Here is a 144,179-nt window from a genome sequence, read left to right on the forward strand (position 1 = left end):
GAAACTAAGAGAACATTGTATGTTAAGTATACTGAAATTATAATAAAAAGTAAAAAAATAATAATTGGCTTAAATATAAATGGAGTATGCTCACCAATCATAAGATGGAGAGCTTCTGAATGGATAAACAAGACCACACTACATACTTTCTAGAAGGTTCACACTTTAGATTTAAGAGCACACATAGATTGAAAGTAAAGGATTAAATAAATATTATCTGCAAATGGCAACCAAAAGAGGTTGACAGAATAGAATTTAAGTAAAAAAAGTCACAAGAGTCAAAGATCATTAAATAATGATAAAAGGATGAATCAATAGGGAAAATAGAATAGTGAGATACATATATATAAGAAATATATATATAAGAAATATATATATATATTATATGCACACAAAATCAGAACACCATAAATACATAAAGCAACCATTTACAGATCTGAAGGGAGAAACAGCAACACAATTTTAGGAGACTTTGACACCACACTTACCATAATGGTTAGATCATCCAGAGTGATAGTTTGTAAGGAAACAGATGATGTCAAGAACATTATGGATTCTATGAGCGTTACAGACATATACAGAACATTCCACCTAAGAGCAGCAGAATACACATTCTCAATTATATATGCAATGTAATCCAGAAAAAAATCACAAGTGAAGTCAATGAAAAAGTGTTAAATAGCTTAAGAAGAATGAAATCATTCTGAGATTCTTTTCTAACCACACTGGAATGAAAGTAGGCATCAAAAACAAAAGGAAAATTAGTAAAAAAATATTACAAAATACATGTAAATTAAACAACACACTGTTGAACAACCATTGGGTTAAAGAAGAAACCAAAAGAAAACTGAGAAAATATTTTGAGGCAAGTGCAAACTGAAATGCAACATACCAAAAGTTATGGGATGCAGCAACAACAAAGAAACAAATGTATATGATACAAAGAGGAAAAGTTTATGGTGATACAGGCCTCAGTGAATAAAAGGAAGGATCTCAAACAAGCTAACAATAAACTTCTGGAAACTAGAAAAAGAATAAATTAATCCCAAAGTTAGTTGAAGAAAGGAAATAAAAAATTAGAGCAGAAAAAGAAAAATAAAGAACAGGACATCAGGAAAAATTGACAAAAATAAAGTTGGATTTTTGAAAAAAAAAACATAATCAACAAACTCTTACTTAGACTAAGTAAAAAGATAATACTCAAATAAGTACAATCATAAATATAAGAGGAGACATGAAAACCAATGCCATGGAAATAAAAAAGATCATAAGGGACTGTTTTGAATAATTACATCCCAACAAATGGGACAACATAGAATAAACAGGTAAATTACTAGAAACATACAACTACCAAGATTGAATCAAGAAGCATCAACAGAACGAAATTAAAGAGACTGAATCACTAATCAAAAAAACTTCCAAAAATTAAATACCCAACAGAAGATGGTTTCAGAGGTGAATTCTACCAAACATTTAAAGAATAATTAACATAATTTTTTCTTAAGTGGTTACAAAATATAAGAAAGGAGAACACTTCTCAATTTATTTTGTGAGGCCAGAATCCAGAATCACCATGATACCAAAACCACACAGACACTGTAAGATATGAAAACTACAGGCTAATATTCCTGATGAACATGGATGCAAAAATTCTTACAAAATATTAGCAAGCAATTCAACAGCACAGTATTTTTAAAAATATTTTATTTATTTGTTTATTTGTATGTTTATTTATTTATTTAAGACACAGAGAGAGGCAGAGACATAGGCAGAGGGAGAAGCAGGCTCCCTGCAAGGAGCCTGATGCAGGACTCAATCCAAGGACCCCAGGATCACAACTTGAGCCCAAGGCAGATGCTCCACCATTGAGCCACCCAGACACCCCTCAACAGCACGTTAAATGGATCATATACCCTGACCAAATGAGATTTATCTCAAAGATGCAAGAATGTTTAGTGTATTCACAAATTAATTAATATTATATACTAAATTAACAGAATGAAGGTAAAAATCACATGATAATCTTAGTAGAGGCAAAAAACATTTGAGAAAATTTAGTATCTTTTCATGATAGAAAAAAAAATTACTTAGCTGTAGAAGGAGCTTACTACATCACAATAAAGGGAATACACAATAAGCCCACAGCTGACATCATACCTAATAGTCTAACATTGAAAGTTTTTTCCTCTAAGATCAGAAACAAGATGAGAGTGCCCACTCTCACTACTCCTATTCAGAATAATACTGGATGTCCTAGCCAGGGCAATTACAGAAGAAACAGAAATAAAAGTTATTCAATTTGGAAAAAAAGACATAAAATTATCTTTCTTTTCGGATAATATGCTCATACATGTAAAAAACCCGATCACCTCAAAAAAAAAAAAACTTTGCTGGGAAAAATTGGACATCCACATACAGAAGAATGAAACTAGACCATTCTCTTACACCATACAGAAAGATCAACTCAAAATGGATGAAAGATCTAAAGGTGAGACAAGATTCCATCAAAATCCTAGAGGAGAACCCAGGCAACACCCTATTTGAATTTGGCCACAGCAACTTCTTGCAAGATACATCCATGAAGGCAAGAGAAACAAAAGCAAAAATGAATTATTGGGACTTCATCAAGATAAAAAGCTTCTGCACAGCAAAAGAAACCATCAACAAAACTAAAAGACAACTTACAGAATGAGAGAAGATATTTGCAAATGACCTATCAGATAAAGGGTAGTATCCAAGATTTACAAAGAACTTATTAAACTCAACAGCAAAGGAATAATCCAATCATGAAATGGGCAAAAGACATGAACAGAAATTTCACAGAGGAAGACCTAGACATGGCCAACAAGCACATGAGAAAATGCTCCGCATCACTGGCCATCAGGGAAATACAAATCAAAACCACAATGAGATACCACCTCACACCAGTGAGAATGAGGAAAATTAACAAGGCAGGAAACAACAAATGTTGGAGAGGATGTGGAGAAAGGGGAAGGAACCCTCTTGCACTGTTGGTGGGAATGTGAACTGGTGCAGCCACTCTGGAAAACTGTGTGGAGATTCCTCAAAGAGTTAAAAATAGATCTGCCCTACAACTCAGCAATTGCACTCCTGGGGATTTACTCCAAAGATACAGATGCAGTGAAACACTGAAACACCTGCACCCTGATGTTTATAGCAGCAATGTCCACAATAGCCAAACTGTGGAAGGAGCCTCGGTGTCCATTGAAAGATGAATGAATAAAGAAGATGTGGTATATCTATACAATAGAATATTACTCAGCCATTAGAAATGACAAATACCCACCATTTGCTTTGACATGGACGGAAGTGGAGGGTATTATATGTTGAGTGAAATAAGTCAATCGGAGAAGGACAAACATTATATGATCTCATTCATTTAGGGAATATAAAAACTAGTGAAAGGGAAAAGACAGAAAATGAGTGAAAATATCAGTGAGGGTGACAAAACATGAGAGAAACCTAACTCTGGGAAATGAACAAGGGGTAGTGGAAAGGGAGGTAGGTGGGGGGTTGGGGTAACTGGGTGATGGACACTGAGGGGGGCACTTGGTTGGATGAGCACTGGGTGTTATGCTATATGTTGGCAAATTGAACTCCAATAGAAATTTTTTTTAATGTTAAATATGCAAAATAAAGTACGAAAGAAGAAAAAAAAACCCTTTAAAACTAATAAATCCAGCAATATTGCAGGATACAAAATCAATATACATTTCTCATAAAATTGATTACATTTCTCTACACTAAAGATGAACTATATGAGAAGGAAATTAAGAAACCAATCTCATTTACAATAGCATCAAAAATTAAAACATGCCCAAGGAATAAACATGCCCAAGGAAGTGAAATAATTGTACATGGAAAACTATAAAATACTTAACACAGACACAAATAAGTGGAAAGACATTCCATGTTCATGGATTGGGCAATTAATATTGTTAAAATGTCCAGAATATTCAAAGAATTCAATGCAATTTCCATTAAGAAAAACAATGGCATTATTTTTACAAAAATAAAGAGAACAATCTTAAAATGTATATGGAACTACAAAGGACTCCAAACAGCCACAGCAATTTTCTTTCTTTTTTAAAAAAAGTTTTAATTTAAATTCCAGTTAGTTAACATAAAGTGTAATATCAGTTTCAGGAGTAGAATTTAGTGATTCACAGTGCTCATCACAACAAAGTAATTTTGAGCAAGCAGGAAATAGAGGTATACTTCTTGACTTCAAAATATATTACAAAGCGACAGTAATCAAAACAGCATGATGCTGGCATAAATACAGACATGTAGACCAATGGAACAGAAAAGACAGCCTAGAATAAACACACACATTTATGGTCAATTGATCTTCACCATGATTATCGTTGTATTTGCACAGTGGGGAAAGGACAGTCTCTTCAATAAATGGTTCTGGGAAAGCTGGATATCCACATGCAATAAAATTAAATTGGACACTTATCTCACACCAAACATTAAAATCAATTCAAAATGCATTAGACTTAAACATAGGACTTGAAACTAAAATCCCTAGAAGAATGGGTGACGGGCACTGGGGGTTATTCTGTATGTTAGTAAATTGAACACCAATAAAAAAAAAAAAAATAAATAAATAAAAAATAAAAAAATTAAAAAATAAAAATAATACCTCATTTTGGGCTGAATATTAAAATAAAAATAAAATAAAATAGAATCCCTAGAAGAAAACAGAAGACGCTTCTTGGCAATAGCCTTAGCAATGATTTCTTGGATATGAATCCAAGAGCATAGGCACCAAAACCAAAAATACATAAGAAAGAGGGAAACAAAAATAAGTGGGATTATATCAAACCAGAAAGCTACTGTACAGCTAAGAAAGAAAAATCAAACAATTGTAAAAGCAGCCTATAGAATGGAAGAATATATTTACAAATGATACATCTGATAGTGGTTAAGAGCCAAATTAAGGAACTCCTACAACACAAGAGTAAAATAAATAAATAAATAAATAAATAAATAAATAAATACATACATACCCCACAAATAATCCGATTAAAAATTGGGTGAAGGATTTGAATAGACTTTTATCCAAGGAGACATAGAAATGGCCAACAGGTACATGAAAGGTGCGCTACATCACTAATCACTGTGTAAATGAAAACCAAAATTATAAAGAGATATCACCTTGCACCTGCTAGGATAGCTATTATTAAAAACAAAAGATCAATGTTGGCAAAGATGTGGAGAAAAGGGAGCCAGTGGACACTGTTGATGGTAACATAAATTGATGCACCCCCAGTAAGGAAAAGTGTGGAGGTTCCTCAAAAAAATTAGAAACAGATCTGTTATAAGATCCAACAATCTAGGTACATGTCCAAAAGAATTGAAATCAGGGTCTCAAAGAAATACTGTACTGCCATTATTATTGCAGTTTCATTCATAGTAGCCAAGTCATGGAACCAACCTAGATGTCCACTGGTGAAAGAATGTATAAAGAAAATGTTTTATATACATACAATAGAATATTATTTGGCCTTTAAAAAAGAAATCCTGTTGTTTGTAACAGTATGAACCTGGAACTAAGTGAAATTAGCCAGATACAGAAGGATAAATACTATATGATGCCACTTATATGAGAAATCTAAAACAGTCAAACTCTTAGAAGCAGAGTGTGGAATGGTGGTTTCCAGAAGCTAAGTGGAGGGGGAAATGGAGAGGTAGTAATCACAGGGTACAAAGTTTCAGCTATACAAGATGAATAAGCTCTAGAGATCTACTGAACAGCATAGTTCCTATAGTGAACAATACAATATTATATACTTAAAATTTTGCTAAGAGGGTAGATATTACTTCAAGTATTCTTATCACAGGCAATAATAATAACAAATAAAAAGGGCTGGAAGAAACTTTGGGAGATGATAGACATATTTATGGCATAGATACTGGTTATGGTTTCATAGCTGTATAAATAATCTCAAAATTGTCAAGTTGTGGACATTCAATATGTACATTTTATATGCCAATTATACCTTAAAAATAAAATGAATAAATGGAATGCATCACAGTAAGAGAATTAAGGAAAAATATCACATGATCTTATGAATAGAAAAAAAAAATAATTTGGGATCCCTGGGTGGTGCAGCGGTTTATCGCCTGCCTTTGGCCCAGGGCGCGATCCTGGAGACCCGGGATCGAGTCCCACGTCGGGCTCCCGGTGCATGGAGCCTGCTTCTCCCTCTGCCTGTGTCTCTGCCTCTCTCTCTCTCTCTCTGTGTGACTATCATAAATAAATAAAAATTTAAAAAGAAAAAAAAAAAGAAAAAAATAATTTGAGAAAATCCAATACACTGCCATGATATATACACTCAGTAAACCAAGAACTGAAGAGAACTTCCTCAACATGATAAAGGCATTTACAAACAACCCACAGCTAATATCATACTTAAGAATAAAACTGATAGTTTTCCCCCTAAGATCAAAAACAAAACAACAAAAATAAACGATTGTTCACTTTCACCACTTAAATTTACTGTTGTACTGGATCTTCTACTTAGAGCAATTAAGCAAGAAAAAGGAATAAGCATACAGATTGGAAAGGAAGAAGTAAAATATCTCAATTTGCTGATGAATTATTCTACTCTTAAGTCCAAAGTACCTACAAGAAAGCTACTAGAAGCAATAAACCATTTCAGTCAAGTTAGAGTGCATAAGATTAACACAAAAAGAACAGTCTTGTTTCTACACACCTACAATGAACAATCTGAAAAATAAATTAAGACAGTATTTTCATTTATAATAGCAACTAAAACAATAAAACCTTTAGAAATTAATTTAAGGAGTGCAAGATGTGTATGTATTCTGAAAACTAAAAAATATTGTAGCAAAAAAAGTAAGAGTATTTTGTTTATTTTTGTAAGAAACTGCCAAACTGCCTTTCAAAGTGCCTGTACCATTATGCATCCCCCCTAATAATGAATGAGAGTTCCTGTTGCTTCATATCGTTGCCAGCATTTGGTTTTGTCAGTGTTCTTAATTGTGGCCATTTCTAGAAGGTAGGCAGTGGAATCTCACAGTTGTTTTATTTATCTTTTTTTCATAGTTGTTTTAAATTGCATTTCCCTTAGGATATATAATGTTGAGCATTTGTATCTTTTGCTTATTTGCTGTGTAAATATATTTTTGGTGAGGTGACTCCTAAGGTCCTTGGCCCATTTTTTTTTATTAAGAAAAAATTTTATGTCTCCAAACCAATTCTTTTTTTTTTCATTTATTTATGATAGTCACACACACAGAGAGAGAGAGGCAGAGACACAGGCAGAGGGAGAAGCAGGCTCCATACACCGGGAGCCTGACATGGGATTCGATCCCGGGTCTCCAGGATCGCGCCCTGGGCCAAAGGCAGGCACCAAACCGCTGCGCCACCCAGGGATCCCTCCAAACCATTTCTATTACATATGTATACCTGCGAGGTTTTTATATTGCTCCATGATATACCCAATCACTTTCATGTTAAAAAGGGAATTGAGGGGGACACTTGATGGGATGAGCACTGGGTGTTATGCTATATGTTGGCAAATTGAACACCAATAAAAAATAAAAAAAAAAATAAAAGCCCATTGCTTCTTGTATACCAATGATGAGCAAGTGGAATTTGAAATACAAAACACAATACCATTTATACTTTCCCCCCTAAAGTGAAATACTTGTGTAAAATCTAACAATTATGTATAAGGTCCATATGAGGAAAATTATAAAACTGTTGGAAGAATTCAAAGAAGAGCTAAATAAATGATGTTCCATCTTCATGGATAGGAAAACTTAATATTGTCAAAACGTTAGTTCTTCCAAATTTTATCTGTAGATTCAATGCAATCCCAATCAAAATCCCAACAAGGTAAGTTTTTTTTTTTTTTTTTTTTTTTTTTTTTTTTAAAACATTCTTTTTTACTTTTTTTTTTAATTTTTTTTTTTTTTTAATTTTTATTTATTTATGATAGTCACAGAGAGAGAGAGGCAGAGACACAGGCAGAGGGAGAAGCAGGCTCCATGCACCGGGAGCCCGATGTGGGATTCGATCCCGGGTCTCCAGGATCATGCCCTGGGCCAAAGGCAGGCGCCAAACCACTGCGCCACCCAGGGATCCCTCAACAAGGTAAGTTGTAAACACTGATTCTAAAGTTTATATAGAAAGGAAAAAGACATAGAACACCCAACACCATTTTGAAGGAGAACAATGAAGGAGGATTTTCACTATTTGATCTTAAGACTTATTTAAAGCTACAGTAACCCAGATAGTGTGATCTTGGTGAAAGAATGACGAATAGGTCAATGGAACAAGATAGAGAGCCTAGAAATAGATCCATATAAAAATAGTGAACTGATATTTGGGGCACCAAGGTGGCTTAGTCGGTTGGGCATCCAACTCTTGATGTCAGCTCAGGACATGATCTCAGTGTTCTGAGATCGAGCCCCACATTAGGTTCCACACTGGTCATGGAGCCATTTGTGATTCTCTCTCTGACCCTCCCCTCTCCCTCCTAAAAAAAATAGCGAACTGAGCTTTGACTAAGGAATAAAGGCAATAAAATAGAGACGTTAGTCTCCTCAATAAATGGTGCTGAAATAACTGGCATCCATCTGCAAAAAACTGAATTTAGGTACAGACATTATATCCTTCACAAAAAAACTCAAAATGCATCACAGAGCTAAATGCAAAATGCAGAACTATAAAACTCCTAGAAGCTGACATAAGAGAAAATCTAGATGACCATAGGTTTGGTGATGACTTTTCAGATACAACAGGCAGTCTATGAAAGAAATAATTGATAAGCTGGACTTTGTTAAACTTAAAAAATCTGCTCTCTGAAAGATACTGTCAAGAGAATGAGATGAGCCAAAAACTGGTTGAAAATATTTTCAAAAGACATCTGATAAAGGACTGATATCCAAAATATACAAATCTAAAAATTCAACAATAAGATAACAACTCAATTTAAGCCAGTGGGATGGGGCTGAGAGATGAGCAGGGAAAACTGTACCAGGCCTGAGGTCACAGGGAGTATCTTGGCTTTTATCCTATACCCCATGGAGAGCCAGCCATCAAGGGTAACAGGGGTCAGTTTTCAGTTTTAACATATCAGTTGTAAATGAGAATGGAAAGTAGGCTTAAGGAGTGGAGGCAAGAAGGCAGATTAGGAGCCAAAGCAGGGCCTAGTGGAGAATAAGTAGTGACAGAGACTTTCCTTCTATGAAACCTTACCTCTCAGTGCCTTACACAGAATATACACTTGGATATGGATTTATTGCAAATTGAGAAAATGAAATAATTCTGTTTTTCTACAAGATGGATAACTTTAGCTCACCCACCTAGGATTTTCTTTTCCATTTGAGAAAGTAATTCTGTGAGCTTCATTCCCTTTTTTCTTTATTTTTCTATTGGAGTTCAATTTGCCAACATATAGCATAACACCCAGTGCTCATCCCATCAAGTGCCCCCCTCAATTCCCTTTTTAACATGAAAGTGATTGGGTATATCATGGAGCAATATAAAAACCTCGCAGGTATACATATGTAATAGAAATGGTTTGGAGACATCTGTCTTTTTAGCCAGAACCCCAAACTGGACACCCAGTACTCATCCCATCAAGTGCCCCCTCAGTGCCCATCAGTGCCCATCACCCATCACCCCCACCCCCTGCCCACCTCTCCTTCCACCACCCCTAGATCGTTTCCCAGAGTTAGGAGTCTCTCATGTTCTGTCTCCTTTTCTGATATTTCCCACTTATTTTTTTCTCCTTTCCCCTTTATTCCCTTTCACTATTTTTTATATTCCCCCAAAGAATGAGACCATATAATGTTTGTCCTTCTCCGATTGACTTATTTCACTCAGCATAATACCCTCCAGTTCCATCCACGTCGAAGCAAATGGTGGGTATTTGTCATTTCTAATGGCTGAGTAATATTCCATTGTATATGTAGACCACATCTTCTTTATTCATTCATCTTTCGATGGACACCGAGGCTCCTTCCACAGTTTGGCTATTGTGGACATTGCTGCTAGAAACATCGGGGTGCAGGTGTCCCGGCGTTTCATTGCATCTGTATCTTTGGGGTAAATCCCCAGCAGGGCAATTGCTGGGTCGTAGGGCAGATCTATTTTTAACTCTTTGAGGAACCTCCACACAGTTTTCCAGAGTGGCTTCACCAGTTCACATTCCCACCAACAGTGCAAGAGGGTTCCCCTTTCTCCACATCCTCTCCAACATTTGTTGTTTCCTGCCTTATTAATTTTCCCCATTCTCACTGGTGTGAGGTGGTATCTCATTGTGGCAGATTTCAGGTCGTACTACAAAGCTGTGGTCATTAAGACAGTGTGGTTCTGGAACAAAAACAGGCACATAGATCAATGGAACAGAATAGAGAATCCAGAAGTGGACCCTCAACTTTATGGTCAACTAATATTCGACAAAGGAGGAAAGACTATCCACTGGAAAAAAGACAGTCTCTTCAATAAATGGTGCTGGGAAAATTGGACATCCACATGCAGAAGAAATAAACTGGACCATTCTCTTACACCATACACAAAGATAAACTCAAAATGGATGAAAGATCTTAATGTGACACAAGATTCCTCCATCAAAATCCTAGAGGATAACACAGGCAACACCCTTTTTGAACTTGGCCACAGTAACTTCTTGCAAGATACATCCATGAAGGCAAGAGAAACAAAAGCAAAAATGACCTACTGGGACTTATCAAGATAAGAAGCTTTTGCACAGCAAAAGAAACAGTCAACAAAACTAAAAGACAACCTACAGAATGGGAGAAGATATTTGCAAATGACATATCAGATAAAGCGCTAGTTTCCAAGATCTATAAAGAACTTATTAAACTCAAGAATCCAATCTTGAAATGGGCAAAAAGACATGAACAGAAATCTCACAGAGGAAGACATAGACATGCCCAACAAGCACATGGGAAAATGCTCTGTATCACTGGCCATCAGGGAAATAGAAAGCAATGGGCTTTTTAAATTAACTTTGTATCCTGCAACTTTGCTATAATCAATTCCAGAGGTGTGTGTGTGTGTGTGTGTGTGTGTGTGTGTGTGTACCTTTTCAGATTTTCTACATAGGTAATGATGTCACTTCCGAACAAAGACCATTTTATTATTACTTTTTGTTCTAAATTCATATCCCATTTACTTTCTTATCCTGTATCACTGTATTACAAGGATTTCTAATACAGTGCTGAAAAGTAATAGTGAGAGGAGACATCTTTGCCTTGTTCCTGATCTTTGTGGGAAAGGTTCCAGTTTCTTGCCACTATGTATGATGCTAGCTGTGGGCTTTTTGTAGATTTTCTTTATCAAGTTGAGAAGTTCTTTCTTCTTAGTTTGAAAGTTTTTTCTTTTATCAAAAATGAGTATTATTATTTTTTACCTGATGTTTTTTATCTATTGGTATGATCATGTGGTGTTTCTTTTTTAGCCTGTTGATATGATGGACTACATTAACTGATTTTTTAATACTAAACCAGTCTTAAATATCTGAGAAAAATCCCATTGGTCATGGTATATAACTTTTTGTATACAGATCATGGTTTCCTTTTTTAACAAAGGGGAAAGTGTTTTTAAAAAGTTAACCTGCCTGATTTTTCTAGGTGTGTGCTTTGGATGGAAACTTGAGTTTATTTTCTTTAAATAATTAAGACATTGTCACAATATGTCTAGGATACTTTATGCTATTCTGTCATTCAAAATGTTACCTATGTCAACTAATGTTACTTAATGTCAACTAATCTTCAACAAAGCAGGGACAATATCCAATGGAAAAAAAGAATCTCTTCAACAAATGGTGTTGGGAAAACTGGATAGCAACATGCAAATAATGTGACTGGACCACTTTCTTATACCATACACAAAAATAAATCTGAAATAGATGAAAGACCTAAATGTGAGGAAGGAAACCATAAAAATCCTAGCAGAAAACACAGACAGCAACCTCTTTAACACTGGACATAGCAACTGCTTATTATTATTATTAGTGTCCTAAGGCAAGGGAAACAAAAGCAAAAACAAACTATTGGGACTTCAGGATAAGAAGCTTCTGCACAGAGAAGGAAACAATCAGCAAAACTAAAAGGCAACCTTTGGAATGGGAGAAGATATTTGCAAATCACATATCTAATCAAGTGTTAGTCTAAAATATATAAAGAATTTATAAATCTCAATACTCAAAAAACAAATAATCCAGTTAAACATTGGGTAGAAGACATGAATAGACATTTTTCCAAAGAAGACATACAAATGGCTAACAGACACATGAAAAGGTGCTCAACATCACATATCATCAGAGAAATACAAATCCAAACAACGAGATAGCACCTTATAACAGTCAGAATGGCTAAAATGAACAAAACAGGAACAACAGTTGTTGGCAAGGATGTGGGTAAAGGAGAATGCTCTTAATACTGTTCATGGGAATGTAAACTGGTGTCGTCATTCTAGAAAACAGTATGGCGTTTTCTCAAAAAGTTAAAAACGGAACTACCCTATGACCCAGCAATTGCACTACTAAGTATTGACCCAAAGGATACAAACAGTGATTCAAAGGGGCAAATGCACCCTGATGTTTAAAGCAGCAATGTCCACAGTAGCCAAAATATGGAGAGCCCAGGTGTCCATCAACAGATGAATTGATAAAGATGTGCATATACACAATGGAATATTACTTAGCCATAAAAAGAATGAAATCTTGCCATTTGCAATGACATGGAAGGAACTAGAATGTATTATGCCAAGTGAAATAAGTCACTGGTATTTGTGAAAGACAAATACCATATGATTTCACTCATATGTGGAATTTTTTAAAAAAGATTTTACTTATTTATTCATGAGAGAGAGAGATGGGGGCAGAGACATAGGCAGAGGGAGAAGCAGGCTCCATGAAGGGATCCTCATGTGGGACTTGATCCTGAGACTCCAGGATCATGCCCTGGGTCGAAAGCAGACACTAAGCTGCTGAGCCACCCAGGTGTTCCCATATGTGGAATTTAAGAAACAGAATAGATGAACAACTAGGAAGCCTGGCTAAAGACCACAGGCAACTGTAGAGCCCATCTTATGGCACATTCAGGCAGGGAAACAGGTCAGCAGCCCTGTCCAAATGTGGAGTATAGCCTCCAGCCTCTCCTGAGCTAGGAGAACAAACAGCAATTCCAGGCAACCTCAGAGCACAGCCCATGATCCCAAATACACAAGAAGCTAAGCCAACATCCTTGTCTAACTGCAAGTAAAATGCATGCAGATTAAACAAACAAATAACATAGCATAGCATCTGGACCCTCTTGACGAAAGAGCCCAAACTATGATTCCATACAACCATGGAACACAGTCTACAGCCTCACCTAAGCTGAAAGCCAAGGCAATTTCCTTGGTAAATTGTTAGGTATAGCCTCCAGCTCTGCCCAGTCAGAAAGACTGGCCAGATGTCCTGGGCAACTGTGGTCCACTTTCTTCAGCCCTGCTTGGGCAAGAATCCAAGCAAGTAACTCTGCTCAACTGTAGAAAATAGCCTCTGCCTCCCCACCCTGATCAGGGAGCCTGAATAACCACCCTGGGCAGCCTCATTGCTCAGCCTATAGCAGTACCTCTGCAGACAGCCTATCTAAGCAGCACCACCTAACTGTGAAACACAGCTTGCAGCTTCACCCATGATGCCTAGGTAGCAACCCTACTCAGCCATGATGTTCAACCTACAGCACTACCCAGTTGGTCAACACAGCCTGCTGTCTCACCCAAATAAGTCGTCTAACCACTAATTCTGCCCAATCACAAAATACAGACTGTGGCCCCACTTGACTAGGGAGAACAGAAAGAAACCTCACCCAACCTCAAGGTGTATCCTACAGTTTCATTCAACTATAGAGTACAGCTAGTGGCCACAACAGACTAGGGGTTCTGGGCAGCAATCTAACCCAACAGCAGAATATAGCCAGCAGCCTGCCCAATTGGAAAGCCTACCCAATGGCTCTAGCCAATTGCAAGAAAGAGCCTGCAGCTCTTCCTGACTGTAGAACACAACCTGAAACCTGCTATAATCATGAAGCCTAAAGCCCAGGATCTGGGCCCACCTGACCATGGAACCTAGCCACCAGGCCTGCCAAACCAGGGAGCTCCAACAGCAGCTCTGTGTGAACATGGAGCCTAGTAAGCAGGATCAACTGACCACGGAGCACAGCCACTGGGCAGCACTCCACCAACTTCAGAGCATGGGAAATGAACGTGTCTAACTAGAGACCATGATAGCAAGCCCTGTCTGCTCATGAACACTACACATGATATAGCCAGAACCCCAAACTGGACTGACAAACATATTCCCCTGCTAAATTGAATCTGTAAAGGCTAGAAGAGGAGACTGTTTCCTCAATTACACAAGGATGAAAGAATCACGAAGAATGAGGTAAACATGACAGCACCAATAACTGACCCCAAAGAAATGGAGATCTAGTAACTGACAATTCAGAATAATTCTCTTAAAGAAGTTCAGTGAACTACAGGAAAACACAAATGGACAACTAAACAATATTAGGAAAACAATATACGAAAAAATTAGAAATTCAACAAAGAAATAGAACCATTAAAAAATCAAACAGAAATCCTATAGCTGAAGAATACAATGACTGAATTGAAGATTCATTTATTTTTTATTTTTTATTTTTTTAAAGATTTTATTTATTTATTCATGATAGTCACAGAGAAAGAGAGAGAGAGAGAGGCAGAGACACATGCAGAGGGAGAAGCAGGCTCCATGCAGGGAGCCCGACGTGGGACTCGATCCCCGGTCTCCAGGATCATGCCCTGGGCCAAAGGCAGGCGCCAAACCGCTGCGCCACCCAGGGATCCCTTGAATTGAAGATTCAATACAGAGTTTCAACAATAGACTTGACGGAGTATAAGAATTAATGAACTCTAAGACTTGCCATTTGAAATTATCCAGTCAGAGGAGCAAAAATAAAAAAGAATGAAAAAGAGTGAAATAAGCATATAGGACATAAGGAACACCTTAAAATGAAACAATATACCTGGGATTATGGGAGAAGAAAGAGAAAGGGACATAAAGTTTATTTTAAAAAATGCCTGAAAACTTCCCAAACTTGGGGAGAGAAATGGACATCCAGATTCATGAGGCCTCAAGTTAACTAGGATGAACATGAAAAGGGGTACACCAAGACACATTATAATTAAACTTATAATTAAAAGTTAAAGACAAAGAATTTTGAAAGCAGGAAGAGAAAAGCAATTCATTGCATACAATAGATCCATAAAGCTATTTGGATTTTGCCACAAAAACCTTGCAGGCCAAGACAAAATAGGAAGAAATATTCAAAATGTTGGAGGTGAAAAAATTCAAACAAGATACTATACCCAGCAAATCTGTCCTTCAGTTACGAAGGAGAGATAAAAACTTCCCCAAACAAATAAAGTATGAGGGGATTTGTTAGCACTAGATCAGCCTTACAAGAAATGCTAAAGGGGTTTCATCAAGCAGAAAAGACAAGACATCAACAATATAAAAAGTGGAGTGTCTGGCTGGCTCACTTGGTAGAGCATGCAACTCTTGATCTTGGGGTCATCAGTTCAAGCCCCTTATAGGCATCTAGCTTACTCAAAAAAATAAGCAAAATAAAAATAAATAAAAAAATAATATAAAATATATGAATGAGTAAAATCCATTGTTAAAGGCAGATATGGAGTCAAAGTCAGATTCTCTAATGTGATAGTGGTGTGTAAAACACTTTTGACTCTAATTAAAAGTCAAAGTCAAATTTACATATAAGACAACATGAGCTAAACAAGACAGAAAAACAATTAACAAAATGGCAAATATCAGTTCTTAGCAATATTATTTTAAACATAAATGGATTGGGGACGCCTGGCTGGCTCAGCGGTAGAGTGTCTGCCTTTGGCTCAGGGCGTGATCCCCAGTCTGGGATCAAGTCCCGCCTCGGGCTCCTAGCAGGGAGCCTGCTTCTCCCTCTTCCTATGTCTTTGCCTCTCTCCATGTGTCTCTCATGAATAAATAAATATTAAAAACATAAATAGATTGAATTTTTCAATCAAAAGACATACAGTGGATGAATGGATTAAAACAATAGGATGCAATGATATGCCACCTATGAGCAACTCATTTTAGCTTTGAGAACATACATACATTGAAGTAGATGGAAAGATATTCCAATCAAATGGTAAACAAAAAGAACAGGGGTGCTATATATGTATAGGTTTCCCCTGGGTATGAAAGTAGAGTTCCTATGAAACCTTTTGTAAGCTGAAATGGCATAAAGCAAAGAGAATCTCCTGTTTTCTAAAAGTTTGCATTATTATGCTACTTTGCTTTTTTTAAAAGACTATTTATTTGAAAGAAAGAAAAAGCACAAGTTGGAGGGGGGGCAGAGGGAGAAAGAGAAGCAGACTCCCTGATAAGCAGGGAGCCTAATGTGAGGCTCAATCCCAGACCCCAGGATCATGACCTGAGCCAAAGGCAGATGCCTAACAAACTGCCCTCCAGGCACCCCCCACTTTGCTTTGTTATAATTTTCTATTTTAATTCCTGTAGTTAACATACAGTGCTATATTGTTTCAGGTATACAATATGATGATTCAACAATTCTATACATTACTCAATGCCATCATCATAAGTACTCTTTAATCCCCATCACCTGGGACGCCTGGGTGGCTCTAAGGTTTGGCACACACACACACACACACACACACACACACACACACACACACACACAATGGAATGATGTATATATATACTGATGAATTGGGCTACTTCCATACTTTGGCTATTGTAAATAATGCTGCTATAAAACACAGGGGTGTGGGGTGATTGCATGGTTCAGTTGGTTAAGTGTCTGACTCTTGGTTTCAGCTCAGGTCATGATCTCAGGGTCCTGAGATGGAGCCCCACATCTGGCTTCATGCTCAGGTTGGAGTCTGCTTGTCCTTCTCCCTCTGCTCCTCCCCTGCTCTCTCTCTCTCTGGAATAAATAAAATCTTCAAATAAAATAAAAATAGGGGTGCATTTATCACTTTGAATTAGTGTTTCTCTATGTTTGGGATAATTACCCAGTAGTGCAATTACTGGATTAGAGGGAAGTTCTTTTTTTAACTTTTTCGGTAACTTCCATACTGTTTTCCACAGTGGCTGCACCAGTGTGCATACCCACCAACAGTGCAACAGGGTTTCTTTTTTCTCCACATCCTTGCCAAAACCTGTTGTTTCTTATGTTTTTAATTATAGCCATTCTAACTGGTTTAAGGTGTTATCTCACTGTAGTTTTGATTTGCATTTCTCTGATGATGAGTGATGTTGAGCATTTTTTCATGTGTCTGTTGGGCATCTGGATATCTTCTTTGCAAAAATGTCTGTTCATGTTTTCTGCCTCTTTTTTAAATTGGATTTTTTGTTTTTTAAGGTATTAAGTTGTATAAATTCATTATATATTTTGGATACTAACTCTACTGAATATGTTATTTGCCAATATCTTCTCTTATTCAGTAGGTTGTTCTTTTAGTTTTATTGATTGGTTCCTTCACTGTACAGAGGCTTTTTATTTTGATGTAGTCCCAATAATTTATTTTTACTTTTATTTCCCTTGCCTCAGGAAACATAGCTAGAAAAATGTTGCTACAGCCAATGTCAGAGAAATTATTGCCTGAGCTCTATTCCAGAATTGTACTGGTTTCCTGTCTCACATTTAGGTTTTTCATCCATGGGTTTATTTTTGTTTATAATGTAAGAAAGTGGTCCAATTTCATTCCTTTCATTCATTCCTTTTTCCCAGTCTCTTCATTTAAAGAGACTGTTGTTTTCCTATCGTGTTTTCTTTCCTCCTTTGTCAAAGATTGAGTATATAATTATAGGTTTATTTCTGTGTTTTCTAGTCTGTTCCACTGATCTATGTGTCTATTTTGTGCTAGCCATTTTGCTTTTATGAAAGAACATTATAACCTGTTTTCACTAATAGAAATCTGAGGAGGAATTTCACTTTTGTAAAAAAATTTATTACTTTACTAATGTAGATCTTTTGTACAAGTGAAATGACATAACTCCAACTTTGGTACAGCAGATGATACCTGTACAAGACAAAAATAAGCTTTAAATTAAAAGTGGACACAAGAGACAAACATAATTATTATATGATGATAGAGTAGTCAATTAAAAAAGAAGATGTGACGGCTGTAAATGTGCATCTAATCTTGGAACATCTAAATATATAAAGTAAATGCTAACAGAACTCAAAAGAGAAGCAACACAATAATAATAGATGACATTATTACCCCACTCTTAATTATGGATATATCATCATCCAAACAGAAAGTCAATAAGCAAAAAGCAGATCTGAGCAGCACTGTAAAGCAAAATGTGTATAACAGACAGATACAGAACATTCTATTCAATAGCAGTAAAGTACATATTCTTTACAAGTGGACATGGAACATTCTCCAGAATATATCATATGTTAGATTACAAAACAAGCCTTAACAAATCCAAATGGTTGAAATTATATCAATAATATTTTTCTACAACAATGGCATGAAACTAGAAATCAATAACAAAAGGATAATTGGAAAATTCACAAACGTGGACATTAAACACACTCCCAAATAACCAAGATTCAAAGAAGAAATAAAAAAAGAAATTTAAAAAACTTTGACATCAATAAAAACAGAAGCACAACATATGAAAACTTATGGGATGCAACAAAAGTATTTCTAAGAGTAGTGTTTATAGCTATAAATGCCTATTTTAAGAAAAAAAGATCTCAAATAACCTATCTCACAGAACTAAAATAAGAACAAACTAAGGCCAAAATTAGCTGAAAGAAGTAAATAATAAAAAATTAAGCAAAAACATATGAAATGAACAGGGGCACCTTGGCTGTTCAGTGGTTGAGCATCTGCCTTTGGCTCAGGTCGTCCCGGGGTCCTGGGATCAAGACTCACATCAGGCTCCCCACACAGAGCCTACTTCTCCCTCTGCCTATGTCTCTGCCTCTCTCTCTCTGTGTCTCTCATGAATAAATAAAATCTTTAAAAAACAAAAGCACTATATGAAATGAAGAAAAGGAAAACAACAGAAAATATCAACAAAACTAAGAATTGGGTTCTTTTGAAGGATGAACAAAACTGACAAACCTTTGGCTAGACTAACCAAGAAAAAAAAGAGAAAGGACTCAATACATAACAGCATAAGTAAAAAAAAAAAAGAGACATTATAAGTTATACCATGGAAATATAAAGGACTGTAATAGATTACTATGAATAATATAAGCCAACAAATTCGATGACTTAGAGAAATGCATAATTCCTACAAACGTACAACTTATCAAGATCGAATCATGAAGAAATAGAACATCTGAACAGGCCAACAATGCCTAAGGAGACTGAATTAGTAATCAAACACCTCTCAACAAAGGAGAGCCCAGTACCAGATGAATTCACTGGTGAATTTACCAAATGTTTAAGGAAGAATTAATGCCACCCCTCAAAAACTTGGGGAAGGGAACACTCCCAAGCTCATTTTATGAGGCTAGCAACACTTTCATACCAAAGCCAGAGAAGGACACTACAAGAAAATAAAATTACAGGTCAATATCCCTGTTGAATATACATGCAAATATTCTTAACAAAATACTAGCAAATTGAATTCAACAGTATATTTAAAAAATCATACACCATGATCAAGTGGGACTTAACCCTGAGGTGAAAAGATGGTTCACCATATGCAAATCAATAATGAGATACACCACCTTAACAGAATGAAGGATAAAACCATATAATTTCTCAGTAGATGAAGAAAAAAATGATTTGAAAAAATTCAACAGCTTTTCATGATAAACTCTCAAGAAACTGGGTAAAGGCCATATATAAATAGCTCATACATAGCTAACATCATACAAAATTGTGAAAAACTGAAAGCTTTTCCTCTAGAATCAGGAACAAGACAAAGGTGCCCACTTTCACTAGTCTTATTCAAAAAAACAAAACAAAACAAAACAAAACACTGCAAGTCCCAACCAGAGAAAATAGGCAAGAAAAAGAAATAAAAGCCATTCATAAAAAATCTTCAATAAAATATTAGGAAACTACATTTACCATTATACTAAAAGGATCATTCACTGGGGCACCTGAGTGGCTCAGTTAGTTAAGCATCCTATTCTTGATTTTGGCTCAGGTCATGAACTCAGGGTTTTGAGATCGGGCCCCACATCAGGCTTTTTGCTGGGCATGGATCATGCTTGGAATTCTCTCTCTCTCTCCCTACCACACCTGTACCCTGTTCATGCTCTCTCTAAAAAAAAAAAAAAAAAAAAGGCTCATTCACCACAACCAAGTGCGATTTATTCTGGGGATGCAAGGTTCGGTCAAAATTTAGAAATCAATGTGATACATCATATTTAAAAAGGATTAAAATCATATGATCATCCCAATGGATGCAGAACAAGCATTTCACAAAATTCAAATCCATTCATGATAAAAAACCTTCATTTTAGAGGGAAGGAACATACCTCAACATAATAAAGGCCACATATTCCAGATCCACAGCTAACATCATACTTAGTAGTGAAAAACTGAAGCCTTTTCCTCTAATACCAGGTAACAAGACAAGGATGTGCACCCTCACCACTATAATTCAACATAGTACTGAAAATACTAGCCACAGCGAGCAGAGAAGAAAAATAAATAAAAGGTCTCTAAATTGGTGAAGAAGTAAAACTGTCACTATTTGCAGATGACGATACTATACATAGAAAATTCTAAAGCATTTTAAGACACTAATAACACAGTAGCAGAAAGAGAAATTAAGAAAATAATTCTGTCTACAATTGCACCAAAAAAAACCCCTAGGAATAAGCATAACCAGGAAGATGAAAGAGCTGTATGCTGTAAACAATAAAATACTGATGAAAGAAATTAAAGATGACACAAACAAATGGAAAACTATTTCATGCTCATGGATTGGAAGAATTAATATTCTTTAAATATCTATATTACCAAAGCAATGTACAGATGCAATGCAATCCCTATCAAAATACCAATTGCATTTTCACAGAACTAGAACAAATAATACTAAAATTTGTATGGAACTACTTAAGGCTCCAAAGAGCCAAAGCAATCTTAAGAATGAGGAACAAAACTGGAGGTATTACAATCACAGATTTCAAGATATACTACAAACCTGTAGTAATCAAAATAGTACGGTACTGGTACAAAAATAGACACACAAATCAATGGAACACAATAGCCCAGAAATAAACTAATGTTTATATGGTCAATTAATCGATAACAACAAAAAAAAAGGCAAGACTCCTTAATAAACGAGGAAAACTGAGAAGGTACATGCAAAAAAAAAAAAAAGAGAGAGAGAGAGAGAAAGAAACTGGGCTTTCTTATACCATTTACAAAAATAAACTCAAAATAAATACCTAAATGTGAGATTGAAAACATAAAACTCCTAAAAGAAAACAGAGGCAGTAATTTCTTTGATATTGACTTTACCAGCATTTTTCAAGAATGCCTCCTCAAACAAGGAAAAAAAAAGTAAAAATAAACTATTGGGACTACCAAAATAAAAAGCTTTTGCACAGTGAAGGAAATCATTAACAAAACAAAAACACAACCTACTGAATGGGAGAAGATATTTGCAAATGTTATAACCAATAAGGTGTTAATATCCAAAATATATAAAGAACTTACACAACAAACAAGCCTTAACAAATCCAAATTTAAAAAATTTTTAACACCAAAATACCAACTAAAATATGAGCAGAGGACTTGAATACAAATTTTTCCAAAGAAGACATGCATATGCCAAACAGACACATGAAAAGATGCTTATCATCACTAATCATGAGAGAAAAGCAAATCAAAACTACAATGAGCTATCACTTTACACCTGCCAAAATGATGAGACTCAAAAAGGTAAGAAATAACAAATGCTGGTGAGGATGTGAAGAAAAAGGAACTCTTGTTCGTAGTTGGTGGGATATAAATTGGTGCAACCACTGTGGAAAACAGTTCCTCAAGAAATTAAAAATAGAATTGCTGGGACGCCTGGGTGGCTCAGGAGTTGAGCATCTGCCTTCGGCTCAGGGCGTGATCCCAGGGTCCTGGGATCAAATCCTGCATCAGGCTCCTTGCAAGAAGCCTGCTTCTCCCTCTGCCTGTGTCTCTGTCTCTTTCTCTGTGTCTCTCATGAATAAATAAATAAATAAATAAATAAATCTTAAAAAAAATAAAATAAAAATAGAATTACCATACGATCTAGTATTCCACTACTGGGCATTTCCCCCAAAGAAAATAAAAACACTAACTTGAAAAGACATATGCACCCCTATGTTTATTGCAGCATTATTTACAATAGCCAAGATATGGAAGCAACCCAAGTATCCATCAATAGATGAATGGATAAAGAAAATGTAATATATATATTAATATATTAATTATATATTATATATATGTGTATATATATTAATATATATACACATACACATACAGATACACATACTATGGAATACTGCTCAGCCATAAAAAATGAGATCTTGACATTGGCAACAACATTGATGGACCTACAGGGTATTTTGCTAAGTATATAAGTTAGAGAAAGACTAATACCATATGACTTCGCTTATATATGGAACCTAAAAATGTATGAATTAACAAACAAAACGCAGAAACAAACCCATAAATACAAACTGATGGTTGCCAGAGGGGAAAAATGGGCAAAGGGGAATGCAAGGTACAGGTTTCCAGTTATGGAATGAATAAGTCAGAAGAATAAAATGTACAGGATGGGTAATACGGTCAATGGTATTGTATTAGGATTGTATGTTGACAAATGGTAGCTGTACTTATGAGAATAGCATAACGTATAGAGATGTTGAATCATTATGTTGTATACCTGAAACTAAATGTTAATACTATGTGTCAATTAAAAAAGAAAGAAAATGCATCTAAATTATAAAAGAATAAGTACAATTATCTGTGCTTGCACATAAAGTAACGTTATATTTAAAAAATACTGGGATGCCTGGGTGGCCCAGTTAGTTAAACATCCAACTCTTGATCACAGCTCAGGTATTGATCTCAGGGTTTTGAGTTCAGGCCCCACCATGGAACCTCCTTAGAAAAAATAAAAATAAAAATATCCTGAAGACTCAACCAAAAACTGCTGGAACAAATTCAGTAAAGTTTCAGGATATACAATCAACACTGAAAAATCAGTGTGTTTCTATACACTACCAACAAAGTATCTGAAAATAAATACAGAAAACAATCCCAAATTACAATAGCATCAATAACAATAAAATATTTAGGGATAAATTTAAGGAGGTGAAAGATCTGTACATTGAAAACTGGAAGATATTGACAAGAGAAATTGAAGAAACAAATAGAAAAATGTTCTGTGTTCATTGATCAGAATAATTAGTATGTTAAAATGTCAATACTACCCAAAGTGATCTGTAGATTAAATGCAATCCCTATTAGGCAACCTGAGTGGCTCAGCGGTATAGCGCCGCCTTCGGCCCAGGGTGTAAATCTTGGAGACCCGGGATTGAGTCCCACATCAGGCTCCCTGCATGGAGCCTGCTTCTCCCTCTGCCTGTGTCTGTGCCTGTCTCTCTTTCTCTCTCTCTCTCTCTCTCTGTATCTCTAATAAGTAAATAGAATCTTTAAAAAATGTAATCCCTATCAAATTCCAATGGAATTATATATAAAAAATATATAAGGAAATCATAAAACCGAATAGTCATCATCCTCATCATCATCTGATTTTAAAATGGGCAAAGGACCTGAATAGACTGTTTCCCTCAGAAGATAAACAAACAAATGGCTAATAAGTCCTTGAAAAGATGCTCAACATCACTAATCATCAGGGAAATGCAAATCAAAACTACAATGAGATCTCTCACACCTGTTAGAATGGCTATTATCAAAAAGCAAAAGGTAACAAGTGTTGAGAAGAATGTGAAGAAAAGGGAACTCTTCTGCACTGCTGGTAGGAATGTAAATTGCAATAGCCACTACGGAAAATTGTGTTGGAGGCTTTTCAAAAAATTAAAAATAGAACTGCCATACGACCCAACAACCCAACTTCTGGTAAAATATTCTAAGGAAATGAGATCACTATCTCAAAAAGATATTTGCACCCCCATGTTCCTTTGTTGTATTGTTCACAATAGCCAAGACATGGAAACTACCTAATTATGCACTGACAGATAAATGAATAAAGAAAATGTAATACATATAAAATGGGATATTATTCAGCCATGAGAAAGAAGGAAATCCTGCCATTTGAGACAACATGGATGGACCTTCAGGGCATTATGCTCAGTGAAATATGTCAGAGAAAGACAAATACTATATGTTCTCACTTATATGTGGAATCTATTAAGTCAAACTCATAGAAACAGAAAATAGGTGGTTGCCAGGTAGGTGGGGAAAATGGGGAGATATAGTTCAGAGGGTAGAAACTTGGCAGTTATATGATGAGTTAGTCCCAGGTATCTAATGTACAGCCTGATGGCTGTAGTTAACCATACCATATTATAAACTGAAATTTGCTAAGTTCATAGATCTTAAATATTCTTACTGCATATACACAAACACATACACACACAAAGATAACTATAGGAAGTGATGTTACCTAACCCATTTGATAGAAGAACAAAGAAGAATCATTTCACAACATATATGTATATTGAATAATCACATTGTACACCTTAAACTTGTACAATGATTTTTGTCAATTATATCTCAATAAAGGTGGAAAATTTTTGAAAAATTTAAATTAAAAGTAATCTTTCAACTTTATAACAAACTTTTACACACTTAAATTTATATGAAAAGTATTTACTTTTACATTCAATTTAATTGACCTGATTTTTATTTTAATTTCCTATAGGTGTACATACAGCGAGAGAATCCAATGGATAATATTATTTCCTTTCCTTTGATGTTGCTATTTCCCTGTACAAATTAGTAAACTGATACTCTGGATTCTATATAAGCCTTGTGATTTTGTTAATTATGAGCTCATCCTCTATAAATGGATGCTAATTTCTTGTACAAGGAAATTCGGCTTCTGAGCTGGTATGGTTGAGGTCCAGATATTGTGGATTCCTTAAAAAAGTCATCTAGGTAATGAGGACCATCATGAAAGTCTTCATGAAAGACAACGAGCTTTGGCAACACAGAAACATATTCTTTGCTTTGGCCAATACTTTCTGTTTGAAATTCCAAGAGTTTCAAAGAGTTATATGAGAATTTTGGTACTTCTCAACCCCAAGCAATATAATTCTATTATGTTAAAGATAAGATAAAATGATAAAATTAACTGAAGAGTCTGAACTGTGGATATAACATTTCAGATGTGAACTGTGGATATAACATTTCAGATAATCCACTATGCTTATTATAAACTGCAATAAGCAATCCTGTATATTCTAACACCAGAGAACATTTACCTCAGAAACATGTATGAAACCAATTCTACACACTACAAAGAAGACATTAGAAATTATTGGGGTAGGGGCAAATTATTTAATAAATGATACTCATATTATGTGAAAAGGATCCATCTCTATTTCCCTCTACTTAACACAAGCCCAAATTCATTCTAGATAAATGAGTGTTTCTCTTTTTCTTTCCATGCATTTAAGAATATTTAAGATACTTAATTTTCCTGGAACTTGCTCATGTGTATTGGGGTTTAACTTTGTTTTCTCAAATGACTAGGTAATTATTCTAACATCATTCACCAAATGTGTAGAGTTAACATAACAGACCTGAATTTACTAGCCTTTGAAATATTGGCTTGTGAAAGTTGGCCCTTGGTGGTAATATATTCTGGTACTATATTAACTATAATTTATTAGCCACAAAGAAAACAAAAGGGAAGACCCAACTACTAACATTAGGAATGAAAGAGGTAACATCACTAGATATTCTACGAATATCAAGGGGATACTAAGAAGTTGCTTGACAAGGTTGTAGCAAAACAGGCACTCTTATACATTGCTGGTCATTTGATCTACATCCCCACTTCTAGGAATCTACCCTGAAGACAGACCTCTAGCCATATGAAAATGCATTTGCATAAGGTTAGCCTTCTATCATTAATTACAATAGAAAAATATTGGAACAAATGTCCACATATAGAGTGATTAAACAAATTATGGTACTGACACAAGGGAGTGTTATTCAGCTGTAAAAAATGAGAAAGGTATCTATGTACCAATTGGTTTCAAGTCTGTAAAATGTGCAAATAAATAGATTAATGGGATTAGTAAAATTTATTTTTCCTAACTATATTTTCCTGAAAAACACTTTGGTATCCTGTGGCTGTTTCACAGTGCTGGGCTCTGACCAAAAGGGATCATCACATATAAGGCAGTGCCACAAAGGATAGCTATAAATCACCAAGTCTAAAGCTTTGGCCAGAAAACAAAAAAACAAGGAAAAGACCTAAGGTCTGCAGAAGTTAAGTTGTGAGACCATCCATAAATCGGTTTCTGTAGATGGTTCCAAAGAAAACCTTCCCTTAAAGCTCAGGACTGAAATGAGAGGGAACAGATAGAACCGTGACCCATGTATCCTTATATGGGAGGAAACTGTCTGGAGTATAATGGGACTAGGTCCTTTCAGAACCTCTTATCTAGGGAAGATGCACAGAATGCTGCTGCCTGGGATGAGATCCAGGGTTCCTCTTTGGAGTTGAAAAGCTTGTTGTTCTACCAATTGAGAAATCCTATGTGAAGGGACCAAAGCATCTAGGTTCCTACCTTTTAAGTGTGTTATCTCTCACTTCCCCTACAGCAACTGGATTGAGGTTAATTCCTCTCTTGCATCTCCAGGCAGCTGGAGCCTTGAAGTAAAAGTTAGTCTTGTTTCCCTCTCATCCCTCAACCCTAACTCACCCCCAACATTGAGCTTGGCCATCCCCAGCACTTGAAAGATATACAGCAAACAGTGCGTGCCAAATAAGTGAGAGGATGAGAGTGGTAATGTAGGCCACAGATTCCATCAGTTCCCATCCCTGCTTTTTCAGAGAAAATGCCACTAGGGTTCAGAAATTGTCACTTCACCATTTCCTCTCTCTGGGCTCCTCTGTAGCCACCTCCCTCCGTGTGTCCACCTCCCTCACCCACAATAGAAAGAGTCACACAGAGCTGGGCAGGGAGGCTAGGTGTGGGGGAGGGGTGTTCAGAGGGCAGGAGACAGCAGAGAGCAGGAGGGTCCCAGGCACTTCCGGCCCCCACACCTAATAGTCTCAGCCACCACCTGCCACGGATGCCATTTCCCCGGCCTCGCACCCACCTCCTCCAACAGCAACCGCTGCTTCTCTCCACGTCCGCCTCGCACAAGATGACTTCCTGCCTCTTGAGCTCCTGGGCGAAAGACTGAACCCGGCTAAGACGCTGGCAATAGGCTGACGGGCTGTGCCCTCTACCAACAAACGCTGTAATTCTGGTCGCCTGAGAAATTCGTTTCCAAGTTAGTGCAGCATGGAGGGACACCCAGGGACACCCACCCACCCACCACAACATCCTACCGCTCCTCTCAAATTGTAGTCTGTCACTCGTCAAGTGTATGTCCTTCCTGCCTTGTCCGCGCTGCACACCCCTGTGCTTGCCCAAGTGAGAGCGTGGTCACGTGACCCACCACCAGCCTCACGTGACCGCGCGGTCAGTCAGCTTGTCTGCCACAGCCCTGCAGCACGAATGGCGGACTCTTCTGACCCTGAGGTTGAGATGCTTGCTCGAAGAATCTGAAGCTCCGGTCCCTGGTGAAGATAGAGAGCTGAAGGCAGACTGGATTTGGAGCCAGAGCTGCCAGCCCTAATGCTAGACCTGGGCCTTGCTCTGTTAGGAGCACAGGGATGGTGAGGAATACTCGGTGAGGAGATTGGAGACGAAAGGATTTTTATTATTCTGTATGATACTCGGGCGACACATTAACACACACACACAGGCACACACACACACACACACACACACACACACACACACACACACGCAGAATGTCTTGAAAAGTATTGATAAGCAAAACATTCAAACTCCAATGTCCACTACCAGGAAGACCCCTGTTAATGCTTGTGGTTTGTGAAGGTGGGCAAAACTGCCACTTTGCCCTACCTCGGTAGACCTTGCATACCAGAATCGGGTAGGAAAAAAAAAAAAACCACTTTGAATTCTCACACAAAAAGTAACAGGATCACCATGTCTGGCTATTTCCCTGAAAATAATAAAATTTTATATATTTCCCCTTAACCTGGACTCCCCAACACTCCCTATCCCCCACCCAAAACAACTGTATGCCTGACTTTCACTAACTGTCTGAATATATATTACCTTTTGAATGTGAAAAACCTGTAGTATGAATTCAGGAACTCTTGAAATTTTATAACTTACTCCCTTTAATTTATGTATTTTTATTTGGCAAGCCAGTCATTTTGAAATTGTAGTTTCTTATGCTTATTTATTATTTTGGTATGTTTTATATCATTTTTAAAAAAGATTTTATTTACTTATTCATGAGAGACACACACAGAGAGAGAAAGAGAGAGGCAGAGACACAGGCAGTGGGAGAAGCAGGCTCCACGCAGGAAGCCGGATGTGGGACTTGATCCCAGGGCCTCCAGGATCAGGCCCTGGGCTGACGGCGGCGCTAAACTGCTGAGCCACCCAGGCTTCTCCTTTATGTCATTACAGATTTTTCCATAGCCAAATACAAGTTTGCATAGATTTGGTCCACTTACACACATTTTTATAATCGTGTTATACTTTCCATGTATGATACCAGTCTTTTCTATTTCACCAAATAAAGCACCAGAGCTTTTCTGATTCAATTTAAAAATCTGTACCTCCTCACTTTTAGTGGCTGTATTACAGCAACATTTTCCACAGGCACCACCCTGAAGAAATGGTTTTCCAGACTCAGTTAATTTTATCTACTTTCCTGTCTTATGCTTTTACCTTTCAGGCAGTTATGAAAGAAACATCCATACTTTGAGCTGCAAAACCCAACTTCTCAGTTCTTCAAAACTTACCTCATACTCTATATCCCTTAGCCACTGCAGGCTGACTGGATAACTCACTCCTGTACAAACTCCTTTTCCAACCCCATGCTTTTCTTCACACCACCCAATCTCTTTCACACATTCCAGAGCCCGACTTAATTGGGTCCTTTTTCTCTGAGGCATGCCCTGAGTAGCAGCCCATGGTAAGTTTTGCATTTAAAGTTATTAGAATAAGCTTCTTCAAGGAACATATTATTTATACATTAATTACCTGTATGTGTTCCTGTGTTATCTTTGCTTCTGTATCTTAAGTTCAGGCATAGGGGTGACTTCTGACAACTTTAACACAACTTTATTGAAAACACAAACAAAACTCAAATAGACCTCAATAAACTAGAATGACAATCAGAAGGGTAGCTGCCTTACTCAGGATGGCTCAGTTCACTTTAGCTTAAATACTAAATGTCACAATCTGGACAAAAACACAAATATCAACAAATGTGCTTTCAGTTCTAATATTCATTTGGCATCAAAATGATTCAGCTCATACAGAGTTGGGTAAAGTCAGTGTTAGCAATAAAGATGTACATTACAACACAGAACCAACTATGTAAATCAAAACAGTATTCGAGGAATTGTTAACTCAGGAACATAAGGACAAAGGCAAATGATTAACCATACTAATTTTATTGGTCTGCCTCAGGGTCCTTTTGATCATCTGTTTTGCCTTGCAGTTCCTTAGCAAATTCCTCAACTTCATGAAATGCAGAAATAAGTGGCTCAAGACTGAAATCATCATCAGTGAACAATACTGTCTCCTTTTTGATATTGTTATCAATATTCTCAAACATCGCTAGAACTTGAATATTGTCATTTGTCTCTTTCCTGTTACAAAGGCCCATAAATTCTGACATTGCTTTAGCATGGAGTAATTCTTTTGTCATGACAGGATTTTCAAACAAATTCATTAGCATTTTTAGAACATGAAACCTTGTTTTGGTATTGCCCATGGCTAACAAGGAGAGAAATCCAGACATATACTTGGCAACCAGTGTGTGGTAGTCAGTAGTTGTAGTGAGATGTCTAACCATCCTTATTCCAGATAGCTGTTCAGGGGAATCTAAGCTGTAAGCAAGGGTTTCTTCACACACTTGACATACATATGTCTGAATCATGTTTAGATTTGGATAAGGTGGAGCCAGGCGAATCATATTTTCCAAAAAACTTGTCCTAACTCGGGACGAAGGATAATTGAGCAAGGTTTCAATAAGTGAGACAACACCTGAATCCCGAATGAAATCTCGAGTAAATTGAGAAGCACTTCTCAAACCCATTGTAATTTCTGATATTTCATGAATAAAAGGATCTTGGATTTTGTCCATTAATAGAAGGAGTTCTTCAAACTCTTCAGAACCAATTTTAAGCTCACATTGTATGCAGCTACAGGACCAACTCTCAGGCTCTGCACTCTCCCTGGCCTTGAGATGCTCCTGAATTTCTCTGACTGACCTGTAGGATGGATCATACTGAAATGGAAACTCAGGTTCAGGCTGATCAGGCTGAAGCAAAGATTCCTGCTCTTCCCATTCTGGGGTAAGTTCCATGTGCTTGGGCTTTCCTCTAAACATTTCAGAGAACAGAGATGCTGCCTCTTTTGGAAACCTAAAGGGGATTGGAGATGGGAAACCAACCCTACCCCACGGACCAGGCTTGAACAGAACAGTGACCTCTTCCCAGCTCTGAGGCCCGCGTGAAGCATCAGGCTCCTGCTCAAATGAACACCCAGAACTGCAGATAGCCCTGAACACAGGGCTAGGATTTGATTCAAAATGGGCCTCATCTCCTGCCCAGAACCAGGACCCCACTATGGCCTCATCCTCCTCAGCTACTGTCCTGGTTTCCTGGCTGGTCTCATACCCGGCCCCAACAACTATCCCTTCCTCATTTTCTGGTCTGGACTCACAGGTAACAACAGTTCCAGTCTCATTAATGTCCTTCTTTCCAGACCAGAACCAGGACTCAAAAATTATCTCATCATCCTCTGAATTGGATACACAGCATTTCTCTGCTTCTATGCTGGCTTCTTTTGCAGCACAGAACCAGGATCTAAAAAGGATTTCTTCTTCAGTCCTTGACCTGCTCTCACCTGTTGCCTGATGCCCAATCTCTATACTGTCGTCTTCTTCAGCCCAAAACCAGGACCCAAAAATGACTTCCTCTTCCTCAGTAACTGGCATGGACTCGAAACTGACTCCTGCCTCCAGACTGGCCTCTTCTTCAGCCCAGAACCAAGAACCAACAGTGGATACCTCCTCTTCAGCCTCTGGACTAGATTTGTTGCAGAAGCCAGCCTCCTTCCTAATCATCTCTTCTCTGGCCCAGAACCAAGACCCAACAATAGCTTCCTCCTCAGCTGCCAGCCTGTCCTCTTTTCTAGCCTCAGCTGCTATCTTGAGCCTGTCTTCATCCCCAGCCCAGAACCAAGAACCAATAATGTCTTCCTCCTTAGCATTTGGCCTGGATTCTTCATCTGTAGCCTCTCTAATGGTTTTATCTCCTTTCCAGAACCAGGATGTGATCATGGTCTCTTCCTCCATCAGTGGCTTGGCCTCTTCTCCAGTCCTATCATCTATACTGACCTCTTCTGTAGCCCATAACCAGGGCCCTATAATGGTCTCTGGGCTTGTGTATTTTCTGGACCAGAATGATGAATCAACAGTTTCCTGTTCCTCCTCTGGCCTAGACTTCCAGCTGCTTCCATTGGCAGTATACATGCATGGATCATCTTCATCCAAGAAGCAAGACTCATTATTGGTGTCTTCAGCCCTTGCCATAAATTTGCATCTGGCACCAGTACCGTACTTCATACTGACCTCTTCTGTGGTCCCAAACCAAGATGATATAATAACCTCTTCCTTGTCCTTCAGGCTAGACTTGTTGCTGACCTCAGTCCCCACACAAGCTTCTACTCCTTCCCAGAACCATGACCCAATGATGGGCTCCTCAGCTCCTGGCATGGTGTCACAGCTCACTTTAGACCCAGAATCTATCTGGGCTTGGTTCCCAGCCCAAAACCAGGACCCGAATATTGTCTCTTCTTTATCTTCTGGATTGGCTTCTTCTACAAACTCAGCCTCTGTATTGACTTTTCCATCCCAGAACCAGGGACCAATAACCTCTTCTTCCTCAGACCTTGGCCTGGATGCACAGTTGGCTCTAACATCAGATTCTACACTGGCCTCAATACTGACCCAAAACCAAGGCTCAAAAATGGTCTCTTCCTCAGCCTCTAGGTTGGTTTCTTCACTAGCCCAGAAACAGGAATCAGCAATGACTTTTTCTTTATCACATACTACCATAGATTTGGAGTTGGTCTCAACCCCAGTTACCATAATGGTCTTTTCCCCAGACACAAACATGGAATTGCTAATAGACTCTTCCTCAGTCCTTGGTCTGGATTTACTGCTGGCATCAATCCTCATACTGGCTTCTTCTTCAGTCCAGAACCAACAGCCAACAATGGACTCATCCTCCACTTGAGAATTGTACTTGACACTGTCCCCACCTACTACATTAGACCCTTCTGTAGCCCAGAACCAGGTCCCAATGAGGAACTCTTCCTCAGACCTGGCTTCTTGCTTGGACCTGGCCCTGGCCTTAGGTTTGGGCTTTTCCTTAGCTATTATTCTGGCCCTGGCCTCTTTCTTGGATTTGGGCCTTGGCAAGTTATGAGCCTTTTCTCCAGGCCAAATCCAGTATTCTTTTTTTACTACATTTATAGATCCAGACACAAAATCAATGTAATCTTCTTGCTTGGCCCTGTGCCTGGCCCTGACATTGGCCCCTTTCCTGGCTCTGGGTTTGGACCTGGATTTGGCCTCCTCTCTAGCCCAGAACCAGGACTTCACATTGTCCTCATATTCAGATCCAGAACTGGACTCATAGAGTTCTTTCTTGGACCTAAACCTGGACCTGTTATTGGTCTCTTCCTTGGGCCTGGACCAGATATTAGTCTTTTCTCTGGTCCAGAACCAGGATGTCTTATTAGATTCATCCTCAGAGCTAGAACTAGACAAAATATAAAATTCTTGATTGGTGTTGAGCCTAGACATGGCCTCTTCTTTGGCCATGCTTCTAGATCTGGGACTGCCCTTTACCCTGCCTCTAGGATGAAAATTTGTACTGACCTCTTCTCCACTCCAGAACCATGAATTCAGATCCTCTCTGTGTTCACACTTGTGAGAGAACTCTTCTTTGGATGTAGGCCTGGGGTACCACCAAGACCCCACACTGGTCTTCTCTGACCCAAACAAAGGCTGTATTCCTGATTGGAACTTGACTTTGGTGCTAGGAAAGGACTCAATGTCCACACTGATTGGTTCCCTATCCAGAGATAAAATCTTAGATTCAGCAACTGACCCAGATTCTGTACTGACCGTAGGCCAAGCTATGGCATTGATCTGGGACACTCCCTCTGTCTTCAACATTGCTTTACCATCAAACTCAGTCTGGGCCCATGAATGGGCTTTATCTATGGGCCTTGCCCCAGGGATCAACTTGGCTTCATTCTTAGGATGCACCACACCTACTACCATATCTTCAGCTTTGGGCTTTACACCACCTACTACCATGGCATCAGATTTAGGCCTTGCCCCAAGCATTACCTGTACCTGGGTCCTAACCTTGGGTCTGACCACCAATGGGACTTCATTCTCTCTTTCAGCCCCACCCCCAACCTCTTCTCTAGCCTTCCTTTCAGGCTTTGCCTGGGCAGTAGGTTTAATATCAGCCCTAGTCATGGTATAATTTACAGAAGAGGCCCAGTTAAATAGCCCTACCCCAGTCTCAGCCTCTACTACAGATCTCTCCCAGTTTTGTATCTTCACACTCTAATCTTTCAGTGATTCAGGTGGTATAGTTGGAAACAAATGTTAGAGTCAATCACCAGTCCAGCAGTCAATTAACCTCCTTCCGAAGCCTAGCCTCACAAAGTGCAGAAGAGGCACAATCAAGCTGGGGAACGATGAATGTTCCTGGGTAGGTGCAGACCTGTTGAGGGTGGTGGTCAGCAGCAATTCCAACACCACCAGAGTTGCCACTGGAGGTGGATCTAAGGAAAGAGAATGACATGGGGCTTTGAATCTCTACTAATTGTGTTGCTCCATACAGAGATTCACAGAGAGAGACTGGACCTTGAATGTTTAGTGGGACAGTTAGACTAGTAGAAAGTCTTCTGTCGGGATCCCTGGGTGGCGCAGCGGTTTGGCGCCTGCCTTTGGCCCAGGGCGTGATCCTGGTAGACCCGGGATCGAATCCCACATTGGGCTCCCGGTGCATGGAGCCTGCTTCTCCTTCTGCCTATGTGTCTGTCTGTCTGTCTGTCTCTCTCTCTCTCTCTCTCTCTCTGTGACTATCATAAATAAATAAAAAAAAAAAAAGAAAGTCTTCTGTCACCCTCATTTCACCCATGTTTTACCCGAGTTTGCCATGTTATTTGCTTAATATAAAACAGGTGTGAAATTGGTGAGTGTTGGCAATGAGAGAGGTTTGGGAGCCCCCTAGAATACCCTAATCATTCTTGGGCCTGTGTTGATTTCCACTTCCCTGCCCAAAGTTGTACCCACTTTCATACCAACCTGTATGGATGTGGTGTGATTTCCCCCTCCTTTCTTGATTCCAGTGTTAAGCCCTAAAGCAGCCTGTAGGCTATCCTAGGAATAAGTAAAAATAAAGAAGAGAATGGAGGATGATAGCTAGATAGATAAGAGGGCATGCCAACCTTTGATGTAAACCTCTCCCTTACCATAAGAGTTCAAATTGCTGTTTCCTGGTCTTTGCTGTCAGGTAGGTCTTCTCCTCTCCTCTACAGAGAATCTACACCTACCCCAATATTGCTAATATCTCCTGCAGGAAATAGACAAGGACATGCTGTGGCAGTGTGTAAATCTGGCAGCAAGCAGGAGAGGTGGAGGAGACCCACTTGGATCAAAGACACTTGCCATGATCTTACTCTGTAGTACTCCCCTGATTTACCCACCTTCACACTAACCTCCAGAGATTTGAACCAGTCTTCTCCTCCTCTCCTTCCTTACAGAAGTGAACAGCCTTAAAGCAGGTCTATGGGCAGACACAAAGGCAAACGTTTAGGAAATAATGGTGGCAACTGAGTGCTTAGCTGACTGAACAATACTAAAGATAAGAATATCCATATTATCTTCTAACATTTAGGGTTCTGTTGATAGAATATTTTCATTTAATTTAGGCCCTCTGTTTCAGGGTTCTAAGTAACAACTCCTCACATCACTCACGTCCAATTATTCCCATCTCCAATTCTGAAGATTCACCATTAGGTGTTCAAAATCCCTTGCTCTGTACTACAGAAAGGAGGAAAAGTACACAACATACTCCAAAAAACAGAATGTGACTGGCACTTGCAATTACTTCTTCTGTCTCACCCTCACCTCCTAGTCCATCTTTTCCTGCCACAAATTTTGGGTGGAGGTGAGGAAGGAAGACAAGGGAAGTGCTTAGAAAGCTAATACAAAGAAGAATTTTACAAGGTATTCCTGGATGCCTGACCTGTTCTGGTCGCAGTCACCCCACCCCGATTCGGGTCTCCACACTGTGGCTGCTGCCCACCGCCGCCCCCCGCCCCCAGCTCCACACACACCTCCAGAAATCCAGGCCATTGTCCTGCTCCTCCTTTTTCTGAAGCCTCTCCTTTACAGATGCACCCTGCGGGACGAAACCGCCAGACCTACCGCGCAGAGAGAAGACTTTGGCATCAATCAGCCGCCTGTGGTAAGGGACGGCACCCGCGGCGCGGGCCCAATAGGGCCCTTTCCAGAATCAGGGCCCGGAGTGGCCAACTCCACCCGCCACCCGCTCCCGCCAGCGGGGCACAGCGCTCGGACGCCGCCCCCCTCTCCCGCCCCGGCGGCTTCCCTGGGCGCCCCCCACCCCAGCACCCGCTCCGCCATTTCTTCCTCGGCAGCCTCCCCCCAGAGCTCTCCCCCGGCACAGGCACCGTCGAGGGCGGGTCGCGGGTCCCTGGAAAGGTGGCTGCGGAGTGGAGGGCGCAGTTCGTCTCCACAGGATCCGAGGGAGCCAGCCTCTCCGGCCAGCCCCGTGCCCTGGGCCCGGCCCGCGCGGGTCGTCGCCTCTCCTCGCCAGGGGTCCCGTGGCGCTGCGCACCTCTCTCAGGCACCAGCTACGACCGGGTCGCCTCCTCTTTGCCAGGCTGCCAGGGTCTGGGGTCCGGGAGGGCTGGAAGCGGGCGACAGTGGGGGCCTCCCCGCCTCCCCCACCCCACGACAGCCCCACTTGCCTTCACAGGCTCAAGGTGCCGGTCGTTGGGCTCCCCCTCCTCTCAGAGCTCCTCACCCGGATTCCCACCGCCTTGCGTGCGGCCACAATTGCAAAGAGGCGTCCCGCCCCCCCCCACCCCCCCCCGCGCTGCCGCACCAAACTGGGCAGGGGCTGCGCAGGATGCGGCACGAAACGCTCGCGGCGAGGGTGTCGGGAAGGGGGGCGGAGGGATACGGCACGAATGGGCTCGACGCCCCCTCCCCGGCCCACCCTAGTTCCGACCCAGAGGGGGCGGGGCCGGGAGGAGCCCCAGCCTAAGGGGCGGGCTCACAGCAGCCCGCCTCTGCAGACAGACCTCGGCGGCGACCACCCCCTCACTGCTGGCACCGCGATATGTGGGACCGGGGGACCGTTAGCGGTGGGGGCTAGCATCGAGAGACCGGGGGTGAGGGGGACGGGGGGGGGGAAGGGCGGAGAAAGTGCGCTGCAGGCAGCAGCGGATGGATATCAACCGCCCCTCGGTGTGGGAGAGCCCCCAGACTGCTCACCGTCTGCCTGCCCCCCTCCCCCATTCCGTCCGCCACCCTCACTCGAGGCTGGTGGGCGAGGGGCTGTCAGGACAGCAGGCTGCAAGGGGAGAGACGACCTAAGCCCAGACTGCCCCGGAGGTCCTGGGGTGGCCCTTTCCTTCATTGCTTCGCGGGGCCACGGAAGGGAGGAAGGTGGGCGGGGGTTCCCATGGAGGCCTCACCACTGCGCCTTTTCTAATGGAAGGCGATCTACACACCTGTAACCTGAGCAAACCAACCACTGCTCTGCGCCCATTCTTTCTGCCACACTGCTGTTTTCCCCGCCTCATTCAAACCGGTAACATGGACGGGATGAGCACTGGGTGTTATTCTGTATGTTGGTAAATTGAACACCAATAAAAAATTAATTTATTAAAAAAAAAAAAAAACGGTAACATGCTTTGCCATTTCGCGGTCCTCACAGTTAGTTGCCCAAGAAGGAGGGCCGTTTTTTTCCCTATCAGGACCCGCACTGGGTCATACGATCTTTCCTGTCTGTTGCCCCCGTGGCCCGGTGCCGGGCTGGTCCTGGCTCCTCTTCAACTGGGCTATCAAGTCTCTTGCAGTCCCATCCAAGCTCTCACGATCTTCGGCAGTGTGGAAATGTGGCAGGGATTAGAACCAGCTTGGATCTCAGCCACTTGCCATACACACCTGTCTAGTTTCCCCAGCCACACTTTGGAGGAAGGCGTCATCCTGTACCTACTGCCCCAAGACAGAAGCCTGGTGGTTCTTGAATCCTCTCATTTCTTTACCTTTACATCCTTCCTGTCGTCTTGAGCCCTTCCTTTCTGTGCTCCATGGCACAAACAGAGCAACATGTTTAGGCTCCACTGTGGTTGAGCACAAACCTGCTGGTGCCCATTTTAAACCCAATTAAATGGCACTTTCACTGTGATAGGCTGAATAAAGGTCCCTCAATGACGTCCATATCCTATTTTCCAGAACCTGTAAATATGTGATGTCACAGGGCAAAGGAGAAGTAAGATTGTTGGCGAAATTAAGATTACTAATCAGCTGAATTTAAAATAAAAATATGCTGGGTCTCTTCCTGGCCAGTGTAATTACAAAGGTACTTCAGATGTGGAAGAAGTAGGCAGAAGGGTCAGTGTCACAGTGAAGTAGAAAGAGAAAGCATTGCTGGCTTTGAAGATGAAACAAAACCAAGGCCCAAGGAATGCAGGTAGCTTCCTGATGCTAGAAAAGGCAAAAGCATTTCAGAGAAATGAATCCTGGCCATCGCCTTCATTTCAGACCAGTGAGATCCTTGTTGTTTTCCCAACATCCAGGACTGTAAGATAATACTTTTGTGTTATTTTAAGCTGCCAAGAATGTAGTAATGTGTTGACAACAGCAGTAGGAACTGAATTTACTCACCATGTTGATAAAGTCCATTCCCCTTGACTTACTTTACTTAGCCTTGAACCCCTGGGAAGATCACCTTGGGGGCTCATCTCTTACCCCTATAACCACCCTCTCCAGCAACCCCCGTCTCTATTTTCTAAAGAAGAGATTTTTGCAGTGGCCTTTGAGGTTTATCTTGAAGAAAGTCCCCATTTGCTGAAAATCACTGATGTTTTTGAGGATGAAAAGGGAACCATATTCTTTCCAGGAATTTTCAGATATTTTAATTTCATTCCAGGAATTTTCAGATATTTTCATTTCAAGTTTTGTTTTTAAGCATTTATTATAACTGTGCAATATTTAGGTGATAAAAATATCTGGAGATGATTCTATACAGTATCTGGACTGACAGTGGATATCAATTATCAGAGGAGGGCTTCTTTTTACTGTGCTGTTTAAATGGCTTTAGTTGAATTGTGGATCATTTTTTTCTTTGTTCCATAGCATACCCTCTTGGTTGAATGCCAGGCTTGAAGAAGGGAGTCTGAGCTCTGCTGGGATCTGTGGGTGTGTGTGAAGGTCTTTACCTCCCTGAACTGTTCTTTCACTTTCTTAAAGTCTCTGGTGCCTTTCATTAATTCAAGAAATACATATGAATACTTTTATCTTAGGCACTGGAATCAGAGTAGAAACAATCGTGAAAGAAATCCCTGTTCTTGTGGAAGCTACATCTACTTGTAGTTTCTTTCTTACCTTTCTTATTCAATTTCTTATCCAAAAATTTTGTAGTTATACCAGCATAAAGTTGTCTGATAATTATCAAGGTTATCAGGTATTCATCCCAAGACATATACTGACAGAGGAGTGGATCTACCAGAAGCTGACTGGTTACAATGTGAGACTTTGAAAATTTGTTGGACAATTTGTTCTCAATGGATTTGCAGAACAGGCCCTATCGCTATTTAATATTAATTAAACTGTGAAATGTCCTATTTTATGCTCTTTATGTGTTAGCACTTTGTGTGTATAAATCGTATAAGTGCCATCTTTAATATGTGAGAACATATAAAAGATTGAAACATGACGGTGTCATATGTCTCTGTGGCTGCTAAGTAATAGTCTATTTACTTCCTTCTAAAATGAATTCTGGTATGATTGCAACAGCCAAAGTTTCACTCCTCAGTGTCTCCACTAGCACCTATATAACATTGACTAGTTATATAACTATAAATCTAGTGTAAGTGCATGACACTGAGCTTTTGATTTCCAAGTTATCCACTTCAAAAAATCATCCATTATACTATATACAGAAACTCTAAAGAGTTCATCAAGAACTGTTAGAACTGATAAACAAATTCAGTAAAGTGAAAGGGTACAAAATTGAAGTAAAGAAATCTTGCATTACTATATAGCAATATTGAAGCATCAGAAAGAGAAATTAAGAAAACAATCTCATTTACAACTGAACCAAAAATAATAAGATACCTAGGAATAAAGCTAACCAAAGATGTGAAAGACCTGTACTCTGAAAACTATTAAATACTGATGAGAGAAATTGAAGACAACACAAAGAAATGGAAAGAAATTCCATGCTCATGGACTGGAAGAACAAATACTGTTAAAATGTCTATGCTATCCAAAGCAATTTATACATTTAATGCAATCCTTTCAAAAATACAGCAGTATTTTTCATAGAATTAGAACAAACAATCCTAAAATTTGTATGGAAGCACAAAAGACCCCCAAGCTTCCAGAGCATCCTTAAAAAGGAAAAGCAAAGTTGAAGGCATCACAATTCTGGACTTCAAATTATAATACAATGCTGTAGTAATCAAAATAGTATGGTACTGGCACACAAGCAGAGCAAAAGAACAGAATAGAAAGCTCAGAAATAAATCCATAATTATATGGTCAATTAATCTTTGACAAAGGAGGCAAGACAGTCAGTGGGAAAAAGATGTTTTCAATAAATGGTGCTGGGAAAAATGGACAGCAACATGCAAAAGATAGAAACTGGATCACTTTCTTCCATCTTATATAAAAATAAATTCAAAATGGATTAAAGATCTAAATATAAGACCTGAAATCATAAAAATCCTAAAAGGAAACACAGGTAGCAACTTCTCTGACATCAGCCATAACAAGTTTTTCTAACTAGGTCTTCTGAGGCAAGGGAAACAGCAAAAATAAACTATTCGGACTACATCAACATACAAGTTTTTGCACAGCAAAGGAAGCAATCAATGAAACTAAAAGACAACCTACATAATGGGAGAAGATATTTGCAAATGACATATCAGATAAAGGGCTAGTATCCAAGATCTATAAAGAACTTACTAAACTCAACACCCAAGAAAAAAAACAATCCAATCATGAAATGGGCAAAAGACATGAACAGAAATTTCATCAAAGAAGACATACACATGGCCAAAAAGCACATGGGAAAATGCTCTGCATCACTGGCCATCAGGGAAATACAAACCAAAACCACAATGAAATACCATCTCACACCATTGAGAATGGTGAAAATTAACAAGACGGGAAACAAAATGTTGGAGAGGATGTGGAGAAAGGAGAACCTCTTGCACTGTTGGTGGGAATGTGAACTGGTACAGCCACTCGGGAAAACTGTGTGGAGGTTCCTTAAAGAGTTAAAATTAGAGCTACCCTATGACCCAGCAATGGCACTACTGGGTATTTATCCCAAAGATACAGATGCAGTGAAATGCTGGGACACCTTGCACACCACAATGTTTATAGCAGCAATGTCCACAATAGGCAAACTGTGGAAGGAGCCTCGGTGTCCGTCAAAAGATGAATGGATAAAGAAGATGTTATATACACACAGTGGATATTACTCAGCCATTAAAAATGACGAATACCCACCATTTGCTTCGACGTGTATAGAACTGAAGGGTATTATGCTGAGTGAAGTAAGTCAATCGGAGAAGGACAATGTATGGTTTCACTCATACGTGGAATATAAAAAATAGTGAAAGGGATTATAGGGGAAAGGAGGGAAAATGAGTGGGAGAAATTAGGGTGACAAAACATGAGAGACTACTAACTCTTGGAACGAACAAGGGGTAGTGGAAGGGGAGGTGGGCAGGGGGATGGGGTGACTGGGTGACGCACATTGAGGGGGGCACTTGATGGGATGAGCACTGGGTGTTATACTGTATGTTGGCAAATCAAACTTCAATAAAATATATATGTATATTTTATATATATACATATATACATATATATAAAAGAACTTACAATATTCAACGCCCAAAAAACAATCCAGTGGACAGAATATATGAACAGACGTTTCTCCAAAGAAGACATCCAGATGGCCAACAGACATATGGAAACATACTCAACATTACTCATCATCAGAGAAATGCAAATCAAAACTACAATGAGATATCATCTCACATGAATTAGAATGGCTAAAATAAAAAACACAAGAAATAGCAAGTGTTGGCAAGGATGTAGGAACAAAGGAACCCTCATGCCCTGTAGGTAGAAATACAAACTGGTGCAGTCACTGTGGAAAACAGTAGGAAGTTTCTCAAAAATTTAAAAATAGAACTACCCTATGATCCAGTAATCACACTACTAGGTATTTACCCAAAGAATACAAAAACACTAATTTAAAAGGATATATTCACCCCTATTTTTACTGTAGCATTATTTACAATAGCCAAATTATGGAAGCAGCCCAAGTGTCCAGGGGCAGATGAATGGATAAAGAAGATGTAGGAGATATAGATAGATAGATATAGATATAGATATATAGATATAGATATATAGATAGTGGAACATTATTCAGCCACACAAAATAAGTTGCAGCAAGAGAGTATAATGCTAAGTGAAATACGTCAGTTAAAGAAAGACAAATATCATGTGAATTCACTGATATGTGGCGTTTAAAAAACAAAACAAAAGATCAAAATGGGGAAAAAAACAAAAAACAGACTCTTAATTATAGAGAAGAAACAGCTGGTTACCAGAGGGAAGGCAGGTGAAGAATGGGTGGAATAGGCAAAAGACATTAAGAGTACACTTATCTCAATGAGCACTCAGTAATATATAGAATTGTTGAATCACTATATTGCATACCTGAAACTAATAAAACTTTGTATATTAACTATTAAAAAAACTGATACCACTCAACATCCTAAAAATAAATAATTCATTCAAAAATTGGGGAGAAGACATGAACAGATGTAGAAAGCAAAATGGAGTCTCTCATGTTAAGCAGGAGTCTGTGTCAAGCAGGGGCCTATGTCAAGCAATGACTCAAGGAGTTAAATACACTACAGCCATGAGATATTACAGAGACCAGCATCAACTGACACCACAGAACTGATAACAAGAAGAACCACAGGAGGTCTGCAGGGGCTCAAGACCGATTAAATCCCTTTAAAGGGGGTAGGATTTTTACAGCAAACTGTTATAGACTCTTCAGACATGACCCCTTTATGTCTGACCACTTAAAAAAAGGCAACTGCCATCAAAGGCTCTGCCCAATTGATCTCCAAACAGAATGGAGATCTTTCATTGCTTGAACATAATATGCAGTTAGTGCCAAGAGCCAACCTACACTGGCCTTATCTCAACTGTGTGCTCACAGACTAACTTCCCATTTGGTTCATTAACTTCCTATACCCTTCTTTTATCTTGTTTGTTGTGTGGTTTGCTTACGTTCTGCTCTATGTGTTATGTAAAAAGCCAAGTTTAATCACAGAGTTTGGAAACTGGAACCTGCTTTATAACTGTGATTAACTTTGTCTTATGATTGAATAAAACTGACATTCTGGAAAAATACAAGTCATGTATGCACCTTTATAGCATGCTCATGACAAGAGACATTTTTTTCCCAAAAAGACCTCCAGATGGCCAAGAGACACATGAAAAAATGCTAAACATCATTCATCATCAGGAAAATGCAAATGAGATTTGACCTCACACGTGTCAAAATGGCTAAAATCAACAACACAAGAAACAACAAGCACTGGTGAGGATGTGGAGTAAAAGGAACCCTCTCGTATTATTGGCAGGAATGCAAAAACTGGTGCAGCCACTGTGAAAACAGTATGGAAATTCCTCAAAAAGATAAAAACAGAACTACCCTACAATCCAGCAATCTCACTATCAGGTATTTACCCAAAGAATACAAAAACACCAATTTGTAGAGATACATGCACCCCTATGTTTATATCAGCATCATTTACAGCATTATTTCCAAAATATGGAAGCAGCCTCAGTATCCATCTATTGATGAATGGATAAAGAAGATGTGGTATAAATACAATGTAATATTAGCCATAAAAAAGATCAAAATCTTGCCATTTGCAATGACATGGATAGAGCTAGAGAGTATAATGTTAAGCAAAATAAGTAAATCAGAGAAAGAGAAATGCCATATGATTTCACTCATATGTGGAATTTTAGCATCACAACAAATGAGCAGAGGAAATAAAAAGAGAGAGAAAGACAAATCAAGAAATGCTCTTAATTATAGAAAGAAAATAGTGGTGACCAGAGGGCAAGTGAGTAGGAATATGGGTTAAATAAGTGATGGGGATTAAGGAATGCACTTGTGATTAGCACTGGGTGATGTATGGAACTCCTGAATCACTAAATTGTACACCTTAAACTAATATACACTGTATGTTAACTAACTGGGATTAAAATAAAAACTTAAAAAAAGACATCCATCTCGTATAGACACACTGCTAGGTGTATGACCCACCTACTAGCAAAACAATCAGATAAGGAACTCCGCCACCCCCATCCATGAAGGTACCTTTCAAAATGCCCTGGTTAAATGAAACAACTGAGCTCTTGACTCATTCTGCTTTTTCCTTCACTGTCCTAATTCCCAATCTTATGCCTTAAATTAGCCAATAAGGAGTGTATGTGTGGAACCCTAGGCTCTCTATTCTCAGATCCTAATAAATGAAAAATCCTACCTCTTTTCTCCCTCCCACCCCCCACCATATGCTTGGGACTTATGGAACAACTTTAGAACAAAATAATCCTCCAAGCATTAAGTCAGGGAGGGATACAGAAGCAGCTGTGCCCCAAGCTACCCCCCACCCCCACCGTGCTGCATACATGCCTGTGAACTTTCAAACTAGCATATCCTTTTACTTGTGCAGGTCAAATAATTTCCTCTTGTCTCTCAATCATCAGAGTCATGGACCCGTTTTTTGCCCACTTAAGTTAATTTGTCTCTCTTCTGTCCTTCATTTGCCTCAGGCAAATTTTCCATCTAAGATTTCCCTTTTGTCTAAGATAGAGCCAAACTATGCATTCTTGGAATTTATCCATTCTCCTATCTCTGAGTTTCAGGAGCTTTACACAGGAACCCAAGTCCCTCACAGGACCAAGAAAGCTGGGTTCAGTTCTTGTGAACTATTTGATGAAACTGGCTCAAAAGATGTCTGCTTCCGTAGTCTTACAAGCCTCAGGGAAAGATCTCAGCCTGTGTCCACTACATGAGACAAGGCACATTAAAAAAACTTGTAGGGAGACCTGACCCAAGAATATTTTCAGGTCACATTTAGAGTGGGTTCTGCCTTAAGAGAGTTTATCTTGAGGGAAAACAGAGCCAGGCGCAATGACCTCAGTCCAGAAACAACACCTTGTCATCAGGGAAGTATAGCTATTTTAATGGCCACATTTGGGATTAGGACTTTTATTTTTGCCTGGATTAGCATATGCCCTCAACTATATGTCTGTCACAACAAAAGCAGATAAAACAAAATAAAACAAAAACAAAAACAAATTTTGTAGTACAACCTGAAATCTGGCATTGTGATGCCCCCAGATATGGTTTTCTTTTTTAAAATTCCCCTGGCTATTCGGGGTCTTTTCTGATTCCACACAAATCTTAAAATAATTTGTTCTAACTCTCTGAAGCTGTGGTCATCAAGACAGTGTGGTACTGGCACAAAAACAGACACATGGATCAGTGGAACAGAATAGAGAATCCAGAAGTGGACCTTGAACTTTATGGGCAACTAATATTCGATAAAGGAGGAAAGACTATCCATTGGAAGAAAGACAGTCTCTTCAATAAATGGTGCTGGGAAAATTGGACATCCACATGCAGAAGAATGAAACTAGACCACTCTCTTGCACCATACACAAAGATAAACTCAAAATGGATGAAAGATCTAAATGTGAGACAAGATTCCATCAAAATCCTAGAGGAGAACACAGGCAACACCCTTTTTGAACTCGGCCATAGTAACTTCTTGCAAGATACATCCACGAAGGCAAAAGAAACAAAAGCAAAAATGAACTATTGGGACTTCATCAAGATAAGAAGCTTTTGCAGAGCAAAGGATACAGTCAACAAAACTCAAAGACAACCTACAGAATGGGAGAAGATATTTGCAAATGACATATCAGATAAAGGGCTAGTTTCCAAGATCTATAAAGAACTTATTAAACTCAACACCAAAGAAACAAACAATCCAATCATGAAATGGGCAAAAGACATGAACAGAAATCTCACGGAGGAAGACATAGACATGGCCAACATGCATATGAGAAAATGCTCTGCATCACTCGCCATCAGGGAAATACAAATCAAAACCACAATGAGATACCACCTCACACCGGTGAGAATGGGGCAAATTAACAAGGCAGGAAACAACAAATGTTGGAGAGGATGCGGAGAAAAGGGAACCCTCATACACTGTTGGTGGGAATGTGAACTGGTGCAGCCACTCTGGAAAACTGTGTGGAGGTTCCTCAAACAGTTAAAAATATACCTGCCCTACGACCCAGCAATTGCACTGTTGGGGATTTACCCCAAAGATACAAATGCAATGAAATGCCGGGACACCTGCACCCCGATGTTTATAGCAGCAATGGCCACAATAGCCAAACTGTGGAAGGAGCCTCGGTGTCCAACGAAAGATGAATGGATAAAGAAGATGTGGTTTATGTATACAATGGAATATTACTCAGCTATTAGAAATGACAAATACCCACCATTTGCTTCAACGTGGATGGAACTGGAGGGTATTATGCTGAGTGAAGTAAGTCAGTCGGAGAAGGACAAACATTATATGTTCTCATTCATTTGGGGAATATAAATAATAGTGAAAGGGAATATAAGGGAAGGGAGAAGAAATGGGTAGGAAATATCAGAAAGGGAGACAGAACATGAAGACTCCTAACTCTGGGAAACGAACTAGGGGTGGTGGAAGGGGAGGAGGGCGGGGGGTGGGAGTGAATGGGTGACGGGCACTGGGGGTTATTCTGTATGTTAGTAAATTGAACACCAATAAAAAATAAATTAAAAAAAATTTTTTTAAAGGCAAGTTATTCCAGAAACAACTGTTGCATATCACTCTGTAAAACTCTGGTGTGCAGATCCCACCTATAAAGTGTAACATAAAGAGAGGAAAATATATTCCTCTACAACATGCATTTAAAGTTTAGAGTAGTACTCAACTCTGACATCATGAGGACTCTGGAATGAGAAAATTCGAGGGAGTCATTGGAGGAACTTAAGTGTTTGGGATAGTAAAGCTTAATGTGGCAACAACACCTGGAAAAATCATGTGAAAACCATAATTCAGGACATGGGATTATGAGTGCCTCTTGAAGATTTCTGGAATTAAAAGGGCTGGTAAGCTAAGGTTATTAGCTTTGAAGGGATAAGAAATCCTGAATTTCCACACTGTCAGCAAATCTAAGTTAACTGAATGTCAAATTACTTTTTAAAATAGAAAAAAATATATATATATAAGTCCATAGTACATTTTGTTATGTTTCTCATTACCTAACCATCACTTACTGCTTTGCTATGACAGGACATCATCAACGTCTGCTTCTACACAGCAAAATGAGAAAAAAAAAAAAGAGTAGAGGTAGTCCACACTCTTCTTAAAATCCGTGGTCAAGAAATGCTCACATCATTTCATCTCACATTCATCTGACTGGAATTCAATCACCATTTATTGAAAATACTGTCTGTTCACAAGCTGTGCTGGGACAAGTGGATATCCACCTGCAGAAGAATAAAGTTGTCTCAGCAGACCAGGAATACAGCAAAACTTCCTTCACTTGATAAAGAACATATACAAAAACCCTATAGCTAACATCATACTTAATAGTGATAAACTTGGAAGATCAGGAAAAAGGCAAGGATGTTCGTCCTCTCCCACCATTCCCTTTCAAAGTTGTCCTAGAATCCTCAGTTAATGCATTAATCCCAGGAAAGAATATAAAAGGAATACAAATTGGGAAGAAGAAATAAAACTGCCTTTATTTGCAGGTGGCATGATTGTCTATATAGAAAACTGGAAAAACATAGACAAAAAAATACTCTTGGAAGTAATAAGTGATAGTATCAAGGCTAGAGGATAGGGCTAATATACAAAAGTCCATTGATTTCCTATATACCAGCAATGAACAAGTGAAGCTTGAAATTAAAAACACAATACCTTTTATATTAGCACCCCAAAAAATGAAGTCCATAGGTATAAATCTAACAAATATGTACAAGATCTATATGAGGAAAACTAAAATGAAATCTTAGAAGAACTGAATAAATGTGGAGAGATATTCCGTGTTTATAGATAGGAAGATTCGATATTGTCAAGATATCAGTCTTTCTCAACCTGGTCTATCGATTCAATGCAATCGCAATAAAAATCCCAGTAAATTATTTTATGGATGTTGACAAGCTGGTACTAAGGTTTATATGAAGAGGCAAAAGACCCAGAATAGCTAATTCAATATTGAAGAAGAACAGAGTCAGAGGACGGATATTACCTGACTTCAAGACTTATTATAAAGTTACAGTAATCACGATGGTGTGATACTGACAAAAGATTTGACAAATAGATCCGTGGAACAGAAGAGAGTCCAGAAATATACAGACATAAATACAGTTAATTAATCTTTGACAAAGGGGCAAAGGCATATAATGCAGCAAAGATAGTCTTTTTAACAAATGGTGCTAGAAGAAATGAACATGCACATGCAAGAAACCGAATTTAGACACAGACCTTATACTCTACAAAAAATAATTCAAAATGGATCACAGAGCTAAATAAAAAGGAGAACTAAAAAAGTCCCAGAAGATAACATAGGAGAAAGCTTGATGACCTTAAGTGTAATGATGACTTTTTAAAACAGCTTTATTGACATATATACCATATATACCATTCCTTTTTTTAAGATTTTATTTATTTATTCATGACAGACACAGAGAGAGAGGCAGAGACAAAGGCAGAGGGAGAAGCAGGCTCCATGGAGGGAACCTGACATGGGACTCGATCCTGGGTCTCCAGGATCACGCCCTGGGCTGAAGGCAGCATTAAACCTGAGCCACCTGGGCTGCCCAAGATCTACCATTCTTAACTAAATTTTAAGTGCACAAAACTGTATTATTATAGGCATTATGTTGTACAAATCTCTAGGACATTTTCATCTTGCACAATTGAAACTTTATACATCCTCAACAACTTCCCATTTCTCCCTCCTTCCAACCCCTGTTAACCACCACTCTACTATCCACATCTGAGTTTGATAATTTTAGATATCACCTATATGAATCTATCACAATCTTGATGTGGAATCATGTAGTATTTGTCCTTTTGTCACTGCCTTATTTCACTTAGCATAATGTCCTACAGATTCATCCATGTTATTACAAATGGCAGGATTTACTTCTTTTTTAAGGCTGTATAATATTCAATTCTAGGTATACCACATTTTATTATTCAATTTTCAATGGACACTTGGGTTGTTTCCATATCTTGGATATTGTGAATAATGCTGTAATAAATAAGGGAGAACAGAAATCCTTTTGAGATCCTGATTTCAATTTTTTTTTGGATATATACCCAGATATGGAATTGCTAGATGATATGGTAGTTCTATCTATCTATCTATCTATCTATCTATCTATCTATCTATCTATCTATCCATCTACCTATCTATCTATCTATCTATCTAGAAAGATAAGTATGCATGTATGTATGTATTTATGTATGTTTTAGGGACCTCTATATTGTATTCTATAATGGCTGCACAATTTTACATTGCCATCAATGATGTGTAAGTGTTTCAATTTCTTCAAATCCTTGCTAATTAACACTTGTGACTTTTTTTTTATAATACCATCTGTTAGGACGGTAATATTTCATTTTGGTTTTGATTTGCATTTCCCTGGTGGTTAGTGATGTTGGGCACCTATTCTATAACTGTTGGCCATTTGTATATCTTCATTTTTTTATCTCTTAAACTTTTTTATTTAAATTCAGTTTACCTAACATATACTGTATTATTAACTTCAGGGATAGAATTTAGTGACTCATCAGTTGCATATAACACCCAGTGCTCATTACATCAAGAGCCCTCCTTATTGCTCATCATCCAGTTATCCCTTCCCTCTACCCACCTGCCCTCCAGAAATCCTCAGTTTGTTTCCCAGAGTTCAGTGTCTCTTATGGTTTGCCTCCCTCTCTATTTTCACCTTATTTCATTTTCCCTTCCCTTCCCCTATGTTCATCTGTTGTTTCTTAAATTTCACAAATGAGTGAAATCATATGACAATTGTCTTTCTCTGACTGAGTTGTTTTGCTTAGCATAATACCTTCTAGTTCTATCCATGTTGTTGCAAATGGCAATATTTCTTTTTTGATGACTGAGTAAATAATATTCCATTGTATATACATACCACATCTCCTTTGTCCATTTATCTATTGATGGACATCTGGGCTCTTTCATAGTTTGGCTATTGTGGACATTGCTGTTATAAACATTTGGGTGCATGTTCCCCTTTGAATCACTATGTATGTATCCTTTGAATAAATACCTAATAGTGCAATTGCTTGGTCATAGGGTAGCTCTATTTTTAACTTTTTGAGGAACCTCCATACTGTTTTCCAGAGAGGCTGCACCAGTCTATTCAAGCCCTTTGCCTGTTTTGCTTCTATATCTTTTCTTTTCTTCCTCTTCCTCTTCCTCCTCCTCCTCTTCTTCTCCTTCTTCTTCTCCTTCTTCTTCTTCTTCTTCTTCTTCTTCTTCTTCTTCTTCTTCTTCTTCTTCTTCTCCTTCTCCTTCTCCTTCTCCTTCTCCTTCTTCTTTTTTTGCTATTGAGTTGTGGAAATTCCTTATACGTTTTGGGTATTAGCCCCCCCCCAGATATATGGTATGCAAACATTTTCTCTCATTCTGTAGTTTGCCTTTTCATTCTGTTATTTCCTTTGCAGTACATGAGCTTTTTTAGTTTGATATAATGTTATTTGTCTATTCTGGTTTTTGTTGCCTGTGGCTTTGGTACTATATCCAAAGACTAATATCAAGAAGCCTTTCCCCTATGCTTTTGTCTAGGAGTTTTAGAGTTTCAGGCCACATGTTTAAAGTCTTTAATCCATTTTGAGTTGATGTTTGTGTATGTTAGGACTCTAACATATCTTTTCTGGAAGACACAGTTCAACCCATAACATGATAAAAATGTTTGAAATAAATAGTGGTAATGGATGTATAACTGTGAATGTAATTAATGCCACTTAATTGTTCACTTAAAAATGGTTGAAATGGAAAATTTTGTCACATATATTTCACCTAAATAAAAAAAGATATCACATCCTCTCTTCTCTCCTCAGACCCAAATTACTTTCTCTCAGCTGATGACTTTGCTTATTTCATTGCAAAAATAAAAGGAATTTGAAGAGACCTTCCACAAACTCCTACCACCATGTCTACTCACCATTTGCATCTGTGCCCATAAATTCTTCCTATTCTAATGTTCTGTGAATGAACTGGCCATGATCCTATCTAAAGCCAGCCTCTTCATATTTCCATTGGATAATGTCCCACCTCTTCTACTCATGGTCATTGTTCCAAAATTTCCTTCTCTCTCTCTCTCTCTCTCCCTCTCTCTCTCTCTCTCTCTCTTTTACCATAAAAATTTCCCTCTCTAGTGAAACATCCCCATCAACATTTAAACATGCTTTACTATTTCCTATCTTAAAAGCAAATTTCTTCCTTTATCTCATATCATTCCATAGCTACCACTGCATTTATTTTGCTGCAAAATTCCTCAAAACAGTGGTTTATTGACACTGTCTCCTCCTTTTTCTTAATACTACTCTATTTCTTCATCTTCAACATCTAATGAAGTTTCACTGCTCTATTGAAACTGCTCATCAAGATTGCTAATGTTCTCTGTGTTGGTAAATCCAATAATCAATTCTCAATCCTCATCTTGACCTATTATCCTAGTGACCATATAATTTATCATTCAAATCAAAACATTTCTGAGAGTAAAAAGAAAACTTTTTAAAAAGTGTTGTTAACAAGTTATTCCTGTACAAAATTCATAAACTGGGCTTGTCCTGGAAAAATAGGGATATTTGATCACCTTACCTATCAGTAATGTTGGGCAAGGTTGAAAACTCCGTTCTTGAAATATCTTGACTTAGTTTCCAAGACACCATACTCTCCTGGTTTTTCTCCTAATTTACTGGGTACTCCTGACTGCACATGCTTAGCTTTCTTTTTTGTTGTTGCTTTTGCTATTTCATTGTCATCTCCTCTATCTCAATACTGAAATGTTCCAGCACTCAATCTCTGGGCTTCTTCCATTACTACATACACATTCTATATTTCTTAGTGATCTCATCATGTATCATGGCTTTAAACACCATCCATTCCTTGATGAGTCTCAAATTTCTATCTCTAATCTGGATCTCTCTCAAAAATCCTAGATTTTTATATATATCCAACTGCCTACTTTTCATCTCCAAGTATATGTGTAAAAGGCATCTCAAACTCAACATGTCCTAACCTGAGCTCCTGAGCTTCCTCCTGAAACCTGCTACTCCCAGTCTTCCCCCATCTTAATAAATGATTATTTACTAAGTTGCTCAGCTTCAGAATAATCATTGATTCCACTTTTTATCTTACATTATATTCAATTCATCCACAACCTCCATTGTCTCTACCTCCAAAATATATGCCAAAGCTGGACACATCACCATAGCCACAGCTAACACTTTAGTCCAAGCTAAAGAGACTATCATCTCTTACCTAGACCACTGATTTCTTCCTACCTCCAAATTTTTCTCCTTATTTTCATTCTTGTTTCCCAAGGGTCTATTCTCTTCACAGTAGCCGGGTTTATCCCTTAAAAACACAAGTCATATCATGCTGATCCACTTACTGAAATCCTCTAATGGCTCCCCATAGCCCTTAGAATAGTATCCAAACTTCTTTCCAAGGTTTACAATATCTCATATGATCTGGCCCCTGGCTATCACTCTAAACTCACGTTCAACCATCCTCCCTTTGTTTGCTCCATTTGAGCCACATTGGCCTCCTTGCTATTTCTTGAACACACCAAGCATATTTCTACCCAAGGAGCTCTGCATTTGTTGTTCCCACTGTCTGTAATGATTTTCCCTAAGATAGTTTCATGGTCCATTCTCTCATTTCATTCAGATACTTGCTCAGAGAGAATTTCTTTGATTATCCAATGTAAAATGGTATTCCCCCTTCAAATATACTTTATTCTCATATTTTATTTTTCCCCATAGCATTTATCACTATTAAATATTATATTGCATATTTTATACATTGACTTATTATGTTTTCCTTCATTCTTAAATGTAAGCTCCATGAGTATGACACTTTATCTTGTTCTATATACTCCCAACAACTAGAAATAGTGCCTGTCACATAATAGATTGCTCAATAAATATTTGCTGAATATGTAAATGTCTCTGGAACTCTTAGGTGCTTTTTTGTTGTTGGTTATATAAATCAAATACCATAATTTAAAAATTTGGGCAGAGTTATTGTGCTTTATGCTTCTATCATTGACCAAACAGACTAAGGAGCACCCCATTAAAAATCTTTAGACTATTTTATTGGGAGATGATATTTTGTGTTGAAGATGAAAATGTCTCACAGTGTTCCCCCCCCCATTCTGCTATCTAAAGCAAGTGGAAAGCTAATGTGTACACCACCATGCTGGAACATAATACTAAAAAATGCTGTAGGTTTGCTAAGATTTATACAGTTTGGAATTTTAAAGAAGCTTCCACAAAATTCTATATATCTACCACAAAGATGGGGCTTCTTTTTTCTCAGGCTGATATAAGATGCTGAGCCAATAAATGAAAGTTTGAGGATGTATTAGTTTGCTGGGGCTATCATAATAAAATACTACAAACTGCTTGGCTTAAACAACAGAAATTTACTTTCTCACAGTTCAGGAAGCTGGAAGTCCAAGATCAAGGTGTCAGCAGGTTTGTGTTCTCCTGAGGCCTCTTTTTCTTGGCTTTCAATAGCCACCTTATTGCTATGTCCTCATAAGGTCCTTCCTCTGTGTGCATGCATGTCTGGTGTCCCTCTGTGTGTTCAAATTTGCACTTGTTATAAGGATACTCATAGGAATGTGTTAGGGCCTAGTCCAATAGCCTCATTTTAACTTAATCACCTCTTTGCCCTGTATCCAAATATAATCACCTTCTGAGATACCAGATTAGGGCTTCAACATATGAATTTAGGAACAATTCAGACCATAACAGTGAATTATCATGGAAAAGACAATGTTAAAATGAACCCCTATCATATTTCTAGAAACTCCACCAAAGGACATGTTTCCAAGTTGCTTTATAGTTCATTGTGAGGTGAAACTCCGAATGGTCAAATTTCACTTTTTTTTTTCAAATTTCACTTTTTAAAGGAAACCTGGGGAGTTTGACACTCCTCTGTTTTTACTTATTATAATATACCCTTTTATGAATTCATGGATGGTGACATGGTGATGACTGGATGGAAGTCTGTCAAAGATGTCCATAATAATGCCCAAAACTCAAAGTATATGAGTAGCCTGCTTTACCACAGCATTTATTTACCTATCTGGAACTTGCTTTACTGTTTTCTGTGACTCCAGCCTTTACTATAAGTGATGCGGTAGGTTGAATAATGTCTCCCCTCCCCAAGTATGCCAATGTCCTGATCCCTGGAACCTATCAGTATGTTACCCTACATGGCAAGAAGCTACTCTGCTAATGTAATTATGTTAAGGCTCTTGAGATAGGAAGGTTAATTATCCTGGATTATGAGATGGACCAATGTAAGTACAGGATCCTTAAAAGAGGGAGACAAGAAGGTGAAAGAGAGAAGACAGAGATGAGGCAATAGAATCAAGGGTTAGAGTAATTCGAGGAAAGGGCCATTAGCCACAGAATGCAGGCAGACTCTAGAAGCTCAAAAAAAGCAAGAAAATGGATTTTCATCTCACAACCTCCAGAAGGAAGCAGCCCTGCTGATACCTTCACTTTAGCCCAGTAAGACTAATTTTGGATCTTTGACTTATAGAACACTAAGATAATAAATTCATGTTGTTGTAAGCAACTATATTTGTAGTAATTTGTTACAGGAGCTATAAAAAGAAACTCAAAAACTGTTAGAAGAGGCATATATTGAAAAGGAAGGGCCGATTCACGAAAATGTAACAATTATGGACATATGCACAAAACACTGGATTTCCAAAATATATTAAATAATTATAGAATTGACAGTAGAAATGGACAGTTCTACATTAATAAAGACATCAGTAACCCCACTTTCAATAATGGATAGAAAACCAGACAGAAGATAATAAAGAAATAGGGGACTTGAATACCAACCACTACAGACTAATGGGATCTAATAGACATAAAAAACATGCCATCCAACAACAGCAGGATACACATTTTTCTCAGGTACGCATGAAACATTCTCCAGAATAGACTATATGTTAGACCACAAAGCAAGTCTTAATATTTTTAAAAGGATGAAATCAAACAAAATACCACTTCTGATCATATTAGAATGAAATTAAAGATCAACAATAGAAGAAAAATTGGGAACTTCACAAATTTGTGAAAATTAAATGATACACTCTTCAACAACCAAAAGGCCAAAGAAAAAATCACAAAGGAAATTTAAAGAATAACTGAAGAAATGAAAGTTAAAACAAAACATAGGAATAACTATGGGATGCAGCAAAACCAGTGCTATAGTTCTAATTAATTGCATTAAAAAGAAGAAAGATCTGGGATGCCTGGGTGGCTCAGTGGATGAATGTCTGCGTTCGGCTAAGGGTGTGATCCCAGAATTCTGGGGTCAAGTCTCACATTGGGCTCCCTGTGGGGAGCCTGCTTCTCTCTCTGCCTACATCTCTGCCTCTCTCTGTGTGTCTCTCATGAATAAATAAAATCTTTTAAAAAAGAAGAAGAAGAAATATCTCAAACCAACAACTAAACCATATACCTTAAGGAATTAGAAAAAGAATAGCAAATGAAATCCAGAGCTAATAGATGGGAGAAAGTAATAAATATATATAATATAAAAATAGAGAACAATCAATGAAACTGAAACTTAGTTCAAAAGATCAACAAACTTGACAAACTTGTGGCTAGATTAACAAAGAAAAAAAGAGAAGACTCAAATTACTAAAATCATAAATTAAAATGGAAACTTTACCAATATCACAAAAATAAAAAGCATTATAAAGAGATACTATGAACAACTGCATACAAAGAAAATTGGATAATATAGGGGAAATGAACACTCATAAAAACACAACCTACCAAGACTGAATCATGAAAGATTGGAAAATGTGCATAAACCTATATTTAGTAAAAAGATTGAATAAGTAATTCAGCAAAGTTCCAGGATTTAAAATCAACACACAAAATGGGTTGCATTTCTATACAATAACAATGAACAATCTTAAAAAGAAATTCAGAAAGCCATTTCATTTACAATAGCATCAAAAGAACACAATACACAAGAACACAATGAAGCAGGCCAAAGACTATACACTGAAATCTATAAAACATTGCTAAAAGAAATTTGAAGATATAAATATATGGAAACACATCTCGTGTTCATCAACTATAAGATTTCACATTGTTAAGATGTCACTATTACCTAAAGTGATCTGTAAGATCCACTGCAATCCCTATCAAAATCCCAATCATAGGGGTGTCCTGGGTGGCTCAGTCGGCTAAGCATCTAATTCTTGATTTTGGCTCAGGTCATGATCTCAGAGTTGTGAGATACAGCCCTGAGTTTGGCTCATACTAAGCATGAATTCTGCCTGTCCCTCCCCCACCCCCTCTCTGCCCCCCTCCCCCTCCTCCTCCCCCTTCCCTTCCCCCTCTACCACCCCTTTGCCCCCTTGTCTCTCTGCCCCTCCCCCTGCTGGTGCAAAGCACATTCTTTCTCTATATAATAAATAAATAAAATTCTTCTAAAAATCTCAAGGATATATTCTGCAGAAATAGGAAAACCTATCTTAAATTCATATGGAATCTCAAGGGATCCCAAATTAACAAAATAATCCTGAAAAAAAAAGTTGTCACTCATTTTTCCTAATTTCAAAGTAAAGGTATTTTGGCACCAATTCCAATGTGTGTGTGTATGGTGGGGGTAGAGTTCCAACACCACTAAGAGATGCTTGGGCACCAGCAGGGTGCCCTACAATTCAACTCAATTTTGATACTATCTACCTGGAAAGAGCATCATATCCCACAGCTTAAGGACTCAGTCCTATAGGACTACACCCCCTCAACCTTTGAATGACAGTCTTAAAACCAGATTACCATTTCTGCTTCCCACGGACAGACTATAGATGGGAGGTCCCAATGACCCCCTCCTTAAATTTGATTAATTTGCTAGGGCAACTCACAGAACTCACAAAAACATTTTATTTTTTGGATTACCATTCATTAAGAAAAAAAAATATAACTCAGAAATAGCCAGATGGAAGAAATGCATAGGGCAAAGTATGAGGAATGGGTATGGAGCTTTCAAGCTCTCTCTCAGTGCTCGTCTCCCAGAATCTTCATGTTTGCCAATGCAGAAGCTCTCTGAACCCTCTCCTTCTGGGTCTTTATGGGAGTTTTATTATATAGGCATGACTGATTAAATTATTGGCCACTGGGGATTGATTCTACTTCCAGACCCTTCCTCTTCCAGGAAGTAGGGGTGAAATGGGGGGTGAGGGGTTGGACTGAACCCCCAACTCTCTAATCATGTGGTGGGTTCCTCTAGAAGTCAGCTACCACCCTTGGGTGCTTTCCAAAAGTCACCTTATTAACATAAACCCAGTTGTGGTAAAAAGGTACGTGTTATGAATAACATGACATCCATTTCATGTTAATGGCTTTAAAGAAGAGTTCAGGAATTGAGGACAAGAGACCAAATATTATGACAAAAGATGACCCCATTGCTATTATCACTTAAGAATTCCCATGGGTTTTTAGGTGTAAGCCAGGAATCATGGATAAAGACCACAAATATATTTATTTCTTATAAACCACAAGATCACACAAAGCTTCCTACAATAGCTTCAGTAATCTAAACACTATGGTTCTGGCATAAAGACAGATATATAAACCAGTGAAATAGAATAGAGAGGCCAGAAAGCAACCCTTGCATATATGGCCAAATGATTTCTGAGGAGGACGAGGGTATCAAGACCATTCAATCAGGAATAGACATTCTTTTCAAGAAACGGTGTTCAGAAAACTGGACATCATATGCAAAAGACTAAATTTTGACCCTTACCTTATACAATATACAAAAATTAACTCAAAATGGATCAAAGACAAACTTGAGAGCTAAAGCTTTGAAAGTTTTAGAAAAAAAACATAGAGAAAAACTTCATGACATTGGGTTTGGCAATGATTTCTTGGATATGACATCAAAAACATTAAAAATAGATAATGTGGACTTCATCAAAATTAAAATCTCTGGCACATCAAAAGATCCTTTTAAGAGTGAAAACACAATCCACAGGCGGGAGAAAAAACTTCTGAATCATAAATATGATAAGGGGTTAATATCAAAAATATATAAAGAACTCCTAAAACTCAACAACAACAGAAAGACCAAATAACCCTATTTTAATGGTTTATTTTTAAGGGCCAAATCCTTGAATAGGAACTTTTTTAAAGAAAATATACAAGTGGCCAATAAAAACATGAAAGGATGATCACTAGTCATTAGAGAAATACAAAGGAAAACCATGAGATACCACTTCACAAACATTAAGATGGGTATAATCAAACCACTGAAAACAACAAAAGTTGGCAAGGATGTGGAGAACTTAAAACCCCTGTGCATTGCTGGTCGGAACGTAAAACTGCAGCTGCTTTGGAAAACAGTATGGTAGTTCCTCAAAAAATTAAACACAGAATTAACACATGATGAAACAATTCCACTTCTAGTTATAAACCCAAACCAACTAAAAGTAGAGATTCAGATATTTGTACAACCAGTGTTCTTAGAAGCATTATTCACAACTGTCAAAGAGTGCAAACAACCAAAATACACATAGAGATGAATGGATAAACAGAATGTGGTATATATAAACAATGAAATACTATTCTATCTTACAAAGAAATGAAATTTTGACATATTTTAAGGATGAACTTTGAAAATATTACACTATATTAAACAGCCAGACACAAAGTAACAAATGTTGTAAAATTCCACTTTTGTGATATATCTAGAGCTGGCAATGTTATACAGACAGAAAATAGAATAGTGCTCATTAGTGGCTGACCAGGAGTGGGTAGTGAAGTGGGAAGTTATTGTTTAATGGATAGAGTTTCAGTTTGGGATGACAAAAAGTGTTCTGGAGATGGACATGGTGATGGTTGATACACAATGTGAATGTACTTAATGCCAATGAATTGTACACATAAAGTTGGTTAAAATGGCAAATTTTATTTTATGTGTATTTTACCACAATTAAAAAAAACAGAAATGTACAACACAAAAAGTGAACAGTAATGTATATTAGAGACTCTAGTTAACAATAATGTAGTAATTAATCAATTATAACAAATTTATCACACTAACGCAAGATACTAATAATATGGGAAACTATATGGAAAAAGAGTGGTGGGAGAGACATAATATATGGGAGCTTTCTATACTTTCTCCTTAAGTTTTTTGTAAACTTAAAACTGCTCTAAAACAGTCAAGTAATTTTTTAAAGCCAATATTATTTGCATTCTTGGTTTGTCATTTCTTGTTGTTTTTTTTTTTTCTGGTGCATTTTAAAAGCCAAATGCATAAAACCATAATTGAAGATCTATGTTAATGGATACACAATGTAAAAAGATCTAATGTGTGACAATAACATAAAGAGGGGACCAGAATTGTAAAAGAGCAGAGTTTTGTATACTATTAAAACTAAGTTGATATTAGTTCAAACTTGGGCGTTATATTTGCCATAGTAGTCACTAAGAAAAAAAAACTAAAAACAGAAACAAGTAAATAAAAATGGTACACTAGAAAAAATGCCAAATTGCTTTGTATAGTGACTATACCCTTTTATATTCCCACCAGAATGTACAAGGGTTCAGTACCTCTATATCTTTGCCAACATTTGCTATTATTCACTTTTTAAAGAATTATAGCTATTTAGTGGGTGTGAATTGATATTATCATGGTTTTGGTTTGAATCATTATTGATTATCTGAATATCTTTTGGAGAAATATCTATTCAAATCCTTTGCCTATTTTTTGTTTTATTTTTCTTTTCATTGAGTGGTAAGAGTTCATTTTATATTCTAGGTACCAGACCTATATCATACATATAATTTGCAAATACTTTCTCCTATGCTATGAGTCATCCTTTTACTTTATTGATGACATCATTTGAAACTTGTTGCTATTTTTAAAGGCAAAGTGAGTAAACCTAATAGCTTTGCTCTAAAAGCACTGAAGGAAAATACTTGATATTCATTCTATTAATCACCAAACTCTGGTATTGATGTAGTGAATCCAATACTTAAGTTACTCAAGATATCTATGCCATTGATTTATTGAATCCTTGCAACTCCAGGATATTCTGATACATTTAGTTTTTGGGACAAAGATGCCAGAACAAAAGTATGTGTTTTAGAGAAGTTTGATCAACCAAAAGTGACATTTTGCTTCAATCACAAGAGAAACCTATCTGTATATGCTTCTAGTTATGACTGGTAAAGAAAACAGGTATTTTATAGTCTGTGTAACAAAAGGCTGGCTCCACATTTTGATCTTTGACTAGTGTCAGCTTTTAAGCTTCACTCCTCCTTCTCTTCCGCCTCCCATATAAATAAGTTTTGTTTTTCTTTTTTTAGGGTTTTTTTCAAGGTTTTATTTATTTATTTATTTATTCATGAGAGACACAGAGAGGGAGAGGCAGAGACCGAGGCAGAGGGAGAAGCAGGCTCCATGCAGGGAGCCCGATGTGGGACTCAATCCCAGGACCCTGGTTTCACGCCCTGAGCCAAAGTCAGGTGCAGCCACTCTGGAAAACTGTGTGGAGGTTCCTCAAAGAGTTAAAAATAGATCTGCCCTACGACCCCGCAATTGCCCTGCTGGGGATTTACCCCAAAGATACAGATGCAATGAAACGCCGGGACACCTGCACCCCGATGTTTATAGCAGCAATGTCCACAATAGCCAAACTGTGAAAGGAGCCTTGGTGTCCAACGAAAGATGAATGGATAAAGAAGATATGGTTTATGTATACAATGGAATATTACTCAACCATTAGAAACGACAAATACCCACCATTTGCTTCCACGTGGATGGAACTGGAGGGTATTATGCTGAGTGAAATGAGTCAATCAGAGAAGGACAAACATTATATAGTCTCATTCATTTGGAGAATATAAAAAATAGTGAAAGGGAATAAAGGGGAAAGAAGAAAAAATAAATGGGAAATACCAGAAAGGGAGACAGAACATGAGAGACTCTTAACTCTGGGAAACAAACTAGGGGTGGTGGAAGGGGAGGTGGGCGGGGGGGTGGAGGTGACTGGGTGACGGGCACTGAGGGGGGCACTTGATGAGATGAGCACTGGGTGTTATTCTATATGTTGGCAAATTGAACACCAATAAAAAATAAATTCATAAAAAAAAGTCAGACGCTCAACCGCTGAGCCACCCAGGCGTCCCCTGCCTCCCATATAAATAAGTTAATAACTTCTTGTGTCCCTTCTCTTTAGAAAAGTTTAGTAATCTTACTTCAAAATATTCATTTACCACACTAATTATTGATGATTTATATAATATCTGAACAGTATCTCCACATATTTGAAACAATTAAAATAATAAAATATAATAGTAAACTCTCAAATTTAGTAGCACTATGAGAATTCTTATCTTTTCTTTACACATCACAGATTTGTGAATCTTAAGTTTATGTAAAAAATTTTTTCTTTTCAGACTTTTCCACAGCCCCCAGAAAGCTGCTAAGAAGCATTTATCTGCTTACAGATTGAGTTGTATTTTCTTTTTTAAAAAGATTTTATTATTTATTTATTTATTTATTTATTTGAGAGAGAGAGAGAGAGAGAGATAGCGAGGGGAGGAGCAGAAGGAGAGAGAGAATCTGGAGCTGACTCTGCACTGAGCACCGAGCCCAACATAAGGCTCAATCCCATGACCCTGAGATCATAACCCGATCATGCCTAGGTGTCCCTGCACTGTATTTTTTTAAAGGGGAAATTCATTTTCTTCATATGATTCTTTTCTGTGAGTTAACAGAACTTATATATTTTCTTCAATATTAGTAAAATTTTAATTTAAACAAAGTGAGGGATCCCTGGGTGGCGCAGTGGTTTAGCGCCTGCCTTTGGCCCAGGGCGCGATCCTGGAGACCCAGAATCGAGTCCCACGTCGGGCTCCCGGTGCATGGAGCCTGCTTCTCCCTCTGCCTGTGTTTCTGCCTCTCTCTCTCTGTGTGTGTGACTATCATAAATAAATAAATAAAATTAAAAAAAAATAAAATAAAATAAACAAAGTGATATCATTTTGCATCTATCAGACTGGCAGATATGTTTAAATATGCAAATACTCAGAACTGGTAGTGGGTGTGTGGGGAACCAGGGACTCTCATATACTGGTAGTCAGTGTGTAAAATGATATACCTTTCTAAGGAGATATCAAATTCTATTAAAACTAAAAGTACCTATAACCCATAAGTCTACCTGGAATCACCCAGAGAAACAAAAATGATATTGTAATACATGAAATATGATACAGCAATAAGAAAGATATAGAAACATACTTATATGGAAAAATCTCTAAATCATACAATTGGAAAAAATGTTAAAGAATAATATATATACTATGACAAAATTTAATACTTTAATTCTCAGGATACTTGCATATCTTTGTATGTAGGCAATGCATAGAAAAGTTCTAGAAACTGACTATGTGTTGCCTCTAGGAAGGGGACTGGGATTGGAGTTGCATTCAAAGAGGTATTTATTTATGATGTCTAATTTTTTGAAACCTCACTGTATTAAGATACTGCACAAATAGAGGTTTGAGGGACCAAGTAAGTATCTATCCTATTGCCCTACCCATACTCTAGATAAAATGAGTAAAAATAATAAAGTAAGGATGTGATATCAGCAACACAGATGCAAAGAGCTGTCTAGTACTCAACTACCTTAGAAATATCAACTTGAATAACTATCCATGCACAAAAATACCTTCAAAAGAGCCAAGGATTCCAGTTGAGGGATGACAGCACCTGGGTGAAGCATAGAAATAAGAAAAGATGTTTTGAGGAGGGTAGGAAAGATAGATTCATATTAACTCCATCTACCCCCAGACCCAGTAGCCCAGCATGGGAAGATATCCTTCCCATGGAAAACGGAGAGCAAAGTGAGTACCCAATTTCACCAGACTCCAGAGCCAGACTGTCCCAGCACAAGGCCAACTCTTGTGGCCCTAAGTGGCTCTCTGTAGACTCCCACAAAACCAGGCACCCAGCTCACTGCAGTGCCTACCAGCTCCACAGCTTTAGGCATCTCCCATGACACTGGGTTCCCAGTCAGCTCCTGCCAACTCAGGCTCCTGGCTCACCTCAGTGCCTATCAGCTCCAGCATGCCCAAGTGGCTCCCATGGCTCCAGACAGCTTTCAGAGCACCAGACTCCTGGGGGGCTCCTACAAACCCAAGCCTCTGATTTCTCCTGGTGTCTGTCAACTCCTCAGGCTTCAGGTGGCTTCTGTGGCATCAGGATTCCAGAGGGTTCTCATAAACCCAAGCTTCTGCTTCACCCTGGCAACAACCAGCCCCAATGGTCTAGGGTGGTGTCTGTGGGCCCATGCTCATAGGAGGCTCCTGCATACCTAGCTTCCTGGGTTACCACATTGCTGGCTGGCTCCTGAGGCCATAAGTGGTTCTGTGGCCCAGGCTCTCAGCACATCCTCATGCTTGCCAGCTCCCGTAGACCCAGGTGGTTCCTATCACCTCAGGCAATCAAACAACCATTGTGAATTCAGGCTCCCAGCTAGGCCCAATACCAGGCTGGCCACTGCAGACCCAGGCTTTTGATCCACCCCAGCACGAGGCTAGTTCCTGCAGCACTAGTCTCAGTCCACCCCAGTGCAGCCCTTACTTCTAGGCCAGTTCCTATGGATCCAGGCTCTTAGCCCTGCCCTAGCACCAGGCCAGCCTCTGTGATCCAGTCTCAAGGACAGCTCCAACATACCATGTGCCTGGCCTTCCCCATCACCAGAGCAGCCACAATGGCCCCAGCCTTCAGGCTGGCTCCTGTGAAACCAGGCTCACAGCTTCCTCTAGTACAGGACTGGACCCTTTGGACTGAGACATCAGGCCAACTCCAGTGGTCCCTGGTGCCTATCAGGCCCCAGTGAACTTAGGCTCCAGGCCTGCCTCCTTGGAACCAGGTACCAGTTGGATCCCCATGTACACATGCATGAGATCTGCCCACTTGCTGACCCAGATACCAAACCTGCCTGTCCAATAGAAAGCCCAACATGGACACCAGTGGATAGCTCATTCAGAATCCCTGGATGAGTTGTTTGGTGATGGGCATATATACAGAAGAATATTATTCAGCCATAAAAATGTAAATCCTGCAGTACAGGAACAGTAACAATGGACCGTGAGGGCATTACATCATGTGAAATAAGCCAGAGAGAGAAAGACAAATATTGTATGTTCTTACTCATATGTGGAATATAAAAAAAAACTCATAGAAATAGAGAGTAGCATGGTGGTTGCCAGGGGCTGAGGATGGGTAAGATGAGATGTTGGTCAAAGAGTACAAACTTCCACCTATAAGATGAATAAGCCCTGGTGATCTGATGTACAGCATGGTGACTATAACTAACAATACTGTATTACACATATAAATAAGTTGTTAAGAGAGTAAGTCTTAAATATTACCACAAAGAAAATGGTAATCATGTCAGGGAATGGTGGTGTTACCTAATCTTATAGTGGTAATCATCTCACAATATATACATGTATCAAATCATGATGTTATACAAGTTAAATTTACATATGTTATTATGTTAATATCTCTGTGAAGCTGGGGAATAAAAGAATCTCTTTTTTAAAGATTTTATTTATTTATTCATGAGAGACACAGAGAGAGAGGCAGAAACATAGGCAGAGGGAGAAGCAGGTTCCATGCAGGGAGCCTGATGTGGGAACCCATCCCGGGACTTCGGGATCATGCCCTGAGCCAAAGTCAGACGCTCAACAACCGCTGAGCCACCCAGACATCCGAATAAAAGAATCTTTGTTACTGACAAATTTTACACAGATGAATGTAACTTAGAATTTTGGACAACAGTATCCCTAAAAATAAATCCAAGAATTTGCTACAATATCCCACCCAGTTAGAAACTGGGGATCTATTCCAATATACACATGAAAATTTATATTATGGAAAAGCAAAGTAGGACACAGCCCTCTGTGGTAAGGCAAATTTTCAAAGAGAAAGGGAAGATAGAGAAACAAAAGTAAGGGTGAAGGCAGAGAAACATCACAGTTGTCATTCTAATGAAGTTCCCACCACATGGAAGAATACATCAAAAGTAGAAAATATGCATTAATCTCCAATACCATGCTTAAAATATTTTAAAAATTAAATTGTCCCTTTTCTTTAGGGAAGATGAGAGTTTTGGGGCAGAGTTCCCATACAGAATAGAGAAAGAAACTAGATTGCAATTGTGTGAGGACTAAGTAAGAGATGAGAAAGCAGGAAAAAAAAACAATGTAGAAAACACTGTTGTGAAAGGGTAGAGAAAGATGGAGTAGTAGATGGAAAAGTGTGTGGAGTTAGAATTGAAAAAATTATTATTCCTTTTCATATATATAATAACAATATATAATATATATACTCTCATGCAGTTGAGAGTTCTAAAGGAACCTATAGATAGAGTGGACTTAAAAATGGTACAAATAGGGCATCTGGGTGGCTCACAGTTCTACAATAATAGGTGAAGACTCCCAACATTACATTCAATGGGTAGAACATTTGGTAAGAATATGGAAAAGGAAACAGAGGGTTTCAGCAGTGTTATAAATCAACTAGACCTATCAGACATATATAGAATACTCCACAAAACAACAGCAAGATACACATTTTTCTCTGGTGTACATGGAACATACTCCAGACATGTTAGGACACTGCAAGTGTCCTATAACAAATCTCAATAAACTTAAAATGACTGAGATGATATGAAGTATCTCCACTGACAAGAGATGAAGCTAAGAATCAATGACAGAAGGAAAAGTGGAAAATTAACAAATGTGGAAATTAAATAACACAGTCTTAAACAGGCAATGGGTCAAAGAAAAAGTCACAGGGAAATTAGAAGATACTTAGAGATGAATGAAAATGAAAAAAATAATATATGAAATCTTAACAGTTTGCAGCAAGGGCAGTGTTCAGAAGGAAATTTATCATTGTTAATGTGTGCTTTAAAAAGTAAGAAAAATCCCCAATTACCTAGCTTTCCATCTTCAGGAACTAGGAAAAGAAGATGAAACCCAAACCTAGCAGAAGAAAGGAAATAATAAAGATTCAAGTGGAGATAAACAAAATAGAGTATAAAAAAACAGTAGAGAAGAGACAATGAACAAAACCAAATGTTGGTTCTTTGAAAAGATCAACAAGACTGACAAACCTTTAGCTAGACTGACAAAGAAAAAGAGAAGACACAACAAATAACAAAATTCAGAAATGAAGGTGGGGGCATTATTACTAACCATACAGAAATTTTAAAAACTACAAGAATACTATAAACATTGTACACAACAAATTAGATAACCTAGATAAAACTGAGAAAGTCCCCAAAACACACAAATTACCTAAACCAACTTAAGAAGAAATAGAAAATTTCAACAGACCATAAATGGTAAAGAGATTATATCTGTACTCAAAAACCTCCCAACAAAGAAAAGTCCAGGACCAGATGGTTTCACTGGAGTATTGTACCAAATATTTAAAGAATTAACACCAATCCTCAACTTTTCTAAAACAGAGCAGGGAACATTTCCTAACTAATTCCATGAAGCCAGCATTACCCTACACCAAAGCCAGATAAAGATATCACAAGGAAAGAACAAAAGAGACCTTATGAATGTAGATATGAGATATAGTTGCAAAAATTCTCAACTAAATACTAGCACACTAAATCTAACAGCATATCAAAAGGATTATACACCATAACCAAGAGGGATTTATTCCAAGAAATCAAGAGTGTAAATATTTGTAAGTCAATCAATGTAATACATCACTTTACTAGAACAGTGTAATACATCACCTTAATAGAACAGCAACAATAAAACCCACATAACAGCCTCATTTAATGCAAAAAAGACATTTGATTAAGTCTGATACTCTTTCATGATAAAAAAATTTCAGAATATTAGGCAGAGTAGGGAACTTCCTTAACATGATAAAGGGCATTTATGAAAAGCCCACAGCTAACATTATACTCAGTAATGAAAGACTAAAAGTTTTCCCCCTAAATTCAGGAAAAAGACAAGCATGCCCATATTCCCCAATGTTATTCAACATTATTCTGAAAGATCTAGCCACAGTAATTAGGACAAAGAAATAAAAGGTATCCAAATAGGAAAGGAAGAAAAAAAAGTATTGCTATTTGTAGATGACATAATCCTATATAGAGAAATTCCCAAAGAGTTCACCAAAAAAGCCGCTAAATTTAATAAACAAATACAGCAAAGTTGCAGGTTACAGCACACAAAAATTTACAAAAGATCAACACACAAGAATCAGTTGTTTCTATATACCAGCAATGAATAATCTGAGAAGGGAATTAGGGAAGCAATTTCACTTACACTAGTATTTAAAAGAATAAAACCTCTAGGAATAAGTGTAACCAAGGAGATGAAAGGCTTGTATATAGACTACAAAATACTGCTAAAAGGATTTAAGGATTTACATGAATATAAAGGTATCCCATGTCCATAGATTGGAAGACTTAATGTTGTTGAGATAATAATATCCCCAAAGCAATCCACTGATTCAATGCAATCCCTATTAAAATCCCAATGTAGGGGGATGGAGTGACTGGGTGACAGGCACTGAGGGGGGCACTTGACAGGATGAGTACTGGGTGTTATAGTATATATTGTCAAATCGAACTTCAATAAAAATATACATAAAAAACTCAATGGCTTCTGTGATGTAAATGGAAAAGCTGATTCTAAAATTCAAATGGAATGGAAAGGGATTCAGATTTTTAAAAAATTTTTTAAAGAAGAAAAAGTTGGAGCACTTACACTTTTGATTTCTAAACTTATTACAAAGCTACAGTAATCAAAACCCTGTGGTACAGGTATAAGATAGACATAGAGATGAATGGAACAGAATTGAGAGTCCCAAAATAAACCAATATGTCTATGGCAAATTGATTTTGACAAGAGCGCCAAGTCCATTAAATGGAGAAAGACTATATTATTCATCAAATGGTGCTGAAACAACTGGATTCCCATATGTAAAAATATGAAGTTGGATCCTTTCTTCATTTCGTATGCAAAAATCAACTCAAAAGGGATCAATGAGTTAAATATAAGTTACAACTATAAAACTCTCAGAAGAAAACAAGAATAAATCTTCCTGGCTTTTGGATCTGGCAATGTATTCTTAGATATGACACCAAAAGCACAAGCAACAAAAGACAAAAAATAGATAAATCTGACATCATCACAATTAAAAACTTTTATGCATCAAAGGACATCATTAACATTAAAAAACCTAGAGTAAAATACTTGCAAATCATATAGCTAATAAGTGACTTGTATCCTTAATATATAAAGAACTACTACAATATAACAACAAAACAACTCAATTTAAAAATAGGCAGAGAACTTGACTAGACATTACTCCAAAGAAGATATGCAAATAGCCAATAAACACATGAAAAAAAGCCCAACACCATTAGTCATTAGGGAAATGCAAATGAAAACTACCATGAAATTGTACTTGATACCTACTAGGATAGCTACTAAAAATGTAAAATAACAAGTATTGCTAAGGATGTAGATAAACTAGAACCCCTGCTGTTACTAATGGAATTGTTAAATGGTGCAGCTGCGGTGGAAAAATTGGGCAGTTCCTCAAATTGCTTAACATAAAATTATTATATGGTTCAGAAATTCTAGTTCTAGGTTTATATTTAAAAATTTTGAAAGCAGGGGATCTCTGGATGGCTCAGCGGTTTAGTGCCTGCCTTCGGCCCAGGGTGTGGTCCTGGAGTCCTGGGATCAAGTCCCATATTGGGCTCCCTGCATGGGACCTGCTTCTCTCTCTGCCTGTGTCTCTGCCTCTCTCTCTGTGTGTCTCTCATGAATAAATAAAATAAAATCTTTAAAAAAATAATAAAAATAAATAAAAATTTTGAAAGAAGAGATTCAAACAGATACTTGTTCACCAATGTTCACTGCAGTATTATTTATAATAGCCAATAAGTGGAAACAACTTAAGTGCCCATCAACAGATAAAGAATATACAAAATTTGGTGCACACACACAGATACACAGATATGCAGACACACACACACAGTGGAATACTCAGGCACAAAAAAGGAATAAAGTTCTAATACATGCTACAACATGGATAAACTTTATTTTTGGAGAGAGAGTGTACACATGGGAAAGGGGGAGGGGCAGAGGGAGAGGGAGAAGCAGACTCTGTGCTGAGGGACGGAGCCAACACTCCTGCCACTCGGGGCTCAATCCCAGGGCCCTAGGATCATGACCTGAGCTAAGATAGATGATTAACTGACTGAGCCACCCAGGTGCCTGAACATGGATAAACACTAAAAACATGCTAAGTGAAATAAACCAGACACAAAAGAACAAAATCATATGATTCTACCTATAATAAATATTCAGGGAAATGAACAATGGGTAGTGGAAGGGGAGGCGGGTGGGGGTATGGGGTGACTGGGTGACGGGCACTGAGGAGGGCACTTGATGGCATGAGCACTGGGTATTATACTATATGTTGGCAAATTGAACTTCAATAAAAATATATTTATATATAAAAGAAATATTCAGAATAGGCATTTTCATGGATACAGAAAGTAGATTAGGAATTACCAGGGGCTGAAGGGAGGAGGGAATTGAGAGTTACTGCTTAATGGTTTATATAGTTTCTCTTTTGGGTGATGAAAAAGTTTGGAAATAGATAGTACTGATGGCTGCACAACATTGTGAATGCAATTAACATCACTGAATTGTGCACATAAAAGTCATTAAAATGGCAACTTTCATGTTATATGTATTTTACCACACTAAAAAGTACTTAAAAACATGTTGAAAATGATGGACCATAAATGCTTAGTTGGGTAGGGAATGAAGATAAAGCCAGGAGGTGTCCTACAGGAACAAAGCAGAAGAGATAAGGGACCTGTGCAATCTTACATCACTCAAACTTAAGTTTGAGATGGGCCATGTACATTACTAATGTAAAGCTATGTGGGGTTATGGAGTTACAAAGTGGGTACATATGCTGGCTCCAGACTCAGACTGCAAAGGTTTGAATCTCAGCTCTGCTGCTAACCAACTCAATGAGCTTGGGCAAGTTAGTTAACCAATCAGTATATCAGCTTTCTCCATGTAAAATGTGGATAGGGGGACCTACTCCATAGGGATGTTTTAGGATTTAAATGAGTTAGTACAAGTAAAGCACATAGGATGGTATCTGGCACACAGTAAACACTTAATGAATGTATAAGTATTAATAATTATTATTACTACACATAATAAAAAGTTCAGGCTTTGAAATTCAGATATTCTCAAAGCCCAAGCTTCCCCCTCTATGCTGACTCTAAATACAAGCTCCAACTTACTAAGAAGATTCCAAGGCACAATATAAAGACACAAATGCTAAAATAGAGGAGTAAATAAAAAACTTTGGAAATGCAGAAGGGGCTATTAATTCCAACATGGACACAAGGAGGATAAGCACGTCAGGGAAGACTTCAAAACAACCTTGCATTTGAGCTGACCTTAAAAGGAATGAGTAGTATGCCCAAAAGCAAAAAAAAAGAAAAAAAAAGGTTTGTAAAAGCATTGCAGTTGGCCTAAGCAAACAAACAAAAGCAGGAAAGTGCATTAAAAGTATGGAAACATTGGCCCATTGTGGTTTGAATGTAGGCCACATAGTGGGATATAATGGGAAAAATAGAAAGGTGAAGGATACAGAGCTCTGAAAGTCTTACTGGGGAATTTGGTGATATTGTAAAGATGAATTCCCATAGAAAAGTCCTCTTTTAAAATTGAGGGTATGGTAGACAGTGTCAGTGTGTGCTAACAGTCCAGGTGTGCTGTAGGAAGATTACTTCGTAACAGGAAGATGAGAAATCCATCCTGATTTTTACTCCCAGGCAGCAACATTTTAGAAGTAGTATCAGATCAGCCCTGATACTACATGGAGTTGCCTGAATTATTTTTCCAGGAAAGGAGTGAAACAAGGGATGAGCAATAGGGTTTTGACTTCAAGCACACCCCAGGAACAATTTAGGAAATGAATGTCTCCCCTAATTCCCACCCAAGGAGAAACCATCAGCTTCTTGCTTTGAAACAAATAGCTGCATACCCCACTCTTTAGCTGATAGAAAATTCCATAGATGTCAACTGATTGTGTGCTCCATAGAGCATTTGAGATAGAGAATATTTCCAAAGGGCCTGGTCCAATTGTATTGTGACAACCCCAACTCTGAAATTAGTACACATAGTTGGAATTCCAGGGGATTAAAAAAATTATAAACAAGCACCTGGGTGGCTCAATAGGTTGAGCATCTGACTCTAGATCTCAGCTCTGGTCTTGATTTCAGGGTTGTGAGTTCAAGCCCTGTGTTGGACTCAATGCTTAATGGAGCCTACTTAAAAAAAATTACAAAGAACTTCAAAAATCTAAGCTGCAATTACATATTGCAAAAACCCTACTTTTTTCACACTTAATGTACATGTGTGGCCAGTTATCCTTCATTTCAATTCCTAAGTGTATAAAAGATGAGTTCAGAACTGACCTTAATGGAAATTAAACTAAGCATGGCTTCTAAAACTGGGAGTATATGAAACCTTGTTCAAGTTTTTCAGTTTAGGTCTTCCATCAAAAACATAAACTAGGAACAAGAGGAAGTTTAAAAGAAAGACTAGTATTTGTACACTGATCCTAATATCTATATTTCTCAATTCTTAGTAGTAAAGGAAAGAGAACAATAACAGCAAAGGAAGCAGAGATGATCCCAGATCCCAATCTATACTCTGAAATCTATGCCAGTAACCCCCAGCCAGAACCTAGTTTTCATTAAGTATAGGCAGGAGGAGCTGAAGCAGTACAGACAAGGCTTCAGCTCTGTAACCTGCACCAATAGATAGGATAATGGAACTAGGGGAATTAATTTCTTCCTAACCACACATCCCTAAAGGACTTTGGAATCCTATAGCCATCTCACTGAGCTCAGCTTGCTGAAATCTGACCAAAAGGGGTCAGCACAAACAAGGTGCTGCCACCAGGATAGGTGCAAAGTACCAAGCCCAAAGTACTGGCAAGCAAACAAAAGCAAGGATGAGAGTAAACAGTCACCAAGGCAAGACAAATGAGACTATCCATGAAGCAGTTTTTGTAGTTGGTCTCCAGGAAGACCTTTCTTTAAGGCCCAGGACTACAGGGGATGAAGCAGTAAACCTGGTACCTTGATGGGGGTACCTGGAGTTTGAGGGCATGGTGGGGCTGGGTCCTTTCAGAATCATACTCCCATGTCTTTGCTGAATGGGAGTGAGAACCAGGAATCCTCCTGGGACTTAAAAAGCTTCAAGGTATCCTGATGAGATATCCTATGTTAAAGGGTGAACAGAGGTTCTGGGACTCAGACTGGAATGAAAGTATATATGTTCCCTTTCTCCTAGGACTGTGTCCTCACCCCCTTCCCCAGATGAGCCCAGAATGTCATCTAGTAGCATAGTCCTCTCTCATGGTATTGAGTGATTCCATTCCTTGAACACGTTGAAACTACAGGATCTATGTGAACTTATTTTGTTTGTACCCTCCGTCCCACACACAAAGACAGTACTCTTTATCATCTTTGTGATAATTGTGCTTTATCCTTCTAACTAGACTTCATGGTTTTTTTTGTTTTGTTTGTTTTTTAATTTTTATTTATTTATGATAGTCACACAGAGAGAGAGAGGGAGGAAGAGACATAGGCAGAGGGAGAAGCAGGCTCCATGCACCGGGAGCCCGAGGTGGGATTCGATCCCGGGTCTCCAGGATCGTGCCCTGGGCCAAAGGCAGGCGCTAAACCGCTGCGCCACTCAGGGATCCCTCTAACTAGACTTCAACTGAAGAACTACGACAATGTTTTCATCAGTTTTAGCGTATAACTTTATTAACATGTAAATAAAGTCTCAAATGAATACACTTATGTCAATATAAAGCACAGAAATATAGCTTACTCAGGATGAATAGATTCATTATCAGGTAATGTTGCAGAAATACTAAAAATATCTCAATTTATATAGCACAATAAAAATCAACAAACACTCAAAGCTCTCAAGATCATTTGGTATCCATAAAATCGCTTCCTTCAATCAATAGAAATAACATAAATATTTAACTTACAATTATAATATGCATGGCTTCATATTACAACACCAAAAAAATTGTTCACGGTTTTGTGAGAACATACAGCTATTCAGAGTTTGAGTATTAATCGTATAACTTTATCTCTCACCTCAGGATCACTGTGCTCTGCTAAGTCTTGGAGTTTCTGACCAAACTCTTTTGCTTCCTGGAATATGGAAATAAGCTCAGATTTAGTGAACTCTTCCTTGGTAAACAGCTTCGCCTTCTTTTTGAATTGGAAATTTATATTCTCAAATATTTCAATGATACTAAGAATATTGGCCTTTGACTCATTCTTGTTAAAGGGTGCGACCAATGATGATAGTACTTTGGCACTAATCAGTTCTCTTGTATTGGCTTGATTTTTAGACAAGCGCAAGAAGACTTTTAAAACATAAAACTTAGTTTTGACACTTCCATTGTTTAACAAAGTAAGGAAATCTGGAATGTAATTTGCAATTATATGGTGATCCTCAAATTTCACACTCAGGTGCACTAATAATTTTAGTCCAGCCAGTTGCACAGGGGAGTTCAATGGATAAGAGATTATGTCCTTACAAACTTGATGTATGTATGACTCTGCTGGTTTTCGTTCTTCAGAAGACTCAGAGTTATCATCTACCATATTTAAAGCTCTAGGGTGTTCTGTAACATTGGGATTACTGACCAAGTTTTCAATCATAACAGTAATACCTACATCATGAATTATATCTTGGGTAAATGGATAAGCAGGACTGATGCCCATTATCATAGTAGCTATTTCATGAATAAAAGGATCCTTAGTTAACTTAAGTAGGGCAACGAGTTTATCAAACTCTTTAGGCTCCAAACTAAAGTCACGTGATTTACAGCGGCAGGCTCTTGGATTGGGCCCATACTTTTCCCTATACCTAACTTGGTTTTTTATCTCAGCTAAGGTTTGGAAGTAGGGCCCTTTATAGGGTGGGATCTTGGTCAGAGGCCGAATTCCCAGAGGAGTTTCAATCAAGGTCTCAACCAGAGTCCAATTCCCTTCTGGAGGCAAGGATGGCTCCCCTCCCTCTATTGGGACTAGGACACTATACCTGGCCCTTGACCATGCTGCTGCTTTTTGCTTTATGGTGAGTTCAGGTTTGGGTATGGGCTTGGGCTTTTCCTGGATCTTAGGTGGAGGCTTATAAACTTGAGAAGGAGTCTCCTCTTCAGGCCAGAACCAGGATCCTACACTAGGCTCTTCTCCGGTCCAGAACCAGGAGCAGACATTTTCTTCATCCTCATCACTGGACTCGATTATAATACCAGCTCTGTCCCCAGCCTCAGCCCTGAATTTGATGTCATCCTCTCTCTTTCTCTCGGGCCTGGACTCAATACTGGCCTTATCATCAGCCTTGGCAAAGGACCTGATAGCAGTTTTACTTCCAGCAGCAGCCTTGACTTCACACTTGGTTATTGCACTGACCCTGGCCATAGGCATCACCTTTGACTTGGTTTGGGGCACTATACCAGGTTCTGCCACGGATTTTGCCTTAGTCTCAGTCATGACTCTATTCTTAGTCATAGTTTCCATCTTGCCCACATCCCTTGTCACAGCCACGGCCTCAGTGCAGGTCACTGTCTGTGTCCTGGCCACTGCTCCATCCCCAGCCTTGGCCTGGGTCACTGTTCCTGTTTCCAGTTCTGCCTCACCCACTGCCTTGGCCTGGATCCTAGCCTTGGCTCTAGGGTTGGCAGGGCTACTGATTCCAGCTTTTAGGGCAGTCCCAGCACCTGCTCTGCCCCTGCCTCAGCCTCAGAGCCAGTCATGATCCAAGTTAAAGGCAAGGCCAAGTTATATACCCCAACCCCGTCTCAGCCTTGACTGAAGGTCTGTCCCAGGTTGGTGTTTTCATACAAAGTCCATTCGTCACTCAGCCCCCTTTCCACCTACAAGCTCTGCCAATGATATAAACAACGTGCAGAGGAAGCTCACTCAGGGAAAGGAAGAATGGCTTTGTGCCTGAGCGCAGCCCTGTGGAGGGTGGTGGTCTTCAGCCACTCCAAGGCCACCAGATCTGCCACTGAAGTTGGACCTAGGAGTGGAGGAAGGAAATGGGGCTTTGAGTCTCTTCCAATGTATTTCTTACGTTGATTAGCACAGAGAGACAGGAGAGTATGAACATTCAGGGCTAAGTGAGAGAGGTAGATAATTATCAAACTCTCTCTCTCCTCATTTCACACTCTCTACAAAACTTCAGGTGCTACTAATTTTCTTTCTAGACACAAAACAGGAGTATGGAGTGGGAAAGCTTAATGGGAATGAGAGAGACTAAGGAATCCCTAGACTGGCTCTTTATCCCTGCTGGACTACTACTTCATCCTACACGTCTACTGAGGAAGTCTCCATATTCATACCAAACTTCACTGATCTGGAGTAATTTTCTCCTCCTTTCCTTGCTTCCGATGTTGACAAGCCCTATGGCAGACCTACAGGCAGATCAATGGACAAATAAACAAATCGGAGGATATGGACACTGACCTCATGGTAGAAAGATCATGGTCCTTGGTCTAGTTCCTATATTTGTAGTTTGTGTAATGTTTCCCTCCTTCTGGTCCCATACCACCATCGCCCTAATTCAGGACTGATCCTCCTTCTCCCTGTTGCCCACCATTTTACTATTCAGTGACTGTCCTTTCATTTCTCTAGTTTAAAATTGGCTTAGGTGAAGCATAAAAATAGGAAAAGCAAGTGGGAAATCGGAAAAACAAGTGTTACCCTTCTATACTCCCAAAGCTTTCAAAGACTCCTATCTAAATCAGCAGGGAACCAAAGAGGGGTTAGTAAACTGGCAAAACAAAAGAGAATAGAATTCCCTAGTCTCAATCTTCTCCTGTCTACCCTCACACCAATCGTTAACTGATACAGGGCATGTTTCTTTTCATTATTTCCTAGGTTCAAGCTGGGTTACCATTTGTAAACCTTCACAACAGAGTTCCACAGACCTGGAGATGGGTCCATAGCCAGAGAGTCACAAATGTGGTGATAAATAAGTAAATGAAGACACATGAGACAATGGAGACTAATTCCTTAGGAGAGATCAGCACCTGGGACACCTATCCTTTCTGGAGACAGGTACCTGTTTGCCAAAATTTTCTGTGTCCCTTTCTTCCTCCCTCTCCCTTCATGTTCCTCTGCTCCACTCCTAAAGTCTGACAATTCCCCTACACAGACAACTCCTACATCCCTAACAAGATAGTGGTGGTGGTAGTAGAGATGAAATGCTCAGACAAGCCATGGAAATTGGCTGCAAATAAATGAAAAGTATTATCTCCAAATTTCATCTAAGCGTTTGTTTCCTTCCTCTCCCTAAAGCCTATCATTTTCTGCAACACAGCAGGAGTAAGGGAGGACTGTTTACAAAGCATGTAGAAAGGAGATCTGGAGTTTCACCTAGATTCCTGCCTGTTCTAGTCTTAGCCATCTACCAACTCCAAACACTGCCCACTCCACAGAAATTAGGCCCAGCGTCCTTTTCTTATCCCCTCCCTCTGAGGTCCAAGGCCCTCTACAGATCTTTACAAAAACATCTGTACCGAAAACTTCAGAACAGACCTAAATATGTAAACGCATGATACACACCCAAAGACCAAACAAAAAGGCAGTGAGAGAGACTTGGTTATTAATGGTCTGACTAGTAACCAGGACATGAGACCATTTTCTAATCCAGGGCCTTGATTATCAAACACTTGAAACTGCTTTTTACACTCTCCCTCCCAGGGTTCCCCTGACAACCACGCTCACCTACAGCAATAGCCCCTCCTTCCATTATACAAACCGCCATTTCTCCGCTAGAAGCCGCTACTATACTCCTTTACCTTCCCAAATACGGTCGGAGGTGGAGTTAGTGTCTGGAAATCAAGCTAGCAAGATCATTTTAAATTTATAGTTGCGTGCCACTCAAATTACCCCTGTCCCCCTCTCCCTTTCACCGCCCGCGCCCCACGACCAGATCACTTTTCCCAGATTTCTCTCTGATACCCATATCCACACTCCCAAGAAATGCCCGCCTTCTCACTGACCTGCTCTGCTTGGATCAGAGGCAGTTCTCTTATTTCCTTGCCTCAAGGGGTGCTGTGCCCTACAGAAAGAGGGACGGACAGTCAGCTGGACACGAGGACTCGAGACAATGGCGGCGACTACGTTTGTGGATTGGCCCGGCACCTGGGATTTCGGACGTGAAACCTGCTTTGTCATATTAAGGGCCGTAACTTGCAAACAATTGCCACTTTTTGGTATTCCCTTACCCCCCTACCCAAAGCTCCTCCGATACCCACGTCTAGTGACTAATTAACAGCTACCTTCTCCTCCGCAGACTTTGCTTTGCCACGTCCCCGTACCCATATCCGCAGCCGCAGTCTCTGGAGAGTTGTGTAAGGCGATCCGGCCTTACAGAAGCGGAGTGATACTAAGCTTTGTATAGCGCCACTGCGCCCTCTGTCGGTGAGCTCAACTCTAGCCTTTTCTCATCCTGGTAAGAGCTGGAGCGGCATTTGAACGTAGAAGAAGCGGCGCGATACAGAGGGAAGCAGACCAACACTAAAGGGTCTCAGCATTAGTTAGTTCCCTTCTTTCAGGATCTTCCCCCAACCAAGCCAACACTTTTGCTTTTTCTTGAACTGAAGCGCATGTGGATTATCAGGCGGTGGCGTCGCTGACTCCACTCTGGCCCGACCATGCGGAAGGATACCTCAGTGTCTTACACACTTTCCAAAGTCCTAGGTCCACCTAAAGAGGCGGGTTGGGGGAGGGGATGAGAGGGTCGACAAAGAGGCTCAAGACTGAGGGAAGAGGGTACATTCTAATCTATTCCAAAAGCCGTCAATGAGAGAAGACACCTCAAGCTGAAGCACCAAGCACTTAATTCTCTGCACAAAATGGGATACTGTGGGCTTGGTGTCTGGAAGACTACTCTGGTCTGACTTGCTGAACAATATCAAACATCATGGGCTTTTATTGCTATCTTCTAAGTTTCTCATCTTATTGCCTACCGTGTTTCTTGTACTAAAATAGTAAAGGCAAAATGGGATAAAGATATGGGGAAAGCAGTAAAGGAGAGAAGCATCTTAATTCCAAATATTCTTGTGTGTACCTATCCCATTCTCACGCCCTGCCTCTCCTCCTGTCCACAGTATTTCTTGCACCTAAATATGTGTGGTCTTGAGCGTGCACAAGAGGGTAACAATTCTGTACTCATGAAAGAAGCTTACTCATCAAATAACCTTGTACCTGTAAACCACCTATGTTGGAGGTTCTATGGTGGCCTTCCCAAATTTTTTCATTGCTTATGGGGCGGTGGAAAGGAAGAAGGTGGGAAGGGGTTCCCGTGGAGGCCTCGTTACTGTTTCTGTTCTAAAGGAAAGCAGACCTTGCCCTCTAACACAAAGAAACAAACCACTGATCTGTGCCAAGTCATTCTTTATGCCACGCTGCTTTTTTTCTCACTTGAAACGGTAGCACACTGTGCCATTTCTAGGTCCCTACAGTTGCTCAAGAAAAAGGGCCTGTCTCTGTAAGGATCCAAACCGGTCATGCAATCCTTCCTATCTGTCACCTCACGGCCAGGTGTCAGGCACTAGTTAGGGATGGTCTGGCTTCTCTTCCACATTTCTATCTAAGGAAAGGGATACTACCCATGTACTTCTCAAGGCAGATCCTAGCTGCTCTCCTGCCTCCTTTTCTCTCACCTGCCTAATGAATGCATATGCTTTATCTCTGAATATATAAAATTCTTTGAATTTGCATTCCAAGCACTGTCAGGAGGGAATTTGAATTAGACTGTAAGTTCCATGAAGGAAGGGCCACTTTCTCAGTCTTGTTCACCACTGTATTCTCAGTGTTATACATGGAAGACAAAGTAGTCAGTTAATAGTTGAAGGAAGTGAAGACCATTGACTCATGAGAATTCCACGATATCTTCTGTTGATTATAGATCAATGCCTGCCTAAAAGTATGTCTTTGTCTTTAATGTCTGTAACCCCAGAGCGTAGCCTAGAGTCTGCCACACAGGAGATGCTTTATATGTGATTTTTCAATAGAGGAGGGAGGAAGCAAGAGTTTACTAAAATATATTTTAGAAAGAAACTTGGGGTATCTTAATATCTCATACTGTAATAACATTTGGTGGATACATATAATTTGGATTTGGTGCTTTGTTACTCTTTTTTGGTCTTCTTTTTTTAAAGATTTTATTTACTTATTCATGAAAGACACAGAGGAGAGAGAGAGGCAGAGACACAGGCAGAGGGAGAAGCAGGCTGCATGCAGGGAGCCTGATGTGGGACTCCATCCCAGGACTCCAGGATCACGCCCTGGGCCAAAGGCAGGCACTAAACCCCTGAGCCACCAAGGGATTCCCTCTTTTTTGGTCTTCTATTCATGTTTAGAATTATGCCTTACTAAGCTCCCTAATATAGTGCAAACCCCTATGAACTTATAAAGAAAGGATAATGACCAACAATCCAGTAGAAAAACAAATGACAAGACTGTTCATTAAAAAGACAAGTCAAGGGACATGTGCACAAATGCACATAACTATTGACCAGCAATTATACTTAAAGAATCTATCCTAATGTAATATTTGTACATTGCAAAATACTATATGTAAAAAAATATTCACTGCAGAATTTTTTAATAGTAAAAGATTGGAAAGATTCTAAATAATTATAAATAGTAAAATTGTGGTGTATCTCCCTGTAATATGCAGCTATTAAAAAGAAAGAGCAGCTCTATCTATGTATACTGATATGGAATGATGTCCAAAACACATTTTTAAGTGAAGAAAACAGGGTGCATAGCAATGTTTAGCGTGCCATCATTTGCTTAATGATACTTTACTACATATATGTATACATTGAATATCCCTGTTAATATCAACAAGTAACTGGTAACAGTGCTTGCCTTTTTTGAAGGGTAACCTATTTGCAGAGAAAGTGGAAGGAGACTTGAAGACTTACCTGTGTGAACTTTTGTGCTTTTGGAATTTGGAACCCCATGTTTGTATTAACCACTCAAAAATAAAATTTAATTTAATATATTCCTTAGAATCATAGGATATTTAATAACCTATACCAAAAAAAAAAAAAAACCTATACCACATGTTCTTAGGAATGCTAAAACTCTGCAGGCCTACACCCTTGGATTCTAAGCTGGGCCACTGTGTCAGGAAAAAACAGTGAGAGAGTCCTTTTTGTTTGTTTAGGAATATTTCTAATTCTGCAATAACATTAGTGAGGGTAGGTGGCTTACCCTCCAGATTTGAAGGACGAGCTTCTAATACTTCTTTACACACTTTTCCTGTGCGATTCACAATGTAGTTTACTAAGTAAGTCCATAATAAATGCTATTCTAGTACTACTACTACTACCAAAGATAATGCTTTCCATTTAGGAGAATGTATTTGAATCCATACAGAAATCAGATGTAAAACAGCACTGTTGATACTTATGAAACACTCAAAGAATAGAAGGGGTACCTATTGAAAACAATGATTATTGTTTGTTTATGATTATTGTTTGTATATGGGAGATATACATTCTATTTCTTAGGCACCTTTATTGTTTTGGAAAGGTTCCAGATTTGGGCACATCCATTGGAGGAAACAGAGAACAGTGAGATAGTTCTCACGATCATACTTTTAACTAAATCCATAGGTTGCTTTAGAACTGTTCCTTAGGGGCACCTGTGTGGCTCAGTCAGTTAAGTGTCCAACTCTTAGTTTCAGCTCAGATCATTATCTCATGGGTAGTGAGATTGAGCCCTGTATCAGGCTCTGTGCTCAGCAGGGAGTCTGCTTGAATATTTTCTCCCTCTGCCTCTCTTGACTCTCTCTCAAAAATAAATAAATGAATCCTTAAAAAAAAAAGAAATGTTCCTTATCCCAAAAATGGTTCAGCTTCTTTTCTATTGTATTTTTTCTATTGAAATTGCTAGGAATGTGTCTCTTCCATATCCTTTAACTTATTTTTTATTACATAAGTTATATATGTTCACAGTAGAAAACCTAGTAATTATATGGAAAATTAAAAATATATATATTGCATTTCCTAACACTGATAAATACTCCTAACATTTTGATATATACCCTCCCAGACTTTTATCAATGCCAATATGTGTATATATATTTACACACATATACACACACACATTTTTCAAGAAAAGATTTCATTATACTTATTTCATTGTAATCAGTTATCTTTTCAGCAGCATAAAACATGCTGTTTTTTTTCTCCCATTTTAAAAACACACTATCTTGAGGCCCCTATTTCCCCCAAAGCTTCTGCTTCCACCATTTCTTGGTTCAAAGATTTTTCTACTTGTTTATTTATAGTAGTTTGCAATTTGCTTTCTTAAAATTATGTTTAGGAAAATTTTAATGACATAGGGAAAACTCTTATGAAATGATGCCAAGTGAAAAAATATATTCTCTAAAACAATTTTATCCAGAATATAAATTATATAGGGAAATGGTATGTGCAAAGAAAAGCAAAAATCAGTAGTTATTGTATTTATGATTTCGATTATAGTTTTCCCCATAGTTTTATAACCTGTATTTCCCACATTTCTACAGTAATTATATTATATTCATGAAAAATTCAGTATTATTTTAAAAGATCTCACAGTGGAGTGGGATTGATACTTGGGAGTGGTATTTATATATATTATAGTAAGTATATTTTTAATTTTATAATAAACTACACAACCATTGTCTGAACTTGCCATACTGTTTTATATTCCCAACAAAAATGCATGTGATTTCAAATTGCATCACACTCTTTCCAGCACCTGATATTGTCAGCCTTTTTATTTTATTTTTTAAGGATTTTGCTTATTTATTCATGAGAGATACACACAGAGAGAAAGAGGCAAAAACACAGGCAGAGGGAGAAGCAGGCTCCATGCAGGAAGCCCAACATGGGACTCGATCCAGGTCTCCAGGATCACGCCCTGGGCTGAAGGTGGCGCTAAACCGCTGAGCCACCGGGGCTGCCCTGTCAGCCTTTTTAAAATTAGGAATTAGGGACGCCTGAGTGGCTCAGTGGTTGAGCATTTGCCTTTGGCTCAGGGCATGGTTTCGGGGTCCTGGGATCGGGTCCCACATTGGGCTTCCCTCAGGGAGCCTGTTTCTCCCTCTGCCTAAGTCTCTGCCTCTCTGTGTCTCATGAATAAATAAATAAAATCTTTAAAAAATTAAAATAGATTTAGAAATTATCGAGATTTCATATAAGTTTCTCATTTTAATTTTAATTTGCAATTCCATGATGATAAATAATGTTGAATATCCCTTTATGTGCTCATTGGCCATTTATATATCTCCTTTTGTGACAAATCCACTGTTGTTTGCACATTTGATATTATATTTGTTTTGCATTTTACATTGGATTGGATTTTATTGGATTTTTAAATATTTTATATTTGATTTTATATTGGATTGTCTTCATATTATTGATTTGTAAATTTTATTATTTTTTTGATTTGTAACTTTTTAAATATATTCTGCATATAAATCCTTTGTTAGATATCTCTTGCAAGTATTTTCATTATCTTAATGTTGTCTTTCTAGGAGCAAAACATTTTAAGATGTTTAATTTTTTTTCTCTTAGGGTTCATGATTTTTTGTCCTAAAAATCTTTTCTTTTTTTAAGATTTTTTTTTATTTATTCATGAAAGACAGACATAGGCAGAGGGAGAAGCAGGCTTCTCACAGGGAGCCCAATGTAGGACTCAAACCCAGGACACCAGGATCACGCCCTGAGCCAAAGGCAGACGCTCAACCACTGAGCCACCCAGGTGTCCCTAAGAAATCTTTTCTACCTCAAAGTTACAAAGAATTTCTCCTACATTGTCTTGTAGACACTTTATAGTTTGAGCTCTTATTTTGAAGTCCACAATAAATTTCAAGTAAATTTTCTGTAAAATGTATGGTAAGGATCTAGGTTCATTTCCCGCCCCCCCCCAAAAAAATATACAGTAGAACCAGCTTTATTTGTTAGAAGGACTGACTGTCCATTCCCTTGATCACTTAAATTATCTGAGTACCTTTTTAAAAAATCAATTGATGGCTTATATTTGTCTATTTCTAGACTCTATCTTGCTGCATTAATCCATGTTTATGTCCTTATACCAATGCCTCATTTATAGCTTAAAAATCAGCAGTGTAAGTCCTTCAACATTGTTTTTCTTTTCATATTGTTATTGCTCTTCCAGGTCCTTTGAATTTTTAAATAAATTTGATAATTTGGTTGTCTATTTTTATGAAAAATATGTCTAATAAGGAACTTGGATCTGGAATATATAAAGAATTCTTACAACTCAATAACAAAAAGACAAAAAAAGATCCAATTAAAACATAAAGCATTTGGATAGGGACTTCCCCAAAGAAGATATATAAATGACCAAGCATATGAAAAGATGACCAACATCAGAAATCATTAGGGAAATGCAAATTAAAAACCATAGGGAGGGCGCCTGGGTGGCTCAGTCAGTTAAACATCTGCCTTCGGTTCAGCTCATGATCCCAGAGTACTGGGATCTAGCCCCACATTGGGATTTTTGCTAAGCAGAGAGCCTGTTTCTCCCTCTCCCTCTGCCTGCCACTCTGCCTATTTGTGCTCGCGCACTCTCTTTCTCAAATAAATAAAATCTTAAAAAAAAAAAAAAACTACAGGGAGATACCACTCTATACCCATTAGAATGGCTATATTAAAACAACTCAAAACAGAGATCCCTGGATGGCTCAGCAGTTTAGTGCTTGCCTTTGGCCCAGGGTGTGATCCTGGAGTCCTGGGATTAATTCCCACATCAGGCTTCCTGTGTGGAACCTGCTTCTCCCTCTGCGTATGTCTCTGCCTCTCTTTCTGTGTGTTTCTCGTGAATAAATAAATAAAATCTTTTTAAAAAACCACACAAAACAAAAAAACCCATATAACATAACAAGTGTTGGAAAAGATGTGGAGAAACTCTTGTGTATTGCTAGTGGGAATGCAAAAATGGGGCAGCAATTGTGGAAAATAATATGGCAGTTCCTCAAAAAATTAAACATAGATTTACCATATGATCCAGCAATTCTATTTCTATGTATATGCCCAAAAGAATTGAAAGCATGGACCCAAACAGATATTTATACACCAATGTTCACTGCAGCATTATTTGCAATAGCAAAAAGGTAGAAGCAACCCAAATGCCCATTGACAGATGAATGGATAAACAAAATATAGTATATACATGCCATGGAATATTATTTAGCCATAAAAAGGAATGAAGCACTGGTACATGCTACAATCTAAATGAACCTTGAAAACATGCTAAATGAAGTCACAAAGGACCATATATAGAATGATTTCATTTATATGAAACATCCAGAATCCACAGATCTAGAAAGTAGATTAGTGTTTGCCAGAGGCTAGGGAAAGGGAGAAATGGGGCATGACTGCTTAATAGATATGGCAGATATGAGAATGCTTTTGGGGTGATGAAAATGTTATGGAACTAGATAATGGTGATGTTTGTAGAAAATTTGATTATACTAAATACCACTAAATTGTATACTTTAAAATGGTTAAAAAGGTGAATTTTATGTTATGTGACATTTTCCACAATAAAAAATAGCTAAAACATGGACTAACCTTGGAAACATTCCTAAATGAAAAAAAAGTAATTTATGTAAAATATCCAGGATAGGTAAACAACAGTGACAGAAAGCAGATTAGTGATTGCCAGAAACAGGATGGAGGAGGAATGGTAGTGAGTGATTAATGGTATGAAGTTTCTGAATAATTTCTGAAACTAGATAATGGTGACGGTTGTATAACATTTTGGGTATACTTAATGCCACTTAATTATATGCTTTAAAATGCTAAAAAAAGGGGGGGGGAACCTGGGTGGCTCAGTCAGTTAAGGTCTGCCTTTGGCTCAGGTCATGATCCCAGAGCCTAGGATCAAGCCCCCACTCCATGGGGCCCTCTGCTCAGCAGGGAGCCTGCTTCTCCTCTCTCTGTCCCCTCTCCCCACTCAATCTCTCTCTCTCTCTCTCTCAAATAAATAATCTTTTAAAAAATAAATAAAATGCTTAAAATGGTAAATGTTATGATGTCTGTATTTTACCAAAAATTTTTAAATCCAAAATATCACTGCTTTAAATTTTCCATAAAGTAGTGTAACACAACCTCAAATACTACACTAAATCTATTTTAATACCCTCTAACCGAGATGTCCCATGGTTCTGCATGCTGTATGTTGTCTCACAAAACAAAGAGTAATGGATACAGCTTACTCAACTTCAAGTGTATTCCTGTGTTCTTTGGCTGGAGGATATTGAATTTAAAGCTTATTTTAAAGGTTGAAACTGTATTGCCTAATTTCAAAATTATTTAAAAATTTTCTATAGTATATATATTATATATATTTAAATTGTTAGCATAATTTCACTGTTATTGAGGAATATACTGTTAAAAATCAAAATTCAACTGAGTAAATATTGACGATCTTATTGACTTTATTCATTGAATCATGAATCAGTCAGCATCCCATTTAGCAGATAGAAAGGAGATCCAAGGGCAGCCCGGGTGGCTCAGTGGTTTAGCGCCACCTTCAGCCCAAGGTGTGATCCTGAAGACCAGGGTTCGAGTCCCATGTCCGGCTCCCCGCATGGGGCCTGCTTCTCCCTCTGCCTGTGTCTCTGCCTCTCTCTCTCTCTCTCTCTCTCTCTCTCTGTGTCTCTCATGAATAAATAAATAAAATCTTTAAAAAAAGAAAGGAGCTCCAAGGAATTATACAAAATGAAAGGCCTATAGGCAGAAAGGAGCAAAAACAAGAAAGTTATACTAGCAAAAAGTGGATTTGTTGTAGAAAGATTGCTTTTCTTTAGGGGAATTGCAGGGGTCTACCAGGTAGACTACTTCACTAGTGCTGATCAGGTAGCTCCTGACTGACTTGTCCAAGATTACACTTCTGGGGGAGGTCAAAAATATAATTAAGGTAAAACTTGACTTGGTAACTTGGTTCTTAGCAGAAATGACTCCACTTTGGGCCTTTTGTTTTGTTTTTAACAATATTGTTGATTTCAGTTGCTTGCAATGCATTGAGAAATTTGTTCTCATGAAAAATGTTCCATGTTCTATATTCACTTGAAAAAATGTTTATAATATTGTATATAAATGTATATAATAAAGAATGAACATTCTTTAATTGTTTATTTTACAATTCTATGTCAATGAGGTTAAGTTTATTAGTCATTTGTTTCAAATTTTCCATATATCAACTGGATTTTTCTGTTTGTTCTAACACTTATCAAAAGACTCATGTTAATGCCTACCACCTTGTGTTTTTTTTTTAACTAGTCCTTTTACTTCTACAATTTATCCTTTGTATGTTTTGGAACTATGTTATTTGGAATACACGAATGTAGGATTATAATATCACGGTGGATTGACCCTTAACTTTATGAAAGTTCCCTATTTCTAATAATGTTTATTCCCTTTATGTCTACATTTTTAATATTATTATAGCTACATCCTATAAAATTCCTGTGCTTTAATTTTTATGCTATATCTGTTGATGCAGCCTAATAGTTTTCTCTTTAAATTCAGCTTCACAGTTGTCCCTTTTTAAAATATTTATTTCTTTATCTTTGGTGGGGAGGGGAAAAGGGAGAGAGAGAGAGAGAGAGAGAGAGAATCTCCAGCAGTCTCCCCGCTGAACATAGAGCCCAAAGGCAAGGCTTGATCCTGTGACCCTGAGATCATGACCTGAGCCAAAATCAAGAGTTGGACACTCAATCAACTGAGTCACCCAGGCACACCATAAAATTGTACCTTTTAGTTCACCTTTATTTAATGTAATTATTGATATAATTGATTTTTAACCTCAAAAGACATTGTTATTTTTAGTATCACTTTATAAAACCAGTATCATTTAAATATACCCACACATTTATCCTATATGTCACTCTTCATTACATCCTTATCTTTGTTTGATCATGGGTGGTTCTTTTTCTACTTATAGAATACACTTAAATATTTCCTTTAGAATGGGTGTGCTGGTGAAACATCCCTTACTAATTTAAATTAATAAATTTTGGGGGTTCCTGGGTGGCGCAGCAGTTTGGCACCTGCCTTTGGCCCAGGGCGCGATCCTGGAGACCAGGGATCGAATCCCACGTCGGGTTCCCTGCATGGAGCCTGCTTCTCCCTCTGCCTGTGTCTCTGCCTCTTTCTCTCTCTGTGTGTGTGCCTATCATAAATAAATAAAAATTTAAAAAAGAAAAAAAATAAATTAATAAATTTTAATGTTTACCTCAGTTTTGCACTTAGAATAAAATTGGAAAGCATAGAGAGTTCCTGCATACTCCTTATCCCCACCACCTGCACCCTGCTCTTGGTTTCCCCTACCATTTACATCTTGTATTATTGTGGTCCATCTGTTACAATTGATGAAACAATCAATATTGATTCATGATTATTTTAATCCATAGTTTACATCCCAGTTCACTCTTTATATTGTATTTTTGACAAAACATAATGACAGATCCATCATTACTGTAACACAGAGAATACTTTCATTGTCCTAAGATGCCCTTTTGCTCTATTTATCCTTCCTTCCTTCACTCCCCCCAAATCCTGGCAAACGATCTTTTTAGGGTTTCCATAGTCTTGCCTTTTCCAAAATATTATATGTGGCAATTGGAATCATACAGTAGTTAGCCTTTTCAGAGTGTTTTTTTTCCATGTAGCAACATGCTTTTAGGTTCCTGAATGTCTCTTTGCAACTCAGTAGTTCTTTTCTTTATCGCTGAATAATACTGCATTATATGGATGTACCAGAGTTTATTCACTTACCTATTGTGGGTCATCTTTTATTTCAGCTTTATTGGGATATAGTTGACAAGTAATAATTGCATATATGTAGGTGGTACAACATAATTTTTTGATATACACAGTAGAATGACTACCATAATCATAATAATTAACATTGTTACCCCTTTCTTGGACAGGGAACTCTTGGTATGTACTATCTCAGCAAATTTCAAGTATACAATATAGTGTTTTTTTTTTAAAGATTTTTTTTAATTTATTTATTCATGAGAGACACAGAGACAGAGAGAGAGGCAGAGACACAGGCAGAGGGAGAAGCAGGCTCCATGCAGGGAGCCTGACGTGGGACTCGATCCCGGGACTCCAGGATCACGCCCTGGGCCAAAGGCAGGCGCTAAACCACTGAGCCACCCAGGGATCCCCACAATATACTGTTATTTACTGTAGTCACCATGATGTAATGGTTGTATCCAAGTTTTAGCACTTATGAATAAAACTGCTATAAATTTTTGCATGCACGTTTTAGAGTGGACAAATATTTTCAATGTATTTGGGTAACTACCAAGAAGCATAACTGGATCACATAATAGGAATATGAAACATTCATTGTTTTGTTTGTCTGAAAATGCCTTTATTTCACCTCCATCTTGAAGGGACTTATTCCTGGTAAAAGAGCCCTAAGTTGGCACTTTGAATATTTCATCCTACAGACTTCTGGACTTCCTTGTTTATTTGAAATTCAATTGTCACTCCCAATGTCCTGTTCTGAAGCCCATGCCTTTATTTTCTATGGTTGCTTTCATGATGTTCTCTCTCTCTCTCTCTCTTTTGCAGTTTGACAATGTAAGTTTAAAAGATGTTTACTTTAGAATTATTTTGCTTGGGATTCTTAGTCTTCCTTGAGTCTTTTTAAATTTATATTAAATTAATTAACATATAATGTATTGTTAGTTTCAGAGGTAGATTGCAGTGATTCACCAGTCTTATATGATGCCCAGTGCTCATCACATGATGTGCCCTCCTTAATGTCCATCACCCAGTTACCCATCCCTCAACCACTTCCCTTCCAGAAACCCTGTTTGTTTTCTATGATTAAGAGTCTCTTATGGCTTGTCTCTCTCTCTGATTTTGTCTTGTTTTGTTTTTGTCTCCATTCCCCTATTATCCTGTTTTATTTCTTAAATTCCACATGTGAGATCACATGATAATTGTCTTTCTCTGATTGACTTCTTTCACTTAACATAATACCATCTAGTTCCATTCATGTCATTGAAAATGGCAAGGCTGAGTAGTATACATATATATATATATACTATATGTGTATATATATACACACACACACACACACACACATACATACACACTATTCTGGGAATTCCTGCTATAAAAGTGGGCTGCAGGTACCCCTTTGAATCATTACATTTGTATCTTTGGGGTAAATGCCTAGTAGTGCAATTGCTGGGTCATAGGGTAGCTCTATTTTCAACTTTTTGATGAACCTTTGTACTATTTTCCAGAATGGCTACACCAGCTTTCATTCCCACCAGCAGTGTAAGAGCACTGCCCTTTCTTTCTCTGCATCCTCACCAACATCTATCGTTTCCTGACTTGTTTTTTTTAATTATATATATATTTTTTTATTGGAGTTTGATTTGCCAACATATAGTATAACACCCAGTGCTCATCCCGTCAAGTGCCCCCCTCAGTGCCTGCCACCCAGTCACCCCATCCCTCCGCCCACCTCCCTTTCCACTACACATTGTTTCCTAAAGTTAGGAGTCTCTCATGTTCTGTCACCCTACTGATTATTTCCCACTCATTTTCTCTCCTTTCCCTTTTAATCCCTTTCACTATTTTTTATATTGCCCAAATGAGTGAAACCATATAATGTTTGTCCTTCTCCAATTGACTTACTTCACTCCAGTTCTACCCACGTTGAAGCAAATGGTGGGTATTTGTCATTTCTAATGGCTGAGTAATATTCCATTGAATATCTATACAACATCGTCTTTCTGACTTGTTAATTATAGCCATAATGACTGGTGTGAGGTGGTATCTCATTGTGGCTTAGATTAGTATTACCCTGATGCCGAGTGATGTTGATCATTTTTTTTTCATGTCTGTTAGCCCATTGTATATCTTCTTTGGAGAAATGTCTGTTCATAACTTCTGCCCATTTCTTGACTGGATTATTTGTTCTTTGGGTATTAAGTTTCATAAGTTCTTTATAGATTTTGGATGCTAGCCCTTTATCTGATAAGACATTTGCAAATATTCTTCTCCCCTTCTTTAGGTTGTCTTTTTTTTTTTTTTTTTTACTGTTTCCTTCGCTGTGAAAAAGCGTTTTATGTTGATGAAGTCCCAATAACTCATTTTTGCCTGTGTTTCCCTTGACTTTGGAGATGTATCTAGTCAGAAGTTGCTGTGGCCGAGGTCAAAGATGTTGCTGCCTGGGTTCTCCTCTAGGATTTTGATGGATTCCTGTCTCATATTTAGGTCTTTCATCTATTTTTAGTCTATTTTTGTGTATGGTGTAAGAAAGTAGTCCAGTTTCATTCTTCTTCATGTGGCTGTCCAATTTTCGCACCACCATTTGTTGAAGAGGCTGTCTTTTTTCCATTGGATATTATTTCCTGCTTTGTCAAAGATCAGTTGACCATAGATTTGAGGGTTTATTTCTGGGCTCTCTATTCTGTTCTATTGATCTACGTGTCTCTTTTTGTACCATACTATTTTGATGATCACAGCTTTGTAATAGAGCCTGAAGTCCAGAATTGTGAAGCCACCAGCTTTGTTTTTTTTTTTTAATTTTTATTTATGATAGTCACACACACAGAGAGAGAGAGAGAGAGAGGCAGAAACATAGGCAGAGGGAGAAGCAGGCTCCATGCACCGGGAGCCTGACGTGGGATTTGATCCCGTGTCTCCAGGATCACGCCCTGGGCCAAAGGCAGGCGCTAAACCGCTGCGCCACCCAGGGATCCCTGGTTTTCTTTTTCAACATTTCTTTGGCTATTTGAGGTCTTTTCTGGTTCCATACAAAATTTAGGATTCTTTGTTCCAGCTCTGTGAAAAATATGATGGTATTTGATAGAAATTGCATTGAATGTGTAGATTGCTTTGAGTCATATAAAGATTTTAACAATATTTGTTCTTCCAATCTATAAGCGTGGAATGTTTTTCCATTTTTTGTGACTTCCTCAATTTCTTTCAGGAGTGGTCTATAGTTTTCTGAGTACAGATCCTTCACCTCTTTGGTTAGGTTTACTCCTAGGTATCTTATGTTTTTGGTGAAAATAAAGTGGGATTGACTCCTCAATATCTCTTTCTTCTGTTTCATTGTTTGTGTATAGAAATGCACCTGATTTCTGTGCATTGATTTTTGTATTCTGCCACTTTGCTGAATTCCTGTGTGAGTTCTAGCAATTTTGGGGTGGAGTCTTTTGGGTTTTCCACATAGAGTATCATGTCATCTGCAAAGAGTGAGAGTTTGATTTCTTTGCCTATTCAGATGCCTTTTATTTCTTTTTGTTGTCTAATTGCTGAGGGACCAGTACTATGTTGAACATCAGTGGTGAGAGTGAACATTTCTGACCTTAGGGGAAAATCACTCACTTTTTCCCCATTGAGAATGATATTTGCTGTGGGCTTTTCATAGATAGCTTTTATGATATGTTCCCTCTAGCCCTACACTGTGAATAGTTTGACTCAAGAAAGCATATTATACTTTCTCAACTTTTCCTGCATCTCTTGAGAGGATCATATAGTTCTTGTCCCTTCTTTTATTACTGTAATACATCACATTAATTGATTTGCAGATACTGAACCACCCATGCAGCCCAGAAATAAATCCCACTTGGTCATGGTAAATAATCCTTTTAATGTACTATTGGATCTTATTGGCTAGTATCTTGATGAGAATTTTGGCATTGGCATCCATGTTCATCAGGGATATTGGTCTGTAATTCTCCTTTTTACTGGAGTCTTTATCTGGTTTTGGGATCAAGGTAATGCTGGCCTCATAGAAAGTGTTTGGAAATTTTCCTTCCATTTCTATTTTTTGAAACAGTTTCAGAAGAATAGGTATTGATTCTTCCTTGAATTCTTGGTAGAATTCCTTTGGGAAGCCATCCAGCCCTGGACTCTTTCTTGTTGGGAGATTTTTGATTACTGCTTCAATTTTGTTATGGGTCTGTTCAGATTTTCTATTTCTTCCTGTTTCAGTTTTGGTAGTTTTGGTAGTTATATATGTTTCTTGGAATGCATCCATTTCTTCCAGATTGCCTAATTTGCTGGTATAATATGTTCTTATAATTGTTTGTATTTCTTTGGTGTTGGTTGTGACCTCTCCTCTTTCATTCATGGTTTTATTGATTTGGGTCCTTTCTTTTTTCTTTTTGATAAGTCTGGACAGGGGTTTATCAATCTTATTAATTCTTTCAAGCACTAGCTCCTATTTTCATTGATCTGTTCTACTGTACTTTTGGTTTCTATTTCATTGATTTCTGCTCTGATCTTTATTAATTCTTGTCTCCTGCTTGGTTTAGGCTTTATTTGCTATTCTTCCAGCTGCTTTAGGTGAACGTTTAGGTTGTGTATTTGGGACTTTTCTTGTTTTTTGAGAAAGGCTTGTATTGCTATATACTTCCTTCATAGGGCCACCTTTGCTGAATCCCAAAGGTTTTTGAACAACTGTGTTTTCATTTTTATTTCCATGATTTTTAATTTAATTTCCTGGTTGACCCATTCATTCTTTAGTAGGTTGCTCTTTAGCCTCAGTGTATTTGAGTTCTTCCAAAATTCCTCTCGTGATTGAGTTCAAGTTTCAAAGCATTGTGATTTGAAAATATACAGGAGTAATCCTAAACTTTGGTACTTATTGGCATCTGATTTGTGACCCAGTATGTGAGATATTCTGGAGAAAGTTCCATGTGCACTTGAGAAGAATGTGTTTGTTTGTTTGTTTGTTTGTTTTTTGCTTTAGAATGGAATACTCTGGATATATGTGTGAAGTCCATCTGGTCCAGTGTGTCATTCAAAGCCCTTGTTCCTTGTTGATCTTCTGCTTAGATTATCTTTCCACTGCTATGAGTGAGGTGTTAAAGTCCTCTACTATTATTGTATTCTTGTCAATGTATTTCTTTAGTTTTGTTATTAATTGGTTTATATAAATGGTTGCTCCCAAGTTAAGAGCATAAATATTTAAAATTGTTAGATCTTCCTGTTGGATAGGACATTGAATTATGATATAGTATCCTTCTTCATCTCATTACAGTCTTTGGTTTAATCTAGTTTGTCTGGTAAAAGGATTGCTACCCCAGCTTTCTTTTGATGTCCATTAGCATGATAAATTGTTTTCCATCCCCTTAATTCCAATCTGGAGGTGTCTTTGGATCTAAAATGTACCTCTTGCAGACAGCATATTGATAGGTCTTGCTTTTTTTTATCCAATCTAATACCCTGTGTCTTTTGATTGGAGCATTTAGCCATTTACATTCAGAATAACTGTTGAAAGAAATGAATTCGGTGCCATTATATTACTTGTAAAGTCACTCTTTCTATAGATTGTCTCTGTTCCTTTCTGGTCTATGTTACTTTGGGTCTCTTTCTTTGCTTACAGGATCCTCTTTAATATTTCTTGCAGGGCTGATTTAATGATCACAAATTCTTTCAGTTTCTTTATGTCCTGGAAGCTTTTTACCTCTCTTTCCATTCTGAATGATAGCCTTGCTGGATAAGGTATTGTTGACTGTATAATTTTCTAATTTAGCACTCTGAATATATCATGCCAGTCATTTCTCCTCTGACAGAACTCTCTAGATAGGTCTGCCAATCTTATGTGTCTACCCTTTTAGGTTACAGACCTCTTGTCCCGAGCTGCTTTCAGGATTTTCTCTTTGTCTCTGAGATTTGCAAGTTTCACTATTATGTATCAAGGTATTATTTACCAATTTTTATTAATTTTGCATGTGCTTCTCTGTACCTCCTGGACTTGAATGCCTGTTTCCTCCCCCAGATTAGGGAAGTTCTCACTATAATTTGCTCTAATATGCCATCTGCCTTCTCTATCTCCTTTCTCTTCTAGGATCCCAATTATTGTAACACTGTTTTGCTTTATAGTATCACTTATCTCTCACATTCTCCCCTTGTAATCCAGTAGTTGTTTATCTCTCTTTCTCAGCTTCTTTATTCTCCATCATTTTGTCTTCCATATCATTAATTCATTCTTCTGTCTCATTTAGAGCCTCCATTTTTTATTGCATCTCATTAATAGCTTTTTTGGTTTCGACTTGATTAGATTTTAGTTATTTTTTCAGAAAGGGATTCTCTAGTATCTTCTATGTTTTTTCAAGCCCAGCTATTATCTTTAGAGTCATTATTCTGAACTCTAGTTTCGACATCTTACTTATATTCATTTTGATTAGGTCCCTGGCAATCAGTACTGCCTCTTGTTCTCTTTTTTGATGTAAGTTTTTTCATCTTGTAATTATGTCCAGAGAATAGATGAACAAGAGAACAAAATACTAAAACGGCAACAATGACCACAGAGAAATATACAGTAAACAAAAGAGATTCAAAGCTGAAAACAAAATTTTTTTTTTTTTTTTTTTTTTTTTTTTTTTGAAAACAAAATTTTTAATGAGAAAACATAATGAGACAGGTGAGCAGAACAAGCAACACACTGGATCCTGTGTATTTTGGTCTGTTAAAAAACTAGATCCCAAAATTGTAAAGAAAGTATATACACAATGAAAGGATAGAATGTAACTGTAAAAATTAAAATTAAAAAAGATTTTTAAAAAGAGTTGATAAAATAAGAAATTGGTTGATAAAGGAAATAGGAAAAAAATTAAAATCGGAAGACTAAAGAGTCATGGGGGAAAAGCCCCATGAATTCTTTGACAATTTTCCCCTGGCACTGGAGTTGTGTAGTTCTGTGTGATTGGTAAACTTGGTCTTAGCAGGAATTTCTTGCTGATCTTCTTGGAGAGGGGCCTGCTGGGCTGATTCTCATGCCTTGGGTGGAATTGCACCACCCTTGCCAGGGGCCAGGGTAAGTCAGGTACTCCAGATTGCTCTAGGTGACTTTTATTCCCTGAAGGTTTTCTGTGTGCTTTAAAGGATGAGAATGAAGATGGCAGTCTCCAGCCCCAGAGCTGAAAGGTCATGTCCCACACTCCTCCTTGCACTCTCAGAGCAAAGCAATCACTCCTGTCTCCCTAGTCTCTGCCCCACTCTGTGCTCACCCAGCCTGTGACCAAGCATTTCTATGTCAGCCATACAACCCCACTTCTAGTATCCAAACCTTGCAGACTTCTGTGGCCCACAACTCCAACGCTCCTCCTGGGAGACCCAGAGGAGTCTCCTTACAGTCCTGGCACTTGCTGGGCCCCTTCTTGGAGAGCAGTCCCCTGACCCTGCAGGGGTTTGTGGTTTTTGGAAACATGGAGCTGAAAGCCCATTCCTGGGCTTACTGGGCTTCTCACTCTGATGCCTGGGAACTCTGCCACGCTCAGGCACCCCTGTTCTTTCTGTGACCCTGGGAATCCTGAGAGCACACACTTCCCACTTAGGATTCTACCCCACTTTGCCACCTGAGTGCCTTTCAGGAAGGGATGTCCCTCATCAGAGAAGACTTCCAAAAGTTCCAATTTTGTGCTCTGCTGCTATATCAGAGCCTCCCTCTCCCCTCAGTTTATCTTCTGATATATCACCATGGATGGATTCACTTCTCTGCACCTCTTACCTTGCAGAAAGTGGTTTTTTTTCTATTTATAGATTTGCAGCAATTCTTTTCTTAGACTTCCAGTTGAGTTCACAGGTGTTCAGAATGATTTGATAGCTATCTAGCTGAATTCCTGGGACCAGACAAATCTAAGGTCTCCACTTCTTTGCCATCTTGGTCTCCTTCTCTGTAATTGGTTTTAAATCTGCATTTTACTATTCATTTTCTATTTTTCTCATTTGTTACAATGTCCATTTTTCTTTCATGTACTTAATTCTTTTGAGTAAATTGATTATTTTAAAAAATATTAAGTTTCTCCATTAGGTTGCTAGCTATGTCATCTGTTATCATTCTTTTAGGTTATCCTAGATTTTACATGTACCTTTGACCTATTTAGGCTTATAATAAATGCTTTTCAGCACTCCTTTGTCAACGTTGAGAACTTAGGACATTTTAGCACTATATTCCTCCATGATTTTCTGATATTGTTTCTTTGGAGTTTATCTCTACATGTTATTTAAACTCCCAGAAACATCACCATCATTATCATCATTGTTATTTTATACAATTGATATTCATTTAGATTTGCCCACACTTTTACCTGTTGCAGTTGAGTTAGGGACAAATGGGGCTAGGCAGGGAAATATAAGAGAAAGGCCCAGAGTCAGGCTCCCATAAAGACCAAGGACACCTAGATGCAACAAAACCAGAGATAAGGAAATAGATCTGGCCACCTGGCCCCAAATGTTAGGGAGTATCTTCTTTTGACAGCTACAAAGTAGTCACAGAGACTCACCAGACCAAAATGCAGCCACATGTCATTCCCTCAAGATGGCACAAGAAATCTCAAGGCCAAAAACTCCCTGGTTAGGTTCTCAATGAAAGGCCAGCCAAAAAACCTTTGGTGGCAATCCTGTTGGGACCCCTCACTTCTGAGAGTTTTTTTCTGTATCCTTGCTTAATAAACCTCTATCGCTTTACTCACTCTCCTTTGTCTGTGAGATTCATTCTTCGACTCTGTGAGACAAGAACCAAGGGCTCCCACTTCACAGTGATCTTTACCTATTCCTGCATTTCTCTATTTCTGTCTGGGATCATTTTTCTTTTGCTTGGATAACTCCTATTTTTTTAATGTAATTCTGTGGAAGATAAATTCTTCTTTTGTTTGTCTGAAAATTCTTTATTTACCACAATATATAAAGATTATTTTCGCTCTGCACCAAATTCTATGTTGGTACTCATTTCTTTTCACCACTTAAAAATGTCATTCTATTATCTTTTGACCTCCTTTTTTACCTGTTGTTGGAATCTTAGCTATCACTTTTATTGGTTCTTTCTTTAATAGTAGTGGAATTTTTTCCTCTTACTGATTAAAAATTTTTCTTTTTTATTTACTTCTTAGAAGTTTTATTAAGATGGAGATTCCATGTGTATATGATTATCTTACAAATTTCATGGATATTTTCGACTATGTGGCTTGATAGTTTTTATCAGAATTGAAAACTCCTTATCAATTATCATTTCAAATATTGCTTCTGACCCATTCAATCTTCCTCCCCAAGTCTTCTCTGACTCCAATTACCCATGGATCAGAAATGTGACTTATCATAATTACATTTTGAATTTATATAGCCTGAATACAACACATTTAGGAAGGCTTAATGACCTCACTACTGAAATATGCCTGTGATATAATTTTTTAAAAACTTATCATTAGTTTTCATAATAACTGCTATTTTATGGCTTTTGTAATTATCCTAATAACATTTCAAGGATGAGGGTGCCTTTGTGGATCAGTTGATGGGTGAAGCATATGACTCTTGATCTTGGGGTTATGAGTTTAAGCCCCATTTTGGGTGTAGAGACTACTTAAAACTTTTTTTAATTAAAAAAAAGAATATTTCAAGGACATTTGGAAGATCAAAGGGTATATCGAAAAGTAATCTAAGTATTTTTTAGCACCTGATTTCATGTTTCTTTTTGGGGGGTGTCAATAACTCAGAACAGTAATTGAAGCAGTTGGCCTTCCACTTTGAGCCAGCAAGTCCTTTGGAGGTTTCAAATTAATTTCTATTGTTTAAGGGGAATTCATACTTCTAAATCTTATATTTGCCTAAATGTAAAGTGATTTAATCCTTTCTCTAGATATACCTTATAGATATGTTTGAGGGTTGAATGACAAAATAAATTTTAGCAATTGTTAGTAGAGATTTTTCAGCACTTTATTATCCATTCTCTATTAATCTCAGGTGTATATTTTGCAGACTATTTCTATTTCTGTAATGTACTCTTTATATAAAAAATATTCAAATATATATACACATAACAAAACATTAGTTCACAAAACTGTGACTGCACTCTATATATTACCCTATTTCTTTCTCTTATTGTGCTACCTTTAAATTTTCATTTGCCATTTCATTTGGTTGAGCACATATTCAAATGCTTTTTGGATATTACATGGTTCTTATGTGCATTCTATTTTTATTCATTGCCTATTTCTTTCTTAAGCTGTTGCATATATATATTATGCAAATATATATTTATGCAAATATATATGCAATTTATCTTCTTCCAATTGTAATATGATAGCTATTTATAGAGGAGGCCATATAAAGACATTCATAAATATCATATATGTACATTAAACATATGCATATATATATAGCTATACATAAGACATTTCACATTATATATATACATATATTTCTTAATTTTAAGAAGTAGTACCTTTCATTATTTAGGAGAAAAAGATAAACTTGGGGACACTGAAGGTCTGTTCACATGATAGAATAGAAAAATATTGGGATGTTGAGTATTTCCAGGGTTTGAGTCCCTGAAAAGTAATTGACATGAATTTTTCCCTGGGGAAAATCAATTCTCTTAACACATGATCTTAGTCATGGTAATAATAAAAGGTAAGGTCTAATGAGATAAGCATGTATAATACCTGGAATACAATAATTCTATAATTTTAATTCTCTACCTCTTAGGTCAGTTACCCTGTGTTAAGAACCTAGGATTCTGCCTGAATAACACAGTACCTCAGGGACCAGTCAATGTGCATAACTCCAACACCCAGGCCTCCTGATCCAAGAGGCAGAATTTTACTTCCACAATCATTATCCTAATCAACGGGGCAAAATCTTGGATTTGAACTCTGTAGGTATGGCTTTAAAGCCAGGGCTCTTAACTACTGTACTCCAGAACCTCTCAAGAGAAATTATCAGAATGAATGAGCACCTGTGTAGCTACTCTCAGCATCCGTGGCCTACATGCTGTGAAACATTAAGAAAATCATTGAACAAGGTCTAGTTTCTTGTGGAAGTTAGGGTGAATTCTATAAAACCATGTTAATATATAAAGAGAAGGGAAGCCTCACTGAAGTTGTCAGAGACTCCTTGAAGAGGAGTTAGACTTGGCAGGTAGAGCTTATGCAATGTTGAGTGAGAGAGAGGGGACAGGGAGTCTAGCCTGAATGAGTGAAGAGTAGGGGCCTCCTATTCAAGCAGACAAGGGCTCAGAGATAAATGATTAGAAACTTTATGGGTGAAAGCTTGTCCACGGTTAGGACTGATGAGAAAAGGAAGATGCTTGCTTCAATGGAATGCTACATAGCCCCTTTACACACTAAATGACACAAATGTTGATAAGAAGAAAGCCCACACCTTTGTCACTCATCCATGGTGGCAGGGAAGGGCCAGAAGCATTGAGAGCAGTGAAGACAAAAGGATGTTTAGTTCCCTAAACCTTCATTAATATTAGGAAGCTGATTTTAAACGAAATTTTTTATAATTAATTGAATCTACCACTCTGGAAATCATCCACTCCCTTTATGTGCTCTCTGACTCTGGGTCCCATGGACTCCCATCTACCAGATAGTTTCTGCCTACCTCCTGAATTCACATTTTTAAAGCCCATTATTATTTATTATCTATAATACTGTGTTAAATAGTTCAATGACTTACACTCAGAAGTTTTATAGCCAAGAGGCAACCAATTATAATGCAAAGAATTGTTCTAAACTGCACCAAAGGCTCTACAACTTCTTGCTTCAGGGCAATAAGGAAGAAAATAAACAAAAGAACTCATAGTCCTCTAGGCTTCAAGCTCTCAATAGAAAATAACATCAACAATTAGTGAAACTGTAGGTGTTAACATTTCATGGTAAAACAGGTCTTGTGCAAATATTAAAATTAACACTCAAGTATAGATTATTTTTATTATAAGCAATAAAACATATTTAATGTCTTAACTACAAACCTTTCATGTTGAAAGGGTCTTTAAGCTGAGTTGCTTTAATATTATGAAGCAAAAATGTTTAAGAACTTCACAGTAGGGGATCCCTGGGTGGTTCAGCGGTTTAGTGCCTGCCTTTGGCTCAGAGCGTGGTCCTGGAGTCCCAGGATCAAGTTCTGGGATCGAGTCCCGGGGTCGAGTCCCGCACCAGGCTCCCTGCATGGAGCCTCCCTCAGCCTCTGTCTCTGCCTCTCTCTCTCTCTCTCTCTCTCTCTCTCTCTGTGTGTGTGTGTGTGTGTGTGTGTCTCACAGGAATAAAGAAAATCTTTTAAAAAAAGGACTTCACAGTAGAAACAATCCAATGTTAACAAACTTTAGTGATCAAAGCCAGGAGACTGGGAAAATATGACAACTAAATGCAATGTGGCATCTTGGATTGAAATCTGCAAAGAAAGAGACAGTGAACAAAGTGGTAAAATCCACATAAATCCTAGAGTATACTTATAATCATGTACCAATGTTTGTTTCTTAGTTTTGACAAATGTAGATGTTAACAACTGGGGAAACCAGATGAGGGGTATTCAGAAAGTCTTTATCTTTGCAACTTATCTGTATATCTAAAATTACTCCAAAATAAAATGTTTGTTTAAAACATTTGAGTTTATGTAAAACAAGGAAAATTCATAATTACAGAGAGAATGTCCTATTGATAAGGGAACAGAGGACTAGCTGAGGACAAAGCACATTGACAAGTCCTTGAAACAGGGAGAGTGACATCCCTCTACAGACTCAACTGCCTCGATGTTCATACTTTGCTAAGGGCAGAAGACAATCTTAGCCCAACCTCCAGGATCCTGTAAGTCTACTTTAACATATAAAAATTCCTTCAGAAATTTCCTTTTATCTCTAAACCCCCAAAATACATGTTGGCAATCACCCTCCAAGCACATGGCCTGCCGATATACATCTGAAGTGTTTCATAACTCAGTGTTTCATAACTTATTAGACTGTAATAAGTGACCCTTTCCCAACAATACTAGCCCCCTCAAGGTCTTGGAAACCTTGCTTCCAAACTTCATTAGAGAGTATGCTATCCTCAAAACCCTCTCAACTCCTAGGTATATAATCAGCCACCCCTCACAGGCTGGGGGCAGCAGCTCTTCCTGCCCACAGGTCCTGTCCCCATGCTTTAATAAAACCACCGTTTTGCACCAAAGACGTCTCAAGAATTCTTTCTTGGTCATTGGCTCCGGACCTCACCTATATTCCAAAACTTCAACACTATGTGCAGATATTATGAGACAAACCCACTTTTTCAGACCAAAGGCACTCACAATTGGGGATGAAATGAACTCCAAACCAAACCAGCCAAGTAGGATTGGTTCCTTTAAAATAAAGGTTACTAGAGCACCTAGCTGGCTCTGGCTGGCTCAGTCAGTAGTATATATGACTCTTGATCTTGGGGTTATGAGTTCAAGCCCCACATTGGACATAGAGATTACTTAAAATAAATAAAGTTACATGTTCACTTACAGTCAATCATTTAAGAAAAAGACTATTTCTTAAGATTTGAGGTGCCTAGCTGGCTCAGTCAGTGGAGCATGCAACTCTTGATATCAGGGTTGTGAATTCAAGCCCCATAATACTGGGCATAAAGCTTGCTGAAAAAAAAAACAATGATTACCTACTATTCAGCTGAACAATCTAAGGAAAAAGAAAACACTAAGCAGAATGCATTTCCTATTTCTTTAAACCTACCACTCACACCACATGTGGTCACTCTCCTCACCCTCCTCACTCAGGCATGTGGTAGGCAGTCTGGTTCCAGTTCAGAGCTGTCATCTCCCTATGTAAAGCTGCCACATAGATGATCCAGACTTAGTATTTTTCCTGAGAACCACCTGCTGCATATCTTTATGAGGTGATCATAACTGTACATTTCCAGATTGTTTAACTAGGTCCATTCAGGATGGAAACTGGCAGTGCCCATTCCTTATGGAGTCAATAGCTTTCCTTGGCCAACTCCTGAGTCCTCTTGACAAGGCAAGATGAACTTAAATATTTACACTGCTGAATTTGTATGAAAGCATAAAGAACTACACAGAGAATAAGATTTCTTCACTTCCCAAAACCACAGAGTTCACTTCGGTGTGATGCTGGGCTTAATCAGCTCAATTTTTGTTTACTGATTCTCCCCCTTGCCATTTCATGGGTTTTTAAATCTTCTGTTCATTTTCTTAAAATACAGGAATCATACACCACCGTCAATGAAATAAAATTTAAATTTAAAAACACACTGTACGTTGGAGAAGACAAATACAGCAGCATTTCTACAAGGAAGACTAAGCTTCAAGAGCATGGCATTGTAAATATTTGCATAACCAATATCATAGAGGTGGGTAGTTTAGTCCAGAGCTGACCACTCTGACATCAATTCATGGCACCCAAGAGTAACTGTCATTACATTTGTTTATAACAAGACGTTTATTATTCTAAGCAGCAGGAAATCATTAGATGATCCCTTCATCTTCAGAAGCTTTTTTTCATTAACATTGTACATGACAGGGTATGAGAATACACTGCAACAATAAGAGGGAGTGATGCAGTCTGATTTGAGCATTCTGATGTCAGTCTCACATTTTTTTTAAAATTTTTATTTATGATAGTCACAGAGAGAGAGAGAGAGGCAGAGACACAGGCAGCAGGAGAAGCAGGCTCCATGCACCAGGAGCCCGACGTGGGATTCGATCCCGGGTCTCCAGGATCGTGCCCTGGGCCAAAGGCAGGCGCCAAACCGCTGCGCCACTCAGGGATCCCCAGTCTCACATTTTTATTGCACATTCCATATCCTTGTGAACAACAGATGATGGTGCCAAGCCAATCTGCTCATCCTTATGCATTTCTTCCAAGAAATCAGACAGCAATGCTTAGAAAAACATGAGTATCACTTCTTAGATTGTGTCCCTTCCCCATTCCTGAAAGAATAAAATTCAAAAGATCTTCTGATTTGGATATTTGCCCATTTAGGAAAGCCATAGTATCACCACACTAAATTTTTAAAAATAAATTTATGAAAACATTGTGTTCACTGGCTTGATATCCAATCCACTTTAAGAGTTTGTTCTCTAAACACATTGTTGAAAACTGGTGTATCATTCTTTGGGCCCTTTCTTCCACCTAGCTACCTCCTCCTATGAATCATTTCATTAATGTCTTTGCAACAATATTTTCAAAGCATTTCCAAGTCCCCAACAACTTCTATGAACTTTGCCACCAAATGAATGAAGAATAGACAAGATGGAGGAGAAACTTGTTAATGGTTATTTAGAATCAGCAACAATGGGAATGGAAAATATACCACATGCAAGTTTGAATGACATAGAATAAAATGAACTATTTGGTATTTTGCCCTGATGGAGTGAAGATTTCCAGCAAATTAAGCAAGGTAGACTCATCTTGTATAATTTTTGTTCTCAAGTCCTATAAAGAACTGAAACCAAGTCCTCAATGATATCATAGCCATTGGTGGCCACAAAGGGATGGGACTGGTCATGCAGCTCATATATCAGCAGTAATGATTATATGGGGTGGGGTATGAAGAGTGTGATTCTGGAAACAGTGCTGTTGAGAAACAATATACTCTGCATAACTGATTGTCACCTTCTCACTTTGGTAACTGGTATGTTTGATTGTTTTTCTGAGTTCTCTGGTAATTGGAGCCTTAAGGCCACCTTTCCTGGGCAAGGAGCCTATTGTCTGGATTTGATCCCAGTCTTGTTTCTTAGCAACCTCAGGTACATATGTAGCTGTAATTTGATGCTTTTTTGATTGATGAATTCAATTTGAATCCCATAGCCCTCTATGGTAATCACTGGTAACCTCAAAGTTAATAAGGAAGGAGACAAGAGAGAAAAGTTTAGGCAGCTACTCTCAGGTTGAGGGGCTTGGGGATCAGCTGTGATAAATGCACTAGTTAACATATGTTTCCTGAGTTTGAATAAAGATTCACAGCTGAGAATGTTCCAATGCAACCTCAGGACTATGTGTCCTGCCCTGTCATCCACATCACAAAGAGCAGATAGGGGTCATTGGTGAATCTAGGAAGTTGTGGCTGTGGAAAGCCATAGGAGTGACAACAGAAAATGTCAAAATAGTAGCAGCATGTCTCTTTAATCACCACCAGATTCTTGGTGGTGTTGGCAGTTCTATTGGGCCAGGGTGGAGTACTCATTGCTCCAGATTTGGGATTCATTTGTGAGAGATGTTTTGAGTTATACTTTTGTGTAATGGGAGAGTTTCTAAGCCCCAGACTTAAGTCTGATACATTCTCCTGACTGCTGCTGGTGGTTTTGAGGAGCTTCTGAACTAGAGTCAAGGACAGTTGAGGACTGTTTTCCATTACTATGTATTCCATTTCCAGATGATTTGGGCTTCCTGACCCCAAGACAGCCTACTGCCAACCTGGGCTTGAGTGGAGGAACACAATATCTTTTTCCTATCCTAATTTAGTGTTTGAGGTCTGGAATGCGGCAGAACCTCAATTTCTTTCATGAATGGTGTATAGTTTTCTAAGTACAGATCCTTTGCCTCTTTGATTAAGTTTATTCCTCAGTATATTATAGTTTTTGGTGCAATTGTAAATGGGATTGACTCTTCAATATTGCTCGTGTATAGAAATACAACTGATTTCTGTACATTGATTTCATATCCTGCCCGTTTGCTGAATTCCTGTATGAGTTCTAGCAATTTGGGGGTAGAGTCTTTTGGATTTTCCACATAGAGTATCATGTCATCTGAGAAGAATGAGAGTTTTATTTCTTTGCCATTTCAGATGTCTTTTTTTTTCTTTTTGTTGTCTGATTACTAAGGCTAGGACTTCAAGTACTATGTTGAATAACAGTGGTGAGAGTAGACATTCCTTTTTTTTTTTTTTCTTTTTTTTTTTTTAATTTTTTTTTAATTTATTTTTTTTATTGGTGTTCAATTTACTAACATACAGAATAATACCCAGTGCCCGTCACCCATTCACTCCCACCCCCCGCCCTCCTCCCCTTCTACCACCCCTAGTTCGTTTCCCAGAGTTAGCAGTCTTTACGTTCTGTCTCCCTTTCTGATATTTCCCACACATTTCTTCTCCCTTCCCTTATTTTCCCTTTCACTATTATTTATATTCCCCAAATGAATGAGAACATATAATGTTTGTCCTTCTCCGACTGACTTACTTCACTCAGCATAATACCCTCCAGTTCCATCCACGTTGAAGCAAATGGTGGGTATTTGTCATTTCTAATAGCTGAGTAATATTCCATTGTATACATAAACCACATCTTCTTTATCCATTCATCTTTCGTTGGACACCGAGGCTCCTTCCACAGTTTGGCTATAGTGGCCATCGCTGCTAGAAACATCGGGGTGCAGGTGTCCCGGCGTTTCATTGCATTTGTATCTTTGGGGTAAATCCCCAACAGTGCAATTGCTGGGTCGTAGGGCAGGTCTATTTTTAACTCTTTGAGGAACCTCCACACAGTTTTCCAGAGTGGCTGCACCAGTTCACATTCCCACCAACAGTGTAAGAGGGTTCCCTTTTCTCCGCATCCTCTCCAACATTTGTTGTTTCCTGCCTTGTTAATTTTCCCCATTCTCACTGGTGTGAGGTGGTATCTCATTGTAGTTTTGATTTGTATTTCCCTGATGGCAAGTGATGCAGAGCATTTTCTCATATGCATGTTGGCCATGTCTATGTCTTCCTCTGTGAGATTTCTGTTCATGTCTTTTGCCCATTTCATGATTGGATTGTTTGTTTCTTTGGTGTTGAGTTTAATAAGTTCTTTATAGATCTTGGAAACTAGCCCTTTATCTGATATGTCATTTGCAAATATCTTCTCCCATTCTGTAGGTTGTCTTTGAGTTTTGTTGACTGTATCCTTTGCTGTGCAAAAGCTTCTTATCTTGATGAAGTCCCAATAGTTCATTTTTGCTTTTGTTTCTTTTGCCTTCGTGGATGTATCTTGCAAGAAGTTACTATGGCCGAGTTCAAAAAGGGTGTTGCCTGTGTTCTTCTCTAGGATTTTGATGGAATCTTGTCTCACATTTAGATCTTTCATCCATTTTGAGTTTATCTTTGTGTATGGTGAAAGAGAGTGGTCTAGTTTCATTCTTCTGCATGTGGATGTCCAATTTTCCCAGCACCATTTATTGAAGAGACTGTCTTTCTTCCAATGGATAGTCTTTCCTCCTTTATCGAATATTAGTTGCCCATAAAGTTCAGGGTCCACTTCTGGATTCTCTATTCTGTTCCACTGATCTATGTGTCTGTTTTTGTGCCAGTACCACACTGTCTTGATGACCACAGCTTTGTAGTACAACCTGAAATCTGGCATTGTGATGCCCCCAGATATGGTTTTCTTTTTTAAAATTCCCCTGGCTATTCGGGGTCTTTTCTGATTCCACACAAATCTTAAAATAATTTGTTCTAACTCTCTGAAGAAAGTCCATGGTATTTTGATAGGGATTGCATTAAACGTGTATATTGCCCTGGGTAACATTGACATTTTCACAATATTAATTCTGCCAATCCATGAGCATGAAATATTTTTCCATCTCTTTGTGTCTTCCTCAATTTCTTTCAGAAGTGTTCTATAGTTTTGAGGGTATAGATCCTTTACATCTTTGGTGAGGTTTATTCCTAGGTATCTTATGCTTTTGGGTGCAATTGTAAATGGGATTGACTCCTTAATTTCTCTTTCTTCAGTCTCATTGTTAGTGTATAGAAATGCCACTGACTTCTGGGCATTGATTTTGTATCCTGCCACGCTACCGAATTGCTGTATGAGTTCTAGCAATCTTGGGGTGGAGACTTTTGGGTTTTCTATGTAGAGTATCATGTCATCGGCGAAGAGAGAGAGTTTGACTTCTTCTTTGCCAATTTGAATGCCTTTAATGTCTTTTTGTTGTCTGATTGCTGAGGCTAGGACTTCCAGTACTATGTTGAATAGCAGTGGTGAGAGTGGACATCCCTGTCTTGTTCCTGATCTTAGGGGAAAGGCTCCCAGTGCTTCCCCATTGAGAATGATATTTGCTGTGGGCTTTTCATAGATGGCTTTTAAGATGTCGATGAATGTTCCCTCTATCCCTACACTCTGAAGAGTTTTAATCAGGAATGGATGCTGTATTTTGTCAAATGCTTTCTCTGCATCCAATGAGAGGATGATATGGTTCTTGGTTTTTCTCTTGCTGATATGATGAATCACATTGATTGTTTTACGGGTGTTGAACCAGCCTTGTGTCCCAGGGATAAATCCTACTTGGTCATGGTGAATAATTTTCTTAATGTACTCTTGGATCCTATTGGCCAGGATCTTGTTGAGAATTTTTGCATCCATGTTCATCAGGGATATTGGTCTGTAATTCTCCTTTTTGGCGGGGTCTTTGTCTGGCTTTGGAATTAAGGTGATGCTGGCTTCATAGAACGAATTTGGAAGTACTCCATCTCTTTCTATCTTTCCAAACAGCTTTAGGAGAATAGGTATGATTTCTTCTTTAAACGTTTGATAAAATTCTCCTGGGAAGCCATCTGGCCCTGGACTCTTGTGTCTTGGGAGGTTTTTGATGACTGCTTCAATTTCCTCCCTGGTTATTGGCCTGTTCAGGTTTTCTATTTCTTCCTGTTCCAGTTTTGGTAGTTTGTGGCTTTCCAGGAATGCGTCCATTTCTTCTAGATTGCCTAATTTATTGGCGTATAGCTGTTCATAATATGTTTTTAAAATCGTTTGTATTTCCTTGGTGTTGGTAGTGATCTCTCCTTTCTCATTCATGATTTTATTAATTTGAGTCTTCTCTCTCTTCTTTTTAATAAGGCTGGCTAATGGTTTATCTATCTTATTAATTCTTTCAAAGAACCAACTCCTGGTTCTGTTGATCTGTTCCACAGTTCTTCTGGTCTCAATTTCGTTGAGTTCTGCTCGAATCTTTATTAACTCCCTTCTTCTCTTGGGTGTAGGATCTATTTGCTGTTTTTTCTCTAGCTCCTTTATGTGTAAGGTTAGCTTTTGTATTTGAGTTCTTTCCAGTTTTTGAATGGATGCTTGTATTGCGATGTATTTCCCCCTTAGGACTGCTTTTGCTGCATCCCAAAGATTTTGAACGGTTGTATCTTCATTCTCATTAGTTTCCATGAATCTTTTTAATTCTTCCTTAATTTCCTGGTTGACCCTTTTATCTTTTAGCAGGATGGTCCTTAACCTCCATGTGTTTGAGGTCCTTCCAAACTTCTTGTTGTGATTTAGTTCTAATTTCAAGGCATTATGGTCCGAGAATATGCAGGGGACAATCCCAATCTTTTGGTATCGGTTCAGACCCGATTTGTGACCCAATATGTGGTCTATTCTGGAGAAAGTTCCATGTGCGCTTGAGAAGAATGTGTATTCAGTTGAGTTTGGATGTAAAGTTCTGTAGATATCTGTGAAATCCATCTGGTCCAGTGTATCATTTAAAGCTCTCGTTTCTTTGGAGATGTTTTGCTTAGAAGACCTATCGAGTATAGAAAGAGCTAGATTGAAGTCACCAAGTATAAGTGTATTATTATCTAAGTATTTCTTCACTTTGGTTAATAATTGATTTATATATTTGGCAGCTCCCACATTCGGAGCATATATATTGAGGATTGTTAAGTCCTCTTGTTGGATAGATCCTTTAAGTATGGTATCGTGTCCCTCTTCATCTCTCACTACAGTCTTTGGGGTAAATTTTAGTTTATCTGATATAAGGATGGCTACCCCTGCTTTCTTTTGAGGACCATTCGAATGGTAAATGGTTCTCCAACCTTTTATTTTCAGGCTGTAGGTGTCCTTCTGTCTAAAATGAGTCTCTTGTAGACAGCAAATAGATGGGTCCTGCTTTTTTATCCAGTCTGAAACCCTGCGCCTTTTGATGGGGTCATTAAGCCCGTTCACATTCAGAGTTACTATTGAGAGATATGAGTTTAGTGTCATCATGATATCTATTCAGTCTTTGTTTTTGTGGACTGTTCCACTGAACTTCTTCTTAAAGGGGAATTTTAAGAGGCCCCCTTAAAATTTCTTGCAGAGCTGGTTTGGAGGTCACATATTCTTTTAGTTGCTGCCTGTCTTGGAAGCTCTTTATCTCTCCTTCCATTTTGAATGAGAGCCTTGCTGGATAAAGTATTCTTGGTTGCATGTTCTTCTCATTTAGGACCCTGAATATATCCTGCCAGCCCTTTCTGGCCTGCCAGGTCTCTGTGGAGAGGTCTGCTGTTACCCTAATACTCCTCCCCATAAAAGTCAGGGATTTCTTGTCTCTTGCTGCTTTAAGGATCTTCTCCTTATCTTTGGAATTTGCAAGCTTCACAATTAAATGTCGAGGTGTTGAACGGTTTTTATTGATTTTAGGGGGGGATCTCTCTATTTCCTGGATCTGAATGCCTGTTTCCCTTCCCAGATTAGGAAAGTTTTCAGCTAGAATTTGTTCAAATACATATTCTGGCCCTCTGTCCCTTTCGGCGCCCTCGGGAACCCCAATTAAACGTAGGTTTTTCTTCCTCAGGCTGTCGTTTATTTCCCTTAATCTATCTTCATGGTCTTTTAATTGTTTGTCTCTTTTTTCCTCAGTTTCCCTCTTTGCTATCAACTTGTCTTCTAGGTCACTCACTCGTTCTTCCACCTCGTTAACCCTCGTCGTTAGGACTTCTAGTTTGGATTGCATCTCATTCAATTGATTTTTAATTTCTGCCTGATTAGCTCTAAATTCTGCAGTCATGAAGTCTCTTGAGTCCTTTATACTTTTTTCTAGAGCCACCAGTAGCTGTATAATAGTGCTTCTGAATTGGCTTTCTGACATTGAATTGTAATCCAGATTTTGTAACTCTGTGGGAGAGAGGACTGTTTCTGATTCTTTCTTTTGAGGTGAGGTTTTCCTTCTAGTCATTTTGCTCAGTGCAGAGTGGCCAAAAGCAAGTTGTATTGGGAAAAAGAGAAAAAGAGAGGAGAGAAAGAAGGAAAGAAAAGAGAAAGAGAAAAAAAAAGGGAAGAAAAAGAAAAAAAAACGAAAAAAAAAAAAAGAAGAATAAGAGAAAGAAAAAGAAAGGAGAAAAAAAGGGGGTGGGGGAAGGAAACAAATCAAAAAGCAAAACAAAACAAAAACAAAACCAAAAACAAAAACAAACAAACAAAAAAAGAACCACCGGGGAGTATCTTCTGATTCTGTGTACTTTAAGTCCCTTGGCTTCTCCTGGAAGTTGTCCGTCTAGCTGGTGTTCTGGGGGAGGGGCCTGTTGTGCTGATTTTCAGGTGTTAGCAGTTGGGGGAGCTGCTGTGCCCCTGCCTGGTGCAGGGCTCGGTGGGGGTTGTTTACCCCGTGAGGCCACAGGAGGAACAGCCCCAGTGGCGGGGCAGCTCTGGAAACCTGGATTCAGCTCCCGCAGGAACTCCGTCTGCAGGGCCTGGAGGCTCCGGGGCGGGGCCGCTGATCTGCTCAGCTGGGGCAGGAGCGTCCTCGCTGTCCTGGGCCCTCCCGGCCTCTGCCTGTCCCGGGGGTAGGCGGGATCCTGGGCTGTGTCCCGGCGCCCTGTGCTCCGGAGCCTGCGCTGTTGGATTCGCGCTCCCGGGCCGCGCAGCCCCCTCCGCGGAGCCGCCGCCCGAGCCCCTCCGAGCTGCTCCGGTCCCGCCATGCGCGCTGCAGCCCTTAGGGAGCTCGGCGCACTCTCCTGCGCGCAGTTGCTGTTACTGTCCCCGGGAGCCCGAGGGCATCCCCGCCCTCCTGGGTCCTGCTCCAACTCCCTGGAGCCCCTTTCCGCCCGGGAAGGTCGGTGCAGCTCCTGCTCCTCCGGGACGGGGCTCTCCTGTCCTGGGGACACTCGCCCCGGCCTCAGCCCGGCTCCTCGCGGGGCCCCTCCCCCTTGGAGGCCTTTGTTTCTTTACTTCTTTTTCCCCGTCTTCCTACCTTGATAGAAGCGCGAACTCTTCTCACTGTAGCATTCCAGCTGGTCTCTCTTTAAATCTCAGGCCGAATTCATAGATTTTCAGGATAATTTGAAGGTTTTCTAGGTAGTTTGGTGGAGACAGGTGATTTGGAGACCCTACTCTTCCGCCATCTTGCTCCTCCCCCCGAGAGTAGACATTCCTGATGTGTTCCTGACCTTAGGGGAAAAGCTCTCACTTTTTCCCCGTTGAGAATGATATTTGCTGTGGGCTTTTCATAGATGTCTTTTATGATATTGAGGTATGTTCCTTCTATCCCTACACTGTGAAGACTTTTAATGAAGAAATGATGCTGTACTTTGTCAAGTGCTTTAGAAGAGATCACATATTAAGTCACAAAACAATTTTCAACAAATTCAAAAATATTAAAGTCATACCAGGCATCTTTACTGACAACAACAATATGAAACTAGAAATAAACCATCGAAAAAATCTGGAAAGAGCACAAAACATGGAGGTTAAATAACATGCTACTAAAAAATTAATGGATCAACCAGGAAATAAAAGAAACAAAAAAGTACATGGAAACAAATGAAAATGAAAAACTAGTGGTCAAAAATCTTTGGGGTGCAGCAAAAGTGGTTCTAAGAGGGAAGTTTATAGCAATACTGGCCTACATGGAGAAGCAAGAAAAATTTCAGATAAAAACCTGCCCTTACACCTAAAGGATCTAGAAAAATAAGAACAAACAAAACCACCAAACCAGAAGAAGGAAGGAAATAATAGACATTAGAGCAGAAATAAGTAATATAAAAACTAAAAAAAAAAATAGAACAGATTAATGATACCAGGAACTAGTTCTTTGAAAAGATCAACAAAATTGATAAGCCTGTAGCCAGACACATCAAAAAAAAGAGAGAGAGAGAGAGAGAGAGAGAGAGAGAGAGAGAGAAGATGGCAGAGTAGTAGGGGGGCTCTGTGCTTGCTTTGTCCCTCAAATGCAGCTAGATAAATATAAAACTATTCTGAACTACACAAGAAATCGACCTGAGGACTGAGAGAACAAACAGAACATCTAGGGGGAGAAAAATGGCCACATTGTGGAAGGTAGGAACTGTGGGGAGTTCGTTGATTTGGGGGAGAAAAGAATTGCAAGTGCTGTGGAGGGGAAGGAGCCCTGATCATGGAAAGAGGACAGAGAGAAAGAGAAAGCAGCATTCAGGGGATTGAGAAAGAAAAACATTTCCCCAAAACCACTGACTCAGGGAAAGGAAAGGGTTTGACTATCACAAGTTTTTACAAGCAGTAGAGCTCAAAGTCTGAAGTTTTAGAAATCCACACCATTGCTAGGGTGGTGCCTGGCAGGCTTAGCAGTGCTCCTGTGGGGAAGATGGCAGAGGTGCAGGAGTGTATACTATACTCTAAGGATCCTCTGGGTCACAGCAGAGAAACATTTACCCTTTTTGGAGTGCATTTGGGAGGGGTGGCACTGTCTTTCAAGGGACAAAAGGAGGGCATCATTTAGCAACTCTGTTAATTAGCATAGCAGCACAGGTACCTGCTAAAGGCAGCTAAACTGTAAACTAGTTTTTGGCTGCACTGTAACATAAACTGAGCTCCTGCATGGTTGTGTGACTGCTTTTCTGGGACAAACCAGTACCAGCCACTGCGTAGTGAGACCCTCCCCCAGAGGGTCAGCAGGAGTCCCTGCCATGCAGGTTCCCTAAAATTTGGAGTTTTTGAAACAAGAGTACTGTGCCACCAGGCAGGCATATGGCTCAGACACAGACAGAGTGAAAGCAGGGTACTGATAGAAGTCTGGGACACAAGAGGGGAGATTTTTAGCTCTTCTCTGAGGGCTTCTTGAACAGTGGTGGGTGTGAATTCCCCTCTCCAGGGATGAGAGAGCCAGGTGACAGTATTCCCCCCACCCCTGCCTGACACATCAGCACAGACAGATTTCAGTGAACAACACAGGGCCCCCAGTGGAGGTTAGAGTTGCTTACATCAAGCCCTGCCCCACTGTATCTTACAGGTGCATTTTTACTAGGACAAGTCAATCTGAGAACCAGCATAGCAGGTCCCTCTCCCAGAAGACAAGCATAAATCCTTGCATGCACCAAATCTACCAATCATAGAGTGCTGCAAAGTTTCAGCTCTATTGAAAATAGGATCAGGCTTATTTTAACAAGCAGACCAAAGCACACCTAGTTAAAATGCCATGCAATGGACAAGGTCCAAACACTCCCCACCACAGGCAAAGAAAAACTCTGCAGAGCACTGACCTGAGAGAAAGAGCAAACAAAATACAACAACACTCTGAAACACTTCCTGAAGTGCCAGGCCCTGGACAGTATAAGACCTCTTCTTTTTTTTTTTTTTTTCAAAATTTATTTATTTATGATAGTAACAGAGGGAGAGAGAGAGGCAGAGACACAGGCAGAGAGAAGCAGGCCCCATGCACCGAGAGCCCGACGTGGGATTCAATCCCGGGTCTCCAGGATCGCGCCCTGGGCCAAAGGCAGGCGCCAAACCGCTGCGCCACCCAGGGATCCCAAGACCTCTTCTTAATAATAGCCATTACTCTCAGGAGCAAGAAATATAACAGACATTCCTAACACAAACCCCCCCAAAATAGTGACAAAATTCTGAGACTGAAGAATTCAAACCAGAAGAAAGAATATGAAGAGGTCATGGCCAGGGATCTAATAAAAACAGGTTTAAGTAATATGTCTGAGCAAGAATTTGAAACAACAATCATAATGATACAAGCTGGGTTTGAAGAAAGCATAGAAAACACCAGAGAATCCCTTACTACAGAGATAAAAGAACTAAAAACTAGTCAAGCTGAAGTAAAGAATGCTGTAACTGAGATCCAAAGCCAACTGGATATATGGCGACAAGGATGGAAGAAGTAGAGGAACGTACCAGGGACGTAGAAGATAAAATTATGGAAAATAATGAAGCTGAAGAGGGAAATAAAAATTGGATCATGAATGTAGACTTAGGGAACTCAGACACTCCATAAAGCATAATAACATTGATATTACAGGAGTCTCCAAAGAAGAAGAAAGGGGGAAAGGAGCAGAAGGTTTATTGAGAAAATTCTAGTTGAAAAATTCCCTTATTCTAAGGAAGAAAATAGACATCCAAATCCAGGAGGCACAAAGAACTCCCACCAAATTCAACAAAAATGAGCAAACACCATGACATATAGTAGTACACTTTTTAAAATATAGAGATAAGTCAAGAATCCCGAACGCAGCAAGGGAAAGGAAATCCCTAAACTACAAGGGAAGGCAGGGGGCAAGATGGCGGAGGAGTAGAGTCCTCAACTCGCCTGGTCCCACCAGCTTACCTAGAAAACTTTCCAATCATCCTGAACACCTATGAATTTGACCTGAGATTTAAAGAGAGAACAGCCAGAACACTAGGGAGAGAAGGGTTTTCACTTCTAGCAAGGTAGAAAGGTGGAAAAAATAAAATAAAAAATAATCCGGGGGGGCGGGTTGCACTGTGAGGAGCCGGGCTAAGGCCAGGGGTGAGAGCCTCCAGGACAGGAAAGCCCGGCCCGGAGAAGCGGGAACTTTAAAAAATCCTCCCAGATGAAAAGGCACTTAGCAGGGAAACCGGGCAGAATCGCAGGAGGGGCAGTGAAGCCTCCAGTTTCCCAAAGTCACTAATAGAGGAAATGCACCCAGGGGAAAGTGTACCACAAACTGTGGACTGATCTCAGTAAAGAGCTGGAGTGTGCAGCTGGCAGGGCATTTGGGAGAAGCCAGTTGGTTAGGCGGATGACTGGGAACGGAGTTGTCTGCACCCTGCTGCCTTTAGGAGCCGCACATCCTGGGAGTACGATTCCAGCAGCACAGGCCTCGGATCCCAGGGTGCCCGAGCAGGCACAGCCCACAATCCTACACTTCCCCCAAGACAGGTGAAAGCGGGGAGGGGCCAGGCAGCGAGGACTCTCCTGCCACCCGGCACCCCCAAGCTGTGCAGATGAGAGCACCCGCGCCTGCCCCAGGAGCATCCAGGCCAGTGTGGACTGGGAGATTGCATTCGTTACTAGTGGGTAACTGACTCCAGAGCTGGAATTCTGGCCACTGCCATTGTTGTTGTTCCTCCTTGTTTCGCCCTATGTCTGAGAGAGGCAGGGCCACCAGGGAACAGAGACCTCACAGGATAAACAGCTCCCACTGAGACTGGCACCAGGCAGGGGGCCGGGCATCTCCCTCTGTACACACACCTGAGAATCAGCACAACAGACCCTCCCCCAGAAGAGCAGCTGGAAGAACACGGGAAGAGCAAGTTCTTGACCAAGCAGCGCTGGAAAGCTCCAGGACCAAGGGAAAATCGAGGGAGTATAGTATATAGAACTAGAGGGTACCCTCCCACCCTTTTTTGATTTTTTTTTCCTTTTTCCATTACAACTTGTTTTTATATCAGACTAAAAATTTCCAATATGTTTTTCTCTTTTCCCACCTTAACTACAATATTTTACCAGCTCTTCATTTTTAAGTTTCTTCCTTTTTGACTTTTATATTTCTTTTTTTATTTTTTAAATTTCTTTTTATTGCAGTTCAATTTGCCAACATATAGCATAACAGCCAGTGCTCATCCCATCAAATGCCCCCCTCAGTGCCCATCACCCAGTCATATTTCTACAATTACACGTCTTAGATATATTTTCCACTTCTAGATTCCCTTCAACATACTCAATTTAATTTTGGGATCTCCCAAAATACGAGATATGTTTTTTTGTTTTGTTTTGTTTTGTGCATTTTGTTTTCTCTGCCTTGTTTTGTTCTACCATGGTGGAAGTTAATACCTTCTAAAACATGACCAGCATGCACCCAGAACCAAGTGGTATACGGTGCTGGTTCATTCTGTGAGATTATATTCTCTCTTCATTCCCATTCTGCCCCCCTCTTTGATCTCTTTTATGTTTTGGTTGTCAATGTTGGGGCTTTCTACAAGTACTGCTGGTTTATATAAATTCGGGACTGAGCATTTTCTCACATGCAGAACTTAATACACTCAGAACCAAGAGGATCACCCTCTAGGACTCCTCAGGTAGATTACATTCTCCCTCCACTACAACTTCATCACCACCACCATCTCCCAGTCCTCCCCCCTTTTTCCTTCTCTTTTTTCTTTTTTTCCTCTTTACTTTTGCTTTTTTCTCTTTTTTTATTCTTTTTTCTTTTACTTCTTCTTCTTTGGGATTCCTGGCCTTTTATTTTTTACTACTTTGTTTTAAAATTTGTGTTTTCACTTTAGTGGTCCTTTTGTTTATTTCGTTCTGATCTTTGTTTTTGTTTTCTGGTCTCTGACCTTGTCAGAATCATATAGGGTTAAATTTACTTAGGTCATGGTTGATATTCTTGACTCAGCCCGCTCATACAGCCACTCTGCACTAAGCAAAATGACTAGAAGGAAGAACTCACCACAAAAGAAAGAATCAGAAACAGTACTCTCTGTCACAGAGTTACAGATTATGGATTACAATTCGATGTCAGAAAGCCAATTCAGAAGCACAATTATAAAGCTACTGGTGGCTCTGGAAAAAGTATACAAAGAAAGACAAATCACTTTCACAACAGACTTCTCCACAGTAACCTGACAGGCCAGAAAACAGTGACATGAGATATTCAATGTGTTGAAGGAGTAAAGTATACAGGTAAGAATATTTTATGCAGCAAAGCTGTCATTCAGAAGACAAGGAGAAATAAAGAGCTTCCCAAACAAACAAAAAATAAAGGAATTTGAGACCACTATACCAACCCTACAAGAAATATTAAAGGGGACTCTTTGAGTGGGAAAGAGAGAACAAAAGCAACAAAGAATAGAAACCAACAGAGAAAATCTCTAGAATCAGCGACTTTATGTAATACAATGGCACTAAATTTTTATCTATCAATAATTCCCCTTATGTAAATGGAATAAGTGTTCCAATCAAAAGACCTAGAGTATTAGAATGGATAAAAAAAAAAAAACACCAATCAATATGCTGCTTACAAGAAGACTAATTTTAGACTTACAGAAACGTCCAGATTACAAGTGAGGGGATGAAGAACCATCTATCATACTAATGGGCATCAAAAGAATGCCAGAGGGATGGAGGGGCAAGATGGCGGAAGAGTAGGGTCCCCAAATCACCTGTCCCCACCAAATTACCTAGATAACCTTCAAATCATCCTGAAAATCTACGAATTCGGCCTGAGATTTAAAGAGAGAATGGCTGGAATGCTACAGTGAGAAGAGTTCGTGCTTCTATCAAGGTAGGAAGACGGGGAAAAAGAAAAAAAGAAACAAAAGGCCTCCAAGGTGGTGGGGCCCCGCGAGGAGCCGGTCTAAGGCCGGGGCGAGTGTCCCCAGGACAGGAGAGCCCCGTCCCGGAGAAGCAGGAGCTGCACCAAACTTCCTGGGTGGAAAGGCACTCACAGGGAGTTGGAGCAGGACCCCAGGAGGGCGGGGATGACCTCAGGCCCCCTGGGACAGTAACAGACACCTGCGCCCCTGGAGAATGCGCCGAGCTCCCTAAGGGCTGCAGCACACACGGCTGGACCCAGGAGCAGCTCGGAGGAGCTCAGGCTGCGGCTCCGCGGAGGGGCCTGGGTGGCTCCGGGAGCAGCTCGAAGGGGATCCGGCGGTGGTTCCGCGGAGGCGGCTGCGTGGCCAGGAGCGCGAATCCAGCAGCGCAGGCCCGGGGGCAAAGGGCGCCGGGACACAGCCCAGGATCCGGCCTCCCCTGGGACAGGCAGAGGCCGGGAGGGCCCAGGACAGCAAGGACGTTCCTGCCCCGAGCTGAGCAGATCAGCGGGCCTGCCACAGAGCATTCAGGCCCTGTAGGCTGAGAGCTCTGTAGTTACTGTGGGAGCTGAATCCAGGTTTCCAGAGCTGCCGCAGCCACTGGGTTTGTTCCTCCTGCGGTATCACGGGGTAAACAACCCCCACTGAGCCCTGCACCAGGCAGTGGGCAGAGCAGCTCCCCCAAGTGCTAACACCTGAAAATCAGCACAACAGGCCCCTCCCCCAGAAGACCAACTAGATGAACAAGTTCCAGGGGAAGTCAAGGGACTTAAAGTATACAGAATCAGAAGATACGCCCCCGTGTTTCTTGTTTTTTTTTTTTTTTTTTTTGATGTCTGATTGCTTCCCCCACTGCCTTTATTTCCCTTTCTTTCTTTTTCTCTCTCTTTTTCTTCTCTTTTTTCCTTTTTTTCTTTTTTCTTTTTCTCTTTTCTTTCCTTCTTTCTCTCCTCTCTTTTGCTCTTTTTCCCAATACAACTTGTTTTTGACCACTCTTCACGAGCAAAATGACTAGAAGGAAAACCTCACCTCAAAAGAAAGAATCAGAAACAGTCCTCTCTCCCACAGAGTTACAAAATCTGGATTAAAATTCAATGTCAGAAAGCCAATTCAGAAGCACTATTATAAAGCTACTGGTGGCTTTAGAAAAAAGCATAAAGGACTCAAGAGACTTCATGACTGCAGAATTTAGATCCAATCAGGCAGAAATTAAAAATCAATTGAATGAGATGCAATCCAAACTAGAAGTCCTAACGATGAGGATTAACGAGGTGGACGAACGAGTGAGTGACATAGAAGACGAGTTGATGGCAAAGAGGAAACTGAGGAGAAAAGAGACAGACAATTAAAAGACCATGAAGACAGATTAAGGGAAATAAACGACAGCCTGAGGAAGAAAAACCTACGTTTAATTGGGGTTCCTGAGGGCACCGAAAGGGCCAGAGGGCCAGAATATGTATTTGAACAAATCCTAGCTGAAAACTTTCCTAATCTGGGAAGGGAAACAGGCATTCAGATCCAGGAAATAGAGAGATCCCCCCTAAAATCAATGAAAACCGTTCAACACCTCGACATTTAATAGTTAAGCCTGCAAATTCCAAAGATAAAGAGAAGATCCTTAAAGCAGCAAGAGACAAGAAATCCTTGACTTTTATGGGGAGGAGTATTAGAGTAACAGCAGACCTCTCCACAGAGACCTGGCAGGCCAGAAAGGGCTGCCAGGATATATTCAGGGTCCTAAATGAGAAGAACATGCAACCAAGAAGACTTTATCCAGCAAGGCTCTCATTCAAAATGGAAGGAGAGACAGAAGAGCTTCCAAGACAGGCAGCAACTGAAAGAATATGTGACCTCCAAACCAGCTCTGCAGAAATTTTAAGGGGGACTCTCAAAATTCCCCTTTAAGAAGAAGTTCAATGGAACAATCCACAAAAACAAAGACTGAATAGATATCATGATGACACGAAACTCATATCTGTCAATAGTAACTGAACCTGAACGGACTTAATGACCCCATCAAAAGGCGCAGGGTTTCAGAATGGATAAAAAAACAGGACCCATCTATTTGCTGTCTACAAGAGACTCATTTTAGACAGAAGGACACCTACAACCTGAAAATAAAAGGTTGGAGAACCATTTACCATTCAAATGGTCCTCAAAAGAAAGCAGGAGTAGCCATCTTTATATCAGATAAACTAAAATTTACCCCGAAGACTGTAGTGAGAGATGAAGAGGGACACTATATCATACTTAAAGGATCTATCCAACAAGAGGATTTAACAATCCTCAATATATATGCCCCGAATGTGGGGACTGCCAAATATTTAAACCAATTAATAACCAAAGTGAAGAAATACTTAGATAATAATACACTTATACTTGGTGACTTCAGGCTAGCTCTTTCTACCCTCGGTAGGTCTTCTAAGCACAAAATCTCCAAAGAAACGAGAGTTTTAAATGATACACTGGACCAGATGGATTTCACAGATATCTACAGAACTTTACATCCAAACTCAACTGAATACACATTCTTCTCAAGTGCACATGGAACTTTCTCCAGAATAGACCACATACTGGGTCACAAATCGGGTCCGAACCGATACCAAAAGATTGGGATCGTCCCCTGCATATTCTCAGACCATAATGCCTTGAAATTAGAACTAAATCACAACAAGAAGTTTGGAAGGACCTCAAACACGTGGAGGTTAAGGACCATCCTCCTAAAAGATGAAAGGGTCAACCAGGAAATTAAAGAAGAATTAAAAAGATTCATGGAAACTAATGAGAATGAAGATACAACCGTTCAAAATCTTTGGGATGCAGCAAAAGCAGTCCTAAGGGGGAAATAGATCGCAATACAAGCATCCATTCAAAAACTGGAAAGAACTCAAATACAAAAGCTAACCTTACACCTAAAGGAGCTAGAGAAAAAACAGCAGATGGACGTTACACCCAGCAGAAGAAGAGAGTTAATTAAAATTTGAGCAGAACTCAACGAAATCAAGACCAGAAGAACTGTGGAACAGATCAACAGAACCAGGAGTTGGTTCTTTTAAAGAATTAATAAGATAGATAAACCATTAGCCAGCCTTATTAAAAAGAAGAGAGAGAAGACTCAAATTAATAAAATCATGAATGAGAAAGGAGAGATCACTACCAACACCAAGGAAATACAAACGATTTTAAAAACATATTATGAACAGCTATACGCCAATAAATTAGGCAATATAGAAGAAATGGGAAGCCACAAACTACCAAAATGGAACAGGAAGAAATAGAAAACCTGAACAGGCCAATAACCAGGGAGGAAATTGAAGCAGTCATCAAAAACCTCCCAAGACACAAGAGTCCAGGGCCAGATGGCTTCCCTTGGGAATTCTATCAAACGTTTAAAGAAGAAACCATACCTATTCTCCTAAAGCTGTTTGGAAAGATAGAAAGAGATGGAGTACTTCCAAATTCGTTCTATGAGGCCAGCATCACCTTAATTCCAAAACCAGACAAAGACCCCAGCAAAAAGGAGAATTACAGACCAATATCTCTGATGAACATGGATGCAAAAATTCTCAACAAGATACTAGCCAATAGGATCCAACAATACATTAAGAAAATTATTCAACATGACCAAGTAGGATTTATCCCTGGGACACAAGGCTGGTTTAACACCCGTAAAATAATCAATGTGATTCATCATATCAGCAAGAGAAAAACCAAGAACCATATGATCCTCTCATTAGATGCAGAGAAAGTATTTGACAAAATAAAGCATCCATTCCTGATCAAAACTCTTCAGAGTGTAGGGATAGAGGGAACATTCCTCAACATCTTAAAAGCCATCTATGAAAAGCCCACAGCAAATATCATTCTCAATGGGGAAGCACTGGGAGCCTTTCCCCTAAGATGAGGAACAAGACAGGGATGTCCACTCTCATCACTGCTATTCAACATAGTACTGGAAGTCCTAGTCTCAGCAATCAGACAACAAAAAGACATTAAAGTCATACAAATTGGTGAAGAAGAAGTCAAACTCTCCCTCTTCACCGATGACATGATACTCTACATAGAAAACTCAAAAGACTCCACCCCAAGATTGCTAGAACTCATACAGCAATTTGGTAGCATGGCAGGATACAAAATCAATGCCCAGGGATCCCTGGGTGGTGCAGCGGTTTGGCGCCTGCCTTTGGGCAGGGCGCGATCCTGGAGACCCAGGATCATATCCCAGGTCGTGCTCCTGGTGCATGGAGCCTGCTTCTCCCTCTGCTTGTGTCTCTGCCTCTCTCTCTCTGTGTGTGACTACCATAAATAAATAAAAATTAAAAAAAATTAAAAATCAATGCCTAGAAATCAGTGGCATTTCTATACACTAACAATGAGACTGAAGAAAGAGAAATGAAGGAGTCAATCCCGTTTACAATTGTACCCAAAAGCATAAGATACCTAGGAATAAACCTAACCAAAGAGGTAAAGGATCTATACCCTAAAAACTATAGAACACTTCTGAAAGAAATTGAGGAAGACACAGAGATGGAAAAATATTCCATGCTCATGGATTGGCAGAATTAATATTGTGAAAATGTCAATGTTACCCGGGGCAATATACACGTTTAATGCGATCCCTATCAAAATACCATGGACTTTCTTCAGAGAGTTAGAACAAATTATTTTAAGATTTGTGTGGAATCAGAAAAGACCCCAAATAGCCAGGGGAATTTTAAAAAAGAAAACCATATCTGGGGGCATCACAATGCCAGATTTCGGTTGTACTACAAAGCTGTGTTCATCAAGACAGTGTGGTACTGGCACAAAAACAGACACATAGATCAATGGAACAGAATAGAGAGCCCAGAAGTGGACCCTCAACTTTATGGTCAACTAATATTCGATAAAGGAGGAAAGACTATCCATTGGAAGAAAGACAGTCTCTTCAATAAATGGTGCTGGGAAAATTGGACATCCACATGCAGAAGAATGAAACTAGACCACTCTCTTTCACCATACACAAAGATCAACTCAAAATGGATGAAAGATCTAAATGTGAGACAAGATTCCATCAAAATCCTAGAGGAGAGGGATCCCTGGGTGGCGCAGCAGTTTGGCACCTGCCTTTGGCCCAGGGCGCGATCCTGGAGACCCGGGATCGAGTCCCACATCGGGCTCCCGGTGCATGGAGCCTGCTTCTCCCTCTGCCTGTGTCTCTGCCTCTCTCTCTCTATCATAAATAAATTAAAAAAAATTAAAAAAAAATCCTAGAGGAGAACACAGGCAACACCCTTTTTGAACTCAGCCACAGTAACTTCCTGCAAGATACATCCACGAAGGCAAAAGAAACAAAAGCAAAAATGAACTATTGGGACTTCATCAAGATAAGAAGCTTTTGCACAGCAAAGGATACAGTCAACAAAACTAAAAGACAACCTACAGAATGGAAGAAGATATTTGCAAATGACGTATCACATAAAGGATTAGTTTCCAAGATCTACAAAGAACTTATGAAACTCAACACCAAAGAAACAAACAATCCAATCATGAAATGGGCAAAAGACATGAAGAGGAATCTCACAGAGGAAGACATAGACATGGCCAACATGCACATGAGAAAATGCTCTGCATCACTTGCTATCAGGGAAATACAAATCAAAACCACAATGAGATACCACCTCACACCAGTGAGAATGGGGAAAATTAACAAGGCAGGAAACCACAAATTTTGGAGAGGATGTGGAGAAAAGGAACCCTCTTACACTGTTGGTGGGAATGTGAACTGGTGCAGCCACTCTGGAAAACTGTGTGGAGGTTCCTCAAAGAGTTAAAAATAGACCTGCCCTACGACCCAGCAATTGCACTGTTGGGGATTTACCCCAAAGATTCAGATGCAATGAAACACCAGGACACCTGCACCCCGATGTTTCTAGCAGCAATGTCCACAATAGCCAAACTGTGGAAGGAGCCTCAGTGTCCATCGAAAGATGAATGGATAAAGAAGATGTGGTTCATGTATACAATGGAATATTCCTCAGCCATTAGAAACGACAAATACCCACCATTTTGTTCAACGTGGATGGAACTGGAGTGTACTATGCTGAGTGAAGTAAGTCAATCGGAGAAGGACAAACAGTGTATGTTTTTATTCATTTGGGGAATATAAATAACAGTAAAAGGGAATATAAGGGAAGGGAGAAGAAAAAGACTCCTAACTCTGGGAATCGAACTAAGGGTGGTGGAAGGGGAGGAGTGCATGGGGTGGGGGTGAATGGGTGACGGGCACTGAGGGGGGCACTTGACGGGATGAGCACTGGGTGTTATTCTGTATGTTGGTAAATTTAACACCAATAAATAATTAATTTATTAAAAAACAAAACAAAACAAAAACAAAAGAATGCCAGAGTATCCATACTTCTATCAGAGAAACTAAATTTTATTTTATTTTTAAAATGTCTTTTTATTGGAGTTCAATTTGCCAACATATAGCATAACACCCAGTGCTCATCCCATCAAGTGCCCCCCTCAGTGCCCATCAACCAGTCACCCCAACCCCCCAGCCACCTCCCTTTCCACCACCCCTTGTTCATTTCCCAAAATTAGGAGTCTCTCATGTTCTGTCACCCTCTCTGATATTTCCTACTCATTTTCTCTTCTTTCCCCTTTATTCCCTTTCACTATTTTTTATATTCCCCAAATGAATGAGACCATATGATGTTTGTCCTTCTCCGATTGACTTATTTCACTCAGCATAATACCCTCCAGTTCCATCTACATGGAAGTAAATGGTGGGTATTTCTCGTTTCTAATGGCTGAGTAATATTCCATTGTATACATAGACCACATCTTCTTTATCCATTCATCTTTCGATGGACACTCTTGGAAGACTTCTTTTGATGGAAGCTCCTTATCTCTGCTTCTATTCTGAATGAGAGCCTTGATGGATAAAATGTTCTTGGCTGCAGGTTCTTCTCATTTAGGACCCTGAATATATCCTGCCAGCCCTTTCTGGCCTGCCAGGTCTCTGTGGAGAGGTCTGCTGTTATCCTAATGCTTCTCTTCATAAAAATTAGAGATTTCTTGTCTCTTGCTGCTTTGAGGATCTTCTCTTCATTTTTGGAATTTGCGAGTTTCACTATTAAATGTAGAGGTGTTAGGTGGTTTTTATTGATTTTAGGAGGGAAATCGCTCCATCTCCTGGATCTGAATGCCTGTTTCCCTTCCAAAGTTAGGGAAGTTCCCAGCTATGATTTGTTCAAATACATATTCTGGACCTCTGTCCCTTTTAGCACCCTCGGGAACCCCAATTAAACGTAGATTTTTCCTTCTGAGGTTGTCATTTATTTTCCTTTACCTATCCTCATGATCTTTTAATTGTTTTTCTCTTTTTCCCTCAGTTTCCCTCCTTGCCATCAACTTGTCTTCTATGTCACTCACTTGTTCTTCTACCTCGTTAACCCTGGTTGTTAGGACCTCCAGTTTCGATTGCATCTCATTCAATTGATTTTTAATTTCTGCCTGATTAGATCTAAATTCTGCAGTCATGAAGTCTCTTGAATCCTTTATGCTTTTTTTCTAGAGCCACCAGTAGCTGTATAATAGTGCTTCTGAATTGGCTTTCTGACATTGAATTGTAATCCAGATTTTGTAACTCTGTGGGAGAGAGGACTGTTTCTGATTCTTTCTTTTGAGGTGAGGTTTTCCTTCTAGTCATTTTGCTCAGTGCAGAGTGGCCAAAAACAAGTTGTACTGGAAAAAGGAGAAAAAGAGAGAAAAAAAAAAGAAAGAAGAAGAAAAATTGGGGGTGGGGGAAACAACAGAAAACAAAAAACAAGGGGGAGTAACCTCTGATTCTATATACTGTAAATCCCTCGACTTCCCTTGGAACTTTGCTTTATGCTTGGTCAATAACTTGCTTTTCCCCTGTCCTTCTAGCTGGTCTTCTGGGGAAGGGGCCTGCTGTGCTGATTCTTCCGCAGGGGCCTGGCTGCTCTGGGGGAGGGGGGTACCGATCTGTGAAGCTGGGGGCCGCCAGGCAGCAGGAGCGTCCTTGCTGCCCTGTGTCCTCCCGGCCTCTGCCTGTCCCAGGGGGAGTGTGGGATCTTGGGCTGTGTCCCTTAGTGCCCTGGGCTCTGGGGCCTAAGCCACTGGAATCGCGCTCCCAGGGCCACACAGCCCCCTCTGGGCGGAGCTGCCGCCTGAGCTTCTGCCGGGGCCCTGCTGGGAGCGCGCTGCAGCCCTTTAAGGAGCTCAGCCGGTGGTGTGTGGCATGCTCTCCCCAGGGCGCGCCTCCTCTGTTAGTGCCCCTGGGATCCCGAGGGCATCCCTGCCCCTCCTGGGATCCTGCTCGAGCTCCCTGCGAGCACCTTTCCGTCTGGGAAGACTGGTAAAGCTCCTGCTTCTCTGGGCCTGGGCTTTACTGTCCTGGGGGCACTCGCTGCGAGGCCTTAGCCTGGCTCCTTGCGGGGGGGGGGGGCTCCCCCTTGGATGCTTTTTTATTTATTACTTTTTTTCGTCTTCCTACCTTGATGAAGCTCAAACTCTTCTCACTATAGCATTCCAGCTGTTCTCTCTTTAAATCTCAGACCGAATTCGCAGGTTTTTCAGGATGATTTGAAAGTTATCTAGGTGAGTTGGTGGGGACAGGTGATTTGGGGATCCTACTCTTCCGCCATCTTCGAAACTAAATTTTAAACCAAAGACTGTAACAAGAGACAAAGAAGGGCACAATGTCATAATTAAGGGGTCTATCCAATAAGAAGATCTAACAATTGTAATCTTCATGCCTCTAACTTGGGAGTAGCCAAATATATATACATCGATTAATAATATACAAATAAAATCATTGATAATAATATAATAATAGTAGGTGACTATGGTCACCACTGTCCCAGGAGCTCTAACCCACATACTGACTTCTCTGTCAGCTCCAGTCAGAGCCTTAGGCTAATGCCAACAAATATTTCAACAGGTCAGGAAGGGAATGGGCATTTGGAGGGAAAGAAGGCAGCCGCAGCTCAGAACAATCAATCTTACATGAGGGCACAATTCTCTGATGTCTCAAGTCTGGGCAGCAGCCCAGGCCCAGCTCTTAACTAGGGGTAGGCGAGGGAAGCCATAAATATCCCTGAAAACGGAAGAATTCTGCTATCTGGATATCACATCCTCTACCCTGCATAGCATTCAGTCCCAACCCCCTACCATTCCCATACTCTCTGGGAACATCATGCCCCTAGAGAGCCTGAACTCTCATCCTCAGCTGAATAGTCAAAGGGGAGGAACCACCTGAATCTGGGCAAAAGGAGGTATGTGCTGGTTACTTCCCCAGTGCAGGAGTAGGTTGGGAAGTTGGGTTTACCAGTCAGACTAGCTCCTAGCATTTGTAGGGCCATTAGGAGTCAAAAGTCCAAATGTCAGGGCACCGGAGTAGTTCAGTTGGTTGAGCATCTGACTCTTAATTTTGACTCAGGTCATGATCTGTGGATCATGGGATTGTTTTTTATTTTTTTTTTGCAAGGTCCCAGGAAAGGTTTTAATTCCAGTCCCTGAAATCTGGCAGATATCAAGAACCTCCTTGAGAAGACCTGGGGAGCCTGCCTTCTCACCTCCAACAATGGCCAGGAGAGACAGGCCCCTCAAAACATAATTTCTGCCTCAGAGTTCTCAGGACATGGGGCCCAGCTCACTGGCTCGGTGACTAGTCTGAGGTCAGCAGGAAGGATGTTGCTTTGGCTTAAGAGGAGCCACATCTTTGGGAGGGTGAGGAGAAGGCTGATCTCTGTGGGGTGGGGGGGTGGGCTCACTGGGGACAGGGAAGACAGTCTTGTCTGGTTGAGGCAGCTCTGGGCCACAGCTGTGCAGGCCCCAAGGAGGGCAGAGGAGTACAGACCAGTGATAGCTGGAGGGGAAGGCCATGCAGCAGCACTGGGAAGCTGGCCGGGCAGACCCCGAGGGGCTTGTCAATCTGCCTTCCCATAGGAGGAAAACGCAAATCCTGGGTTTGCTGCCAGCTGCTCCAAGGGGGCCCTTGGCTCTGAAGAGCAGGGTCATGGTCCATCTGCTTTTCTCTTCTGAGGGGACACAGCTGCCGTAGCCTTTTTGATGGCTGTCCAGTCCTCCAGGATGTTGATCTCTTGCAGCATATACACGATGTAAGGACCAGAAATGAGAGGTGCCTTCTTCCTCTTGCTGGGTGGCAGGGAGTCCCAGGTCTTTGCGCTGCTTCTGACGTGCAGTTTGTCATCCCACCACTCAGAGCTGATGTCCAGGCTCTGGCGGTCCTCTTCCAGCCTTTGGATCTGCTCTTGCAGCTCCCCCTGCAGCGTGTGGTGGAACAGCAGCTTCTTGCTCTCCGGGTGCTGTTTGGCTCCCTGCAGCTCACATTCGTACTTATTCCGGATCACGTCCAGACAGAAGCCCTTGTAGATCCCTGTCACCTGAATGAAGATCTTGAGGCTCTGCTGCAGCTCCCCCAGAGGCTCTGTGTATTCAGGTGCTCTCTCAGCCCCTACTTCCTCCAGCGGCACCCTCAGCTGACTCAGCCGTTCCCTGAACACCCCACTTACAACAGTGGACAGATCAAGCAAAAAATCAACAAGGAAATAATGCCTTTGAATTATACACTGGATCAGATGACTTAACATATATATTTCCTAGAAACATACAAACTACTAAAACTGAAAAAGGAATAGAATTTTATTAATTCTTTCATAGAACCAGCTTAGTTTCATTGATCTGTTCTAGTGTTTTTTTTTTAATTTTTATTTATTTATGATAGTCACACACAGAGAGAGAGAGAGAGAGAGAGAGAGAGAGAGGCAGAGACACAGGCAGAGGGAGAAGCAGGCTCCATGCACTGGGAGCCCGACATGGGATTCGATCCCGGGTCTCCAGGATCGCGCCCTGGGCCAAAGGCAGGCGCTAAACCGCTGCGCCACCCAGGGATCCCTAGTGTTTTTTTTTTTAGTTTAGTTTCTATGTTGTTTAATTTTGCTCTAATCTTTATTATTTCCCTTCTTTTGCTGGTTTTATGTTTTTTTTTTTTTTTTTTTTTTTTGGTTTTATGTTTTATTTGCTATTCCTTTTCTAGATCCTTTTAAGTGTAAGTTTCAGGTGTATTTGAGACTTTTCTTGCTTCTTGAGGTAGACAAGTATTGAAATATACTTCCAGAGTAGATCACATACTGGGTCACAGACTTATCAAAAGAAAAGGACCCAAATGAGTAAAATCATGAATGAAAGAGGGGAGATCACAACCAAGACCACAGAAATACAAACAATTATAAGACAATATTATGAAAAATGTATATGCCAACAAACCACAATCTGGAAGAAATGGCTAAATTCCTAGAAACATATAAACTACCAAAACTGAAAGAGGAAGAAATAGAAAATTTGAACAGACTCATAACAAGCAAAGAAATCGAACCAGTAATCAAAACTCTCCCAATAAACAAAAGTCCAGGGTCAAATAGCTTCACAGGCGAATTCTACTAGACATATAAAGTAGAGTTAATGGCTACACTTCTCAATCTATTTTAAAAAATAGAAATGGAGGAGGGATGCCTGGGTGGCTCAACGGTTGAGCATGTCTGCCTTTGGCTCAGAGCGTGATCCTGGAGTTCTGGGATCAATTTCCGCATTGGGCTCCCTGCCTGGAGCCTGCTACTCCCTCTGCCTATGTCTCTGCCTCTCTCTTTGTGTCTCTTATGAATAAATAAATAAAATCTTTTAAATATATTTTTATTGGAGTTTGATTTGCCAACATGTAGTATAACACCCAGTGCTCATCCAAAGTTCCCCCCCTCACTGCCACCCAGTCGCCCCATTTCCCTGCCCACCTCCCCTTCCACTACCCCTTGTTCATTTCCCATAATTTTGTTTCTCATGTTCTGTCACCCTCTCTGATATTTCCCACTCATTTTCTCTCCTTTCCCCTTTAATCCCTTTCACTATTTTTTATATACCCCAAATGAATGAAACCATATAATGTTCATCCTTCTCTGATTGACTTACTTCACTCAGCATAATACCCTCCAGTTCTATCCATGTTGAAGCAAGTGGTGGAAGGAGCCTCTGTGTCCATCGAAAAATGAATGGATAAATAAAATCTTTTAAAAAATAGAAATGGAGGAAAATTTCCAAACTCATTCCATGAGGCCAGTATTACCTTGACTTCAAAACAAGGCAAAGACCCCACTAAAATGGAGAATTATAGGCCAATATTCTTAATGAACATGAATGCAAAACTTCTCAAAAAGATACTAGCAAATTGGATCCAACAGCGCATTAAACAAATTATTCTCCACAATTAAGTAGGATTTATTCCTGGATTGCAGGGTTATTCAATATCTGCAAATCAATTAACAGTATACATACATTAATTTTAAAAAGGATAAAATGATATGATCCTCTCAATAGATGCAGAAGAAGCATTCAACAGAGTAAAGTATCCATTCTTGGTAAAAACCCTCAATGAAGTAGGGATAGAGGGAACAAACCTCAACATCATAAAGACCATATATGAAAGACCCACAGCAAATAACCTCAATGGAGAAAAACTGAGAGCTTTTCCTCTACAGTCAGGAACAAGACAGGGATGTCCACTCATTTTTATTTAACATAGTACTAGTCCCTTGGCAATCAGACAAAACAAATAAGTAACAAGCACTCAAATCAGCAAAGAAGAAGTCAAACTCTCACTCTGCAAATGACATGATATTCTATGTGGAAAACACAAAAGACCCCACCTCAAAATTGCTAGAACTCATACAGGAATTCAGCAAAGTGGCAGGATATGAAATCAATGTACAGAAATCAGTTGCATTTCTCTACACGAACAATATTGTGGAGTTGATCCCATTTACAATTGCACCAAAATCCATAAGATACATAGGAATAAACCTAACCAAAGAGGCAAAGGATCTGTACTCAGAAAACTATAGAACACTCATGAAAGAAGTTGAGGAAGACACAAAGAAATGGAAAAATGTTCCATGCTCATGGATTAGAAGAACAAATATTGTTAAAATGTCTATACTACCCAAAGTAATCTACACATTTAATGTAATCTTTATCGAAATGCCACCAGCATTTTTCACAGAACTAAAACAAACTATCCTAAAATGTGTACAGAACCACAAAACAGGGCAGCCCAGGTGGCTCAGAGGTTTAGCGCCGCCTTCAGTACAGGGCCTGATCTTGGAGACCCAGGGTTGAGTCCCATGTCAGGTTCCCTGCATGGTGCCTGCTTCTCCCTCTGCCTGTGTCTCTGCCTCTCTCTCTCTCTCTCTCTCTCTCTCTCATAAATAAATACAATCTTAAAAAAATAAAAGCCTGTTTTTTTTAAAGAACCACAAAACACCCCAAATAGCCTTTTCATGAAAAAGAAAAGCAATGCTGGAGACAACACAATTCTGGATTTCAAGCCATATTACAAAGCTGTAGTAATCAAGACAGTATGGTACTAGCATAAAAACAGACACATAGATCAATGAAAAAGAATAGAAAACCCAGAAATGGACCTGAAACTGTCTGGTCAACTAATCTTCCACAAAGCAGGAAAGAATATCCAATGGAAAAAAGTCTCTTCAATAAATGATGTTAGGAAAACGAGACAGCTGCATACAAAAGAATGAAATGGTACCTCTTTCTTACAGCATACAGAAAAAATAAATTCAAAATGGATGAAAGACCTAAATGTGAGACAGGAAACCATCAAAATTCTAGAGGAGAACACAAGCAGCAACCTCTCTGACATTGGCCATAGTAACTTCTTGTTTGACTCATCTTGGGAGGCAAGGGAAACTAAAACAAAAATGAACTATTGGGACTTCATCAAGATAAATAGCTTTTGCACAGCAAAGGAAACAGTGAACAAAAGTAAAAGGCCGCCTATAGAATGGGAGAAGATATTTGCAAATGACATATCTGTTAAAGGGTTTGTATCCAAAATCTATAAAGAACTTATAAAATTCAACACCCCAAAGGTAAATAATCCAGTTAAAGGGGCAGAAGACATGAATAGACATTTTGCCAAAGAAGACATACAGATGGCTAACAGGCTGAAAAGATGTTCAATATCACTTATCATCAGGGAAATAAAAATAGAAGCCATTATAAGGTTTTTGGTGAGGATGTAGAGAAAGGGGAACCCTCTCACACTTTTGGAAGGAATGGAAACTAGTGCAGCCACTGTGGAAAACAATATGGGGCTGCCTCAAAAAGTTAAAAATAGAACTACCCAATAATTGCACTACTAGGTATTTATCCAAATACAAAATAATTCTGATTTGAAGGTGTACATGCACTCTGATGTTTATAGCAGCACTATCAACAATAGCCAAATTATGAAAAGAGCCCAAATACCATTTACTGATGAAAAGATAAAGAAGTAGTGTATCTATACAATGGAATATTATTACACCATAAAAAAGGATAAAATCTTGCCATTTGCAACAAAGTGGTTGGAGCTAGAACGTATTATGCTAAGGAAAATAAGACTCAGAGAAAGACAAATACCATATAATTTCAATCTTATGTGAAATTTAGAAGAAAAAACAAATGAACAAAAGGAAAGGGAAAAATAGGGAAGCAAACAATAAGACACCCTTAACTATGGAGGACAAACTGAGGGTTGGTGGAGGGAGGTAGGCAGAAGAAAGGTTAAATGGGTGATGGGTATTAAGGAGGTCACTTGTAATGAGCACTGGATGTTATACATAAGTGATAAATCACTAAATTCTACACCTGAAACCAATTTTACCATATATGTTAACTACCCAGAATTGAAATAAAAATATTACAATATTTAATACACAGAGAGATATTCCCAAATAAAATAATAACTGAAAAAATAAAATAAAATAACTGAAAGAGGATAAATAACAACCAACACAGAAATACAAAGGATTGTAAGAAAACATTATGAAAAAATTACATGCCAACAATTTGACGAACTAGAAGAAATGGATAAATTCCCAGAAAATTATTACCACAACTGAAGCAAAAAGAGATAGAAATTTGAACATACAAATTACCAGCAATGAAATTGAATCAGTAATCAAAAAACTCCCAACAAACCAAAGCTCAGGATCAGATTGCTTCATAGACAAATTTTACCAAATATTTAAGAAAGAGTTAATACCTATTTATGCCAAACTGTTCTGAAAAATGAAGGAGAAAGGAAAACTTCCAAATTCATTTTATGAGGCCAGTATTATGCTGATACCAAAACCAGGTAAAGACACCACAAAAGAGAAATACAGGCCAATATGTCTGATGCTTGGATGCAAAAGTCCTCAATAAAATACTAGCAATCTGAGTCCAATAATAGATTTAAAAAAAATCATTCACCATTGTCAAGTAAGGTTTATTCCTGGGCTGCAAGCATGGCTCAATATTCACAAATCAATCAATGCGATACATCATATCGGTAAGAGAAAGGATAAAAAAAAATATGATCATTTCAATACATTCAGAAAAAGCATTTGATAAAAGTACAACCTCCATTCATGACAAAAGCCCTCAGCAATAGGGAACATATCTCAACATAAAAAAGGCCATGTACGAAAAACCCACAATGAACATCATATTCAATGGGAAAATACTGAGAGCTTTCCAGCTAAGGTCAGGAACAAGACAAGGGTGTCCACTCTTACCACTTTTATTCAATATAGTACTGGAAGTTCTAGCTACAGGAGTCAGACAACAAAAAGAAAGTAAAAGGCATCCAAATCGTGAGGTAGTAGTAAAACTTTCACTACTTGCAGATTACATAATACTATCTATAGAAAATCCCAGGGGGATCCCTGGGTGGCTCATTGGTTTAGCGCCTGCCTTCAGCCCAGGGCGTGATCCTGAAGTCCCAGGATCGAGTTCCACATCAGGCTCCCTGCATGAAGCCTGCTTCTCCCTCTGCCCGTGTCTCTGCCTCTCTGTCTCTCATGAATAAATAAATAAGATCTTTTTTTTAAAAAAAAAAAGAAAGAAAATCCCAAAGACTCTACCAAAAAAACTACTAGAACTGAAAATGAATTCAGTAAATTTGTAAAATACCAAATCAATGTAGAAAAATCTGTTGTACTCTTCTGTACTAATAATGAAGTAGCAGAAAGAGAAATTAAGAAAATAATCCCATTTATTGCACCAAATATAATAAGATATCTATGAACAAACCTAACCAAAGAGGTGAAAGGCCTGGATTCTGAAAACTATAAAACATTAGAGAAAGAAATTGAAGATGACACAAGGAAATGGAAAGATATTCCATGCCTATAGAAGAACAAATGTTGTTAAAATGTCAGGGCATGATCCCAGGATGCGGGATCGAGTCCCGCATCAGTCTCCCTGTGGGAAGTCTGCTTCTCCCTCTGCCTCTCCCTGTGTCTCTTATGAATAAATAAATAAATCTTAAAAAAAGAAAAAATTGTCTATGCTACCCAAAGCAATCTGCACATTAATGCAATCCTTATCAAATACCTCCAGCATTTTCCACAGAACTATAATAAACAATCCTAAAATTTATTTGAAACCAAACAAGACTCCATAATGCCAAAGAAATTTTGAAAATGAAAAACAGCTGAAGGTATCACAATTCTAGGCTTGAAATTAAATTACAAAACTATAACAATCAAAGCATATGGTGCCAGCATAAAAATAGACACATACATCAATGGAACAGAATATACAAGGACGCCTGGGTGGCTCAGTGGTTGAGTTTCTGCCTTTGGCTCAGGGCGTGATCCTGGTCTGAGGATCAAGTCCCACATTGGGCTCCCTGTGAGGAGCCTGCTTCTTCCTCTGTCTATGTCTCTGCTTCTCTCTGTGTCTCTCAGGAATAAATAAATAAAATATTTTTTTAAAGAACAGAATAAACAACCCAGAAATAAACCCACAATTATATGGTCAATTAATCTTTGGCAAAAGAGAAATAATATACAATGGGAAAAAGACAGTCTTTCAAGAGGTGGTGTTGAGAAATCTTGATAGCTACATACAAAGGACAGGCACTGAGGAGGGCACTTGATGGGATGAACACTGGGTGTTATACTATATGTTGGCAAATCAAACTTCAATAAAATAAAAAAGGAATGAAACTGGACCATTTTCTTTTATCATACACATAAGTATCTCAAAATGGATTAAAAACCTAAATGTGAAACCTGAAGCCATAAATATTCTATATGAGAGCACAGGCAGAAATGTTCCTGACATTGGTCACAGCAATATTTTTCTAGATATGTCTCCTGAGGCAAGGGAAATAAAAGCAACAATAAACTTTGGGGACTTCATAAAAATACAAAGCTTCTGCAGAGTGAATGAAACAACAAAACTAAAAGGCCACCTACTGAATGGGAGAAGATATATCCAAATGACACGTACAATAAAGGGTGAGTGTTCAAAATATGTAAAGAACTTACAATACTCAACCCCCCAAAACGAAATAATCCATTATAATGATGAAGAACCTGAAGGAAGTGTGGATCCAGAAGGACAAAGGTCCTAGATATGTCTGCACTTCTTGTGATTTTAGACTCCCCCTTTATTCCCCTCTCAACCCTGAGATTGATTTAACACTGGTTTAGAGACACAGACTTTGTTTGGCTATCCCTCTATGATAAATACCATCAACAATGTTATTAGCCCAAACAGAGGGTGTTTTCTAAATATTAACTGGGGGACTTTATTCAGTAAAGCCACAGACTTATATTTAAATTTTATTTAGGAATTTTCTAGTAATAAAGGTCTAAAGGGGGATCCCTGGGTGGCGCAGTGGTTTGGCGCCTGCCTTTGGCCCAGGGCGCGATCCTGGAGGCCCGGGATCGAATCCCACGTCGGGCTCTCGGTGCATGGAGCCTGCTTCTCCCTCTGCCTATGTCTCTGCCTCTCTCTCTCTCTCTCTCTCTCTCTCTCTCTCTCTCTCTCTCTGTGTGTGTGTGACTATCATAAAAAAAAGGTCTAAAGGTCTAGCCACAGAAAGGGGAATATTGTGTGTGGTTATTTTTCTTCTTAGGCCAAATCTCCAAGTTTTTCAGACCCCTTTAAGTAAAGGCTAAAGTGAGGAAGGAATAGAGCCAAGTGAGGTAGGTGTCTGAGCCATGAAATACAAATACCACAAGATGTTATTTTATTCAGGAAATAGGGGAGATTCAAGTCATTTTAAATTTCTATTCTAAAATCTTCACACCTGACTTTCCAGAATGCACATTTTCCTATGTAGGCCAGTTCCCTCTCAGTTTTTTCAGTTAAGTCAAAACTATGTGTTCCTCTTTCCCCATATATTTTTGCTTGTTAGTGTATTTCTTGAGCTGTTTTCATATTTCTTTCCTCTCTGTGAAATGGTTTTTTTTAAAAACTTGGGACCACCAAGTTGTAAAGATGTATGATTTTACCTGTTATACCACAGGTAGACTGTGCAGTTGAGTTGAGAAGAGTGAATTGATACCTTGTATTTGTTTTTAAAATTAAATTAATCCTGGATAAGAGTTGCTTTTTTTTTTTAGGAGTTAGTCCTTGACCACTAATTTGGTACCATCTCTATTTTGGGTGACCTGTTTCACCAGCAGTCCTGTTACTCTCCATGACTGTGTAAGTGCTTATAATGGAATAAATTGCTTTTCTAAAAAAAAAAAAAAAAGAACTATTTTCTCTGCTTCATGCATGTCATGGCTGCCATCTTGAGGTTTCTCCCTTGTCTAGATCCAGGTTTCTGTCAATAGACATGACTTCTGTATAGGAGAAATTATACTTGGACCAACTTCCCTGGCAGTTTTGAGTTCCACAACTTTGATGTCAAGATATCTCATGAAAGTGGTGTGGATCTAAATGCAGAGATGCCTCTGAGATCATCTGGAACACTTGGCAGAGGATATGTGTGATACAGAGATTAACTCAAGAATAAAGGGGAGAACTCTTCAGCTTCTTCCTTTCCACTTGGCTTTGCTGCTGTGGCAAGGTGTGAATTTAAGCAGAAAATAACCCATTCAGCATTCTACTTAGTGACCCAAATAAATGTATGGGTAATCTCATCTTTTAAATCTAGCCACAACAGCCCATGTTTACAAACAGCTTAACTATTAAAACTCTTAATGATTTGATTGGGAGCACCTCAGGAAAAGGTGTTAAGGAAGGGCACCATTACCTTACCATAAACCCCATGGACTGACTTTTCCCCCTACATGTTCTACTTCTTAAAAAGAAGTTCTGCCAGGGTCTTTGGTCTCTATTGATCAGTCTGCACACATTGCCTATGTTGGGTCAGATGTATGTCACTGATATGCTTATGTCACTTTGCTCTAATTTTCTAGGGATGTGACTGAGGAAACTTCCAGGGGATCTTCCAAAGAGTCAAGACATAGTGAGCTACTTTCTTGACTCTGAATCTTTTGCCAAAGCAGGAATTTGCTGAGAAGTGTCTTATCCCCTCAGCTCTTTGGTCATCACAGGTAGCACTGTGGGCATTGGAGTAAATTATTTCCAGTACACTGTCCTTTGGTACAGAGTTCAACCCACTGTCTCTGTCTTGGGCTCCTTCTGGTTACCAAAAAGCCTTTCTATTACAAACTTCTGTTTAAATACAAAGATGATTTATATAAACAGAGCTTCATGCCTTCTCACCAATTATTTTCAGACTCAACTACTTTCTCTTATGGATAATTTTATTACATGAGATGGTATGACAATTTTAGGAGGCCAACTTAATGCAGGTTTGTGCCGACACTGCTTCAGAATCCTAGTATAAGTTATGAACTAACTGTTCTGCTTTTTCAAATGGTAGATATATGCAACAGCTTTTCCAGACATTCACTTAAATTTACCATTTCTTTAGGCAACGACAAACATGTTTTGAGTGAATTTTGTATATGTAGGGATTGTGACACAATATTGTCACAACCTTGATAGATGTGAGTTTTTATCATGAATGGATTTCGTACTTTGTCAAGCACTTTTTTGCATCTATTGAAAAGATAACATGTTTTTTATCCTTTCTTTTAGTAATGTGATGTATCACATTGACTGAGAGTATTAAACCACCTTTGCATCCCTGGAATAAACTTTACTTGATTGTAGTGAACTATTTTCTAATGCATTTTTGGATTTGATTTGCTTATATTTTTTCGAGGATTTTTGCATCCGTTTGTCAGAGATATTGGCCTGCAGTTTTCTTTTCCTTTTTATCCTTTTCCTTTCAATTCCCTTCCTTTTAAAAAATATTTTGCTTATTTATTTGAGAGAGAGAAAGACTGGCATGAGCAGGGAGGAGAAGGAGAGGGAGAGGGAGAAGCAGAGTCTCTGCTGAGCATGGAAGCCAAATGTGGGGCTTGATCCCAGGACCCCAATATCATGACCTAAACTGAAAGCAGATGCTTAACTGGCTGAGGCACTCAGGTGCCCCTCCTTTCTTTTATTTTTTTGAAATTTCTTTATTTTGTTTTGGTATCAGAACTCCAATATCAGCAATATTGGCCTCATATAATGAATTAGGAATCTCTTCTTCCTTTTGTATTTTTTGGAAAAGTTTGAGGTGAATAGGTATTAACTCTTCTTTAAATGTTTGGTAGAATTCACCTGTGAAGACATATGGTCCTAGACTTTTGTTTGCTGGCAGTTTTTTTGATTAGTGATTCACTTTTACAGCTAATACTTATTATGTTCACATTTTCTGTTTCTTCCTGATTTGGTTTTCAAAGGCCAAATGTTTCTAGGAATTTATCTATTTCTTCTAGTTTTCCAATTTGTCGTCACATATTTTTTCACAATATTCTCTTATAATCCTTTGTATTTCTGTGGTGTCCGTTGTTATTTCTCCTCTTTCATTTCTGATTTTATTAGATTCTGTCTTTTTTTTATGAATCTGTATAAAGATTTATAAACCTTGTTGATGTTTTCAAAGAACAAGTTCCTGGTTTCCTTGATCTGTTCTATTGTATTTTTAGTCGCTATTTCATTATTTCTGCTCTATCTTCATTATTTCCTTCCTTCTAGCGGCTTTGTTTGATCTTTGTCTAGCTCCTTTAAGTGTAAGGCTAGGTTATCTGAGATTTTTCTTACTTCTTGAGGTAGGCTTTCACTGTTATCATTTTCTCTCTTAGAGCAACTTTTGGTGTATCCCAAAGATTTTGGACCATTGTGTTGTCATTTTCATCCATCTCCATGTATTTCTTCATTACTCTCATTTCCTGGTTATCTCATTATTTAGTAGCAGGTTATTTAACCTCCATGTATTTGTGTCCTTTCCACTTTTTTTGTTGTGATTAATTTCTAGTTTCATAGCTGTATTTTTTTATTCATTCAGTTCCTCTATGTGTTTTGAATGGAGCACTTAATCCATTTATATTCAAAGTTATTATTGATAGATATGTCCTTATTGCAATTTTGTTACTTCTTTTACAGTTTCTTTGTAGTTCTTCTCTGTTCCTTTCTTCTCTTACGCTCTTCCTTTTTAATTTGATTGCTTACATTAGTGATATGTTTGGATGGCTTTATTTCTTGCATATCTATTATAGACATTTTATTATCATTAGGTTAATATATAACTTCCTATGCATATAGCACTCTATATTAAATTGATGGTCACTTAAATTTGAACCCATTCTAAAAGCACTAAATCTATACTCCCTTCTTCCATGTTTCATGCACATGTCATTCTTTACAACCTTTTATTTTGTGACTCCTTTGCCTGATTTTTATAGATATGATTGATTTTACTGCTTTTGTGCTTTAACCTCTGTACTGGTTTTATAAGTACTTAATATATTACATTCATTATGTTTGTATGTTCTTTTGAGGGTTTTTTTCCTCTCTTAATTTTCTTACCCCTGATTATGGCCTTTCCTTTCCACTCAAAGAAGCCCCATTTAACATTTCTTGTAAGGTTAGTTTAGTGATGAATTCCTTTAACTTTTTTTTTCTTTTTTAAAAGATTTTATTTATTTATTCATGAGAGATAGAGAGGCAGAAGGAGAAGCAGGCTCCATGCAAGTCCTGATATGGGACCTGATCCCAGGACTCCAAGATCATGCCCTGGGCTGAAGGCAGGTGCTAAAACGCTGAACCCCCCAGGAATCCCCTTTAACTTTTCTTTGGGAAGTTTTTTCTCCTTATACTCTGAATGATAGCCTTGCTGGATTGGGTATTCTTGGTTGCAGGTTATTTTCCTTCTGGCACTTTGAATATATCATAAAACTCCCTTCTGGCCTGAAAAGCTTCTGCTGAAGAATCAGCTGATAGCCTTATGGATTTCTCTTGTGCGTAACTGTTTTCTTGTTATTTTATTTCATTTAAAATTCTCTCTTTATTATCACTTTTTGCCATTTTAATTATTATATCTTGGTGTGGACCTCCTTGTATTGATTTTGCTGGGAGCTCTCTGTGCCTCCTGGATCTGGATGTCTGTTTCCTTCCTAGATTAGGGAATTTTTCAGTGATTGTTTCTTCAAATGAGTTTTCTACCTTCTTTTCTCTCTCTTCTTCTGGAATTCCTATAATGCAAATGTTATTACTCTTGATGGTGGTACTGAGTTCCCTTAATCTATTCTTATTTTTAAAATAATTTTTAAAAACTTTCCTATTCAGTTTGATTACTTTCCATTACTCTCTCTTCCAGCTCACTGATCCATTCTTGTGCTTCCTCTAGTTTACTTTTTATCTCCTCTAGTGTATTTTTAATTTCAGTTAATAAGCTCTTCATTTCTGATTATTTTAAAATATTTTCTATATCTTTCTTGAAGATTTTACTGAGATCCTCCACTCATTTCTCAAGTCCAGTAAATATCTTTATTACCTTTACTTTGAATTCTCTATCAGGCATATTGATCATCTCCATTTCATTTAATGCTATTGCTGTGATTTTGTCCTATTCTTTAATTTGTGACATATTCCTCTGACTCCTTATTTTGTTTAACCCTCTGTGTTTGTTTCCATGTATTAGGAAAATCAGCTAAAGCTCCCTTTTTTAATATTTGACTGGTGACAACTTTTAAACCTCACCTCTGTCTCTCTCTTCTGCCCCATATCTGGTAAGCTTTTAAATGCACCCTTCTTTAGCACCAGGTGGAGAACCAAGCCACATGAGCCTACATACAGAAATCCTTACTCTGTCCCCACCCCTTAAATACCTTAAAAATCCCAAGTCAGTCTCCTTTCCTTATTTTCTCAATACATTTTTTTCAATACATTTTTTAACATGCTTGTGAGTTCCACCATGCTCTCCCTAGTAGCCTCATTATATGAATAATAAACTTTTACATATCTTTTTGCTGTATGTTTGGCATCATCAGTCTTGATATCTGCATCAAATTATAGGTGGAGATCTATCCTATTTCTTCCAGTGGCTGCATCAAAGGGACACACTAGATTAAATGTGATGTACTCATATATTGTGTTTTAAGTTGAGAGTGAGAGGAAAAACTCTATTGCCAAATCTATCTGGTACTTTCAGTTTGCTTACTGTACACTCAGATATGTGGAAATATGTAGGGCCTTTATCTGTGTATAGCTGGTTTGGCCATCCTCATTGGATCCATCCACACCCGGCTTTGCTTAGTTCATTACCCTCTGACTGTACTGTTGACAAAGCAGTTTCTCACAATGGCCTTGCCATTCACCAAGTCATTCTATTATGATATTAGGCACATAAATGGTTGAAGGGTGGGGTGGGGAGACAAGAGTCATTGGTGGCTTATTTGGCCTTGGCACTGGAGAAAAGGCTCCTAGAATTCAGATGGCTTCTTCTGGACCCTCATTTGCTTCTACTGGAAGGTAAATGCTCTATGCTGTGCACTGGATTGGTGATTGCTGAGGTTTGACTGGTGCTGGTGGTTTTAGGAGGATAACTGCCTGGCATTGACTGCTTGGACTTGTGATCCTTGTTATTTTAGCTGTGGTATTGTAGTCCCTGAAGGTTGTGGCCTCTTTGCTGTAACCATTGTTATAATAGGTATTCAGTAAGTGGGTACTTTTATTTGGATATGTATGTGTATATATATATTTATAAATGTATATACATAGACACACATATACACATGAACACATATATATGTGTAATATATATTCATAAAATAATAACAAAATAAAAATAATAAAGTGAATAAATTTATTGTTACTGAGGAGGCAATTAAAGACAAAAAATGATTGAGGATTGTGGTAAGGAGAAAATGAGATCATCTGCAGAAAGTACTGGTTACTGAGGATATCTATAATGGTAAAGGTATATATGGTAGTATTATACAATTATATATATATATATATAATTGTATATATATGTTTATTCATAAACACACAGGCTGGAAAAGCATTTTGCAATATTCCTTTTGAGTTAACAAATCTGTCTCACCCCATTTCCACTACAGAATGTTAACACTATTTTTTTGATAATCGGAAACCATGATTATTTTCCTCTCACTTTTTAAGATTAAACACTTCATTTTAAGATCCTTGTAAATTTACATGTAGTTGTAATAAAAAATACATAGAGATTCCTTTTACCCTTTACTCAGTTTCCTCAAATTGTAATATCTTGCAGAACATTAGTACATTATCATAAGCAGCATATTGACATTGATATAGTGAGGAGATAGAAAAGTTCCATCAATACAGTTATCCCTCAACTGGCCAAGATACTTAGTCTTGAGAATTTAGGGGTTTTTTTTAAATCTTTTTTTTATTGGAGTTCAATTTGCCAACATACAGCATAACACCCAGTGCTCATCCCGCCATGTGCCCCCCTCAGTGCCCATCACCCAGTCACCCCAACCCCCGCCCACTACCCCTTGTTTGTTTAACAGAGTTAGGAGTCTCTCATGTTCTGTCACCCTCTTTGATATTTCCACTCATTTTCTCTCCTTTCTCCTTCATTCCATTTCACTATTTTTTATATTCCCCAAATGAATGACACCATATAATGTTTGTCCTTCTCCAGTTAACTTATTTCACTCAGCATAATACCCTCCAGTTCCACCCATATTGAAGCAAATGGTGGGTATTTGTCATTTCTAATGGCTGAGTAATATTCCATTGTATACATAGACCACATCTTCTTTATCCACTCATCTTTCAATGGACAGCGAGGCTCCTTCCACAGTTTGGCTATTGTGGATATAGCTTCTATAAACACTGGGGTGCAGGTGTCTCAGCATTTCACTGCATCTGTATCTTTGGGGTAAGTCCCTAGCAGTGCAATTGCTGGGTCGTAGGGCAGTTCTATTTTTAACTCTTTGAGGAAACTCCACACAATTTTCTAGAGTGGCTGCACCAGTTCACACTCCCACCAACAGTGCAAGAGGGTTCCCCTTTCTCCATATCCCCTCCAACATTTGTTGTTTCCTGTCTTGTTAAGTTTCACCATCCTCACTGGTGTGAGGTAGTATCTCATTGTGGTTTTTATTTGTATTTCCCTGATGGCCAGTGATGTGGAACGTTTACTCATGCGCTTGAGGCCATGTCTATGTCTTCCTCTCTGAGATTTCTGTTCATGTCTTTTGCCCATTTTATGATTGGATTGTTTTTTTTTTCTTCTTGGGTGTTGAGTTTAATAAGTTCTTTATAGATCTTGGAAACTAGCCCTTGATCTGATAGGTCATTTGCAAATGTCTTCTCCCATTCTGTAGGCTTTTACTTTTGTTGACTGTTTCTTTTGCTGGGCAGAAGCTTCTTATCTTGATGAAGTACCAACAGTTCATTTTTGCTTTTGTTTCTCTTGCCTTCATGAATGTATCTTGCAAGAAGTTGCTGTGGCCAAGTTCAAAAAGGGTGTGGCCTGTGTCCTCCTCTAGGATTTTGATGGATTCTTGTCTGACACTTAGATCTTTCATGCATTTTGAGTTTATCTTTGTATTATTTCTTCTTTAAAATAGGTATTATTTATTCTTTAAATGTTTGATAGAATTCCCCTGGGAAGTCCTCTGGCCCTGGACTTTTGTGTCTTTGGAGGTTTTTGATGACTGCTTCAATTTCCTCCCTGGTTAGTGGCTGGTTCAGGTTTTCTATTTCTTCCTGTTACAGGTTTGGTAATTTGTGGTTTTCCAGAAATGCATCCATTTCTTCTAGATTGCCTAATTTGTTGGCATATAGCTGCTAATAATATGTTTTTAAATTCGTTCGTATTTCCTTAGCATTGTTTGTGATCTCTCCTTTTTCATTCATGATTTTATTAATTTGAGTCTTTTTTTAAAAAAATATCTTTTTTTAAAAATTTTTATTTATTTATGATAGTCACAGAGAGAGAAAGAGAGAGAGGCAGAGACATAGGCAGAGGGAGAAGCAGGCTCCATGCACCGGGACCCTGATGTGGGATTCGATCCCAGGTCTCCAGGATCGCGCCCTGGGCCAAAGGCAGGCGCCAAACCGCTGCGCCACCCAGGGATCCCCTTTAAAAAATATCTTATTTATTTATTCATGAGAGACAGAGAGAGAGAGAGGCAGAGACACAGGCAGAGGGAAGAGCAGGCTCCATGCAGGGAGTCTGACGTGGGACTAGATCCTGGGACTCCAGGATCACGCCCTGGGCGGAAGGCAGGCACTTAAACCGCTGAGCCACCCAGGCTGTCCGAGTGTTATCTTTTTAATAAGGCTGGCTAATGGTTTATCTATCTTATTCTTTCAAAGAACCAACTCCTGGTTTTGTTGATCTGCTCTACAGTTCTTCTGGTCTCTATTTCATTGAGTTCTGCTCGAGTCTTTATTAACTCTCTTCTTCTGCTGGGTGTAGGATCTATTTGCTGTTTTTCCTCCAGTTCCTTTAGGTGCGAGGTTAGCTTGTGTATTTGAGGTTTTTCCAGTTTTTTGAAGGATACTTGTATTGCGATGTATTTCCCCCTTAGGACTACTTTTGCTGTATCCCAAAGATTTTGAATGGTTGTATCTTTATGTTCATTACTTTCCA

At 39.0% G+C, this 144,179-nt stretch overlaps 3 protein-coding genes, 1 long non-coding RNA gene and 1 pseudogene across 23 annotated transcripts in view; 1 reads left to right on the top strand and 4 right to left on the bottom strand.

Moving 5' to 3' along the window:
• Nucleotides 1–29,423: 29,423 nt before the first annotated feature.
• GPRASP1 (G protein-coupled receptor associated sorting protein 1) lies at nt 29,424–77,726 on the bottom strand. 20 transcript variants are annotated; one of them, XM_072815383.1, is made up of 9 exons: nt 77,597–77,674; nt 77,318–77,376; nt 73,392–73,448; nt 62,847–62,887; nt 35,764–35,850; nt 35,131–35,210; nt 34,897–34,997; nt 34,730–34,804; nt 29,424–34,203 (listed from the first exon to the last, which is right to left on the bottom strand). In XM_072815383.1, exon 9 carries the CDS (start codon nt 33,890–33,892, stop codon nt 29,780–29,782), a length of 4,113 nt encoding a protein of 1,370 aa, XP_072671484.1. In that variant the 5' UTR covers nt 33,893–34,203; nt 34,730–34,804; nt 34,897–34,997; nt 35,131–35,210; nt 35,764–35,850; nt 62,847–62,887; nt 73,392–73,448; nt 77,318–77,376; nt 77,597–77,674; the 3' UTR covers nt 29,424–29,779. The 20 variants fall into 20 exon arrangements, with proteins under 20 accessions (XP_072671484.1, XP_072671478.1, XP_072671476.1 ...); XM_072815377.1 differs by lacking the exon at nt 77,597–77,674 and adding an exon at nt 75,231–75,330 and having other exon boundaries at nt 35,143–35,210; nt 77,318–77,352; XM_072815375.1 differs by lacking the exon at nt 77,597–77,674 and adding an exon at nt 75,231–75,330 and having other exon boundaries at nt 77,318–77,352.
• On the bottom strand, nt 73,019–74,828 carry ARMCX5 (armadillo repeat containing X-linked 5). Its single transcript, XM_072815403.1, has one exon. The coding sequence runs from the start codon at nt 74,826–74,828 to the stop codon at nt 73,353–73,355; it is 1,476 nt and encodes a 491-aa protein (XP_072671504.1). The 3' UTR covers nt 73,019–73,352.
• A 25,909-nt stretch (nt 77,727–103,635) lies between the features above and the next one.
• Nucleotides 103,636–114,382, bottom strand: LOC140628457 (AMMECR1-like protein pseudogene; annotated as a pseudogene).
• A 12,709-nt stretch (nt 114,383–127,091) lies between these two features.
• On the bottom strand, nt 127,092–138,465 carry LOC140628458 (breast cancer metastasis-suppressor 1 homolog). The gene is made up of 2 exons (XM_072817806.1): nt 138,350–138,465; nt 127,092–127,858 (listed from the first exon to the last, which is right to left on the bottom strand). The coding sequence occupies exons 1-2, from the start codon at nt 138,463–138,465 to the stop codon at nt 127,345–127,347; spliced, it is 630 nt and encodes a 209-aa protein (XP_072673907.1). The 3' UTR covers nt 127,092–127,344.
• Nucleotides 138,466–140,956: 2,491 nt separating this feature from the next.
• The window catches only part of LOC140627655 (uncharacterized), an 8,637-nt gene continuing 5,414 nt past the window's right edge, over nt 140,957–144,179 (top strand). The window contains exon 1 of the long non-coding RNA XR_012026296.1: nt 140,957–141,058. This is a non-coding gene — a long non-coding RNA (uncharacterized lncRNA). The remainder of the gene's footprint in view (nt 141,059–144,179) is intronic.

The sequence above is a fragment of the Canis lupus genome, chromosome X, assembly GCF_048164855.1.
Source record: "Canis lupus baileyi chromosome X, mCanLup2.hap1, whole genome shotgun sequence".
In the NCBI taxonomy this organism is placed as follows: domain Eukaryota; kingdom Metazoa; phylum Chordata; class Mammalia; order Carnivora; family Canidae; genus Canis; species Canis lupus.

Coding starts and splice junctions, on each gene's coding strand:
- GPRASP1 (XM_072815396.1), bottom strand. CDS start 33,892: ATGACTAGGGCTGATATTAAACCTACTGCCCAGGCAAAGCCTGAAAGG.
- ARMCX5 (XM_072815403.1), bottom strand. CDS start 74,828: ATGGAAACTATGACTAAGAATAGAGTCATGACTGAGACTAAGGCAAAA.
- LOC140628458 (XM_072817806.1), bottom strand. CDS start 138,465: ATGAAGAAATACATGGAGATGGATGAAAATGACAACACAATGGTCCAA. Junction 127,859..138,349: donor GTGAAAGCCTACCTCAAGAA/GTAAGAAAAATC, acceptor CACTGTTGTAAG/TGGGGTGTTCAGGGAACGGC.